We start from the raw sequence: 109,943 nt of genomic DNA, 5'->3' as shown, positions 1-109,943 counted from the left end.
AACGTTCTCTTTTTAATTAATGTTTGCACACTGCAGGTAATTCATTTAATGCCAGTTATAATAGTTTCTGAATGAGACTTATAAATCATCAAAAACATATTTATTCTGGAAGAGTGTGAAAACAAAGGTTATATGATAAGGATGTTAGAATATCAATTGCTAGAACCTTTATTATTCTCATACTTTATAAGTTTGATAATTACAAGGGATAAAAATGAGAAAATGTCCAGAAATTCAAATGCAACCTTTCTCGTGTGCAAGCTAAATTGCAGACTGTAAGTTTGACTAAATTTATCTTACACTTGAATTATGAAGGCTAAAACCCCTAATTGTGGTTGCGGCAGTTCATTCAACAATGCATGCAATTTACTGAATGTGCAGGAGGAATGAAAAAGTGAACAATTCAAGATGATTATATCTAATCAAATGAAATAAATATATAGTACCGCCAGCATTATATCCTGATGAATGTTGAGGATCCAGGGGTTCTGGTGTGGGACTATGCTCAGAAGGAGAAAGAGGTCCAGGAGTTGGTACACCATGAGATGATCCAGTTGAAATAATTAATACAGAAATAGAGGGTTATGTTTCGACATTCATTTAATGCAGAAATCCATTTAATGTGGTGATAGAAATTTTTGAATGAGACCTATCAATCATATAAACAGATTTCTTCTAGGAAAAGTGTAAGAACAAGGGTTATAAGATGAGGATGACAGAATATCAACTGCTAAAATCTTATGCTCTGCTCATACTCGGGCTTTCAATGACAAAACAAGGCCGGGGACACCAAAATCACTAAAGAATGTTGTTAACTTTAGGAAATTAGGTGTCATTATACTCTCATGGCAATTTCAATCCTTTACCCATTGTGCTATTAACACTCAATCTTGGATTAAATCCTGGGTTAAAGCTTAATACTGCATACTCAACATCAAGAATATCTGAGAAATCAAGCCATCACAGAAATTATGACAATATGTCTGCAAAACACCATCAATGTCCATCAGGCGCCGTCCAACAACAGTCAGGGCTTTTACCACCACAGGTGCTTGGTATATGTTATTATTTGTGTCTTCAGAATGGCCAAGATGTTTGTAGATGTACCCCTGTCCATTTCAGGGACATCCATCAGTGAAAACATTGTGCTCACTCTGTGTCGATTTTTCATGGCGGTCATGTTTTCTGGTTCGGTCAGTTTGAGTTGTTGACACACGCCATTGACGGCATGCCAGCCAGATACATGGTCATTAGAGGCCCCTGTACTTGGAAACATGAAATAGTTTGTGGTGGATTTTCCAACCTCCTGTCTAATCTCTTCATCAGCAAGGATACGCATTGCTTCATGTGTATCTTCAGGGAACAGGACCGATACCAGATGCTTGACACCCTTTCCACTTTGGTAAGCGATCTTCAGTTTGTTGGCCAGTGCCTTAAATTGTCTATTTCATCTAACCCGTCTACCTGGCACTTGTCTAGCCAAGCACCTTTGTCAGCATCTTCCCACTCTTTCAGCAACAACCGGCTGGGCTCTCCGCCCCTTCTAGCGTTGAATAAAGTGAGTCTGCAGGTTACGTTGTTACGTAGGCTTGTATAACGATGTAAATCTGGGAAGGCATATCTTTCACTGACAAGCTGTTTATTTGAGCAGCAGTGTAGTCCCGCACTCTACAAACATCGTCTTCATTAGGAGCTGACTCTGGTCTCCTTAGTTTACATTTGTATCTTGTCTGCCTTGTTGGAGGGCATACATCGCGTCACCAAAGATCATGTTGTAATTAAGCTCTGATACGGAAACTAACTTACTGATCTCTTCTGCCTTCCCATCACCCTTGTCATCATCTTCGATCAGATACAAGCTGTAACAAGACTCGATTTTCAGGTACAACGAACACGCGCACTTGCGTGCACTTTATTGGCTCCACTGTTATCACAGGTCATGGGTCAGGTCACGATACATCTGCATGTCATTTACATATCATAACATCCCCTTTCTTTTAGAACGAATCATTTAACTTTTCTCAAACTAGGTGACACAAATCTTATTTTTTGTTCTTGTTCTTGTAAATAGCTGTTCCTACAACTTAAACAATATAAATCGGTATATACTCGTGGCATTTGTTATCCCAAAGACCATACATAGGCTTACATAAAAACAATTTGTCTTTTTAGTGAATACTGTACGTGTACTATCAAAATACGCTGATAGGAAAATATCTTTAAAATCTCCCGAATACGAAATGTAGGATCTGGTTTAAACACATCAATTACTTTGGCAATCCATCTTTCATTTGCATAAACATGAATTGTACTGTATCAAAAAATAGAATTTCAACACTAATGAGAATTTAGTTCACACAGTTGAAAAAAAAAACGTGGACAAATATCAAATTGTATCTGCCAAAATACCCATACTTTCGTGTTTTCTTTTCCTCTTTCTTTTCCTTTTTCTTTTCCTTTTTCTTTTTCCTTTTTCTTTTCCTTTTTCTTTTTTTTTCTTTTTGGTCTACTCTGTTAACACAAACATCTAACATGCAATAGATACGGCTAATACTAAGTACATATATAATACTCAACAAAATGAATGTTGCCCAGCAGAATATTCTCAAAGATATAAAGCATTTACGAGATGAAATATTTCCGAACAGTGGGGTAATTTTAGTATTTCAAGTTGTTACTATGCAAATAATAAACGGTTAGATACAAAAGATTGTTACTTGATCGTTGCTTGCTGGTGATTCATTAATAATTATGTTAACCAAGAAAATCATAAAACATTGAACATAATTCAACACATCATGAATGAATGGGTTATAGACAACAAACAAAAGACATGTGCAATGAATACACTGTGATGTAACAGAGTTACCGTGCAACATAGTTCTTCAGATAATCTGGTCGCTTAACGGTGCGACCTGATCGAGTCTTCATTGTGTTCATGTCATTGTCAGTGTCCTGGCCACGAGCTTCTTTCGTGGCTGGCTTCTCCTCGTTCACATCGAGTGGTTTTTGGCTTGGCTTTTCTGCGCTTTGTGTGCTTGCCGGTACATTCTCCTGTGCATCGCGTCACGGTGTCAGCTCACCTGGCGGATTTTCGCGTGTTTTTCGCAGATGTAAGCGATTGCGGCGATATATTCCGGAGGGAGTTTCAACCACTTACGATCGCTCGTATAGTCGACGGGACACGATTGCCTTTTCCCAACCTTTCTTCCCCTGGACGAGGGGTTGCATCCTCACTGTATCTCCCTCCTCTAAGGGGGGTAGATCTTTGGCTGACTTGTTGTAATAATCAGCCTGTTTTTGGACTCCTCGTTTCATGCGCTCTCGCTCTCCAACTACTCTAGGCTCGAGTAGTTCGGCCGTTGTTGGAAGAAGTGTGCGGGTGCGGCGATTCATGAGGCGTTGGGCTGGGCTTGTGCTTAGCCCTTGGGATGGTGTGTTGCGATGGTCCAGTAAGTACAGATCAGAACGCGATCTGTCGCTCTTTGTCATGATTCGCTTTGCTGTTTTGACAGCTGATTCGGCCTTTCCGTTAGCCTTGCTGTTACCTGGGCTACTGCACAAATGCTCGAAATCCCATTCTGTGGCGAACTGACGGAAAAGGGCCGATGTGAACTGGGGGCCATTGCCGGTAATGACTTGGCATGGGCTGCCATACCACGCCAAGTGGCCTTTCAATTTGCGGATAACCGTTGCACTGCTTGTATCCTTCAAGTGGTCAACTTCAAAGAAGTTGCTGTGGTAATCTACCGTAACGAGGTATTCCTTTCCGTTCCATGTGAACAGATCTGCTGCGACTCTTTCCCACGGTCTCGTGGCTCATAAGCGATTCTTTTTGCTGGCACACATCATAATTGCGACACACATCACATGTGGCTATGAACTGCTTTATTTCGCTACTCATTCCAGGCCAAAACAAAGATTCACATGCGCGTCGGAGGCATCCCTCAATGCCCAGATGAGAAGAGTGTATCCTCTCTTTCATTTCTCTGCGAAAACTTATCGGGATGATCACCCGCTCTCCTTTAAAGATCAAACCATCTTGCACTGCGAGCTCATCCCTGTAGCTATAATAAGGCGTCAACAACTCATGTACTGCGTCTCACTCACCAGGCCATCCTTGAATAATGATGTGTTTCAGCATCTGCAGTGTGTCATCTGTTTCCGTCTCCTTGCGAATTCGTTGGAGGCGCTCATCGCAGATAGGAAGTTGCGACACCGAGTTGATCTCCTCAAAGGCATGAACGCTACTTGTCGCCTTGCTGACGACTCGCGATAATGTGTCAGCGAGATACATCAGCTTCCCTTGCTGGTTGCTGATATCGAAATCGTAGCTCTGCAGACGTAGAAGCATTCCCTGTAAACGCTTTGGCGCTTTCACTAGAGGCTTTTTCACTATCATTTCTAGTGGCTTGTGGTCACTAACAACATTGGTGAACCGACCAAATGTGTACTGGTGGAACCGCTCCATCGAAAACATTACAGCCAGCATTTCCTTTTCAATTGAAGCATAACGCGTTTCCGTGTCGGTGAGGGCTCTACTCGCGTATGCGATCGGACGGCCATTTTGGAGCAGTGCTGCTCCTAAGCCCTTGTTGCTTGCATCATACTGAATTGTGAGCTCTTCCTTGGGATCGTAGAATGCCAGCAGTGGTGCTTCTGAGACCATCTGTTTGATCCTCTGCAAAGCGTCAGCTTGCTCAGATGACCACTTCCAAGCTATTTCTGGCTTCATCAACTGTCTGATGGGCTCAAGGATGTCTGATAGGCTGGGTAGAAATTTGCTCAGGTAGTTGACGAATCCTACCAGTCTCTGTACCCCTTGGACGTCTGAAGGTGCTGGCGTATTGATGACATCGGCAACCTTTTTGGGGTCAGGCTGCAACCCCTTGCTCGTGATGACATGACCTAGGAATGGTATGTCGGTTGCCCTGAAGACTGACTTGTCTTTATTGAGTTTTATGTTGTGCTCAACACACCGCTGTAGCAACTGCTCAAGCTTTGCATCATGGTCAGCAACAGCGTCTTCGTTGGTCTCTCCTCCCCCGTACACCAGAATGTCGTCTGCTACACAGATAACGCCAGGCAGTCCTTCAAGTGCCTGGTGCAGTCTCCGCTGGAAAATCTCCAAAGATAAACTTGTGCTGAAAGGCAGTCGGCACCAGCGATAGCGACCAAAGGCGTGTTGAACGTGGTCAGGTTGCTCGAAGACTGGTCAAGCTTGATCTGCCAGAAGGCTGAACTCATGTCCAGCTTACTGAAAATTTTGGCTTGATTCAGGTCTGGCAGGATGTCCTCTATTAAAGGGAGTGGATAGTGCTCCCGTTTCAATGCTCTGTTGAGTGGACGGGGTTGTATGCAGATAAGGAGGTCTCCATTCTTTTTCTCTGCGACTACCAGTTGGCTGACCCAGCTGGTAGGATGGTGGACAACTGCGATGATTCCTTGCTCCACCATACGGTCAAGTTCGGCTCTAACCTTCTGTTTGGTTGCATGAGGTAAGCGTCGGGGTGGTAGAATAGCTGGTTGCACGTCTTTGTCTACCTCTAGGTGTGCTTCCCCTGGCAGCTCGCCAAGCTTCCCATTGAACACTGCGTTGAAACGTTCCTCAGGCTTGGCACTCCTCGTGGTTGTTGCCGCATTTACACGATGGAAGCTCTCATCGTTGACTGTGATCAAGTTCATTCGCTGACTGGCCTTGCTACCAAGTAGTTGAGTGAAATCAGCATCTACCACAATGAACTCTACCGAATACTTGCAATTTGTCTTTGGTTTAGCACCCTCAGACGGCAGGTTCCCTCTGCATTAGTGGCAGATTCATTCCACATCTTCAATTTTTTTTTCATGTTGGCTGGAGAGTGCAGTCTGTACCCTGCAAGTGCTTCTTGGGCAGGACGTTCACACTTGCTCCGCTATCCACCTGGAAGACCACAGGTGAATCGTTGATCAGCATCTGTGCATATACTTCATCTTTGGGCTGCACTGAATTGATCACTGTGGTGACGTTGTCAATGAATTCAGTGCTAGTGTCACTGTCTGCTTGCTCGTCTAGCTTGTGGACTCTTTTCTTGTTGCATACTTTTGCAAAATGGTTGCTGCCCCCGCAGGATTTGCATGTTGGTCCATAGGCAGGGCACTGCTGCTTATCTCTGGGGTGCTCCTTTCCACAATACTTGTAACGTACGAACTATAACATTTTGAAACCAAAGATGCCGAAATTAATTTGTGCATGAGAGTGGGCTTTATTGATCAACAAAAGCAATGATCATTTCATTGGACACATCTTTGCTTTCTTTTCATTTTATCCCAGTAGCATGTTTATTATTAACAGTTAAATTAATGAGGATGGACATATTCTTATAATCACCGAACGTGACCTGACCCTGTGTGAGATTTTCCTATGGTGTCAATTTTCTGGTGAAGATGAAGATGCATGACATTTGGTGTGCCCATGAGAATGCTACTCTCCTGGAAACATCATTGTCTTCAGTGTACTTGTCTTGAGCGATACATCGATACTTGGTATGATGCCACAAATCTTCAGAAAATACTTGAGACATTGGGGACATGCTCCATAGTCATCCGCCAGATTGTCGCTCCCATGAGGTGGTCTGCGTACAGGGATTATTTCCCTTACTCCAGTCTGCCGAACTTTCTCGTTATGGTAGAAGTTTCCTTTGTACCTGAGCAATTTCAAGAGTTTGTCTCTTCTCATGTGATTGTTGAGTGCTAGAATTTGTGCAACAGCTAGCCTATCAGAATGTAGACTAAAGTAATGGCATGCAACTACACATTGTACTACTTCCAGAAGCTTTCCACAATACAAACAACAATTCAATTTGGTGTAATCTCTGACCCCTTTTTGTTTCTGCTTATAGTACTTGATATGGATTTCTGCATCTTGATGTGGATCACTTGAGGACTTACTGGACACTGGATCACAGATTTTACCATCAGCTTGTCTGCATGGTTTCTGCACTTTCTGTGTGCAGTGGTTGCTTCCTTGGTCAGAATCACAAGACTGGCTATATGAAGTTTCATGCGCTTCTTGATGTGGATCATTTGATGAGGACTCTCTGGACACTGGATCACCGAATCCGTCATCAGTTTTTCTGCACGGCTTCTGCACTTCCTGTTGGCAGTGTATGCTTTCTTGGTCAGAATCACAAGACTGACTGGATGAAGTTTCATCTGCTTCTTAGACTACCCATTCACTATCAGAGCTATATGTATCTTTTGAATTGCATTCATGGTCAGTCTCACTCACAGTTCTTTCCCATTCATGACATATTGCAACTTCCATAGAGCATCGCTTTTGGATTGCCTGAGTGTGCCTAAACTAACTGGTAACTTTATGGGTGATGCAATTCTATCTTCACCATCCTCAGTCTCTGCAATGTAAGCATCCTCTGTTGGTTCTTTTGTATCTTTTCCAGATGAACCATAACATGAATTATAAAATGGGTTCAAGAATGTAGCCAATTGGAAGCACTGAAATGAGTCACGTGTGCGTGCATCAATTTCTCACTAACATGCTCGGCCTGACGTCACAATATTTACACTAGCAGTGCGCACTCAATCAGTTGTTACAAGTACGTCGCGCTACTATACGCGCTGTCAATCCTGTAAACAACTTCTAGTTCGGGCTTGCTGCCGGCCGGCCTTTCTTGTGTGCATAACATGTGTGGCGTACGTATACTCTTATACGTACAGATGTGCGGGATTTCCGAGTGCGACGTGCGTAAAATGTTTGGGACGAACATCGACGAGTGCTACATGTAGCTGACTGGTATTGACCCACAAAGGTACGTGAAAAATGCTGTTATTTTTCGACCCATTTTATAAAACAAATGATGCACAGGATTATTTCGTGGCGTTAGTGGAGATGCAGCTCACTCTCGGGTATTTACAATGTAGTGCAACATGCACTCGGCTTCGCCTCGTGCATGTTTCACAATTGTAAATACCCTCGAGTGCGCTACGTCTCCACTAACGCACTCTATCCTGTGCATCATTTGTATACTATCAAGTGGCGTCTCATCGTCATTGATATGTTCCACGTACATTAATGTGTCCAGCAATGATTTGATAGAAAATCTTAGAAGTGGAATCAACATTTTCTGCATCTTTCATAGAGTTTGATTTGTTCAGTTGCTCTGGAATGCTGAATGTCATGTCATGTCTTCTGTGTGATCCATTATCTTTTTCCCTGTATATGACATTTTGGCCTCCACCTGTTCCATCGTGCAAACCTTTGTCTGCATCACCCTTGTCTATGTCACCTGGGCCTCTTATAGTTATTCCCTGTATAAAACTTGTGTCTGTTGTATCCCTGTCTATGTCACCTGGGCCTAGCTTCATCTGTTCCCTCATGCAAACCAATGTCTGCTATTCCCCCCTCTCTGTTACCTGGGTGTCCACTTGCTCCCTCCGGCAAACATTCGTCTCCTGTACTGTTGCACACGTCATTTGGGCTCTTATCTGCATTTCTCCAGGGAGCATATAGATTTTCACCGTAGTGGTATGTGATTTCTTCTCCTTCCATAATGTCTCTCTTCGCATGATACACACAAGAAAGGCTGGTCTTTGTGAATCCATTTACGTATTTGACAGTTCATTTTTTTTTTTTTTTTGTGGTCATCATTAATCAGTTTTGCCAATCTTTTGTCATCACAGGTTGCATCTATATGATACTGTAAAGGAATATGACAATGCACAGTGTAAATTTTGATATCGAGTTGGCGTGTCCACAGTAATGGGACCCTTTTACATTACGTTTGCTGTTTTGGACATATCCATAGTGCTTTACCTTCTAAATGAAATACCATGGCGTAAATGATTCCTGGATAATATTTTTTCTTAATATTAGCCCCATACGTGTTTTTCTAATTTGTTTTTATTTATGCAAACTGAAGAGGAAAATGTCATGTGAACACATGTAACAGGTGGACAGACATTTGTGTACTAATGCATGGGACCACTGGTCAAAAACTGAGGAAGGGGTTTAATCCGCAAGATTTGAAATGGACCGCCCGCCTGACCGTACACCAATTCCTGTATACTGTAAAAGTGGAAATTTTTGCGGTGTTGAAATTTTCACGCATTTCGCGCAGCCAGAAACTAGTGCGAAAATAAAAGCACACAAATATTTTTGCTTGCCATATATTCCAGTAGTTGATGTCTTGATTCTGCGGAATTAAAAACATGCGAAACTCTTCTTACTCTTCGGCCGAGCGCGAAAAATTAGTCGCACGAAAATTATCCACTTTTACAGTACCCCCTTCAAACTATGTTTGGTGGTGGTATGATAAAAAAAAAAAAAAATGCCACTTCTTTAATTTGCCTCTTTTTTAGATTCTGTTTGTTTTATTCCAATATGGGGAGAGGGGTTGCAACTGGGGCAGCCAAACTTTTGAACAGAAATGTGAAATCACTTATAATTATTGAAATTTATGGAAATTTATTTAAAATCAACAAAAATGATATTTTTTCTTTATTTTCCAACCAAATTTCATTCTAATAGTTTGATATGATAGGGCTTGGCAGGGATTTCGAATGTGTATACAAAAATTGTGAAAGTCATTAATTATGCAGATTTATGCAAAATTATTCAAAATTAATAAAAATGCCTCTTCTTTGATTCTCAGAACATTTAGCATATGTACGTATGCAAGAAGTGTATTAATTAATGTCTACTTACCATATAAGCGTTTCCCTTTGTGTATGAAATCGTATGTGTATGTTGTATCATAGGTGTCATCCACCTCAGCAGCATCAGGCAACTTTCCCGCATACACCAGGAGAAATTCTCCTTTCTGAAACTGCTTCGTTGTCACAATATCTCTGCCTGGAAAGAAATCACATGTTTTTAGTTTAGTTTGTTTCTTTGTTTGTCATGTTTTTGTTTTATAAACTGATCAATTAAAACTTAGTACATGTAGTACACATTTGCAAGTGGCTACCAATCTGCACCAAAGATCTTTTTCATAAGTCTCAGAAGAACACTTGCAAAGCTTTAGATCTCAGTGCATTCCCCTTTTTTTCTTTTATTATAATTTCTTTTTTTTTTTAAGGCATCCTCTTGACGCTGTAGGAGAAAACCTGTTCACTTTTGTGAGCTACCTTTAATGCCATTTTGGAATTTGTAGTCAAAGTTCACACAACTGACATGTCTCTGGAGGGAACTTAGTATGAATTGAATATGACACACAAATTTGTTACATGGTCAGTTTTCACATGTTTGTCTCCACAAGGTGTACTTGGAAATATGAATGTTACACTTACACCAGTGTAGTAGTCATATGGAGACTCATAGTTAATCCACATTAAGAAGGCAGCCCAGATAAACACCAGAAAACGACCAGAAAATGAAGGATTCAAAGTTCACATGACTGACATTCTTGATAAACTATGATGAGGTGAGTTGTCTGTCTGAGACTGAGAGCTTTGGATAGTGACAGTTTCCTCAGTCTCATGATCCATATCTGTAATGCTCACATTGTAAAGATCGGTGTGAGATGTAGCTATGTAATGATGCATATCAAGTATTAATTACAAATAGAGAAGAGATTGTAAGAAATGAGCTAATGATATAACAAAATATCTGTTTACTGTGATGAGTAATATCAGACTTTTACAACTCCATTTTTTCTGTGACGTTTCTCTACAAAAACATGGAGTAGTAAAAGTCTGATATAACAACATATATATATATATATATATATATATATACTCGGAACTTTTGAGTTTGAGTTGAGTTTTTGTTGAGATTATATTGTACATCATTTTCTACCATACCCCTATTCTCCACAAGTGTTGCTTAAGCTATATAAGACGTATCAATGCTCTCTGTGACAACGCTCCAGGGCAACACTCTGTGCGCATGACGCGCAGAGCATTGTTATGATGTTATGTTGTTACGATTCATGTTCGCAAAGACTTATCATTGTACTAGTATACACTACACTGACGAAGGCCCGAGGCGGGTTGAAAATTTTGTGAATAAAAACCTTCTTGTTGGATCTACAGATAGTGTATTTGAGACTCATTCTTCTTATAATTATAACATTTGAAGTCCAACACATGGAAAATTCCAAGATGAATATTATATATATATATATATATATATATATATATATATATATATATATATATATATATATATATACATATACTTTTATGTACTTGTCTGCCCCAAGTGCCAAAGTTGCCTGTCAGTGCAGGTTCACCAAAATCCTTCCCTTGTTAATATAACAATGTTCGTTCCATACCACATTTACTGTAGTAAAATGATTGTGTACTTCATTGCAAAAATGATCAACATCAATTAATGATGAATCTTACTCAAATCAATGCTTGTGCCAATGAGGTTTTCATGGGCTCACATTTGCAAGTGCAGCCTTGATGCTACTCTCATATTAAAGACAAACCTCGATACAAAGACGAGAAATGTGAACGGCCCAGTGGAGAGTTGATCGATAAGATTCGGTTTTATTCTGTCACTTTTGTCACCACCGTCATCCATGCCAACCGAAATATCGGAAGGAAAGAACGACCTGGAGGTACCACAAATTTGAGATGGCTCACTCTTTCACAACACAAAAAAACAAACAAATACAACAAAATGCAATTTACGTAGACATACTATACAGCACACATTGTGTACATCATTGTACAAGGATAAATTGGAATGTTGGTCACAAGGCCTTCAACAGTACTTTGATCTTGTTCAAGGGTGTCAGCTAAGATGCACTCTAAGTCAGTAAATTTACACTATGCTATACAATGATGGATGTGGAGTAGTGCAATTGCATGGTGTATATTTGTGCAGAGACTGGCTTGTATATGATCCACCGATATCACACTGTACATTGCATTTTTCCCATTCATTGACATTCACATTACGGCTTAATTCCATGGAGAAAATACACTGTCTTCCATAAAGCAAATAATGAGAGAGTTCCATCAAAATATTTGGTAGTTCGATACTTCATCTAACAGCTAGGACTTTGCTCATCTATGTCAAGTGCTCAGTGAGATATTATGCGGGATAGTTTACACATTACAAAGTGATCCTACACACAACATTCATCTGCAATTTCATACAGCATAATTATACTGACATGTACATGTACAACCAAACAAAGTCCATTTGCTTCAATGAAACGTTCTCTCCATTTTGTTCGACTGAAAACTCTAGATGTAAATCTTGTAAGTTGGAAATAGAAGTATCTGGCATCTGTACAGAGTGTCCCAATGTTGTTTGAGCACCTACTCTGTCAGGTGTATATGTTTAAGTGTGCGTGCGTGCATGTGTGTGTGTGTGTGTGTGTGTGTGTGTGTGTATGTGTGCATTTGTGTGTGTGTGTGTATGTACAGTTTTCATTCCACCCATGCACTGAGGTAGTGACTGGTGATCCTGTGACCACATGTTGCTGTTCAGTCATTTTGAAGCATGGGATAAGATGAGATAGGATAACATTTCTGCATTCTGACATCAATCCATTTTGGCTGCAGAAACGATCATCTTCTCATTATTAAATTGGCACCTTCGTATTTCACTGCATATCTTATGTTGGAGAAAGATTAGACAGAACTACAGTACATGCCATATACAGTATTTAGTGAGTCTACTTTTTCACAAATTGGGACTTCCCGACAATTTCGCAAATGGTTAAAGTCGTGATTGTGTAGTACCCGTACTGAACAGAGAAGCGTATTTGTGTATGTCACATTCATGTCGGGATGAGAGTTAATATTTTCATGTGTTTTTAAATTTACGAATAGCATGTGACTTGTGAAATTTGCGAAAATAAAACCCTCACAAGAAATTCAGCACATACAGTAGCTAAATCAATTAAATCTGGGCAAAATTTAAAAAAAAAAAGATTTTTTTAAAAACAATAATCTGTAAATTTGACAGTGAGAATTTTAATCTTCTAAAACATTTTACCAATCTAAATAATCAATTACAAATTCAGCAATTTAGAGGCTTTTGAAAATTCTGCAGCCGAACCAATTATAAATCATCAGGCAAAACAAAGGGCTAAGAAATTATGGCACCGAAGATTAAAAGTATGGTTCCACGAATACGTATACCACTAACGACATAGAGGCGCTGTGTACAGTAATCAAGAATCGTCTTACACAGTGTCACAGATTTCCTTTCCAAGATTAGACCCAGTCATACTGTTAAAAAACGAACAATGTCATCTACTACGATGCGGAATACTTTGTGGCATAGCACAAAAATATGTTTAGCAAATCATTCATTTCAATATGAAAAATATTTCATGGTCTCTAGTTGGAAATCCATAATTCAAGGTCCTCTTTTGCTAATTCTGTAATACTGATCCCTTTGATGCATACAAAATCATATCATATTGTTGAGATGAGGTCCATAGTTGCTATTTAAAACGTAAAGGAAATTTCTGTGAAATTGGACATTTTGGAGTGAATTCCCATGTTCTCATTTTTGCACAAGTTCAGAGGGGCAAAAAATTAACATACACACATAAAAAAAAAAAATGACCTCACTGCAAAATATTGTTTACTTTACATAATTAATACTAGGTCATTTGTTTGCTACAGTGTTCCGATCACATTCATTGCATATTTGTTGAAACACAACAGACATTATTTCCTTCCTATTCAATCATGTTTCCTGCCTGCTACAAGACAGAATATAAACAAAATGGGTAATATAAACTGTGGGTGAACTTTCAAGATATAGTATACATTTTTTTTTTCTTGTATACGCTACATGTATAATAACATCTTGACCAATAATGCCTCGGACACCATGCACAAGCAGAAGCATGAAAAATAACAGATTGCAATCGGAGAAGACTGCCAGTAGGGTGTGCGTGTCTTTGAAATAGAATATCACTATGTACATTCAGAGCTAAGCTGCACGGTGCCACAGAATAATTTCTTGGTTTTGTCTATAAATATACGTATGTACCTAAATAGGAATTTGGTTTCTCTGTACACTATATACACACGTGCACACGGTGGTGCAGTTTTCTACATATATCAGACATAAGATATCCAACACAATGGCACAATATAAAGTTCTATAGGAATCATACATTTTTAAAATCATACCACCCCCCCCCCCCCGAAAAAAAAGAAAGAAAAGTGTGAGGACAGACATCACCTCTGCATTCAAAGAACATGTATGTCTTTGCATTCTCTCTTGTGGAAATACACAATGACACAATTGCATCACTAATCTCTATGAATGGGACTACATACAACATGAATCTTGAATGATAGAGACTACACCCTCTCTTCTGCTGTCATATTTCTATTTACAAGTCAAACGTGTGTCGTGTCCCTCGAACAGCAAATACATTTACCTCGCATGAGATCCTCTACTAGTTCAAAGATCAAATGCAGCACACGTATGTGTTGTTTTGTTTGTTTTGTTTTTTGCCAGTAAACACTCTAATCTTGGCAAGAAACATAAAATCAGACACCATAATATCACACTTTTGTATTGTAGCAACAATACAAGATGGGATATCAAAAGTGTCAATAGTCGCATAAACTGGCAAATAAGAATAAACCTCAAATGAATACATTTTATCACTTGAAACTTGCCTGAAACACATGCATTACACCACTGTGTTCTAACAGAAGGATACCCTAGTATGATACTACAGGAAGTTGACTACAAAACAATGTCTTTGGTACCGTCAATTTGATCAGTTAAGATTATAATACCTTGATCATACAGGATAACAGAGAAAACTTTAGATATAGGCTCCCCTGACAGACAGCATACAGCTTTTCACAATAAGATGCCTTTCAACAGATAGCACTGAGTACATAAAAAAAAAGACGTTATCACAAAAACTGTACCAAAAAAAATGCAATTACAAAATCAATATAATGCAAACATCAATCCAGATGCCCATACATGTCCTGTCAGTAATTATAGGAAAGAGGAATGGATCGAACTCAATATATTTTGAAGTGTTACCACAAAAATTCATAAACTTCTCAATCATAATTTGTCAAATTGTACAAACATTCTTTTTTATTTTTGAGTGACTATCAGAGAATACAAAAATGCAGGGCGGGTTCATATTCTTGCACCTTAATAATGTGTATCTTTGATACACTGAGAAACATAAAAAACATATATAATTTGCCACCCATAATGATCAGAAATAAAATTGTCTTTTGTTCATAGTGCTGTCATTATAGATAGTATAAAATTGCAACTTCCTAAAATGTTTTCCCTTTTTCCTTTAAAGAGAAAGTGATGTCAAAGTTTTGTCCAAAGACACTAGTTTTAAATAATCTGAACATTGTTTGATCCTTGCATTACGCTATCCTAGAGATAAAAGTTTCGAAGCCATATAACATGTAAAGTTACATGTTGGCAGTAATATGAAGAAAGAGAAGTAAAATCCTAGTCTGGTATAAATGAATGGCCAAGACAAAATCTTGAAGAACTAAAAATTTGATCACTCATTTCTTGGCACAAGTACTGGCAGAATAGCTACTTCCTCTCATATCAAGGTGATTTTACAGTCACTGGACTTCTTGCATCGTTCTTATCTCTGTGTAAAAAATGTCAAAATATGTCAAAGCTTAATAAAAATTGCATTTTAAGCCTGATTCATTAACATGACCAATACACATATTCTCTACCATAAATCAGCTGTTTACATCTATTTATCTAAATAGCTATGATTAATAAAAGAATCTCTTTCTATTCACAATTTCTGTACACTTGATAGAAGTCGACCATGAGATGCATTCTTCTACCATACTTCAAAGAGTTGATACTTTTTTTTGGCAGAAAATTATATGGCACGTGAATGTCCAGAAAATACTTGATGAATAGATTCAGTATGCAACGTGGAATAGCTCAATTTGATTTCATCTGATTTCCTCATAATTTTCAAACATCATAAACATATAAACACTTTTATACATGATTTAAAATTAAAAAACATACAGAGTGTAAATCTACACAACACATGTTCTTTCATAGCACACATAAATATGATTTGGAAACAGATATCACTATGTCAATTTTAATCATTAAAAAATAATCTAAATAACTTTAGGTTGACAAAGGTTAAGACTGCCATCTTGAGCCTGAACTTCCTGACAAGTTCGCGAGTGGTTGATTTCGCAACCAGAGTAGATAATCTACAGTACGCGATGGAGATGCATGCACGGCACATTCATGTCGGGATCAGAGTCAATATTTTTGCGTGTCTTTAAATTCGCAAACAGCACCTGACTCGCGAAATTTGTGAAAATAAAAACCTCACGAAATATTTGCCGTATACAGAAATAAGATAAAATGAAAGTCAAAGTTTGAGTTGAGAAGCACAAACAAGGAAGTTAAATCAGTTTTCCTCAGGAAGGATGAGGGGGAAAGCAAAAGATAAAATAATTATGTGGAACCAGCGTCTGATCAATTCTGATGACTAGATTTGCAGTCAGATATAAATCTACTTTGTATGTACATTAATCTACCCTGTGCATTCACAAGCCAGTTTTGCTGCTAACTTGAGGAAAAGTGCAGATATCTAGTAAAATGTAAAAACAAAAAGAAAGAAAAAAAAACTGTCAAACTGAGCAAAATCTACACTCCATTCAGATTAGAAAGAGAGAGAGAGAGGAAAGAGTGATCCTTCAAAATCTACTGTTTCTCCAAAAATATTTAAACATCCATCTTTTTCCTCCTTTCAGATACAAAGTCTTACAGCCACAGCACACTATACGACTTTTGATCGCACAACTGACCAACTTTGGATCTGAAATAAACAAGCATGTTTTTTTCTGAGGCTATTCATATTTATTTCAGATTGAAAGTCAGTCAGCTGTGCGACCGAAAGTCATATAGTGTGCGGTGGCCTTCAGAGAAATGAGAGAACTAGATTTAGATCAAAGTTGTAGAATCAAGGGCTGATATAGCTCAGAGACCTGCTACTGCACTGTTACTCTTTGTAACACACTTCACCAAGTCTTCTAAATCGTAATACTAATACTATTTTTATTATTTTGTCATAACATTATTGTCATTGATATTATCATTACTGTATTATATAATATATATGTTATGATTTATGGCTTTATTATTATCTTTATTATAAATATACTTGTAAATAGTAGTAGTACTAGTCGGAGTATTTTCATTATCATCATTATCATTACTATTGTTATAAGTATCACTATTATTATCATCATTGACAATAACATTACAATCATTGTCACCATACAAATTACTATTGATCTTAATTTAGATATATATATCTTTATTAATTTCATTTGATTTCTGAAACAGCAGCTTATGAAACAGAGTACTGCATCCAATATAGTGCTCCAAATAAACAAACACTAAAAAATATATATCTATATATTCCTTTTCCTTCTCTGTCTGTCTCTCTGCTTCAACCTATACACTTGAATATTATACATTATATTTTGGATCAAATGTTCATCCTCTAGTAATTGGTTGAAAGGGCTTCACAAGATTATTGGTATTTTCAGCTATGTCAGAATGTTGGCATGCTTGACACTCAGAGAAGTACTATTTGCAAAATAATGTCACTTCTAGGACATTTTGTAAATAGTATACTATTAGCAAAATGATGTCACAAAGCATTCCTGAAATTGTGCGCAGCTCTGTACCGTCACTCTGTGAAATGTAACAATTTAAAAAGAAATTATGACATCTCAAAGCAATTTTGATATCGTGCACTTCATCAAAATGTCATTCTGAGAAATGTAACAATTTCTAACAGGAAAATTGTGACGCCACAAAGCAATTTTGACATTGCGCACTGCTTGTACCATCACTATGTGAAATGTAACATTTTCGAACAAAACAGTTGTAACATCACAAAGCAGTTCTGACATCATGCGCTGCTTCCAAGTGTAAGGGTCCCTTAACAACATCGCATCCACCACATAACTTCTCGCCTCTTATTTTTTCCATTTCTCCCTTCTTTTGTTTAAATTTTTTATTCAAAATATACAATAAATATACATTGCCTAATTTCGCGTTTCTGGTTAAAACTACAGGCCGTGGTGCCTATAAAAGAGCTATTCACTTCGCGGCTGCGCCCCTCAAGTGAATATTTTTTTTTTTGTCACCTCTGCCCATAATTTTAACCAGAAAACTCTCAAGGCAAGGTATATTTGTATACTAGTAGCAAATCATATATTTCCTCATTCTTTTGGCACAAAGAAAAAAAAAGCAGTGATACATAAAACTGCATCTAAATTGCACAATCATTTTACATAAGACCCAGGTATATTAGTTCAATCCATATGTCCAAAAATTGGGCATGTTTTCCAAGATATGTGTGTTTCAAAATGCATACGACCCTGCTGAACATACATACCTGTACATTTTCTCCACTCATAAGAGACATTTAGTGGCTGAAATCAAGCACAGAAATGTCAAACAATAAGAGCACAAAACAATATGGACCAGAATGTCAATAACTACATGTATACTGCAGTGTGATTTGTACCTTGAAGACCCTGCAAAGGCCAGACTTCTTCTTAGAAGCCTCTACCTGCTGCATTCAGTATCAGAACACAGAGAGTGCCTTGCTTCCGTCATAATATTGGTGCAACAGTGATAATACATCGTGCAATGACCTTTGGCACATGCAAGGTTAAACTCAAGTCAATCGTGACCGAATGTAATTTTAACACTCTGCTGTACTCAGGTTAATATTGGGATGTAGTTGTATGAGTTAATTTTGAGCACCTATACTAGTCACCACATCTCCCTGAATTCCTCTCCCGCATCATGGAGGGTCGTTGTCATGGTAACACTGCTTATCAGCATTTGAATCATATATGTATTGGTAAGTTGCATCTCATTTAGGTTCATGACTCAAAAGTTTTCCGCAAAACTGTGCTTATTTTGGAAAATATAATTTCCTAGATGACATGACTTTACCGCTGGACAAATACAAACATGTGAATACCGGCTCTTTTGCACAAAATGCACGCATCATCAGTAACGAATGTATGAAAACACATTGGCAGCTTAATTACATAGTGGTCTCTATTTTCTGCATGCATGATGACTGAATATTTACGTCAAAAGCAATACATCACTCATCGCTTCTTGTGCATTTTGCCACCATCATTCCATCCAGCGACGTGCAATTGTTTCATCGCAAGATTTTGCTGGAAAGTCTTGACGGCGATGGGGGAACCAGAGCCCTCTGTTTGTTACTCCTTCTCCTCGTCCATCTTCTCCTCCTCTTTCTCCTTCATCTTCTTCTCTCGTTCCTTCTCCTCTTCTTCTTTCCAGAATGTGTAGTTGATGTGGAGATGCTCCATCAGCTCGGGACTGTCAGTGAAAGCTGGAAGGGGGTGGGGGGACGAAAACAAATACAAATAGACACCTTCACCATCACAGTACAAGTCACAGAATGAATGAATGTAAGAATGAATATGCAGCTAAATCAAGGTCATAACTTTTCCATTTACATCAATTCTGATGCACCTTTGGTGCAAATAAAAAAAAAAATGATAATAAATAAATAAACAAATAAAATTGAGTAAATTAACGAAGCTGCTGAAAAAATACTACGACTGTCACCAAAAGGAAATCAACATTGATTTGAGATCTATGCATGTAAAACAGCTTAAGTGTGATTGATATGTCAGGCAGGACACTGTACTCACAGTCCCACGCTTCAAACATGTCCATGATGAAGTAGTCGATGAAGGAGATCTGTGATTTGGGGATGCTGCAGCTCGTCCTGTCAAACACCGGCATGACAACGGGAAGACCTCGTCTCTTCTCCTCGTCAGTCTAACGACAGAGCGGGGGAAGAAAAGTGGTTGTTTTGACCATTTCATCACATGCAAAAGACACAACACAGACTTTTTCCATCTATTTATTAAAGAGTAGCAACCAAATTGTTGAACCGAAATCGGCATCTTTTCACATGGCCTCCATGCGGCATAGAGTTATATATCCCATTAATTGATTAATCAATTAATTTATGTATTCATTCATCCATTCATTCCTCCAAAGACTGTCAGCTAGTCAGTCCATCAGTGAGTTTATCAATCAATTCAATATGTCATTCAGTCTAAAGCTAGACAGATGGATGATCAGTTTGTCGGTCAGTTGGTCAGTCAGCTGGATTGTAGGTCAGCTGGTCATTTGTTCAGTCAGTCAGTCAGTCCTTCATGGAGTCATGGATGTATATTTTTATAACCGAGTAGTTTCATCCGCCAAGACTGGTCTGTGGGCTGACTAAAATTAATACCACATTGAATAAACGGTGGGACAATGGTTACATTCCGAGAGCCATTACTAAAGATGGCTCAATAATGTCGGTACTAGTCTGAAGAGAAACATCAACAACCCTCATTGCCAAACCGACTGACCTGATTGAAGTACTCCTGGGAGATGCGGCGGGCCCACTCGCGGCACAGCTCCAGGGGTCGGGTGGGGTTGGCCACGTCTGCACATTTTATCAGCATCCGCCGGATCAGGGCGCGGTTCTCCGGCGTCGAGAGGGCCACCGTGTCGGGGGTGCTCCGCCCGCCGCTCTGCTGTGAGAGGGTGGGATGGGAAATATACCCTATCAACTCAACTCTAGGGGCTGTGTGTTATCTCAACTTGTTGTCTTTTTTACCAGTGCCGGGTGCATGTAAGATATGAAATATCCAAGCGACTGGAATGCTAATGGACAACAAAAATCTTCAAACCTATTGATGTTTTACTGGGTCACACCAGACAGTTTACTCATGCATATCACACGACTGCTTGTGGACTCACCATCAAGTGAGCTATGGATGATGCTGAGTATTGTGCAGCAGGTGTGTGATTTGTTAAGTTTGCAGACATTTGTAGGATTACACTATGAGTACTTAGAAATTTTAGAAATTCATATTTCAATATATATTAGCCTGACTTCCTCATTCAAGGAGAAATATCTAGTGGGTATGTGTATACCACGCACTTGCGTGCATATATGAAGCATTGTTGCAAGACTTGCTGAAAGCAAAGATTTAGCTGCATACAAATCTGGAACAGATTCGACACCAACAGCAAACAACATGAAATGCGACCTTTTTGTCTAGCTCATAATATTATTTTCTAGTCAGGATAGCAAATGCAGCATGCTCAATGACACAAGGACAATATATGTGACCCGCTACAACAAAAGAATCCGATAGTCGGGCGAGGACAATTTTCTGAAAATAGCATGACATTATTCCCTTACTCTTCTTCTTTAATTTCATATATAGCACAACTCGTAAAAGTACTCGGTTGCGGAAATATCGATGATTTAATTAGCGCATGTCAAGTGGTTGAGAAAATCAGAGTCTCGAGAAAAACGTCTTCAAAGTTTTCCTTCTGACGCTATTATGATCAAGAGGAGGCGAGACAGTTTTCACCGCTTGACAATAGAAGGTACGCTCCTAGCGACCTCCACGATGCTCATTCAAGCTTAGCGCCAGCGGTCTATGCACGACCAATCAGTAATCAGGATGCCACGCACTGACCAATAAGATCACTCCCTCGTTGCTAGGGGCGGAGTCTATCTGTGGCGCTAAATCCAAATCTTCGGACACGTTTCTGTTACGTTGAAAGTCGGAAAATCATGGCCCAGAAAAACGCTAATTTCTTACCTTTCCTTTAATCATTTAGCTTCGAATTTTCGGCAGATGATAGACAAAACATTAGACTACAAAATTATGTCAAAAACAGAAATCTGATTGTTTTGACCAATTTTGATGACGTGACTTCAAACTCGATTTTCTCGGCTCAGCCGTCAGCGACTTTAGGATCCTTTTGTTGTAGCGGGTCACATATTTCTCCCTCCCCTCCTCAATATCTCGATGCCTATCTATCATCTATCTCTCTCTCTGTCGCCGCAAACACATACCAAGGAGGAGGAGTCGTCTCCTTCACGAGCGCCAGGCTTGTTGATGCAGTTGACAAATTTGGAGAGGTGCTCAAAGTGCTTCGTCATCTCCGTGGCGAGGATCATGTCAATGATGGAGTGACGCAAAGCTCGGAAGTCATCCCTGCAGAGACAGACAGACAGACAGACAGACAGAGTCAGCCAGCGAACCACACGGGCACACAGATTGATAGATATTTGTTACAGAGAAAGAGTATGACAGAGAGAAAGGAAGAAGAGAAAACAAGGGGTGGTCAGCAAACCAAACATGAATGTACACAGATGGAAAATAGATAAATGAATTGATAGATAGATGGATACATAGCTGGATAGATAAATAGATAGATAGATAGATTGATCGATAGATTGAAAGATTGATGAATAGAAAGATAAACTGAAAGATACATAGATTGATTGATTGATTGATAAATACATAGATAGACAGACAGACAGACAGACAGAGCCAAGAGAAGAGTAAGACAGGCAGACAGAGAAAAAGAAACAAGAAAAAAGATTTTTAAAAAAGAGAGCCAGCCAGCAAACCAGACAGGCATGTAAATAGATAGAAAGTTTGATAGGTTGATAGATAAATTGATAGATACATAGATTGACAGACAGACACATAGATAAATGAACAGACAGATAGATAAGTAGATAGATAGATAGACATAAAGATTATAGATACATAGCTACATAGATAGATAGACAGATAGATAAGTAGATAGATATACATAAAGATTATAGATACATAGATAGACAGACAGACAGACAGATAGATAGATGAAAGAAAGAGTGAGACAAACAAACAGAAAGAAGGACAGAAAGTAACACACCAGCAAACCAGACAAACAGACAGATGTATACGAGAAAGGGTGAGAAAGGGACACATAGGTAGAGACAGGAGAAGTATAAAGAGATGCTGCTACAGCCTCACACCCTCAGATATGAGTAATCTCTATGGGGTAGGGACTGGTGAATACACACATGTCATACCCACCAGCTTCATTCTCGGGCATAATTGCAGTACTTTTCAATATAACTCTAACTTCTTTCACATCTACATTAGACAACTACAGGACCTCCATCAAGTGTAGAATTCTGTCCGTCATCTTCCAAACTGAAACCTTCACACTTGGGTCACATAGTTTCTTGGGGAGGACTGCATGTGAACTATAGGACCAAAGACATTCAAAGTGTCTTTTTTTTTTTCTTCCTTTTTCTGGTTCAAATCATTCACAGTATTTTAAAATGACATGCTTGGGTATTTTCTTCAAGATTATAATCCAGTTTAGGACTCTAATCTTAATTTATGGACAGGAAATAAAAGTAAATTGTTAATTGACCTTTATCAGATAGACATCTATGCAAATGCTCATAAAATATATCAATAAAGAATGGATTGTGTGACTACAATCCAAAAGAATCATCTTTCATCAGATTACAAAAAAGATGGTCATCCAAAAAAGCTTTTTTTTTTTTCAAGACTAGTCTTTTTCAAGACCTGCATGAGGAAAAAGAGACTAACTACTCACCTGTCTAATTCTTTGAAGATGTTGCACCGTTCCTCCTTGGTGGTAAGTTGGAAAGCCAGAGCTGAATGGTGACTCTCTAACACAGCTCTGGAAAATTGAAAATGGTACATGAGTGGTAAGTCTTGATATCAATTTGACAAAGAATCACCACCAATAACAGTAAAATGATCACATGAATTATGCATTTCTCTCTTTTTCATGATCCATTCTACTTCTGTATGTAAAGAAAATGTTTTATAAATGTAGAATTTAAACAAAATATGCAGATGAATAACAGACTTTGCTACTTTCATAAAGTCCGAACCACTAAAAGTGTACAAAGTTGTTCTTCTCTTCAAAGTCAATTGTCAACTAAAAGCTTTCATCTCTTTTCCTGTTGCCCCATCCAAACAACCCTAAAGTTCACCTCCCCCTACACCCACAAAAGAAGAAACAAACTGAATGCTAATAATCTACAGAAAACAAACAGCAGACATTGTAAAACTCACGTGTCATTGTAGAGGATAGCCAGTTCACTGCCGGCATTACAGAGAAAGGAGTTTGTCTTCCCTGGGTGATCCACGTCATGCACGGCTGCAGCGATGAGTGCGGCCACCTGGTCTGCTGTCTCGAAGCACGACTGGAGAGGAAGGATGCCCACCAAAAAATTAGAGATGAACGTTTCATTGAAACTTCTTAGACCATGTATCGCTCTAGCAGAAACTAGAGCACACAGTTTAGTGCACGTATGAAAACCTCAAAAATGCACAGCTTGAACTCCCAAGTTCATTGACCATACCTGCCAAAATATCAAAAATCCTTCATAAAATCCATAAACATTTTCAGATCACAACCAAAATTTAATCATCTTTTCCTTGTGTAATTCTCAACCTTCCCTGCAAGTTTCATCTCAATCCCTGCACAACGTTTTGAGTTATTTTGCACACGGACAAACAAACAACGGTAATGAAAACACTAGAAAAGCACTCTGAGAGCGCAGACCTCGGTCAAGCAGCTCCTTTCCACCACTGATCTTGGTCTTCCATAGAGATAAGTGATTTCCTCCCATATGTGCACATGCTGAAAAATTGCCCGATTTCCCAATGTACATGTAAAAGCTTTGGTTAGCACAAGTTCATCGACCCTACTTACCAAAATATCGAAAATCCTTCATAAAATCTATAAAAATTTCCGGATCACTTCCAAAATTTAATCATCTGTTCCCTGTGTCATTCTCAACCTTTCCTGCAAGTTTCAGCCAAATCCGTTGACAACTTTACGAGTTATTTTGCACACGGACAAACAAACCCAACGGTCATGAAAACATAACCTCCTCCTTGGCAGAGGTAATTACATACAGCAAACTACAAAACTATGAAAGAAAAGGACAAAACATGGATTTCAAATGGTCATGGGAATTGTCAACTCATGCCAGCTATTATAACAAAAGAGAACGTATCACCATTTGAAAGTTCATGAAGATCTGGCTTGTGGCATTCCTCACCTTCAACTTGTCCTTCCCCAGGAAGTAGGCAGTGGCTTGCAGCACATCGGCAGCATGTGTGGAGTTGTGGTAGGGGTTGCTGGAGTGGTAGTTGCTCTCGATGACTTGCAGCCAGTTCCGCAAGACATTCTCCGAGATGCCCAAGAAGTTGCAGACGCCGTATCGAGAGAACACTTTCAGACCAGTGAATAAGAGTGGCCTGGAAAAAATCGAAGAAAATTAAGAGCCCACGCATGTGGCTGTTAGATTTTGCACACACCCCAAAAAGACATGCACATTCAATGACAACTCTGCGATCCGGTATATTGATGCTTTTGGCAATTTATATTTATATATTACCACCACTACCTCAGAACATACATCTGTATAAACTGTGAAAAGACAGAATAAGAGCTTTTGCACATAAATGAAAACATTTCACTGCTAGTTGTCTTGTCCGTATGCTGGCCATACTCTACATGCAAATGAGGTGAGATTATGCAACCATGCGTAACGTGCAGAGGTCAAGGGGGATCACACTTTCAGTGTCGACTTGCCAACTTCCAGGAATGCAGTTATTGCGCATCAGACATGGGGAGAGCATATACTCGGTAACTGCATCTATTTTTTCCACTTTTACCATGACTAAAACATTGTCACTTCACAATAAAAATGCATTTTCAGAACTTATAACTTCATATTTCTTTTCCCACAAATGACTCCTGAGAAAATCCACAAAACTATGGTAGTTTGAAGATGGAAATAATGCTCCACGCTTTTTATGTATGATCAAATAGAGCTTCAGTGCACAGCTACAAACATGAAACGGCGCTGCTGCCGTTTGAGTTTTGACAGTAATATGCAATAGGGAGAAATGTATACCTGTGCTGGGTAATCCTCTCCACCTCAAGGATCTGAAACGACCACAATGCGTCATCTTCCAGGAGGCGCACCACTTCGGGCGGAGCTTGACTCAGGTGGGTCAGGGGCGAGGACTGGCTGTTGTTGGAGGCCACACCTGTCCCGGCAGGGCGGTAAAGAAGCAAGAATGCGACCATAAAGACATCCATTTCACTATGGGCTTGTTCCAGATAGTGATTCAGCATTGTCCTATGACTTGACACACACTACAATGTATCTGCAAATTCACTACTGCCTGGTCATACCAGAGAGCATCTTTCTGTTTGTTTGTTTGTTTGTTTACTCTCTTGTGGCAACAGAAGATATTAGTTATCTGGTCCTGTTCTCTTTTGATTCTCAGCCATGTTTATAACCCCTCTCTGATGCACCTCAACATCTTTCCTTACTGCTTCTACTTCTGCTATTCATGTTTTAAGCTTTGTTCTTTGGACAGGAAAACCTCTACAAATGTCCTCAAGTGATACACTCCAAACAGATATACTAAATGAGTCCCATTCATGAATGGCAAGGGTATAGATCATGTGTTGTGCTCCACACCATGTCTGGCATCCCATAATTTAATTTGTGGACTACTGTAAACTCAAAAATTTCCATGCTAATAAAACTTCGCAAGGAGCCGAGACTTGCAAAAATAAAATGCACGCTGAAGTGTTTGTCTACACAATGCACTGAATGCTTGCCAGTGGTGATTCACAAAACTTTCATACCACCAAAAAGACTGTTGACTCGAATTTGCAGAAGTTTCATGCTGTTAATGTTTTTCGTTCTACAGTATCTCATGTACAACAGGTAATAAAGTAATATGATTTTTTTTTCTAAATCTCTGCTCTTGGGTACATTGCTAATCGCCATTAAAGATTTTTTTTTAAAATAATGTTATGATACCTATTTTGTTATATCCTCCCTTGCCATCATGCTATATATATCTCTCTTTCAGGTTTATACATTCCATGTTTACTTTAAATTTTTTGAAGAAAAAAAAATGTGACTTGAGGATCACAGTTTCAAAAGTAATTTTAGCCAGTGTTATGTAAAATCCTTGGGGTGGGGGGGGGGGGATTACATCCCTTTCATTACCAGCTAGATCTAGATGCCTGAGTGTCTGCTCTCCCTTCCATTTCCATTTGATTTTGCTCATTTTTTTTTTTTTTAAATCGTCATGAGGTGCTGAAACATATCATATAAAAAAGACAGATGATGGAACAAATGTCTGATGAAGAACGACAGCAATCATGTTTGGAATCTGAAACTCACTCTTACAGAGGGCCACATCAGAACCAGACATCTTTCTCTTCCCTGAGAATGCTCCATGCTGCGGGAGAGACATTACGAGACAAGAAAAAACAAATCAAAAAGACATGAAAAAAAAAAACAAGAAAAAAAGAAGATGAGATGAGGCATGAAGTGAAAACCATTATGGAAAGACATCTGTCATATCTTTTTCACGGCAGTTTGCCCTTCATTTGATTTTCTTTCTGCTAATTGCATTACATCTACTACATCAGGCAGACATTGGCACGACAGCAGTTACAAGTAACAGATTTTATTTGTGAACAAGATGTCACTCTTCACTGCGCCCCCCCCCCCCCCTGTATACCTACTAATCATTCATTGCTGCATCTGTCTGTCTGTATGTCTGCCTGTCTGTCTATCTGTCTCTATTGATGTTGTCGCTATTTCCACATCTTTGTATCTATGTTCTTATTGTGAATCTCATCATGTCACTAGATACGTCTCAAGATATATGTCTTTGCCAGGGCTTTGCAATCATTCAATCCATATTTGATCCATGTCAAACTATTCCTACTTCCTATCACACACCCTTGCTCAAAATACATAGCCACACACACAGTTATGAAAGAAAATGAAAAGAAAGAAAGAAACTTAATCGATTTTTGCACTGTTAATGAAACTTCTGCAGCTGCAAAATTTTTAAAAGTAAATGAAATTGTTTTCTTCCAAAATGTGCTAAAAACATTTTAATATAATATCATGCTCTACACGCCCTTCAATTTTGATTGTCACTATTGAAATAGTGTTTACATTACTGTAAAAGTGGAAAATTTCATAGTGTGAAAATTTTCGAGCAGTTCACGCATCCAGAAGCTGGCGCGAAAATAAAAGCGCATGAATGTTCTTTCATGCCATATGTTCCAGTAGTTAACATCCTGATTTTGCGGAATTAGAAACATGTGAAATTCATCTTGCCAAGCTGAGTGCAAAAAAAAAAATTACTCACATGAAAATATTCTCTTTTACAGTAATGTGATCAGCATTATTTTTTTTTCCTTCAGTTATAGCATTACATACAGTACATGTACACAATGAAGTCTGAATGCTTTTCAACCAACAACGCAGACAAAACAAAGATATCAAGTAAAATGGTCATACCCAAATTAAACTGCTCCCAGCATTCATCATGGTGGAAGCATTATTCAATCAAATCCATAAATTGTACCAGCATGCAATTACAGAAGTCAAGTAGTTCATAACGAATCACGGCAAACCCAAGGGGAGGGGGGGGGGGGGAAGACTTTTTAGTATACAGGGGAAAACTGGTTAAGATGGCAAAAGCTAAAATGAAAAATGGAATAAAGGAAGGTTAAACAGCAGCGTTGATTGTAATTAGTAACAGTAATTAGGGCTCACAGCAATCCAGGCAGTAACATTTATCAAATTCACAGATTGATACTTGTATTAAAGTAGATTAGTATTACAATAATAAGAGTGGCATCACACTGTCTCAAAATTGACACAAGACGGCCATATGAATATGGAATTCTCAATTTTGTGCGAAGATGTCCCTGAATTTGGTCAAAAGCAGATCAACAGCTAAATCGATAGCTAATCTAATTAAAGGCTACACTAAGACGTGAATCTTTACTAAGAAGTCTACCCGAAGGACACACAAAGGAAACACAATGGGTACATGAAGATCTTGCCACTGCTCACGAAGTTACTGCTGGAGCCTGAGAAACTCCACCTGTGGTCATACGATGGCTTAAGATGCCCTCATGAATGACATGATGTTCATATGATAAGAGCCTAATTTGAATATTTCCTTTATCATGTATCCATCTTTGCATAATTTCGGGACAGTGTGACAACTGCGTAAATATCCTCTGCTGGGGATATCAACATTCAGAAAAAGGTTCACTGACTTCTAAGATGACATCTGATCTTTGAATTCCATTCCATGAACACATTTCATGACCATGAATTTCAAAACTTGTATGCAATGTTCTACATTGAACCATATAAAAAAAAAAAAAAAAAAAACTGCACCGACAGTTAATCACTCTCTCAAATACTATTGTATCCATGCATTCTAAAGCAGTTTGTATACCATAATGTCCTAAAACAAATTACAATGGGACCCTCCGCAATGATAACTTTAAAGATAGTGAATCAATCCAAATACATTTTCAGGGTATGAAACTATAACTCACTGCCCACATCTTACAGGAAACCCCATCCGATTTGCTTCAGTGGTCAAAGGGAAATGAGGAGTTTTGTAGAGCATGTCAGGAACCCCTCCCTCCAAGTTTTGCCCATTGTGTTCACACATTAATATGCAGTTCCACAAACATCCAAGTGCTAAACTTGGAAGAATCAGACTCATGACATGCTTTACAATAATCCACATTTCTCTGTGACCACTTGACCAAATTAAATGGGGTTTCTACAAGATAGAGCTAAGATGGTGTATTTTAAAACATTGAAGTAGCATTTAGACAGTTAAATCATATTGGGAGTTATCAGTGCAAAAAATCTGATTGTATTTTTTTTTTGGAGGACATACTTTATAATGTTCAATTTGTACTAATGCTATCATCATGTACTCATTAGAATTCCATCAAACAAAAAATCACAACAGCTTTAATAGTAGCCGACTTCTTGAAGGCACACTTCACTCATTCTTTTACGGTAACTGCACTGTTGTCTCTTGATTCATCTGCCAATTCAAGTGTCGTGTCTCGGATGGCAGTATAAACTGAACAGTGCATTCAACAATATCTCTTCATGCCATTCCAGTCTTGCTCAGGATTTCCTCTCATCAATGCATCCATCCATCCATCCATCCATCAATCATTCATTCAATCAATCAATCATTCAATCATTCAATCATTCAATCATTCAATCATTCAATCATTCAATCAATCAATCAATCATTCAATCAACCAACCAATCAATCAACCAACCAGTCAAATGATCAATCATTAGTACACTCACTCACTCATTCACTCATTCAATTACTCAGTCATCTATCCATCCATTAATCCCTCTGTCCATTCATATAATTCTATCATTCCAATAATTTTGCCTGCAGGCCTGAACCATGATCCCTTACCTGTTTTCACATTTTCTCATTTCTCAGCATAGAGACTAAGACTAAGACTATTCATGACATCATCCTATTCTCTCACATATACAGTATGTCACAGAAAATCTACGCCTCCTATGGTATGAATACATCTCTTGCTTGCACACACACACACACAAAAACACACCCACAAACAAACAAAAATATTTTCATAAAATGCTTTCTTTCTCTATATAATTTTTTTTTCTTTCATTCCTCAAATTGGATGTATTCCTCTTTGCTAGCACTCCTATCAATGTACTTCACTCAGACATTTATTCATTGCACACTGGAGTACACCAAAATAGGAAAGACTGCAAATAAAGTATGTATGTATGCAAGCATGATACATCAGGCAGAATGAGGCAAGAATAATTCAAATTCAAAGGAGGATGTTGAAACGAGCTGAAGGCAGCATGCTCATCATGTGGCTAAGTATGCAGAGACTGGGGAAGCATGCACTGAAGTATGTAATTGGATGTTATAAAGCCAGTTAAGAAAAAGACCGGGGCGAAGGAGAGATTCACACACCAATACACTTCATTGACAACTGCAAATCTGATGGTGGCAAACAACAGAGGCACGCCCCACGAATGCAGGCTGACGTACAGACACTACGAAAACAGTGTTCTCCGCACCAAGTGCACATCACTAAATGGTAAAAGTTATCCCGCATATCATCCTGCATAAATTCAGATGTACGCACTTTATGCTCTCTGCGTGCAAGTACTGTATCCGCCACATATCTCGCGAGTCTAATTTTTCGTGAATCAGGACTTCCTAACAATTCCGCAAGTGGTTAAATTCACGATTGTGGAGCACAATACTGAACGGAGTCATGTTTGCGTGCACGTCACGTTCATGTCAGAGTCAGAGTTCATATTTTCGTGTTTTTGAATTCGCGAATAGCACCCGATTCGCGAAATTCGCAAAAGTAAAAACCTCACAAAGTATTCAGCATATACAGTATATCTGCCACCACAAACATTATTGTGGGGGAGGGAAAAATCTTTGCAATTGTCAATGAAGTCTCCATGAGGGTGAAATGATGTTAAATCACACACACACCAATATGAAGTAGCATCCAAGTAAGCAGTTAGTATACCTCTTTCAGCGAGGTCAAGCTCGCATTACGACCCTGTTTGATGATGGTGGCCATGGTGACGGTCCGGCCATGATGCAAAAGAGGGTGTGCATTCAGGGATGAGGCACAAGGTGATGGGTGAGGGGACATTAGATTTGAATATTGCATGATAAAAGAAACAAAAAAAAATGACTTGACCAACACCAAAAAATAAAAAATAAACACGCAAAAAGTAACAAACACATTTTTCTGTCTATTCATAATACATTTGTACACAAATGTAATGCAAACAAATGGCAGAAATGTGATTTGATATTGGTGATGTGCAGTGTGTGTGCAGACATACTGCACATCACCAGACGGTTGCCATGGTGATGAGTGTTACATACTGTGAGTAAGACCCCACCGTACATAGAGAAAGAGTGAATTTTTGCATATAGAGTGGTTGGCATGTTGTACCCATGCCTCAACTTCTCACAGGCGGCGGAAATGGTAAAGCGCAATGTCCATTGATGATGACGTCATGGCAACAGCCATACTTCCAGCATCCCACGTGCCTTGTCAGCTCTGGGATGAAGTCCATTTCTGTTTCATTCCCTCTCCCTCTTCTCTACCTCTCTCTCTTCCTCTCTCTCTATCTCTGTCTGTGTCTCTCTTTACCCATTGCTTGCTTTATCTATCTAACTATCTATCTATCTACCTACCTACCTTTATCTATCTACCTACCTACCTACCTACCTACCTACCTACCTTTGTCTATCTATCTATCTATCTATCTATCCATCTATCTCTCTATCTTACTTTTGAGTATGTGCATTGCAACTTTACCTATCTCAGCACGGCCCAAAAATACAAGAACTCTTATTGCCTCAACTACTGAAGAACAAGGATACTTTGCATGCATTTTAATTTTGTGAATTTCGCGAGAGCCAATATTTGAGAAATTAAAATGCATATATGGAAGTTCTTGTCTACACTACATGTATATGCATTGAATGCCAGTGGCAATTTGCAAAAATTTCACGCTACGAAAAAGGTCGTTAGCTTGTCATTCTTTGGGGGTTTGAAAAATGATAAATATCCTTAGAATTCCTTGTGATCCCGGAATGCTTTGCGATATATTTAAGATAAACGTTTGTAATGACTGGACCAAAAACATAACATCCTTAAGTACTTGCCCTCCTCTAAACAGTTTTCAAATCTTAACCAGTTCCTTACAGGAACCTGGCATACCAGTACCCTGGAGCGTCAACTCATACATGGCAGCCTGGTATACCACGTTTGAAGACAAAAATGATTGGTGAACATAAGTATGACATGAAGTTAAATATTTTACATATTGCTCACTTTCATAACTTTCTCCATCGATTCATATTTTGTTCATTAGTACTGGTCCCTTGAAGGTACAGAATAATTGTAGGGTAAGGTGAGGTAAAAAAGAGTGAATAATATGCCATTGATATCTTTTACGGGAATTATCTTTACTTATTTAGCACACCAACACTCTTATTGCAGATGACACCCAAACGGGTGCAAAGCTTGAGTTAAAGAACCACCTCCAACTTCATTCACAGGCGCGATTACGCTCGAAAGACAGATTCTTTCAGTGAGGTTTTGTCACAAACAAAGTCCCGGAAGGTGGAAGCATAGTTACTTTGATGTTTCAAAAATAGCTTACCATACATGGCGAGAATATATGACTTCAGTAGGGTAGGAGGTTTATCAACCTCAATAATGACAACAACAAAATCATGCATAGATATGCATGCATTATACGCAACAATTTAGAATCTCATTATTAGACTACCATTAGGTCAATGCATAAGGTGTTCCCTAGCAAACACTGCATAGATGTAGTGCTTCAAACATTACTGGGATTGCATACATCAATCTAAAATGCAATACTGTGCACTGTTCAAGTTGCCTCTGAAAAACAAGAGAGTAAAATCAGACACAAAGAATTGCAAACACCTCCTCAAAATCAGATTTTATCACAAACTAGGGGGCTGAAGGAAGATGTACAAAATATGCTAATTTCTATTTCAGCTGCAGTGTGGAAAAATCGCTTGTTACCTGCTCTTCAACACAGCTTCTGCTGAATAAAACCATAGTTTCAAATAAAAACATCCTAGCTATAAATGGGCTTGTTGTAGAATTTTGAAAAGTTTTTCCTTTTGCCCAACCTTTTTGGGTGAAGTGTGCATGGGAAAACTCCTGTACCATTGTTAAACTCTCTTTTGTTGTTGTTGTTGTTTAAAAAAGCAAATTGTAGGCCTATCAAATTACAGCTACTGAATGCAGCCCCTTTCTGACAAAATTACAATCAACATAAAGCATGTCACATTTTCAGCAAAGCAGCCATTTTTCACATTAACTCTTGATCACTAATTCTAAATACTATCATTATAACGGGACTGGAGAGGAAAAAAAAAAAAAAGGAAGACCAGGGCAGAGAACACTTGTTTGGTTCTTGTTGTTGTTGTTTCCAATGCCGCCTACATGTACATAAAGTTCACACTATGTAATCATCACTTTCACACAAATCCATGCTCCACCCAACAACCAAACGTAAAACTACACATGCTACATCTTATGCCATCTCTCAACATTTCCTTGAAAAGTGGTACAACAATGAATCATATATCTATGGTTTTATGGACAGATTTATTACCTCTTTCCCCATAGTCTAATAATGCATATATATTCATAAAATTACTTTAACATGTAGCCGTATATTTTACAATGATCTGGCCTGATGGAAATCACACACATACGTCAGGATGTAGGGTTACTGCGGAGGCCATTATGCGCTAAGTGACTTGATTTGATAGGCGTCTGGGCTTTCAAGTGCCGAGAACACAGAGCCGTTCCACTGGGGGAAAGGATGTTATTCAAACAGACTCAAACCAGCAAGCATGATCAGGGTCCTTGGGTAACACTCATATTGGAGCATTAATGGGTTTTAGGTACAAACGGAGGGCATTCACACAGATCACTCGCTGTAGATGCTTATGTGTCGCAAGGGGAATAGGTACAAAAAGATTCTTTCTTTAACCATACACAGTTGCACTATTTTGAAGCTGCATAAGATGAGGGGCTAGTTTGCCTTACCCCAGATCTTGGCCATTCATAGACCAACCACGACTTCAGTTAGTGTGTTCATGTCCCATCGTATACATTGTATTTTACGAGGACACATAGTTAAATTTGTTATTTCTATTCTTATTCTTATTCTTCTGTCTAATTATGCAGATTTTATGTTTTTTTCAAAGAAGGCTATTTTTTTTTTAGTTTCTACCATTTACGAAGGAAATGCAATCAAATTTCTCTTGTTTGCAGCTTGTCATGTAATCTAAAAGACAACTTAATCAAATTGCATCTAAATTTTAGATTTTTGATTGTAAAATAATTTTGCAAATATGCTGGTTTTTCTTGCAATTCTGAATTTTTGAATTTTGATTATCAGGGCAGAAATCTTATGTGTTTCTTTGTTTTTGACTGCTTTTTTTGTTTTGTTATGTAGGATAGTTAGGATCATCACAACTGATGTCATCTGAGAAAAAACAAACACACATTCATTTTTGTTGAAAAATGATCATAAAAAGTGTTCATGGGGCTATTTTAGCCCCCCCCCCCCCCCTTTGGGCTAAGAGGGTAAAGCTGCCATTTCATGTGTTTATTTTCTGATTTCATGGGGAGGGATAGGAGATGTGGGAATGGGTCACAGGGAGGGCACATACACATGGGTGGGTAAGCAGCTTGGGCACGTGAGTGTGACCACAATTAATGTAATTGAATATGAGGATGCCGAAATATCACATAAAATAATGGACACTACAGGAAAACGGGAGAACATTGAACAAATTACTTTTTTTTTTCATAATAAAAGAAAACCATGAAAGCTATGGTGTAGTGTCAATGGCAGCGATTGTTTGACAGTTCCTTGGAAAAATTAAGGGATTTTTTTTTTTTTTTTTTTTTTTTTGGGGGGGGGGGGTTAAATCTATTGAAATGATTAATTCTTTTTAGTCATCCATACATTGACCACACAGTTAAAGACAAACTAAAGAGTGATATCACTATGAATCTACAGGACCCATATGTTTTGCCTGTTCATTGAGCACTGGACTACTGAACAACTTCTTTTGTCTTGCCTACATTATCTTTGTCAAAATTGTGCACTCTGCACAAATGTGACATGTGTGCATGTGCTACATAGCAGTGTGAGGTGATGTGTGCATACCATGAAGGGTCATGAATGACAATACATAGGTCTTGCATGGTGAGACACATACAGGCAACATTTCTGTAAGGGTGAATGGGTGATCACATTTGTGAGGAGTGTTGGCAAAGATGAACGCACACACACACACACACACACACACACAAAAAGTCTGAATATCAGCAAAGTACTACAATAAATACACTGTAGTGAAATGGTCAAGTACGTATTTCAAAGGGATGAGTCACATCGCTTACCGCCATGAGTCCACCAACAAGGTCAGTAGTTATCTGGTCATCCTCCTTGACCTGCACCGGGTTATAGAGTTCCGATGACCGCAGGATGTCCAGGACTCGGTCCAAGGCTTGGACCACAGTGCTCGGGCTATTTTCTTGGGCAGTGTTTATTATGTTGATGACCTGAGAGACGCACAGAAACCAAGCAGTAAGTACACGTCAACTACCTACAGTCTACTGCTGCGTAGGAGATATGCTAAGAATATGATTGCTACAAACTTTTACCGCCAATGCAAAATTAGCCAGATTTACAAAGCTTACAAGAACAGTTGTAACAACAGCCCCCTCTGTACATCCCCATGAATTACGTTCCTATCATAACTGGAAAAATGTCAGAAACAGTGCTTCAAATGCAACTATCTCGATTTGTACAGAACAGTTCGTTCTAACTTAATATCTCTGACACAGAATACTGGATCAAGCCCTACTCGTACGGTAAAAAGCAGCACTGTAATATTAGATAATACTACATCAGCATTTGGTTTCAAACTGTGTACTCTTGGTAAAAAGGCAAACATACCATAATGGTTGCAAATATCACATCACTTTTAAACAAAATGGAAACTCTACGGTCCTATAACTTTCCACACAAACTGTGTGATTGCAGAAATAGCAGTGGAACGCATCAGTGAAAGTTTGAGGAAAATTGGATATTCCATCTAAAAGTTTTAAATTCTTAAAGTTTTGATAATGATGCACCAACAGCCATTCCTGGATAAGAAGACTACAACAACTTGTCATGTTACAGTAGTACACTGATACATAACAAAATTATAAAGAGAATTCATCATATTTTCATTTTTCTAGCATAATGAAAGAGTACTCGGCATATCAGTTTCAAAAGGCATGGGGAATTACATTACCCTCAGCATAGATGGCAGTAATAGTTGGAGGGAATGTGCACTTTTCATTACAAAAATTATATTTTGTCAATTTTTTTGATATCCCAAAGCTTTTTACTGACAGGAGGCTACACACAAATAGCTTACTTAGTTTTGGTAGTAGCAAAACTTGAAAAATTGATAACTTTTCAACTGATCATCAGATTTTCCTCAAAATTTCACTGACATATTCCATGAATATTTCTGCATTTACTCAGCCCACATACGTATTTCGGGTTCGTCACATTTCACAGGCAGAAGACACAGACCACATAAATTAATATCAAATGTAGAAATATCAAATGACAACCTGTGCTGCCATGAAAAAGAAAGATAAACAGATAATTTTCTGGGGGGGGGGGGGGGGTTTCCCCACATCCTGCATATTCTGATAGTTGGCTACAAAAAAATAGCTTCCAGCACTTCCGCTCAGCCTAAATTGTTTGCTTATCAACCCTCTTTTCCTTCTTTTTTCTTTCTCTGTCTCTCCCTCCCTCCTCCTCCCTCTCTCATCTTTATTCTCTCTGCACTGATAATCTAAAGGAAGTGACGGCCAATAATGCGTCCCAGAACACAATCTACATCACACGCCGCACTAATTACTCCTTTGAAGAGGCCATTGAGGTATCTGATTGCAGCCCCTGCTGGACCCATCAACGAACCCACCTTCGTTATTGGAGCTTCTATTGTCATTGAGTGTATCCTAGCAACAGATTGCCTCCGATGCAAAGCTTGATGACCTGCGGAGATGGATATGTGTGACGCACACACACACAAAAAAAAAGAGAACAGGAAAGAAATTTACATACCACATTATAAGAAGAAAGAGCTCTGTAAATGTAGAATTTCATGACGTATTATTGGTGAATGAAAAGCTTTGAGTGGAGAGAAAACTATTTGGGAAGATAAGAACTAGATAAATGAGATTCTTCTCAGGGCAAGTGATTAGAAAAGATGAGAGAGGAAAGAAGCAGATGTCTTGGATAACCAGTCTACATGCAAGAACAACTAGAAACACACTCGCAGAGCAAAGACCTCCACCAAGCAGCTCATTTCCACATAATTAGTATGCTAAAATGGTCCTAAATCCCAGAGATTAAAGTAAGGCAGTCGTCACAAATTTGGGGGAAAAAAAATGTTGTTGTTGGTATCTCTAAAGAACTACTTTCACCAAAAACAAACTTTTGGATCACCAAACAAGTGCATATACATCATTGTATATTTCAATTGAAAAAGTGCGAATCTGCAATCGTGAATATGGTAATGAGGGAGTGTCAGCAGCAGATCAGACGTCACTGACGCCCAACCTTAAGAACATCATGTTCTGCTCATTAAGCGTACGCTCACTAGTGAGGATTTGGTTTCTTTTTTCGTCCATCTCAGATTTAAAAAAAAAAAAAAAAAAAAAAAAAAAAAGATTGTGAAAGGTGCCCTGTATGGCTGAGAAACCTTGGGACAACAAAGCTGAACATAAAAACTTACAAACATTCTCCAAATTATGTTGTATGCAGTATGCTCAAGTTCTGTGATACGCATATCCTAAACTTGAATGTCTTTGTCATTGGCTGAACGACTTTTTTTGCATTCTCTCGACATTGGAATAATGCTACAACATGAGCAGCTACACCACTGTCCTATCGAGATAGGAGAGTAATTATACACAATACAACCATTTTCTTTGATGAATTCGAGTCTCATCTGCCTAACAAACTACACAGCTGACTACATACAGGGTATCAGTGATAATATGAATGCGCATGTGTGTTGTTTGTATGCAAAATAGTACACTTCACGGATGTCAGCTCGAAAAGGACCATGCCATGATCACTGACGTTTCTGGATACTGCACCTAGATGAAGAGCTGATATACAAATGCATTATCTAAAACCTCTGAATTGTCTTAGGAACAAAAGTGTAATGCCACAGAGCTGTCTAGAATATGTTTTTGTATGATCAGCATAAAGTGCATTTAACATATCACAAAATAGCATAGAATCTGGGGTACGAAAAATGGTAGAAGCACCACAAAAGGTCTGAAAACAAATGAAACTGTTGTACTCTGCGCACTACTAGACCTGAATATGGGCATGTGAGATTATACAATGTGAGTGGGAATACTGTCTGTATAAAGAATAACCAATTGTGGAATCCCTACTGACGTATATGACAGAACTTTAATATGTCATGTTCACATTTATACAGACGTCTTCATAGAAACTAATCTGCAACAAGATAAATGTTCACAATTTTCTGATGTTTTAAAGAATTACAAGCAGCAAAAGTCTTTTAATAAAATAATTTTTCATCATATCCACAGCATCTTTCATATCCAGTGATTATCGTCAAAACAAAATGATATGTACACAGCAACCCATTTATCCTCCTTTCCAGAATGCAGTCACAATGTGTTTATGTAGAATTGTTGAGATTTGTGAGCCAAATGTCTTGAAAGTAAAAAGTACTTTTTACATATGCAACTTTATAATTTCATCAGAATATTGCCCCAAGGGTGGTCATATGTTTGGTCATGCATCATGATTTCTTTTGGACTTACGCAAGTGCACAATCTAATTTATGATCTATCAACTTCACGCAAACTCACATAAATAGAAATCTACTTGAAGTTACATCACAATGATTTATAATAATATTCTGTTTGATACATATATCATTTAAGGACTGAAGAATTACATGACAGGAAAAAGTAACAATTCATATCACACATACTCAAAAAAACAAAACAAAACAAAACAAAGAGAACATATTGGTTCAGTTATATACACTAATGTCTGAATGGAAGCATAATAGTCATGAGATTACTTTTGACTATTTGTGCATTTGCTAGCTTATTTCTCATGCGACAACATTGTATAAGAAAATACTTTCAGGCCAGCACATATCATTCTCAGTTGCCTCTTGACTTCTTGGAAAAAAACAACAAACAAAGAAACAACAAAACAATCCGATTACCTCTCCCGAATTTGCATTCTCGTCTCAAGCAAAATCTGCTTGGATGGGCTCAAATATGCTGCATTGCAGTCAAGCGGCAAGTTTATTTTCAGTTGTCATGGCAATGGCGAGCATACCACGAGGGGCCAGCGCCGGGGGCTTACCGTTTGAGAATTCCTGTGCCATTTTGTCCACGGTGTGCTGTAACTCCTGGTTGAAGACGCTGGGGCCGTTTGTGGTCTGCTGGGGGCTCCGTTTGTTGAAGACGTGATGGCGCACTTTCCTGGTGATTAAATATGTGCGGACGGATCGGTGAAACACAAGACTTTTTGCAGTACAAAATCACAGCACAGACACAAAGTACAGTCTTTATGAAATCTAAACTTATCATGGTTACTGTGATTGGTATGCAATCATTCACAACTGCATGAATGTGACTCTAATAGCATTGGACAAAGCCCCAAATCCTCAATACTCTTGCTTGAAACTCAACTTTGCAATTCAAAATTCAACGAACACTGATGGCGCCAACCACATAAGGCGTTACTCATAATGGAATCTTGCATCCCACGAGGCGTAATGCCTAATTCAAGTACATGCAGGGTCTTACTGGAGTACTGTCATTCTTTATTGATGACTTTTTATGTAAAGCCAGAAGAGTTGTCTACAAATATTGCTCATGAAGAGAGTCATTTATTCAGGGGTTTTCTGTCCCGTAAATGCTAATGCTATTTGAAGGGGGGGGGGGGGGAATATCAATGACAAAATGCTATCAGACTGAATTCATAAGGGGTGAAATTATATCATGTCAGTAAAGTTTGCATGGAAATTGGCTGGGAGGATGATGAAGCAGAAAACTGGCTTTTTTTTAAAAGGCAGGTGAATTGGATACTCATTTCTCGATATCTCCTGTCACACAGTCAGGCATTTACATGTGGCGGAGAGAAATGGTCCCTCCGTGATCCATGAACTTTTAACATCTGCTGAAAATGTATCCTTATAAGCCAGTTCGTAGTTCCACTTTGCGCATGAGCAGAAAAAGGTCATTTGTACCAAGAGGCAAGTTGGTTTTTAAATTCACTGAGATAAGCATCTGTCATACAATGATTATTCATGCAATCCTTGTAAATGTTGCTTGTCAGTATATCCACCTGACAGCAAACCTGGTATTTGGCAATAAGAATAAAACAGTTTTTTAATGCATTCAATGCAAAACAATGAAATTGATGCTTCCCCGTCGGTTGATTGACGGACCATTCTGGTCACCTGGTCTACGCAAGTTAATTCATTGTTTAAACACGAATTCCATGCTTACCGGTACCCATAATGTCTCTTTGAAAACGACTGAAGTGCCTATCCAACTGAGAAAAAAGAAAGGTCATTTGTACCAACGTGCCCATGAGCTAATTACGAACTGGCTTATTCAACTGTATATGAAGGAACCTTAAATCCCATACTACGTCCCGAGGGGACTTTTATCATTTCACTGTGGGCTCTTCAAAGACACAGTGAAGTTTCTGAAAAAATTTCTCTTGTTTGCAACAAGATCTTGTGTGCAGCAAGAATTTTCTCAACCTATAGTACAGTGCACTCCCGTTATAACGAACACGGTTATAACGAAATTCCGGTTACAACGAAATAAAATTTAGGGCCGCAACATTATCAACTCTATGTATTTTTATTGTTTATTCATTCGGTTATAACGAAATTTCGTTATAACGAAAGAAAACTGCCGGTCCCGAGGACTTCGTTATAACGGGAGTCCACTGTAATGGTTTGATGAAAGTTTTATCGCCAAAATGAATGCTCTTAAAAAAGCAACTGAACCTTTGATTATCCAGGCATCCATAACAGCTAGCTCTAAGAAGAGGTGGTCTGACCGTGACACTCAGAAATTTGCCATCATAACAATTAACATGGACTGTAAACCCTTTACTTGTTCTTTTAGACTAAAAACTTTATCTGGTGGCAAATAATGGGTTCAACTTGTTTAAGTACTTCCATTGTATGATATCAATTTAGAGTATATCTCACTACAATATGTTCATATACGGCACATCAAGTCGACAGGTGTCTCAGTCATACCCTCATGATGACGTTTTGATTCATGACAGTGAGAAATGAACAGAATTCCCTTCCATGGCAACCAAGAGATGCCTCGCTGCACTGAAGTCGTGACACTTGATATTCACGCAATGTTCCCAAAATGTCACAATATGCTAATTTCATGAGTATTTCACCTCATTCTGTTTCAATGAGCCAGGATACATGGGCATCTAGGCAATCCTCTCCACCCAGCCCCCCCCCCCCCCACCCCTTAATACATTTACAACCTCCTCATCATGGAGATCTCCTTCTTTACATTTATATTGTAAGATAGCAAAAAAGATAACATAATCATCACCTTGGTTGAATGTACCCCGATTGTTCCTGATAAACAGGTACGACTACAAATCTTCATATAATTCATTACCTTCCTTACTTCTACCTGAACCTAAATGTGTGAGACAGAGTGACATGAGCTGGAAATATCATAATGATATCACTCATTCATATATAGTGTAATATGTCTCATCAATTTTGATTAAAAATAAAACACTTGGCATATAGTTCCTTTGATCAATATTTGTATTTAAAAAAATGATATTAATGACAGAAAATCAAACAGCTTCAAATTATAACACAAGTGGTTCAATTGACAGAGCAAAGGATACAAAAAAAAAATCAAAAGTGTGTGCTGATTCAATGCTACAAGAAGACTGCACAAAAAAAAAAAAAATGTATATACTGTATTATGTACACCTTATGCAAGAGACTTACCCTCCATAGCCTATGACAGGTGTGATGTGTACCATTTGTGGAATGCTCTCACCATTTCTCTTCTTAGAGTACAGCATACCCTCCCAGGACTGCAGGGAAGGAAAAAACAAACAAACAAACAAGCTTGATTTTACAGGATATTTTTTTTTCTTGAAACTTTCTGGCCAAGATTGGCTGAAATACAAAGAAAAAAGAAATTGAAAGATGATTCAGACAACCTCACTGTACAAATTCTCAGTTAATGAGGATTGCCAAAAACAAACAAACAAACAAAGGAAACCCTACCCTGGTGATATTTAAGAATAAGGTATAACAATGGACAGTCAGTATACAATGAAAGTACAGTTTCGTGTTTCTCATTTTTTTCACTTTTTGCTTTTCATTAGAACCTCCTTTCTCTGACCTCCCCCCCCCCCCCATCTTTTGCTCTCACTCTTACACAAAGAAAACTCTATCGTGAACATTTGCTTTTATGTTCAAGATATATCTCTGTGGTGGGAGTTCTCCCTTCTCTCTCTCTCATTATCATCCTTCCTTCTTTCCTTCCAGAGGATATTTACATCTCTGTCAGTCTGTCCACAGCCTTTTCAATCTCACTTTTCTCCAGACAAACTGTTCCTCTTTGTACCCGATGGTTCATTGAAGAGCAGTAGACTGTAGATAAATCTGGCAGTATACCAAGCACATGACAGAGTTTTTGTGTCTTTCACAAATGGCAACTGAACGAGAGACAGACTTATCCATCACCATAACTGAGCTTTACATTTTCTTTGGTCTTTTGTGACAAACTACATATAATGCATCTGAAATTGGGTAGTATTCTTACTTTTTTATTTTGTCTGCACACAGTCACAGTTACGGTAAAACGCAAATTGCACTCCTTTCATATCTGCATTAGATGACATTTATGGTACAGCCCTTTTTATCCCCGTTTCCAAATCACAGAGTTACATAAAATAGAGTCTCTTGTTAATAATGCTTAAAATCATGATTTCTGTAAAATAGAATTTCTTTTTAATAATGCTTAAAATCATGATTTCTATAAAATAGAATTTCTTGTTAATAATGCTTAAAATTATGATTTCTATAAACTAGTTTCCTATTAGTAATGCTTGAAATTATGATTTCTTTAATTTGACTTATTGGAATCTACATATGCTTTCAAGAAACTCCTGAGACCTAGAAAAAATTGCACTATGTACAAAGTCAAAGGCGTAAAAGTCTTCAAACAGAACAAATGATATGAATACTACATCGTACTTCCTTGCTTTGTGCTTTCTTGTTCATGCAATGCGACTTTACACTGTTAAGTTTGCATTTTTTTAACCTTTTGTGTGTATGTAAAACACTCTAGAAGATCATGCATGATGAAGAATCAATCTTAAAAAGATGAGATGCTTCCTCAAAATGTTGATGAATAATACATTAACATCCTCTTCAGAGAATGATTAATTGTGAATATCATACAAAAGTTGTTCTTTTCAGCCTATTTTGCATTTACACTTCCACTGTTTGATTAATAGCTTCATAAGTTAGTAATAGCCTTAAACACACCTAGAAAAAAAAAAAAAAGATCAATGTGAAGTCATAGAAACAGAGAGATTAACACCACCATCAGTGACCTAGCTATTTTATTATCAGAGCTGAGCCTACATGTCATTCCTAAATCTTATTCCTAAAGAGCAGTGTAACGAAAATATCCTAATCTTGTTTACAAAGAACATACTCATCACACTCATATTGTCATTTGTTAAAAGGACAAAGGCTCAAATGCTCCAAAACAAAAGCGTACTACTTGGCCAACATACGCGCCGCGTCTGTTTGAATCAATTCAAGGAGAGAGAGAGAAAAAGGGAGAGAAATTGACACAACTGACCAAAAAAATAAAAAGACAAAGACAATTAACTCTTTGCGTGCCATGATGTAAACCCACTGTGTGCCACATTATTCTGAGACAGCAACGTAGTCATGCTTTGGGAAAACATTCTGCTTTTCAAATCTACGTAAGTTAAATAGATTTTTGTTATCCTCGATATGTTACGAGCAAAGTTGTAGAGAAAACGCCAAGCTTTGCTTCAATGTAAATTGCATGGCAAATCCATGATCGTTTTTTTTTTTTTTTTCAAATGACCAGTAGCTACATTATTGTAAAAGGCATGACTTTTGCACACAACAGTGCCAGAAACTTAGAATTTACTCGCAAATTCCAATAGTGAACACCGCTTGATAGCCAATCACCACATAAAATGCAAGCTATACGTATTTGACAGGAACGGAATTGCAAGAAATGCTTTCATCACACTGTGGCATTTGTGATTTATCGGCGGCTTTGTGCGTTTGAGCAGAATATGCGAAGTTGGCATGCCGTCGACTGAGTCGGGCGTGCGAATGTGGCACATAAAGAGTTTTAAAAAGAGGGAGAAAAAACAGAGAAAACGAGGGGGAGAGAAAGGGACATAAGCTGACAAAAAAAGAACATATACACAGAGACAATAAAGTATTGTCTCACATATCTTGCAAGGCACATGATGAGAGAAAACAGACTTTGAGTTTTCAGGGAGATTGGATATGAAGCGTACATAGAGCATAAAATGCGCATTTCTTGAATGGCTATCCGATGTGATGGTGTACAGGACTAAAGGCTTTCATCCATGTTAGTATCTGTTTATGAATATTGAATAGAAGTGAGACAATCAGGAATCTGCATTATTCCATACAATCATCTTCACAAATTTGTTGATTTGTTATATTTCCAATTCAGCAAAGCATTGTGAATGCTGGCAAATATGAATGTCAGCAATATGAAAAGACTCCAAAAGGTCCAAAATCGAGCAGCTCACCTGCTGCTTGGTATACAGAGTAGATAACCTAGTGCTCCTGTACTGAAGCAGTTACACTGGCTCCCCATCAAAGAGCATATTGATTACAAACTAGACTTTCTTGTTCATGAGTGCATGATGAATACTGCTCCACAATACCTATCCCACCTAATAACCACGGGACCCCTATCAGATCTCCAGATATCAACTTCGGTCACAAAATGACAAAACAATCCTGCAAATCCCACAAGCAAAAACCAAAGCATTTGAACGCACATTCTCATATGCTGGATCTGTCGTCTGGAATCCGCCTATGTGTTTCAGAAGATATGTTTAAAAGGAAACTTAAGACTAAACTGTTTGAATTTGAATTCCACGAATTTCGTGAGGGCCAAGATTCGTGAAATTAAAATGCACGCGAAAGTTCTTGTCTACACTATATATGCATAGAACGCCAGTGGCAATTCGCAAAAATTTCATGCCATGAAAAAGGCCGTCAGCTCCAATTCCCGAAGATTTCACGCCGCGAATTTATCATGTTTTACAGTATGTTGTCTTTATATTTTATGAATGTTGTATGTAAATTTTTCAGCACTTTGATCGGGTCCCTGTATAAGTGCTCAATAAGAAATAGTCATTATTATTATTATTATTATCATCATCATCATCATCATTATCACTGCTCTTTTATGTGGGATAACCACTGCGACACAATTTCACATCGAGTCAGGAAGAAGTATCTTGACTCAAAAAGTATAGAATCTAGGGTTATCATACATGGTAGTTTCATGCATTATCATTTTGTGCACCTGCACATGGACACTCCACAGTGGTAGAACAAAACACTGTAGATCTCCCTTAGACACATACATTTGTAGTGCTCAACTATATTCCTGAAATACTGTTTAATCACGCCAGAATCAAGGGCACTGCCATAGATTAAATGGTCCTAACTCAACATTACTGTGCACAGTAGTGAATTATAAAACATGATCGACTACGGTAATTGCAGCCATCTGCTCCACAGCCACAATAGCATGCCGACTGCTTTTATCTCGTAAATAAATTGGAAATCATATACAGTCACCATCACGGGAGCTGACACACAAATTACCGAGGTAAATGCTCGTCACTGGCATTTACCACCAAAATTCCTGCGATTATAAATTCGTGATAAATTATTCATCGCTGCCGACTCAAGTACGCACTTCCCACGAAATACGCCGACATGTCACGCTCGGAGAGCAACCGTTTTCCGACTGCCACCCACGCCTGTGCTACTCCTGCCTGTTACGTCCGGGCAGATAACAAAAAGCAGCTGACGTCAGTAGCGTTAAGCTGCGGCTGTGGATTTCTGACTTTACTCGAGGCCCTCCATCTCCCCCACCCCACAGAGAAACATACTATTAGTATGGGAACCCTTAGCCAGTTAAGCTGTCAGCCCCTCATAATTCCGATCATCATGTATAACCTTGCCTCACTATAAAGTATTACATGAACACTCTGAATCATCCACTGACACACTTTCTCTCGCCTCTCAATGCTGGAAAAAACTAGCACCATTGTAATTTGTGCCAATGAGAGAAACTAGGAGAGGTAAATTGGCATGTTGTGATCACAAGAAAATAGGGGGCAACCTGCTCTGCTCATTTACTCTCTTCTGAAGGGGTAAAAGGCAACTGATTAGTGCAAGGAATGGCATAATCACCCTTAATCCCTGTGGATACATACAGAGTACCATCCCTGGCATCGGGAACAGCTTAAAATTAAGAACAAAGAAACAGATAAGATCACCTGTGGATGTTCATTACATCCAATTGTGTTGTGTTTGTGTCCTTGCACATGTGTGTGTGTTTGTGTGTGTGTGTGTGTGTGTGTGTGCGCGTAACTCTGAATATGTGTATACATGTAAGTACATTTTATGTGGGTGTACATGCATTTTTCTGTGTTATCTTATTTTTCTTTGGTGAGTGAGGCAGAATGGTAAATGTTTTATCAATCGCCAAGTCCTCCCACACTTGTTGACAATACAACCTGCAATCACGGACATATTCTCCTTAAGCATTATATCGCGTACAACTAGAGCTAGCTGCATCATTTTTCTCAGGCATTTGCAATTAGCAAATTGCTGTGGCTGTAGCCTGGGGCAAAACGCACTAACAATGAGACCCAATCAGCTCTGATGTCATGTAAAAGTCACTCTGAAATGACCTGGAAAAACAAAATAGCGGAAAAATACACCACGCCTCTTTGACACACAGTAAATCGCTGTGTGATGGTGTGTCACCTTCTTGCGCTTCAAATATACACAGGTAGTTTGCAATTCCAACACCATGTTTCATGGCAGTACACACCTTCTATCATTTTTTAATCAGTAAAGTATGAAAATTTCACATCCTCTTCTTAACATATTCTGTCTTTCCTAGAAAAGAAGCTGCAAGCAAGTTGATATTTCTTGCAAATTTTCTGTGTCAAACAATATTTGTGAAATTAACAACATGGTAGAAATACTGCCTCCCATAGTACAATTGCCTTTTATATAATCTCCTTTCAATTCAACTCAGTTAAATTCAAATTCAATTTTATCTTGTGACAAAAACACATCTCAAGGATGGAAAATCACTAACTTTTCTCTTGACAAGAAATATTACCTCTTTGTCACTCAGTCAATGTGGTTCTTTTTATAGCAAATTCAACCTTTCAAAAAACTGTCTAGAACCCAAATTCATTAAATATTACACTTGCGAAAAAAACATACATGGCGTATCCAATGAACATAGCTTCCCACTTTCTGGAGCAGCTTTTGATGCATTTTGATATATTGTAAGCATATTTCAAACAGTAGAAGATGAATTTTGAGCCTTTCTGGGAACTATTTTTTTAAACTTTAAATGGGGGGGGGGTGGTGGCACAAACCTTTGCCTTCTTCAGTTGTGAGTAGATGCCGTCCACGAGCTCCGGTTTGTTTTTGTCGCACCTGGGCATGTCCTCCATTTCCTGGCCAAGCACTTCCTCACTGGTGAAACCCGAAAGCCGCTCGTAGGCGGGATTCATGTACTGGATGGTGCGGTTCTCGCTCGTGATTTGGATGGCTTCCGAACTGCTCTCCAGCGCAGCAAATAACGAGTTGGTGGCTCTGTGAAAAGCAAGCACAAAATCATTCACATCGGTTTGGGAAGGATCTATAATACAGAAATTGATAAATAAACAGCCAAGCTTATCATTTGAAAATATATGACAGCGGTAGCGATGGTCACCTGACTGTCGCGCTGGTCACCTGACTGTAGCGCTGGTCACATGACTGTAGCGCTGGTCACAGGACTATAGTGCCGCTTCTACCCTGGTTGCTCGCAGGGTAAGATTTTGCCAGAGGCTACCCCATGGCTACCCTGCATTTTTGTGGCCTGTTAGAATGGTGCTAAAGAGCACAATATTACGGATATCATAAAGATACTACACCACATGTCACTGAAGCATTGGAAAGACTAAATCCTATTTCCACCTTCAAGTCCCCATTGACTTCAAACTTTCTTCCATGCAACTGCCATATGAATAAAATAGATATAAAATGAAGTGAAAGAGGTATATGTCTGACCGATAGATGCTGTCTTCCATGCCATATGTTTTGTCCCCTGTATGTAAACTTAAGGCTATAAATGATAGTTAATACATTCTTCTTTCTTTTTTCTTTTTTTTTGGTAAAAGGAGAAGCAAAAATCAATGCAAAAACATGTACAACCGAAAAACAACACAGAAGAAAAAACAAAATCATACGGACAACACAGTTACTGTATCAACAGAATATGAAAGAACTTTTGTCTTTACATGCACAACCCTCGAGGGCCTCAGTCAAAAACCTGAAAGTCCATTAAACGAGCCACTCTCATTATCACCCCCACTGGATGCAAAGCAGAGCTCATTATGGCCATTGGAACAGGTGTGTATCATCATCTCGACATTGATACTAGCTGTCAACCGATCAAAGCATAGACGTGCATGTTGGTATGCATTGTAAGTTGACAGTTCATTAGCTTCTTTGTCATTTGGTCGACATTTGAACAAGATGAATGAGCACACCACCTACTTATTCTTCTACCACGACATTCATTTGTTTCCCCCACCCCATCCCAACCAACCCCCCCCCCCAAAAAAAAAAAGAAGGAATATGAAACAGAAGAGAAAAGCATCAGTTTGTAAAGTGTCGGGAAAATACACCTGTCTTTCCTTGGAGAATGTTTAGTATCATCCATATAGGACATTTTAGCGGCACATTAAAAACGTGTAATGTTGTCCGCTCAATTCTTACTGTGCAATACGAGAGGGTATTGAACGAAATGCATAGGCCAAGGTATTAATTCCCCATAGGCTACCACTGTTACTGGCTTTGCAATGATACACCGTATTTTGTCTCGTCAGTTACATGAGCGCTTGCTGAGTGCGCGAACGCTTGGTATGTACTAAGTGCCGAAACTCTAATTGTTACATTGCACAAGCGCACAAACATCTTGCTACATACGCCAAGTACAGTATGAGTCGCTCATTTTTTTCAGTGCAGTGTCTATTTCACAGTCTAGTAGAAGTGCGGTACTTTTTTACCATTTATGCCTTCTATCTCTAGATGATGATTGTAGATGATAATAATTATATTGGATGGCTTTAATGCATCATTGATGGAATACCAGGAAACACTGCACTCGTTAGGGCAAATATTCCCTGGTATCCCATTCATTGTCATCCAATATAATATACAGTGTGGATATTAGTCTATTCTACAAGTATACATCACAAACTAATCACCATGACAAACCATGGCTTCATCTTTTCAGATGATGCTGCCACCAGAACCTGTGTGGAAATTGGAAATGTTTTATTTTTTCTACACATGAGTTATCTGAGAACTAGAAATACACTGTATTTTTAGTATACATTATTTGCCTGGAAATTGGACATTGTTTTGTTTTTTACGGATATTATGGATAAAGGAGATGAATTTTTCTACATACTAGACAAGTCCAAAATGTACAATTTTCTGAAGGGACTCATCATGCTGGTATTTCTCTGTTCACAATTTATCCATTCAAATCTTTAGGTTTGTTTGTTTTTTTCAGAATGGAGGCAAAGATTGTCTTTATACCCAAAACAGTATCTCAAGAAGTAATATCATTCAGTCTCTTGCTTTTATTTGCTCTGTTACAACTTTAATATGTACAGGAAAATGTGAGATGTAATACATAGATCTCAAGGGTCACTCTGAATGTTTTTTCTGCTCCTATCAGTGGGACCACATCCCTGGAGGCTGCAAAGCAGAGTATCCCAGCAACCGTCTCACCTGAGTTTGAACTGTGATCGGAACTCTCCAAACTCTATCTGCAGCAGCTCGTTGAGGCAGGCTCCCGTGTTGGCATTCTCAGCGTAGCGGCGGTTGAAGCCGGCATTGATGAGGGGCATGATCGAAGGTTCGTCCTTGTCTAGTGGACTGCAGACAGAGACAACATGAGATGGGTGAGTGAGAAAATACTTCACATATTGAGGTATGCATATTAATCGTACCATCAAATTATACAATGCCTCTAATTATAAATGGGCTAACAGTACCAAGGATAATTTGCAGTCATTATTTTTTGACGGCCATTCTGAATTCATGCAGATCGAATGCCTTTTGTCTTCCATCCTAAAAAAATAAAATAAAAAATAAAAAAATGAAAATCATAAAATACATTATCACATTATACAATATGAGTCTTTCCACGTTTTTCTTTTAACCAGTACTTTAAAGGTAGCACTGTATTCACTTTCCTCTTCAACAAATGTTCCTGCCTAACCTCAACTGTTTTTCTCATTCAGTTTTTTGCGCTTCAAAAACCAAAACACTGTAAGGTACATAATGTATATCAAAAGACTTCTTAAAAAGCAAATTATATCAAATGCGTAAAGAATAAGAGATAATTCATTAGTCGGCTAAATGAATGGATCATAACACTTTCTTCTTCTGTGCAAAAATCAAACTGTATTGGATTCTGCATCACAGATTGCAGATTTATCCACTGGTCCTAGACATGCACACACACACACACACACCATACCTACTGACAATTACAGTCAAAAAGCATGGGTGTGGAATAGCAGCTCATATACCAGGAAAAGAGAAGTATACACTTCATTTGTGTGTGTGAGTGACTGTACGTGTGTGTGTGTGTGTTATTGTTATCAAAGCGAATAGTACATAAACTCGGCTAGAATCTCATCTTACCTTTTATTATGGAAAAGAAAAAAAAAAAGACTTAAAACAAAAACAATGAGAAGACACGCTTCCATGAAAGAAATAATGTGCCGGAGTGAGGATTTGGGTTGCACACACTGAAACTCGAGATATTACATTCAAGCACATGAAAGAATGCAGCACCAAGCCATTACATTTAATACTACCCTCACATGTCTACTCCATGAGGCCCACGCCTATCAATACTACCCCATGCACTTCTAATGTGGAGAGACAGACAGAGGACAGACAGACAGTTATAGCATAGATATGCAAGTGGTACATCATGTCAGCTGAGAGCATTTACCCTTTTTGTTTCTTCTATTTATGGTGTTTACAGACTGTACGAACTTAATTCTCTCTATCGCATATAGCTCTCCGAATCTGAACGTGTGTGGCGCTCTAATTTTTTTACCTTTAATTCTTCAGATATAAACTTCCGGTTATGAATGCACAATGTGTAAATGTACGCTTTTATGCACATTGAATGCTGAAGTACTAGCCGGTTTTCATAGATCGTATCAAATTCTGTCTTACAAAATACTAGCGAATAATAGAGTTATTTTCTAATCATGGGATTCTTCTGTGAAGCGGTCCAATGCTGGGTCAATGACGCTAAATGACAAAATCATGGAAAATATCCATAGATGGACGTGACGTGAGTAAGTTCCCAACAGACAAAGTTCAGCAGAGAGCATGGAAAAATCTGCTTCCCAGGAAAGACTACTTCGACCTGACGTCAAACTTGTTCAAGACATTTCCAGAAAGAAATGTACGATCAAAGATCCTACACTTACGCAGGATCTTTGGTATGATTTTCCAGAACCGCAAAACTGGAAGTCTACGTCCCAAAAGCGATCAATCAGATATCGGTATGAAGAGGTGATATCGCTTGATATCGGCTATATGCGATAGGCAGGATTGCCAGTGTACAGTCACCTGATACCTCCATCTCCTTACATACAAGTAGTTGCTTCCACCAGTGCAGTCACATTAGTTGGACCCTTTATTGACAGCAAGAAATAGCTGCACAATCTTGACCTTTTGTCATTGACGGTTGGATTCTGACCTCTTTTGCGCAAAGGAAATATTCACCCATTTATTGTTAACCTGTTGAGAACGGGCCGATTTTGCTACAACATGCATTTCCACTAGATGCTTGCCCGAGTATACTCAGGACTCGTTTTCAATAGGTTAATGTGTAAATCAATACCACATCACTTTCCAAAATTACTTTCTTAGCTGAAGCAGCAAAACAATTATATGATATCTTTAATAGCCAAAATTTAGCAAACTGTGAGTTTGAGGCTTCAATGATTTTTCCCCTGTCATTTCATGTAATTCCTTTCCTTCCCACAAAGTCATATTACTATTGGACAATTCTGGCCCGGGTTTTAGCTAGAAAATCACACACTCTGAGCTAAACTTCACTAGGGTTTGGATTTTTTTTTAATTTAAATTTGAAGGCATTTTGCCCCAGATGTAGTTTACACATCTACACTTCAATTGGTATAACTTCTGGGTCAAGTATCAATTATACCTATAACAATAATCATAATATTATGATGATAACAATAAATGTACCAAATATCAATTAAAGTTGAATTCCTCTGAGGACTGTATGCTCTTTAACATTTCCTGAAGTGGTTTCTAAGTATCTTGGGAAAAGTGTTACGCTAAATCCTCACCTCAACCAATACTATGCCATCCCTTGAACTCAGACTTGTTGTTTTGCGTGCTGAACACTTTGGAAGACTGGTGTACGCTGAAATTTAACCAGGTGCTACATAAGCACTTGCCTGCTTGCCAAAGGCAAGTGAAAAATCAAAGGGGCAAGTGTTTGGAATAATGAGAAAAAAATGCTTGCCCAAGGCAAGCAAAAAAAAAAAGAAACAAACAAATTGAAGCCGCCTTTTTTTTCACTTATTCTGCCTGGTAAATCCATGAAGTCAACATTATAATAGGAGTATAATATATATATATATATATATATATATATATATATATATATATATATATATATATATATATATATATATATATATATATATATATATATATATATATATATATATATATATATATATAGATAGATATAGATATATACAGTGTATATCAAATGCATAAAGGGTAAGATAATTTATTTGTGGGCTAAATGAACAGATCATAGGGATTTCACAATGTTCTTTTTCCACTCTATATGGAAACCTAACAATGAATAAAAAGAGAAAGAAAGAGAGAGATGATACTAAAAAGCTACAGCAAAAGCCGCAAAGTGGAGTTTCTGTGGCTCTACAGGTTAAAGACTCAGAGTGATGTGCCTATTGACCTCCTACCTTGCTACGAGAGTCATTCATAATCATTCTAACCTCAGTTCACATTCTTTGCTGCAGTCCTGTCAGCAGCACTTATTTTCAAAAGCACTGTGGATATTTCACTGTGGATATTATTTTTGTGCACTTAGAAATGCCAGTATGAAGAGCCATAGAATGTAATTATTATTATCATTATCATTATATTTCCTGGAAAAAAAAAAAATCCAACATTATGTGCAGCCTGGATTATACAGACGAATCTCATGCACAGGCATCACTCTATTCTATTCCAATGTCTTCACAGAAATATTCTGGGATGGAGAAGATGTTTTTCTTTATGACGAGCCAGAGGGAGCCCCCTGCATGTTCAGTACAATCTCCTGGTCAAACCAGTCAGGTACTCCAATCCCTACCTAATCTAATTATTAAAAGAATGCTTAGTGCAGTGCTCACCCATTAATCGGGAACCGCTTTAGTGTGAACCCCTGCTTTAGTGCAACAAAACTTGATGTAAAAAATTTTTCATGTGCTATTTCCACTGCTTAATCGGAACTGTGAACCTCTTTATCGGGACAAGTCTGGCTGAAACACTTAACTTGTCCGTCATTAATGTCTACTAGAAAATAATAAGCCAATCCTTAGAAATAATTGCACAGATGTCATTTCCACACCACAAGGGTTAATTTCTAATTAGTTCCCAATAGATTATGGCGTCAGTGTCGGGCAGTTAGATGTAGCACAGAGGTGATCATCTATCAAGCGTCATCAGCTTCCACTCATGCACTGAATACACTCACGTACCACCCCTTCAGTGTGATACAGAGAGCCCCCTTTCCCGCATGCCGCCCATGCTCTTCACGTTTGTGCATAGTATGAATGCAGTGTGTGTATGTTTGTGTGTGGCAGCAGAACAAGGAGGCATGAATATGACAAAAATGTGTTCGTCCAATCGACATAATCAGTGTCACCATAACATGCATGTTGTTAACACGTTAGACAGCGTGTTGGAAGTTGGCATAGCTGCCTCTTTCTCTGCATTGATAGGGTCATAGGCAGCGTGACTTGATTATGTACTAGTACTTTGAACTCTAATGAGCTTTAATTTATTTTGTGGATCAAATGTATGGAGGTTTGTTCAGATGATGCATTTTCCAAAATTATGAGACTGCTGTGTCTTTCCTTAATGCCACTTTTTGTTTGCGTGTCGTAGCGTGTGCGTACTTGTTACTGTGGTTATTGGTGGGTTTAATAACTGCACATGGTTTAGTATAATGCCTACATACTAGGCTTTGTGTTGTGTAGTCGCATGGCCAATACCAGCCACCACTTAAGCGGGAGCACCGCTTAAACGGGGAAAAAACTTGTCTCCCAACCCCTCCTGATTATGTGGTGAGCACTGTACCACTCATTGGCCTGTTAAGAACTTTAAGTCAGAGCATTTCACAATTTCCTCCTTTTTTCTGTTTGGGGGGGGGGGACACGAAATGGATAATTTCCTTGTTCTTACAACAACAACAACAACAACAACACAAGGTAAGACAGTTAGATCTACACACCAACTCCTGCCATTGTGTGCTTCCTTGAATCTTGGGCATGAAATTTTGTGCAGGAGACAAGAAATACAACTTTTGATGAGTGCTCACACTGACATCACCAAATAGAGGTACACCTAATAATATGCAGCGTGATGATTGATGCTGCAATTTTCCCTGCACCCATTAGGAGCAGTGTCAGTAATTAAAGCCAAAGATCATATTCTATAACAGAAAAAAAAAAGAAGAAGGAAGAAATGAAGAAATTAATGTCATGAGAATGACAGTTTAATTACGACGCAATCTTTGGGATCTGTGACAACATCTCAGGGATGTCAGGCATTAACATCCTCTGCCCCAGGTCAATGTGGTGCGCTCCGCCCGAGCACACAAGCACATTTACGGGAAAAAGCATTCACACATACTGCTCTCTGATATTCATGAGCGACAAGCTGGTCTGTCTTCTAGTCGTATGTCATCAGATATGTATCAAAATCAAAAAAGAGAAATACAGATCTCTATCTCACAGAAAGATATTAAAAAGTAAAGAGCAAAACATTGATGTATATAACACTTTAACATCCTTATGCTGCAGCTTCATAAATGAAAGTCCTTGGTGTTTCAACAGGCAGAGTATCTTTCACTATTTGACGAGGAAATTAATGTTATCTTTTTACAAACCATATTTTAAGATGATATCAGGGAATGACAGATGTAGTATGAATGGATAGTCTGCATAAAAATGATCCCTCTCACCCCCCCCCCCCCGAAAAAAGAAAATACAACAAACAAAACAAAACAAAAACAGAGAAAAATTGAGTTAAGAAATGCCCACTGATATGTCTTGCACACTTGGAAACACGCTAACATGATACACGTACACTAAACCAACAAGATCCTCGTTGTGCATGTACAGTATTATGCCGGGTACTCTCAGCACCGCTTCTCTGGCCAACAGCAAACAAACCTGCGTTGCCATGGAAGCGCATCTATCAGGACAGATGAGATGCCTGCTTAAAAGCGGCACTCATGCAAGCCACGCACTATTACCTCTCATGACATCTACAAACAAATTTTCCGTCCAGTTGTTTGGATCCAGTTGTTTGGATCAACATGGTCCATCCAACCTACCTTCCTCCACCAAGTCTCATTCAATATTGCTGGTAACATTCTTTTTTCCCCAATAATTTTTTTTTTTCTTCAGTATCAACTTTGGAAAGTGAAACGCTGGTTGCTGTTTGACATTCATTCCCATTCTGGTTGCTGGAGAGAGAGAGAGAGAGAGACAGGACAATATTTTCCTATCCTCCCTCCTACTGTTCACTGGGTTGATTCGAGGATGAAATGATCGACACGTTTTAAGGCACAAAAAGTTCTTTACTGACGGCAGCCAGACAAAGGCTCCCAGTTTCTGATGATTCCTATAGCTCTTCTAAATGCACACACAGACTTATTTCTCTGTGTAATGCCAACTAAATTGTACCTGCATCAGTTCATGTCGGTAGCAGTGACCTCGTTTAAAAAAAAAAAAAAAATGAATAAATAAAGTCTGCCCTATCCATGGATTTGTAGCAGTTTTAATATTCTTCCCCCCCCCCAAAAAAAAAAAAAAAAAGAATAATCACTGAAATTTTGTAATTACACAATTATGTTGCACATTTAAGCAGAAACTGCAATATCAATATCCAAAATATGACCACAAAAAAAAAATCTTGAGTGATCTAGCACACTATCTTTTATCATTCCTAGTCTGTGCTTCATCACAAAATCTGCTATGCCTGTGACATAAACATTACATATTGCACTGTCAAATAATGTGTTTGGTCAACTACGGCTTTGATTGAAATTTGATTACATCATATCTCTTCTCACAAAATGAGTTTTAACTGTATTTTCCGACCACAAAAAAGGCTGAACACGTAAACATCACACGCTGATAGTGATCAGTACGTACTGCATGTCAAAGACGTGCCATTAACATCAAGCATTGAAGACAACCCATTACAACCCAGTAGTATGGAGTTTCCAGCATGATCTGATAAAACTTTCATTCAAATTCATTAAACATGCATTCATGTCGGAGTGATTCTTCTTGCTTGCCTTTTCGCTTGGTTCAAATTCACGACCAAGAACTTTCAGTTTTGTATAAATGATGATTATTTTCGATATCATTTCATTGAAATTAGTGACAGATTCATTCTATTTCACAGCTTAAAATCTGCACTCCATATTTTCAACATCATATCATTCAAATTTTATAGGGACAGATTCATTCCATTTTGCAGCATAACATCTGCACTCTATTTCATACCAGTTGAGTTCAGGTCATGATATGGACATAAAACAAGTTTCAATTTTGTTTTGAGAATTCAAGCTCATATCTCCTGCAATCAATTTCATGCAACATTGTAAAGATACAGCACTCTGTTTTATTTTTTTAACTTCTTGATTTTGTTTCTGTTCTAATTCTGCTGGGTTATTCTTGTTTTTGTTCTGTTTTTTATATTGACCAGCATTCCTAATCACTGCTCATTTTTTAGTTCTTATTTATGCACAAATACAACTAATTTTAACTATCCTATACTAATTTGATGATCAAGTCTCAATTTTGTTATTAAAGCCAGGAAATGTATACTTCATGACTGCATGATTCAATTGTATACTTTGGAATCATGTGTTGGGGTGGGAATGAACAAAAATGTTTGCATCTCATTAACCATCTTTTTTCTGTATTTTCCATACAATTTCTTTGTCTGACAATTTCTTGGTGTGCTAGGCATTTGGGCAGGCACAGAGTATGTCCTGGAGCGGTTGAACCACTAGCTGCACTAGACTGGTGTAAACAAAATTTAAGACGTAAATACCAAATATACATGTTTTCCTCTTTTAACTTACTAGCACTTAAATGCAAGAACACTTGCAACCGGAAGCTATTGTGAATTTGAATGATGTTAAAGCTCCTACTTACTTTTGGGAGCAGTGATTTAAAAAATGTTCTAGATATCACTTTTGATGCATATGTGTAGGCCAGTTGTATCACAAAACATCCTACCAAATAAATTTTTTGCAATAAAGCCTAAAATATAAGGAGATATCACTATTTTTCTCATTAAACCATAACTGTAGATGATTTAATCTGGAAACATTTTTATTTTAAGTATTGTTCACATTTTGTATATATCTACACTTAACATTGATTATACTGGTTCAAATATTTACATTGGTTGTTTCTATTCCTAACTCACATTCTAGAACTATTCTGAAGCACGAATGCTGGGTTTTTGTTTCATCTGCAAATGATAAATTGTGCCATTAACAAGCAGTTGTAATTTGAATCCCTCCATTTGAACTTTTCATTGACCGAAATCATGAAATCGCAAGAACCTAGGTTGAGATTGAATACCTTTTTTTTTGGTGTCTGAACTTCGATGTCGCTGGACATTCTAATTTGTCCCAAACTGCATGAAACGTTTAGTGATTTGGTTGAAATAAGAATGAAGATGGACAGGAAGATCTAATGTACCACAACTGACAAACTGTACATTATATTGCTCATTAATACATGGTGTACATGTTAGATCAACCCCTAATTACATTGGCTATTATGACACACACCCTGGCCTGATTGAAGTCGCTTGTGAGCTAATTCAATATCACCGCCAAGACAGTGCGTGCATGTGTGTGATGTCATATTGGGCGTATTTATGAATCACTCTTTCTACCCTGACAATACGGCTGCTGATTTGGCAGTCAGCATGGCATGAAACTGCCCCTCAACATTGACTGATTTGCACCTTATGGATCTTAAATGATTGAGTGTAATAAATTTTGGTGGTATACAATGAGACAGAGAGAGAGAGAGCAAGAGTGCCAGTGAGCGAAGGGAGAGAGAGTAACAGTCAATAGCCGTTTTCACATCAGCCCGATGTTTCGAAATAGCGTGCTATTTTCTGACTCTTGGGAAATTAACCAGATCACGAAACAGCACGCTACTTGATAATGTGAATACAAATTAGCACGCTAATTGATCAAGAAAATTTCTCGCATCCAACTCTGGAAATTTCCGAAATAGCAGGATAATTAATGCGAACTGGCACGCTATTTGATAATGTTCAGGCTGATGTGAATAGGAAAAAAAATAGTGCGCTAATTTGCGATCGCGAAAAATATCTCGGGCTTGAATTTTTATCGGGCTGATGTGAAAACGCCTAATGATACCTATCAAATGTAGAGTTTTCCTTTTGTTATGGCTTGCAAACATGATTAGTTGGTGTAACATGTTGAAGTTGCTACCAGGGCCCCGTTTCATACAACTTGTTGTAAGTGACAAGTTGTTATAGTTGTGACAAGCTACTGAAATCCTTGCATCTGATTGGCTGAGAGCAAATTTGTCATAGAAATGTGGCAGTTGTCACTGATAACAAGTTTTATGAAACGGGCCCCAGGTGTGACATGATCACAGACATAATGGAGACTTCATTGCATCATGGCACAGATTATTCACACACGTCATGACATTGTATTGTAGCACCCATGAGAGAGTTTGCAACCAGATGTACAGTACGCACAAAACACAACCCCTTTTTAACTGTGTTTTTTAATCTCACTGAGTTCCTAATTCTTCTGAACATATCTCTTCATTTCTAATCACTTTTATGTGTCTTTATAAACCATGAAATCTTATCTTGTCAATGTGGCAAACAGAATGTTGATGTCTTTCCACACTGCAGTGAATCATTCTTTTCACAATGTATTTTCTATTCACTGAATTATATATGTCTCTGAAACCTTCTCTTTGTATTTGTATACTCAATCAATTTAGGTCATGTAATTAGATGTATTATGCCTTTTCTAGCTCTCTCTGATACTTACACAGAGAGGAACAACTCTTCTTCTTTTGCTACAACTCTGTCCCTATAGCCATCTTCCTAAATATATTAGTGCTTTCCATTTCTTGGTCTCTCCCTCTCTCTCATTCTATTTCCAACTCTCCCTTTCTCCTTTATATTTCTACACAATCATTCCCAATGCTCTGTGACAACTGTGTATTACATACTTAATATCTTCTTTCTTTTTTTTTTACCTCATCCCCTTCCCGAGAGCTCATTTGTGTCTATTCCCATACTTTACTCTACATTCTGCTTTTCTTCATTTCTCCTCCTGTCACTGACAATAACTGCATCCCCATTAATCTGTCTAATAGCTGACAAACTGTCATGTTGCCACGGCAACAATCATCACACCAGAGATGCAGCCATGCCAGGCTGGATACAAAGGCCATCTTCATATTAATATGGGCTGGAGAACTTACTTCCGTTTGGTCACCGCCACGATGGTTGTGTGCTTGCTCGACTTTGTGGCTCGCAATGACCTGTGATATGTTGAGGAGAAACCGAACACATAACACACATGAGATGCAAACACAACCTGCATATATCATCAGAAGTCATTAAGTTATTAAGACAATGTCATATACTTAATAATAGCTTGAGATAAAAGAACCCTGGAAGAGAATTATGATGATGATGATATCACACCCTAGAATTGCTTTCATGAAAATAGGGTACAGATTTCAATTTCAATTTATTTTCACATTTCTCACAAATAGCACAAAAAAGTATAATTACACAATACGAAAATCATACAAAACATAAATTAGATGAAACTTCACTGGAATGTACAAAAGTTTGTCTTGGTTTAAACACAAGGTCTGCATACATGAGAGCTGAGCTATGGTCATAATGTGAGAAATATGATGGGGCCTGCATAAAAGCAAGCTTGTGCAGCCGCAGGTCCTGTAATAAATCAGATTAGGGGAACTAAAAAATACAGATATTTTTTAGACCATACTATAACTGGGGGAACCGATTACAACAAAAACAACAAGAAATATGTTCAAATAAATGTTACTAGATAAAATACAGAAAGACCACATGTTGCAACAATATCATTACCTACTACAAGTAAGGACATTGGGAGAGCAACGACTGAGATAGTTAAGAGTCCAATGGGTGTGAAGGTATAGATAATGGCGTAACAGTATGGCATAAATACATAATTTAAAGGTATCAGTGAAAAAGACAATGAGAGATGGTGGTGGCAATAATGATTGTAATACTGATAATCATGATATTACATACATGTACCCCGTCTGTAAACCCACTTGGAGGCATTGAGGCCATCTCTGAAGTACAGTACTCGCCGCATAATCGGGATAGGCTGGGAATAGCAAAAACGGTCCCTTTAACGCAGGGTGCCCGATTTTGCGACGAGCACGCACCATACACTCACGGCATCAAAGATTCATACTGCACAAGTATATTGTATGCACCACTCCACTGTACACATACCCCTCCCCCTATGATCTCGCACCGACAGTAGAGAAATCTTGCTTTGTAGGTAGGCTACTGTATGTGTATTGATAAACAGCAATGGATACAAAATCTTTGTAAAGTTCTTTTGATTTTTGATATCTTTTTTTGTGTAAAATGCATGAAAGAAAAATAAATATTGCTTGAAAAAATAGTGTCTCGCTTATCAGAGGTCATTGCCCGATTGTCCAGTGAAAATAGCATCCACTGGAAATGTTCCTGGGAGGCGTACATCATTTAACCAACGCTCCTGATTATCATGTGCCCAGTTATGCTGTGATTACTGTATCAATAATCGCATCCAGTAGAAAAATGGAGATAGTATGTAAATTTGCAACACATATTAAAGGCATGATTTACTGTTTGCAGATGAAACAAAAACCCAGCATTAATGCTTTAAAATAGTTCTAAAAAGTGAGTTAAGGATAGAAACAACCAATGTAAAAATTTGAACCACTATGATCGATGTTGAATTTTGTTAAATATACAAAATATGAACAACAGTTATAATAAAAATGTTTCCAGACTGAACAGTCTGCAGCTATGATTTAATGAGAAGAATACTGATATCACCTAATATATTTTAGGCTTTATTGCAAAAAATTGTATATGGTAGGATGTTTTGTGATACAACTGACCTACACATATATGCATCAATAGTGATATCTTGAACATCTTTTAAATCACTGCTCCCACACTCTTCCAGAAGCATGAATTCACAAATTCCAATCGGTATTGACAGATTCTAGAAAATCAACAAGTGCAGAATAAATGAAGAAGTACTGCACTGGTGATAGCACAAGTAATTACGCACTGGACAACAAGTACTTCAGTCGCCTCCCCTGGCTTACGAAATTTTATAATTTGTTACGTACATGTTATGAAACAGGCATTTGATGGGCATCTTCATATCCAATTTAAGATAGTGAAAACAGGAGACCTTTTACGGAAGTTGGGAGACATAATAGAGAAGTACCCATTATCTCAACTCCAGGCCAAGTGAGGGAACAATCGAATATGATAGAATTGCACACTTCAGTCAAAGGAGGAATTCAATAAGTGTATTTTCTTGGGAATAAGGGTGTCAGGTTGCGAAGGAAATCAAATCTTTTATTAAAATTTTCTGTACACTTTCACAGGAGATCTTCTTTTTTCTTTCTTTTTTGCTTGAAAGTTTCACTTTTTCTTAATGTTTCAAAATTCTACACCAAATGAAAATGTTTCTTATAACATCCATAAGCTGGTGCAAGGCTGTTTGTGACCAGGCTTGGAGCTAATTTGTGCAAGGCAATATCAGCTACAGAAACTGAATTTAAAGAAGCATTTTGTTCATCACATAGCTCATACTGCATGTTTACATACAAACTGGAGATAATTGTTGATATGAAGGTATCATAAAGAGCCGATTATCGGGAAGTAACTAAATAGTCTTTCACATCTGACATAGGCTGCGTTTATCTAACTTGAGAGAGAGAATCATGTTTCAAAATGCGTTTGGAATCATGTTCGCGAATGTGGTTTGAAACGCGATTCTCGGGGTGCAGTGTTTATCTATCCATCATACGATTGCGATTCGAGTGTTGTCACTGCGCAGCTGCTGTGCGCTGTTCGACCCAAGAAGTAAAGGTCAACTGCATACCACCAAATATGCCTCATCATTCACACACAACTAATAGGCCCGTGCACACACAACGAAAATCGAAATTACAATCGCGATCCAAATTTCAGTTTTTTTTTTTGACCGTTCATACACAAGGAAAAATCGCACTTCGCAGCAGGGAAAGAACGATCAGTGGCCAAATTGCGCATGCGCGTAACTTGCATGACCGAAGACTGACCCCACGGTCCCAATAATGTTGACGTTCACGCGCTACGAACGATGGGATCAAAAATACCGATTTCCGAATCTCGATCGCGCTCACACACACGACGCTTGGCAAAATAATTGCGATTATTCTGAAAAATCGCACTAATAGTGCGAGTTGGATCGTGATTAGGATCGCGAAAATTAGTGAAATTTTCTGTCCACACTGGAAAAAATTTCGAAATTTTGATCGCAATAAGAAAATCGATTTTTAAATCGCACTTTTTCCCTTGTGTGTGAACGGGCCTATTGGGTAGAAAACACAACCAAAAACAGCCGCGAGTTGATCTTGAGATATAAACGCATTTCAGAATGGCATTGCGTTTATCTACTCACAGAAAGACTATCATGGTCTCAAACGCATTTCAAAACGCCCTTTGAATGGCATTTCAAAACAGTGTGCCTAGACGCGTTTGAAAACATGGTTGCATTTACCTAACCCCCGCAAATATGTCAAATGCGTTTAGGATCGTGATTATGCCTCAGAAACTTTTTAGATAAATGCACCCTTCCTTTTGTTCTCTTTTTTGAGAGACCACATCACAGTATTCATCATACTGGGTTGCTTTTTCCTACAGTGAGTGCTCTCATTGCAAATAATAATAGAAAATCCATATAAAGGCCAAGACATAGCACTCAAGCCTGCAAACTTTCTGAAAATGTTACAGGCTTTTGGCACAAATACCTAGTCAATCCAACGAGACATTGTGATATGTTTGTTAGTGTCAAAAGTTTTCTCTAGCAATGTGAATGAGTCTTCATGCAAAAATATACTGCTAAAGGTCCAAGGGCTACATGTTCAAGGTATGCAAACGTTTCTATGAAATGCATATTTCTATTAATGGCAAAGATGGTAAATAAATTGGAAAAATATAACAAGAAACCCGGGGGCCTCATGCTCACCTGAGTTTCGTAAGTTCATCTTTCATGCATTCTTGTAGACTATTATACCAAAGAACATAGCAAACTTTGGGGCAGTTTTCAGGGCCTCCCAGGGGGCATGGACTCCTATTCAATGACAGTGACACTGGCAAAAATACCTGCCAAGTTTGTCAAAAGTGTGGTCATGTATTTTCAAAAAGAAAATCAATGTGTAAAAATTGGCTCCTAATTCAGTCCTGGCCCTTACGGAGTAACCCCTGGATCTACAATAAATAACCTCGAAAGAATATCTATTAACATTAATATATTTATTCAAAATATTTCTGGTTTTATACAATAATTTGTTGTTGGTGTTTTTGTTTTTGTTTTTTTCCTTTTTTAAGATTCTCCAGTTTAGGGGTTCTGGGGTCCCCTGGTGTGTTCATAGGGGGAAGGGGACATAAGTATTATATTCTCTCATCCTAGTGATAATGCCTGCCACCTTGAGGACAACAGCTCACTTGAGCCTTTTGGCTCAGGTGAGCTAAAAATGTAATCATTCGTTCAAATGGTGAGATTTTAGCAAATTGTGAATCTCGCAGGTATCAAGGAAAAGGAGCTCTAGATAGACAGAACCCTGTCCCTTATCACTATCCTCACAAGGTTCTTATCAGATTGCCATTAGAGGCATCACAAATGCGCATTTATATCCAAATTGCTCCATCGCGCTGTTCAGCATGTTCCTAAACAGCCACACTCACTGTCTTTTCAGGCAGAAATGTGTGCAGTTGTGCAGCATGGATAAGGCTGACTGTTCCCATCCTGGAGTCATCCACACTTCGTAGAAATTCACAATTCACTGCCAGGCACAACTATTGATTCATGGACCTGGCTTAAATGCACAGACACACATCAGCTGGTGTGATTTTTGCCAAGGTTCATTATGGAGAGCTAACAGTCAAATTTCTTTCACCATAAAGCACCAGTGAGCCCACTCTAATGGAAGATCAACAAAAAGCACTCACATGCTTCCTGCAGTTCATCAGACACTTCAATTTCAAAAGTTTGCACCTTATTTCAGTTAAGAATAAAAATGGTACTGATATTTCTACTCTACACAGTCATGCTGTAAACTCGCTTCAAGCTCACACGCAGCTCTCCTTATACAACCAAAGCAATATTGATAAGAAAGAAAAATTGCAATATGTTGAACAATGACAAACTTACACACAAACTGCAGCATAATTATTACCAAGGCATTTGCAAGTTTTGTTACTACTTGCAGTGAATAGGTTACTCAAACATATCCTCATATGGGAGTTGTAGTTGTGTATTATGATGCATCAGTCTTTAGAAACATGTAATGCCAGCTATAAGATGTCACATATTTGGGGGATGGGGGGGGGGGGGGGGCTTTTACTGGTTTGAGCATTTACCAGGAATCATTTACTGTATAATCTGTTATTTTTGCATACAGATTTATCTTAACAAATGAGGAGGTCACTGACATTTTTCTGAGATGCTGTTTTTGCGAATTGACACCAAGGCTATCGTAAGTGCAATATCATCCTAGCGCATGGCAGTATTTTCATGTGTTATTAAATTCGTGGTCCAAAAATAATTGGTAAAATTCGTGAAAATTACACCATCGCAAAAATGACAGCTTATACAGTTTATGTACTTGCTTTTTCACAATTACTTTCTAGTCCTTTTCAACATAGAGAATATCATCCAAGACTGTTTTATGTCATATTATGATATCATGTCACACATTACCACTTTGCATGATAAAAAGCTTATCTAATAGTTCATGAGAAAGAATTTGCTGAAAAGAGGCAATTACAAAGTATACCTTGTTTGTTGGCTGCTTTTAATAGTTCATGACTGTTATGACTATATATATATATATATATATATATATATATACATGCCAAATGAATCAAGAGAATTTGTGACTACAGTATATGTCTTAAACTATTTATGCCTTTTCAAAGTGAGTACCAAAATTCATAAAGTTGCAGGTCCACCTTTATTTTTTCCCAAATTTCTTCAGCATTTGTTTGTATGTTTTGTTTTGTTTGTTTGTTTATTTGTATGGTTTGCTGCCTATGTCATGTGTATGTGCCTTTGTCATAAACATTCTGACTTCATCAAAAACATACAAAATGTGCAAAAATGTGATAATGCAAAACATGCAGACAACCAAATGAAAATTACCTGTACATAGGCTTTAGCATCTGGATTTAAAGGGGATGGCTAGTAACCGATCAGTGGGAATCAGTGGGAATGCTGCGAGGGATGATTGTTCCAATCCTCGTGGGATTCATTTAAGAGTACATTATATATCTACTGTTGTGTGAAAATTACTTGCTTCAGAATGGTCTCATATTCAAGTAATGTGCAGATTAATGCCCCGTCACTGACCAGGCACGCTAACCTGGAAACATTAAACTGCACATTACTTGAATATGAGACCATTCTGAAGCAAATAATTTTCACACAACAATAGATACATAATGTACTCTTAAATGAATCCCACAAGGATTGGAACAATCATCCTCCAGCATTTCCACTGATTCCCACTGATCAGTTACTAGCCATCCCCTTTAAGCCTCCACATTAACACAAACACACACACACAACATCTAAAGACAGAGATGCCAAATGTTACCTTGTTTCCAAGTTTTTGTACTGTTTTTAGTCAGAGATACTGTAGATTTTATAGAAAATACTATTTGTCCCTAATGTCATTACAACACATGTCTGTTGCAGAAAAGGTAAAATACCATTTTCTACCAAAAGTACACCTTTTAAGCCCTCAGAATACTGCAACGCTGTATACAAGGTTGGCATCCCTGTAAAGAGCATTGTGTTAAGTGTGTATGTAGATTTTCAGCAAAAACAAAATAAAAAGAAACAAAAACAGTATTGATAATCTATTGATTGGACATTATCAATCCTGGGGGGTGTTTCATAAAGCTGTTCTTAAAGTTACAAACGACTTAAGCATGACTGGTGATCACTTCTTGTGCTGAATTATTGAAATTCTGATAAGTAGAGCACATCAGAACTGATCACCAGTCGTTCTCAAGTCGTTTGTAACTTTAAAGGGACTGTACAGTACTGGTTGAGGTGGGGATTCATGTTTTGAACATTCCTAAGTGAGTTAAAGAGAAAGCTCTTATGAAATATGAAAGAGCATGTAATTTTTAACTCAGAAGGATTCACCATTAATTTAATGAAAATTGGTTTTCAAATGGCTGAGATATCCAATAAAGTGATAATAATAAAAGGCGACAGGCCACACCTTTTATTAGGATCTCTTTGTTTCACCTTGTTTTTGGATATCTCAGCCATTTCAAAACCGATTTTCATCAAGTAGACTTTTGATACCCCTTAGAATTGCATGCTCTTTGACATCTCATAGAGTGGTTTCTGAATATCTCGCAAAACGTTTAAAGCTAAATCCTCACCTCAACCAGAACTGTACATACCCTTTAAGAACAGCTTTATGAAACATACCCCTCATGTAACCTAAAAAGCCTAACGTAATGCTGTCATAACATTTTGAAGCAGGTTCTGCAGAAAGATCTCTGTCTTGTAAATAGTGAGGGTAGGCAGGACCAAGACAGTACTACAATGTCATTTTATAAGCTGTATGGGGATGTTACCGGCTACAGGTTATTATATCTAGCTATAACCTGGCTGGCAGCAATCTGTAATCCTGCCTAGACAGGGACGGGTTCCACGAAACTAGTGTCATCACACATCCACCTTTATGTAAAGGCAGGTATGTAAACATACAAATGCATTGGAAGGTAACAAACAAACAAGTTAACACACCGCTGTTTTCCACAAGAGACAGCAAAGCAACTGTACTACAGCTGTTTGTGAAAGTAAACTCAAACCAAACCAGCCAGATTGCAACATTTCTCCTTGTTTTCACCTGTTCCAGCACTGTTGTACAACTTGGCTAACAGTCTTGAAGTTTACCAATTTCATCAATTGAAAAGTCTTGAAGTTGGGAAGACAATCTTATCAATGCAGTAATCCATGGGCAGGAATCAATTTTCTCCATTTGATCAAAACAATGCAAAATCATCCTTCATATTAAATGTCCACACCATTTGAAACCAGTAATATGAATAATTGCAAGTAACAGATTCACAGCTCCTAAGTCATTAAAGTTGATAATGTGCATGACGCAAACTATATTTCGTGTTAGAAACAGAATTTGATATGGTCAACAAAATGAGACATTCGTAAAATACCAAAAAAAAAAAAAAAAAAAAAGCAGAGGGGATACTTAAGTTTTGGGACACAGCTCACACATCTTGTCTGTTTACAAATAAAAAAGCTACTGGAGCAACTCACATCTCGGTATTTTGATGCTGAGGATCATTATATTGTTTTTGTTTTAATATATTATCAGTTCATGTGTGCAACAAGGAAACGTCAGCTACTATTAAAAGTATGCTAATGGTGCAGACCCCATTACTGTCTGAATTGCAAACACGTAACCACAGAAAGGCATTATGTATCTGCTTTGAATAGGAGCATGTGCAGTATTTGAAAATGTCCCAAAATTGTCACGTTCTAGCTGGTGATGGCACTCCAAGAGCCCTGCGAAGAAAAAATATATCATTGGAGGCCTTTCCGTCCGGTCACGTGAAACACCATCAATGCTAAAAATGTCCATTTTATGAGGCAGTGTCTGCTTTCACACCGAATCTAGCCGCATTCACACGCATTCAAAGAATCTGTTTTTCACAACTGATTTTAGCAACACGATGGGTTTATTCTTGTGCGTGGACACATGATACAAAAAAAAAAGAAAGATAACTCCCAAGATGTGTATCACAATAAAAGATCAATCCACCTAATTTTTGTTAACTCTTGTGATGACAAGCCCTGCACAACATGTAAAGAAACCACCAATTTTTTTTTTTTTTTTTTTTTAATCCCACAATGCAACTAGCTTCACTACAATGTAGGTCTGCACACTTGGGTTTGAGTGCCCAGGGTTTGCAATGCCTAGGCATAAGCACTCAACTATTAGATTCAAAGCCTTTCATTCAAGTCATTTTCTTATTTTTATTACCTTTTTTTGGGGGGGTGGCGTGTGTGAACTGTGGCAAATAAAACTGCTTTTTGCAAAATGATGCAAAAAGTGATAACTCCTGTGTGAGAAAGCAGGTAGTGCCTCCTTTCCAATCAAGTTCCTGAAAGACATTTCACTCATATATGCTTGAATAGTTTATGGAGTGGGAATACACACAAATGATCAAGTCTCCCAAGCAACTGCATACTGCAAGTGTCATGCTCTCCAACAGCTGTGCCGCAAACTCAATGGCCTGTTCATCAAATATGCAGATCTTAGTACACATGCATGTAAGAGCACATACATTCTACATCATTGTGTACATGAAATATCACTCACACACACACACACACACACACACACACACACACACACACACACACACATAATATATATAACGTAATACATACTTGTATACCTATGTCAAAATTGACATTTACTATTTTCTCAGGTGGTCATTTTGGGCCACTAAAATAATCTAATTTGTAATGATGGTGGCCCCAAATTAAGTGTTGTGGCGCTAAATAAAAGGAAAAATAGCAATCTATAAACAGAATCTCAGTTGCCTGATTGGGCCATCAAAAGATTAGTGCTTTTTGAAAAATTGGTGGCCAAGTATTAATTCACCTGCCAATGTCGAGGCCTGGACTATAAAACTGGAAGTTTTCACACACATGAAATTTTCGCTAATTTTGTGAGGAGCCAAGATTCACGCAAATTGAAATGGAACGAAAGTTCTTGTCTACACTATGCATCATCAATGCCAGTGGCAATTTGTGAAAATTTCATGACCTGAATATTTCTGGTCTTAATACACATCCACAGAGCACTGTTCACTATTTGTCAGTGGAAGTGAATGAAGGTTAAGCTATGTTCTGCCTCATTAAACAGGTTTTGGGGACCTAGCCATTTTTGTTCAGATTACAGGCACCTACCCACCATCTAGTAAAACTGAACTTGAAAATACCTCCAGAGTGCAACTGGTTATTCATGGTAAATTCATGGCAAATTCATGATAAATTGGTATATCATTACCACTAGTTTTAAGTTATTGCTTGAATGCTTCATCAAGTTAGTTCCCGATTTCTAGAAACTACACTGAAGCATTGTACTGAATTAAAATCAAACCTATCTCACTACAGATTATGTAACAGAACAGAGAATCAAATTCATTGTTCCTTTGTGCTCTGCACAATAGGCACTAATGCACACACTTGCCCAGTATCTCATAGATGTCATATTAGACCTGTAACTTGAACAAGCATGACAATAATTAAGGTCACCACTTCATGATGTTTTCCTACAGTAAAAAGTGCCTGTTTTCAAGAGTGAACATTCTCACACAGCCATTACAGAACTGCCTGTAGAAGTGGGCTATTAAAGGTACTGTTTAACATTGGGATAAGTGATTTTAAAATGTTTAAGATATCACATTTGAAGCATTATGTGTAGGTCAGTTGTAACACACAACATTCTATCATGTAAACATTTTGCAATAAGACCTCAGGGGATCAGTATTTTTCTCATTAAACCATAACTGTAGACGGTTTAGTCCAGAAGCATTTTTATTATAACTATTGTTCACATTCTGTATAATTAACAATTAGTTATACCGATTCAAATTTTTACATTGGTTGTTTCTCTCCCTAACTTACATTTTAGAAGTATTTTGAAGCACTAAAGCTGGGTTTTTATTTCATCTGCAAATGGTAAATAATAACTTTAAAACAATGTGTCAGTAGCAAAGGCCCAAGTCCTAGCTAGCAAAAAAAAAAAAAAAAAAAAAAAAAAGACCTGGTGATCCCAGAGAAAAACAATTAGCCACAAAAAGCATCAACTTTTGAAGTGGTAACTGGAGATACATAGAATCCATTGCTCGTGACTGCATGGCTGCATATCGGACGCCAATGAGATAAAAGTGCCGTGTGAGTGATCTGGCAGGAGAATGAATTATTCATCTCACAAAAGATGAATGAGGTGTTGAGTACCACTTGACACACGAAGCAAAATACAAACGCAGGTGCAGATGCTACCACGATCATGCCACAAAGGGTATTGTTTAATGGTGTATCTTGTTTTATATTGTTTTTCGGGGGAGGGGGGGGGGGTATTATTTTCTATGGTGACACGACACTTGCTCCTGCAACATTATTTTGCTCTGGTTTTATTTTCTCCAAGGACTTAGGGTTATGGTTAGGGCTGTGAGAAAGTTTCAGTTTTAGTTTCATGTGAGGATTAGGATTCGGGTTAGGGTTATGTTTGTGGGTAGAATTTATGTTTGACTGAGCATGCAGATATTTCATGGGAGCAATCATCGCAGGAGCATACGTCAAGGAACCCTTTTCGACATGAAGGTCTCATCTGGGGTTAGATATAACATGTTCTGAGTCAAAAGAAAGGGTTCTCAATGAAAGGAGAAAACGAAATGTAGGACAGACAGATCGACAATCTGAATACTGTAAAACATGATATTTTTGGCGGCATGAAATTTTCACGAATTCGAGCTGACGGCCTTTTTCACTGCATGAAATTTTCGCAAGTTGCCTCTAACATTCAATTTAATTTCACAAATCTTGGCTCTTGCAAAATTTACAAAATTAAAATGCATGCATACATTCCTCATTTTACAGTAGCATTATTCCTCCAGCATCATTCAGGGCACAGGCCATAAAAAGGGATTTTTTTTTTTTTTTTTAAACGAAACACAATCACAACACATGTCAGCTGTATTGACACAAACTTAAATGTAAAAATATTGCAACCAGCCCCTTGATCTAAATGTTCTTTACAGAAGCAATACAAGCTACATGTAGATTGCACAAATGAGCTTGTACGGTGTGTGTCAAAATAAGCAATGTAAATCTCCATGAATTACTCAGTAATTCATTTCTCCACAGGCGGTATACAGAAGGGAATGTAATCTTAGAGTTTACCAGTAAAAAAAAAAAAAGAAACAAACAACAACTAAGAAGAAAACATTTGTTTTATGATCTCAGAGATGCCTAGTATGATCACTCAAAATGTTCAAAGTTTGCCACTGAATATCACTTGCACGGACAGTCATAATAAAATATATTTGTTTTAATTCTTTAAAAAAAAAAGGAAAAAAGTTTTCCTACATCATGCCAGGATCCAGCTGACAGAGAAGAGAATTCGTCTGCGGATCTGGAATAACTGGAAACAAAGGTCAAAGATGGTGCGCGCCAATTACTACCTGATGGAGATGAATCGACCACCTGCAAATACAATTACGGGATGCATCTTCTCTCCCGTCAACCTACACAACACCCTCGATAATCACATCTCTGGCTGTGTCTAGACTCTATGGCTCTCTTCCATAATAGTTCTTTTCTAGCAGTGTACATTATCACAAAAATTCAAGCAGTGCGGAAAGACCACAGGGTGTGAATTATCCTAAATTGCTCACTGATTTCATATTTTCTTTTTTTTTTGGGGGGGGGGGGTAAATTTTGTTGGCAAGGCCAGATGAGAATCTTATTTTGGCTGAAATACGCATTCCGACTTGTCTTCAATTCGTGCACTGCGTAGGAATTGCGTGACAGATATATGTGATGTATTGCAGCATACGTTTCAGAAAACAGGTTCAGTGTCTCAGTATGTGAGAATTTCTACACTATCTGGTATCGTACGGATGAGTGAAATATTCAGCAAATTTCAAGTCAATGCAATATGATGTTGCTCTACAAATTAATGCTAAACGTGTACGTGTATCTGTGGACTAAACCAATGTTGCTGACTTCACTTTCTTTATATACTAGTAATTAAAAAAATCATTATATCCTTAAATAACGAGAGAAAAAAAAAAGTGTCCACATAGTAGACCTGTGTATCTTACAGTTACAGTAATGCAAACAACTTTAATTCTGCTTTAAAAAGCATAAAATTTTATTGTAGATAATACATCTGTACTATAAATACACATGTATGCACATAGCATACAAATTTTGATTAAGATCAAAGGTACATTGTTATGTATACCCAGTATACTATGATAATGATGATCATAATAGCATACACAGAATATGTAATATAGATTATTATGAAATTCTTTATATAATTATGCAATCTACAGAACAAATTATAACATAATATCATGCTTATGGCACATTGTGGTGCATATTATGTAAATAATTGAGAGACCACTACCTATGGGTATAGCATCAATCTGACATAGCTGAATGAAGAATCTTACATACAAACTTCCCTCGTATCAATAATGAGCTAGCCAGGGATGGTTGAGGTTACTATAGTAACACACCTCGGGAAGGTCTTTAAGCAACACATTGTGCACACATTGTTACTCCATGTTGCGAGTACTACAATATTTGTATCTATGTTACCTTGTGTTTCATCTCTACCAGAATGTCCAGGTAAAGTCTTTTAGAACAGGGTATTAGTTGCATTTATAAAATGGGTTCAAGAATGTAGCCAATCAGAAGCTTTTGCATGCACAGGTGTGCAAAAAGTGTGTATTAGCAAAAAAGGATAACTGCACGGCATGTTCTCCTTAGGTAAGTTACAGATTGCTCTGTGTATGTGCACTACAAATTGTAATTGTACTCCAGGCACGAACCCGAATTACTGTGATTCGCACAGTTGTCTGCACAGTGGAGAGGGACCCCATTGTGTTGAAGCATCAAGTTTTACCAGCTGATATCATACGTCATAGACCCATTTCATAAAACAAATAATGCACAAGTTTACATTCGTGATGCTGCAGCTCAACTGCATCTACACTAATGCATTCTCAGCTGTGCATTATTTGTACAACAGCACACTGCAGAGTTAATTACGCACGTACATGTTACATGTGTATTACAGTGACAAAACCTTGTGATGTACCTAACTTTCATGATTATCTTTGCGTTATGTATAGAAAGGACAAACATCAAGATTTCTGATGTTGTAATATAGTGCAATAAGAAGTGGCCTCTGAGTCAGTTCAGGGTTTATAATATTGTGGTTAGCCTCTCTGTCTCCCAAACAGCCTTGTCAGATGCCTCCCAAGCTTTTTCTTTCCCCCCTGCCATCCCAAGTCCAATCAATGGGGATAACATGCAGTGTAAAATCTCTATCATGCATAAAAACATCAGAAAATATAATGAAGCAAATCCAAAACATTTTTTTTTTTGTCTTCTTAGCTCTGTTTCTAGTTTTTACTAGCTCTGTACTTGTTTAACAACAACAAAAAAAAACACCTAATAATTCCACGTTCAATGAGTTATCAACAAAGGAGTTCATGTTACAATATTTTTGTCTGTAAATCAACTACCATAAAATGAATATATGACAGTTTCTCATGAAATTCACTTTCCTCCGTTAAATCACCCTCACTGCCTCTGAGAAAGTCACTTCTCCATTTCCGTGCTGCCTTCGTGCGCAATTTATCATCAGTAATGAGCAGATTACGTATCCGCTACATTTTTTTTTTCCTTTTCCCCAAAACAGAGCTTCTCATTAAACACTCAGCAAGACCTACATCTCAACTTGCAGAGCATGCCATCTGCCTACAGATCAGATAATGCAGTCACTTGATATCGGCCAGATGTAGACTTGCACGCTGATGTTAACAAAAATAAAAAGATAAAATTTTCAGTCTAAATGAGAGAATATGATAAAAATGCCATAAAAGACAATTTGCCATTAATCAAAATCAATCACGGCTAGCAACAAGAAGAATATTTTCATTCAAAGATTTACTGCCAGCAGTTTCCAAGGCACACTCTAGAAATTTGCATACCGTACATGTACACTATAATCATTCCCCCCCCCCCCCCCTTTAGTGGAACTTGATAAACTTGATAATCGAGAATTCAGCAGCCATCAATAGTCATTCAATCCACATTAACATTTTTTTTAGTCCATGTTGCTTCGTCCATCACACGATAGTCTTGGGTATAGACAAAGAGTTAATCCTACTACGACAAAAATCTCCTATTTGTGGATGTCAAATTGTGCTTAATATGTGAGTTGAGGGAATGCAGCAATATCAACAGAACACATAAGCGAATAATAAAAAAAATTGGACGATCAGTTCAAAAGTTAATTTTGAGGCAGCCATCACTAGATGAGAAGACTGCAACACATTGTGATGTTATGTATGGACAATGACATAAAGAGAATAAAAAGAAAAATCAACATAGTTCACTTTTCCAGCATTATGAACACATGACTTACATGTATAGCTCAGTCAGCAGGGGGAAGAATAATATTTTGAACTATTTCAGCAACAAGTTGAGGGAATGTGTACTTACAATTTTAAAAAAAATGAAATTGTGAGGAATATTCTTTCTCTACATCATTGTACATTATACATGAGCTGAATGAGTTAATGAGAGCCTCTTTTCATTCACCAATGGCTGCATCTTCAAAACTTTACAAATTTGCAGCTTTTGGATGGATTGTCCAACTTTCCTCAAACTTTACTGATGTGTTTTACTAACATTATTTTCCTGTTTTTCAGTTCATTTCAAATCAAATTTTATTTCCAATATCACATTTTTAGTTACGATACAATTTCAAGTAAAACAAATGACAAATGTATTGCAACAATAAGCATACATGTATATAACTATTCATTTGAAGCAATTATATTACTGGAAAGGTAATTTTTTCAATATCATCGTATTATTTTAAAACAATGCCCATATAAATTCTATTTACGTGTGCATACACACTTGCACAGAAATCCTTAGGTGCATCCATTCAATACCAGTATTTGTACATTGTGAATTTTGAAGCTACATACTAGATGTATGTATTTGAACTGCAATGGACACAAAGCTATAAATATTTTCCTTGATGCACTACAATATCGTATGTCCTCTGATTGCAGTAATAAGTGATCTAGATATAAAAAAGACTTTATTTCAGACTAGTCAGCCTCAATCCTTTCATGACAGTGAAACAGGATTGAGCGAAAAAGGGAAAATTGATGAGAGTAAAGTTTCATTAAAAAATCAACAATGTCAGGGCAAATGATGAAAAAAGTGCTACATGTAATAAATGTATAAACTTGCATAAAATTGCATCCATCCAATATACCTACAGGAAATTGTAAGATGTTGAGTATCTACAATTATACTATGAAGCGAGTAGTGCTAAAACTGTCTATGATACAGGGCAGTGCTATGTTACTTTTTCTGGGATGGCACACTCATTTTACAATATTACTTATTAAAGTTGCAATTTCATTAGCCACAGCAATATCATACAGGTAGCATCCTGGATGCTAAAGAATGAGGTAAATGTTTTATAAGCAACAGGAACAATTGTGCATTAAATTACACTCTGTGCAGTTCCATAGTGCAAGGGAGTGAAGGTTATACTATACACAAATACGAGTGCATTCTGTTTAGTGGAGATGCAGTGCACTCTCAGGTCTGACAGCGGAACATGCAAGAGTTGCAGCAGAGTGCATGTTGCACAACACTGTGAACACCCCTGATGCAGTTATGCCTTTTTTCTTTTTTTTTTTCTTTTTTTTTTTTTTTTTTTGCTGCACCCTTTTAGCACTCCTGTGCAGTAGCAAAAAAGTGAAAACACATGATTCATTTCAGTGCTTCTGATTGGCTACATTCTTAACTCATTTTATAAAACACGTAACCCAAAACTTGGTGCTTCACCAAGTGCTGGCATTCCAAGAGAATAGCACATTGACCCATTCAATTCTTGGGAAATCTTGCTGTAGATTGTACTATCATCTTGTATCACTCAGTTGGCTCATCTGAATTTCACTGCTCCAGAGACGCCAACCAAAATGCGTGCATGTTGCATTCACGTTGGAATTAGATTAAATGTGACCCGCTACAACAAAAGGATCCTAAAGTCGCTGACGGCTGAGCTGAGAAGATCAAGTTTGAAGTCAGATTATCAAAATCGGTCAAGAAGATAGGATTTCTGTTTTTGGCATAATTTTGTAGTCTAATGTATCGTCTATCATCTGCCAAAATTTCGAAGCTAAACGATCAAAGGAAAGGCAAGAAAATAGCATTTTTCTGGGCCATGATTTTCTGACTTTCAACGGAACAGAAACATGTCCAAAGAGTTGGATTTAGCGCTGCAGCTAGACTCTGCTCCTAGCAACAAGGGAGTGATCTTATAAGTCAGTGCGTGGCATCCTGGTTACTGATTGGTCATGCGTAGACCACTGTTGCTAAGCTTGAATGAACGTCGCGGAGGTTGCTAGGAGCATACCTTCTACTGTCAAGCGGTGAAAACTGTCTCGCCTCGACTTGATCATGATAGCATCAGAAGGGAAACTTTGAAGACGTTTTTTTCGAAACACTGATTTCCTAACACACTCGACATGTGCTAATAAAATTATTGACATCTCCGCAACTGAGTACTTTTATGAGTCATGTTATATATGACATTAAAGTGGATGAGTAAGGGAATAGCGTCATGTCATTTTCAGATTTGTCCTCCCCTGACTCTCGGATCCTTTTGTTCTGATGGGTCACAAATATCTTCTTGTGCTGTTAAATTTTGTGAACAGCACCCAAGTAGTGCTTCATGAAAATAAATACCTTGTGAAATATATGGTGTATATAGTAATTAACATTAAAAATTATATTAAAGAGACACAGCACTGAAAGAAAAGAAATGTGGTTTTTGGGACTTTGTGAGTCAGGGGTGGGACCAAGCAATTCAAATGGGACGGACGCACCTGCACAGTTCGATGGCATCAAATCCCTTGGAGCTTCGGTGGTCGATGATGATGACATCATGCTGCTTCTCCAGGAAGCACTGCAACGCGTCGGGCTGGTTCCGTACGATGTTGCACTTGTAGCCCCCCTTGTCTGCCGCCCACCAGAAGCCATCACTCTGGGCGTCCTCTTTGGCAAATACCAGCATGATCTGGAAGACAACAGGAGAGTGGCAACCTCTAGCATCGTCGAGGAACAGTTGCGAGGCAAGTTTGAGCAATCCTCTGGTAAAAGGGCACTAACAGGCAGGAATTTTGGTTTCGGTATATGATGAGGAATTCGCCAATCTACCAGTAAACCAACTCTTTAATTTTTCATCTCAAAAATTCCTACTACCTCCACAAAATGACAACATCTGTGCTATCATTCATTGAGTTGACACTAAGATATGTCGCTTGATGCAATTCAATAGATGCAACATTCCAGAGCGATATTTCATTGGTCCCTAAATGCACCCAGTCAAAATCACTGCACAAGTTTGCATGATATATTAATAGCCAGGCTATATCTTCTCATGCATGCAGTTGAGAGCCATTGGAGATGGGACATAGAGCTTGCACAAACAAACAAATCATATTGTTGTTAGGCTAACATGACCCTATATCTCAAATTTTGGTGAAAATCACCTTTTAACTATCAGTTGTCAGATAATCAGTCAAGTGACGTCCTATCCAAATCATAGCTGTCTTACCCTTAAAATGAAGCCACCATGGCATGTCAAAGGAAAGGCTATCCCTTCTGTTATAACAGTGCTTAGGCTGCCATGTTTTATCACTTCCTGAACATTTGACATTTTTGAGATACGGGGTTTTGTCACCCAAACAGTGATACGTTGCCCTGAACAATGGTGTAGGATAAGGAGAGTTTGTTACAATCAAGGAGGCATTTATTAGATGAGACACAATTCAACAAAATACAGCTTAAAGGGATGGTATAGCACTGGTGGAGATGAGGATTAGGCTTTTTTTATCCTAACTCTCTGTGAGATACCAAGAAACCACTTATGAAATAGTATAAAGCATGCCATTCTAAAAGAAATTCAAATTTGATTTTATGAAAATTGGTTTTGGAATGGCCGAGACATCCAAAAACAATGTAAAACAAATAAAAGGTGGGTCCCACCTTTTATTAGGATTGCTCTGTTTTGGGTATCTCAGCCATTTCAAAAGCAATTTTCATAAAATAAACATTTAATTCCTCTTGGAATTACATGCTTGTTCATATTTCATAAGAGGTCTCTCATTATCGTATCCAAAATGTTAGAAAGCTGAAGTTATGTCTCCACCAAAGCTATACGAACCCTTTAAAATGAAGCAATTATAATTTCTAAAGGTTCCACTTCTTCCATGTTGATTCCTGGAGCAACTTCTATGGACCTCCTCTTTCTACCCCTGTAAACACCAACTGCTGTAACAAGCATAAGTTTATGAACATCCTTACCCTTCCTACAAAAGCAGAATAAAACAAAACAAAACATGCTCGCTGAAACAAACCATAAATCATTCATTTAGTCGCTCGTGTTATCAGTATAACATGCTCCAATTTGTTTGGTTTCTCTTGAGCAGCCATGACGCATGGCGTAACCTTCCCAATTCTCCACCAAGTATGGTATGAATGGGAGTATTAAGGTGCAGTGAATACTGCCTTGATGAGAGCAGATGTATACTCTGTACCTGAACCTACTTCCTTTTACCAGTAAATATGACACATGATTTCCTTGACTTATCACAAAAACTGCAATCAAGTGGATTGCTATTAAACTCTTGATGAAAAAAAAAAGTTGTAAAAAGGTCATGTTTAATGTACATATGCATGGTAGCTTTGCTAACTTTCAAGTGCATCTACATGGGGCTAAAACTACCAGTTAATCATCAAAGTTTAAAACTTCTAGTTAATTATGAAACATTGTGTGAATCTAGCGACTGACTGCTTACCTGCATGGTTGGATGTGACAGCCTCATGGGGCCAAGGGATACCTGATTGGCTGACCCCTGCAAAATGGCAAGAAAAGAACAAAAAGATATTTTTTAAAAGGGTCGATCAAGTGATAACCTTGAAACCATACTGATGCTAACAAAGGCAAAGGGCTGCACTAGAACTGTTTACATCATATACTTCGCATGCATGATATTGTTGTGAATCAGGACTTCAACAGACTGCTTTTTTGAATAGTTGAATTTGCAATTGCACACCACAATGGCAGAATGAGAAGCAACTATTATCCCTTTATGAGAGAATCTTCCCAATTATAGCAATTTCCTACCTTTTCATTCCACTATATTGCATCTCTCTCACATGAATTGATATTTCTTGTGAGTTATTGATTTTGTATAAACCAGGTCACTTCAAGAAAAAAGAAAACATCACTGAATAAATGGTTTGTGCAGTATTATACAAATCACTGTAATATTTTCAAATTTTGCAAACAATTAAGACATTCACATGAATTCCACATGTCCATAGCAGAATTGTCTACCCACAGCACTGCATTCTATAAACCATTCTAGGGTACATTCAGAAAATACAAAGAGTATCAATCATTTTATCAAGATCCTTCTGTGCAACCTTCATCCTACATTTCATACAAACATAGTCATAGAAAACAAGGAAATGCACAGAAGTTTGTACATTTACACATATCTGTACAGCAATTAAAAACAAAGATTTATTTCTTCTTCTGAATTTTTTCATATAAACACCAGACACAAGTTTGCAAAATGAGGGTCAGTCTAACCCAGCATAGCACATGTTCTTGGAATATGAGCTACCGAAAAACCAGAAATATTTTTGAATTTCCTGAGGAGCCAAGGTTCATAACATTGAAATGCGTGCAAAAGTTCTTGTCTATACTTAAGTATTGCATGCCACAAGCAATTCTCTGAATATTACATGCTGGGAAAAAAGGCCATCAGCTCCATTTCGTGAAAATTTCATGACTCGAATATTTCTGGTTTTACATTTAGTATCACAGTGTAGTTATTGACACAAGGACGTTGACAAACTAAACATTTGAGATTCTGTATTTGCCTTTCGCTGAAGGTAAGTGCTGAACATTGACATGCACTTGTTCACTTGTGTGCAGCATGTTGCTATAGACGTAAATGGTAATATCACACGTGATGCAAGTCTGACTCAAACAGGAGTTTCACTGTGTGTTTCTCACGGATGTTTGTCTAAGGTGACTTCTGCAGAAATTCCCTGAACATCTTTCTCATTTGGAAAAATAATGACTTATCCATTCTAAGATTACACCAGCTGAGACGGACCTTACAGTAGGTGGCAAGAATGGGCTTGGCAGTTCCATTGTGACTGCATTTGTGCTTCCAACAATACATACATATGTACTGCTTCGGCATCAATGCTGCCAAATGACTTAACGAGCATCATTCAGTGGCCATGTTTGCATTATCAGTCTGTAAATGGCTTGACCATCATCTCTTGTTTCCTTCCCACTTGGCAAGCTTCACTCCATCAGACATGCTTGACCGCATTACATTCAATATTTATGGTGGGGGGGGGGGGAGAGGTGGCCACTGATATGAGATTTCTCCCTGCCTTGTCCAGATTTTGTTTCAGTTTCTCTGCAGAGGTGGCTTTCAGTGGTCTTTCATACAGATCCAGATTTTATCTACAAAATTTGGACTTGCTTCATGCATTACCAAACAAGCAAAAGAAAGCATGCATTATATCAAAGTGTAAAGCATAAAGGGTTAGGCTCTCCTGATTATGGCGACTTGAAAAATTGACTGCAGATTATTTGCGATGAATGAGAGCCATCTCTGGACTAGCCTCGGTTCAGGGCACATCCATTTGTTATCTCCATGTGACAGACTACTGGGGGATCATCAAGCAATCATTCTGTGATGAAGTCACTGTCTGTTGCAAAGCTGTATTGTGAATTCATGGCTTCAATTTATAAGAAAGTGGATATGACTTTGGTATGATGACTGAATATGTTGCTACATGACGACTGAATGCCAGACTACTTCCTGGCTTTCAGTCAGTGGAGGAGAGGGGTTGGCCTGGGTCAAACCCACTGAAATTTCATCCCATCCATGGAGCAGATCTCCAATAGGAGAGAAGAAAGGGATCATGAAGGTCATGGGGAAAGACGTCATCAACTAGAAACCGTGAAAAAACAACAACATACCGTATATCAACACATAAGCAACAGGCGTCATAACTCAACAACTAATATGTTTTGAGCATGAGGAGGGTGAAATTGGTCCTGCTGTAGATAAACAAATGGCTCCATCCAACCTGATGGCAGATTTTACATCAGGATGAACATACTCATCGGACAGTAACACAATATCACACCGGCGTCATAGGGATTGTGTATATAGAGAAATATTCCTCGATGCGGCTGCCTCTAAAAAAAAGTATGATTCAGTGAAGACTGAGGTTGGATGGTGGCTGTGCATCACCCAAGAAAATCAGCTATTTAATATTACAACTTCAGACACCTACAGGTCTTTCATCACATTCTCTTTTCTAGGTGTACAGTTTCAACACTGTATGGAGACTGTCACTCACAATGAGCTCTCAATGGTCCCAACAATAACAAAATCTGTCAGCACAATGCGATCCACCATTTGCGCATTAGTTTCATGGCAATGCAGACATTTGTACCTGGTAAGCTGCACAGTGCTACTGTAGCTAAAACTAGGTGTCTAAAAGTTCTTGATGATTATACTCATTCAAATCTTTGTATTTCATATGATTAGGGTTGTAATCATAATCTGTTTTAGTTTGGTGGCAAAATGGAAGGAAAAAAAAGGGCTGTCTGCGAGAAAGAAAAAATATCTTAGCTACATAAGAGGTGTCAGCAGTACAGGTATGATGTGTGATGTATTCCGATTAATGAAAGAATGTATCCCAGCTACCAAATGGGTTTACAAACAATGGCAAGCACTTATCAGATAACAGCTGATAGTTATACTAACTTCTCCTTTAACTGCATGGCCAATGTGCAAAAATTGTTTCTGTCAGTGTTGCTTTGTTTTGTTTTTCCCAGGTGTGTTTGTGTGTGTGTGTGTGTGTGTGTGTGTGTGTGTGTGTGTGTGTGTGTTTATGTGAAATTGACAAACACATATTGCATGTGAACTGGTCGCTACAGGGCAGCGCCCTCTTATGTGTGTGTTTGTGTGAGTTGATGCATTTGTTTTTTGTTGTTGTTTTTTGTTGTTTTCTGTTTTCTGGTTTTTTTTTTAGCAGTTTACATTTGAATTAAGGGGTGCTGGACACACCGAATAATTTTCTGTGGTCTATCTATTAAAGTCACATTAATTATCTTTGAGAAGATATTGAGATGTACACTGACAACAACCTTTATTCTGCATTTGCTCCATAAATTTGCCAGTTCCAGTTTATTTTAACACAATTTATCAATCTGAACTGTACAATACAATGTACATCTTAATTGAAACAGGCACCACATTTATGTTCAATAAGAAAGTTATTCGTAATCTCTATTTGTACAACACATGAATCTAGTTACCAGAGGTGTACACGTAGCTTGCAATGCATTTCACTAACATCTCACACTCATTTTTTCCTGTGCATTCAGTAAAATACATGTGCATTCTTCGACTGCTCTGGAGAAATAGGCATAATTCACACTAGCATAATAGCAAGTTCTTTTTTGTCTAAAACCACATGTATACCTAACATGTGTCCTATCTTGGTAAATGATCTCCTATTCTACCACCATATACATACCTCTACATTATCATAAACCAATTTTGTGTATCATGCTTCCAATGTAGACTACTACTGATATACGGACTGGGCACTTGAAGGCATGGGACACTGCAGTGTTGCATTGGAAGAAATGAAGAACCCCAGGCCAAGTCAATTACTGGTATGACGAATACAATAAGAGGGTCCCCACTCCTGCAGTTGATATAAAGTCCACAATGTCAAGATCCCTGCAGAGCTGTGACCTTTTCAATAACCTCTCCCTGGGTTGAGAAAACCATGATGAAAACCATGACCGACCGACTGCTGCATAATAAAGACTCAAACTGCCCAGTGTAAGTCTATACTATACAAATGTGGGCTATTATGGACCCTTTGCCAGAAAAAAGACTGAATGCTCATGTGTATCATTCACATTGTATACTTGTGTACATGTACATGTACATTGCATCTTCTTTATCTCTTCATAAGGACCCAGTATGATCCAATCCCCTACGTTACCAGTATCAACAAAAAAGATGCACTGGACACTACATACTTTTTATGTAATACAATGCACTTAATTCAAGCACCTCCCCCCCCCCCCCCCACCACCACTCTTTCAATCATGGTTGTTGTTTTCATGTACCTTTTTTTTTTAATGAAAAATTGTCACTTTTTGTTTTTGCTTTGTTTTCCTTTTTGACAATGGCTGCTCATCAAATTTGTTAATTTTGTGATTTTATGTGACTGTGAAACAATAAAACATTTAATCAAAATGAATAAGCACACCCCCAATACACACACATATTTCCTCCTATAGTTAATTTTTTTATCTTTTCAAATGATTTTTTTTCTATATTATTTGGGAGTATCTATCTATCTTATCCACTTTGCAAACCCCAATCATTTTTTTTCTCACTCCATCTACAATATCTCCACTATCTATTTCTCTTTCTCTCCTATTCTCTCTTGAACAGATTACAACTGAGGAGCAGCACCTCATTTCCTCACTGCCAAGTTTGCCGAAGGCAACGGCTGACGTACTGTAGTCATAAAAGCGCTTTGGCTTGGTAGTTTCCTCCGTAATGAGACGCTCCATTAGCTGGCCATATACATTGCATTGTGAGGCATGCGACCGTAACACCTATTGAGGATGGGGGAAGCGGCTGCCATTGACTTTAAATATAACACATATTTCTTTGTATCTTGTCTGTTAGTGAGAAAACATGTTCATTCAAATACTGTCGTTTGAAGAGATTTCAGTGATTACGAGATATAATGATGTCCATCCACTCCCCAGTGTTCTCTACAGCTGACATATCCTGTTACAGACATCTACACTGCACAGCTACAAACAAGTTTTCCGAGCTGCATCTCAGAGAACTTACTGTATACACCATATATTTAGGGAATCTAATTTGTTGGTAAATCGGGACTTTCCGACAATTCTGCAAGTGGTTAAATACACGATCGTAGGGTACAGAAGTGAACAGGAAAATGTACACATGAACATTGCATTCATGTCGGGATCAGAGTTGATCTTTTATATGTTTTTAAAATCACACAGAACACCCAGCTCACCAAATTGGCAAAGATAAAAAATAAATAAATAAATAAATAAATGGTGTATCCAGAAATACCTAGAAAAAGATGACAATGGTGTCTGCACAAACTATTAAAGTCTGACAAATGAATTTAGAAAGTTGATACTGATCATTTCAACTGAATACAGACTGCATCCTGTCAGCACAACATAATTGTCAGTTTAACCTTGCTTGACTGACAAAACATCACACACATTAAAGGGATAGTACAGTATTGGTGGAGATGAGAATTGGGCTTTTAACTTTTTGCGAGATACCTAGAAAACACTTATGATATAGTACAGAGCATACCATTTAATAGGAATTCTTGATGAAAATCGGGTTTGGAATGACTGAAACATCCAAAAACAAAGTAAAACAAAGCGATCGTAATAAAGTGTGGGTCCCACACTTCATTAGAATCGCTCTTTTTGGATATCTCAGCCATTTCAAAACCAATTTTCTTCAAATAAATGTTGAATTCGTCATAGTATACATGCTCTTTCATATTTCATAAGAGGTTTCTCATTATCTCACCAAAAAATATTAGAAACCTGAAATTAGGTCTCAACCAAAACTGTACTATCCCTTTAACTTCTAAACCATACAAACTGACATTTAAACCCCCCCCCCCAAAAAAAAAAAAAAAAAAAAAAACAGCAAAGCTTCAAATTATCCTTTATCCACCTACTTAGAAACTGATTTCCATGCAACTTAGGAGAAACCACATTGCAAGATTACATGAACAGAACTGTGAGTATCCTGTCCATGTGATAGTCGCAATGGTACAATGACAATTGCAAATTCCAGGTAAGAGGACTGAAAGTTGAATAAAATATTATCAAAAAGAAAACAAAGAGAGAAGGAAATGTATCATTTCAACCAAGGGTCTCACAACAATCTTGAATGTGTCAGCTTTTACTATGACCACACCTTGAAGGCATTATTTACCATTTGCAGATGAAACAAAAATCCAGCTTTAGTGCTTCAAAATAGTTCTAAAATGTGAGTTATGCATAGAAACAACCATTATGAAAAAGATAATTAATCGGGATAACCAATGTTAAGTATTGTTAATGTGAACAATAGTTATAATAAAATTGTTTCTAGACTAAACCGTCTACAGTTATGGTTTAGTGAGAAACACAGTGATATCTCCCTACATTCTAGGTTTTATTGCAAAATTTTTATATGATAGGATGTTTTGTGATACAACTGACCTTAGACACCATATATGCATCAAAAGTGGTAACTCTAACACTTTTAAAATCACTGCTCCCAAAGGTAAACTGTACCTTTAAATTCTTCCTCTGAGCCACTAACAAAACTTTCACCCAGTCTCATCAATCAATATCTATATTATATGCAATTATGTAAACTATGCTGTACATAGCATGCTTCAATCTCCTTACTCTTTTGGAAAGAATATGTCAGGTACTGGTACAGCAATCCATCATGTGCAACTATGCTGATATGCTAAAGTAACAAACAATTTCAGTTTACTGCACATCAAAACCCCTGACAATGATAAAACATGAGCACAAGAAGGTCCTCACACAAAACCAGTGTAGTACTGACTTGGCACTTGACGAATTAATTGAAATTACATAAGAGTACAGAGCAGCGTTAAGAAAACTGCAAAATTAGACATTTTGGAGTGTGGAAGTGTTAAAAGCTCGCATGAAGATACAAGCATGTGAATATATTTGCTTGTTATATGCACCACTAGGTAATGTATTGATTCTGTTGAATTAAAAATACGCGAAATCTGTCTTACTCGGCAGGGCGCAAAAATTTAATCACAAAAAATATCCCCTTCTACAGCATCTGAGAATCCATGATTCTTAAAGGTACGGTTTATCTAAAAAATGTTTGAGTTATGACATTTGATGCATGTGTAGGTCAGTTGTATCGCAAACTATCCTACCAAATAAAAATTTTGCAATAGAGCCCAACTGGAGATATTACTATTTTTCTAAATAAACTGTAACTGTAGGTAGTTTATTGTAGAAACATTTTTATTATAACTATTGTTTGTATATTTAAAAATACATACTTAACATTGATTATACTGATTATTAAACATTTTTATGTCAATTGGTTGTTTCTATCCCTAACTCACATTTTAAAACTATTTTGAGGCACTAAAGCTGAGTTTTTGTTTTATCTGCAAATTATCATGGTATACATGCTGTATAATGCCTTTAAAGATATGAGTTGTTAGGTAGAGACATTCTATATTATGCTAGTGGTGTGTGCTGAAAGTTATTTTGATACGTATGATCTGCAGTCTATGGCTTCAATCCTGGTCTCAAGCGATTGATGGCATTTGCTTCAGCACTTCATTCAAGAAAGGTTAGCCCATTCTGTACATATTACAAATTTGAATTGATGTACACGTTGTATGGTCCAGGGCATTACTCATGTTGGATGTATTGCACACTATGGACTCACATAGTATACTGCATACAGTTCTTTATATACACTGTTTAAGCCTTACATTTTGTGGTGTTTTTATTTTCACAAATTTTATGAGTCAACTGATGTTCATGAAAATTAACAACTCACAAAAATATTGCCTAACATGCACTAAACACCAATATGTTGCAAATGTGGTTGCCAAGGTGGGAAATCATTAGCTTTTCTCTCAAGAAAGATTTGATTCTTTCTCACTCTATCCATGTGGTTCTCAATCACAAATCCAACCACTCACAAAATTCTCTCATAATATCCAATTCTTAAGAAAATGTTACGCTCATGGAACACTATGCCCTTATATACTGTACGGTGTAATAAAGTAAAATGTACCATGAAATGACAACAAGAAATTTACGTCCCTTTCATCCACCTGTCATTATTACTTATTACTCCATTGTCCACATGAATTCATTATGTCAATCCCATTGTGCAGCTGATCTCTCTCCCTGGCACCTCACAATCAATGTCCAATTAGACATGGTGTTTGAAGAATTAGTGCGGTGTTTGCCCTCGGTATCCCGATCAATACACTGAGTTAACAATAATTGTCGGAGACATATGTCATTCAGAAAGAAACACATGTCTCACGAGACTGACTGCGATAATGCAATTGATGGATGTTGCCACGGCAACAGAAATTCTAGCAATCTCACACCAACCTCAGTGGCACACTAATGAAATGCCCAGCACCCTGCTAATTGGAAAGAGAAACAGCCTCAGCACAGAAAAAACTCAAAGCATGACAATAGCAACATTTCTAGCCAATACTGGAAGTAGGGCACACAAACTGAATTGAAGCTCCTATTCATTACAAGGGACTGAAGAAAAACACACAAATCTCAGTCTGTTAGGACCTCTGTGCATTGTCCGGCATTATTAGCATTGATTCTCATATCAGGGTCACTCACTTGTTCCAGTCGTGATGTGGGCAAAGTACAATATTAGCAGTGCTTATCACAGTGTATAGTTATCACTTTGAAACATCCAATTGCAGGTACACTGAATTCAGAATTTTAATCCTCCAGGTGCAGGATTTTCACTACAGATCAGCTGAGAAAGTGAACATTTCATGACCCTCAGAATGACTGTTTTTCTCCTCTTGAACTGCATATTAAAAAAAGAGCAATATTATTAAAAATTCAAATCCAGACAATATACCCAAGCTTCTACTTTGCATGGACTGCCATTTCAGTTTACACACGGATAGTTGATAATGCGTATGATATGAACATTTAAAGCAGCAACATATCGAGCCAGTAGTCAGTTCGACGTACATTCAGGGGCCCGTTTCATAAAACTTGTTATCAGTGACAACTGCCACATTTCTAAGACAAATTTGCTCTCAGCCACTCAGATGCAAGGATTTCAGTAGCTTGTCACATTCTATGACAACTTGTCACTGATGACAAGTTTTATGAAATGGGCCCCAGATGTTGCCCAACCAGAGATCTTCATAAAACATGTAGAAGAATAACAAGTATCAAGTCTTTAAGTACCCAGGTAGCTTTAATTTTTAAAAATAACTTTGACCTGTTTCTCTCGCTGGGGTTTGATACTAAACCTTTTGCATGAAGTTTTGCTACTACAGTAGGTCTGCTCTGAGACCTTGTTTTAAACAAGGTTTACAAGAAGACAGCAAATTATGTTAGATGCTTATGATACGCAGAGCTCATCAGCTCCAAGCCATTGATATTAAACTTAATTGCGCATCAAATGAATGTATCAGCATTATGTCATTAAAGGTAATGAGTCATAATTTATTTCTTTTTCGGTGGGGGGGGGGGGGGGGGGTTGAAGGAGGGAGGAAAAAAGAAAAAAACCCAGGCCTACAGTAAAGATACTTTCGCAGTATGAAATTTTTGCAAATTGGAGCCAACAGCCTTTTTCGCAGCATGAAATTTTTACAAATTGCCACTGGCATTCAATGCATATAGTGTACAAAATTGCATACAAGAACTTTTGAGTGCATTTCAATTTTGTGAATCTTGGTTCTTGTGAAACTCGCAAAATGAAAATGCAAATGAACATTTCTGATTTCACAGTATCATATCATAACTCAATTGCCTTCAGTCATAATACAAGAAGATCAACAGTGTGTCTCAGAAAGTTTAATACAACTTAAGCTTGATATAATTTTCAAGAAGTTGTCAATTCTTTACATAATGTCTAAAAGCTAGCACTTTATACAAGAATCCTATCAATAATGTCATCTTGAAATAAAATTCAGTGGACACAAGGAGGGCAGAGTAAAATCGATTGGATTCTCCCTATGCCCTAATTACAGATCAAATTTTGTCCTGGTATTGAAAGATATTGATATCACTGTCGAAGATACATTATAACAACTCTTTTTTTGTGAGAGACAAAAAAAAAAATGATGATAAAGCTCAAACTATTAAACAATAAACCATGGAAAATTCAAATACACAGAATATTGACTATAGGTGAATACCCACACAAGTATGTGGAGTTGGGTTCCAAAATTCTTTCCAAACTTGTGTTTCCATTCACTTGAAAACATGCTACCATACTGCATCTTCTTGCTCTTTGTTTCAGTGAATGATAGCTGCTGTTACATCTATTTTAGTCCAATGCACAGTTCACACACTATTTAATATCAAAAGTTAATTTTACAGGAAGCGCTATTTTTGGTGGACTTTGGCTGACAAAATCAGGCAAAGAAACAGATTAAAAAAAGAGTGAATTTAGAGTGAAATTGGAGTGAATTTTGAGTGAAAATGTTCATTTTCACTCATCTTGGAGTGACCTCAGGGATCACTCGAAGATTTTGGAGTGATCCCTGAGGTTACTCTAAAACGAGTGAAAATGAACATTTTCACTCAAAATTCACTCAAAATTCACTCTTTTTTTTAATTCACTCCTTTTAGAGTGAATATTTTCACTTGGTTTTTTTTTTTTTTAGAGAGTATATCACTTTCTGTTCCTACACATTTGATATCAAACACTTGGTAGCAACGGCAAGTCAGTGTGGATAGTGGTTTGTTCCGCTCCAAACATGGAAGGGTTACCAAACTGTCATACAAAACAACAGACCTCTCCTTGTGCAGTGAGTAGGGTCCTTGACTATTATGTAATGCCTTGACAACCAGAGGACATGCATTTTTTGTTCTTGGGTCCATGGGGGAGGGTAAGCAAAGATGCACAAGGGATCAGCATTAGGCTATTGTTGCTCCCAGGTTGCTTGTAAGGTCTGTTTCTAAAAGGAGAGTTTTAATAGGTTACATCTCTAATGGATCAAGGACAGACTTGGTATTAAAAGCACAGGAGTTCTAATTGCCTACAGAGAGTCTGATCACATGGCTGTATTAGAAATGTTACCTTTTTACCTTCAATACCAGAAATTTTACCTTTCCAAATGAGCAGTGCTGCTTCTCCATTAGAAATGTGGCAATGATAGGACAAACCCAGACATCTGACTGCCTATGATTTTGCCTTCGATTAACAAACAGTTTTTTTTTTTTTAAGTTTTGCTTTGCTTTATTTTCTTTTTCTTTTTCTTTTTTTTTTCAGACAGGCACACAAGGTATGCTTTATTTCAGCCATCAGAAATAAACAAACTTGAAGGATCTTTCATGCAGCCATGGTACACTACTCTCTTGGGCAAAATTTAAACTCTCTGAAGCAGTCCTGGTCAGCACTATGATAGCTAGGTTCACAAAATGTGTCTTATCATAAAGATTTTCTTATACACTATAAGATTAAGTTTTAAATTTTGATGATTAGCTTGTAGTTCTAAACTACAATGAACATCCACATGTCTATCTTTACGAAATATACTTTCAAGCAAAAGTCCCCCTCGATGATTAAACCACAGAGTACAGTGAAACCCCGTTATAACGAGGTCCGTGGGACCGGCGATATTACCTTGTTATAACCGGTACCTCCTTATAACCGCACGCATCAAAAACAAAGAAAAACATTAGCACGACATCGGAATATACCCATCCTTTGCGTTGTTATTACACAATTATGGATCATTATTATTGAGATAATAAAGGGAAATTATTTGTGAATTAGACGAAAAAGTAGATGTTGAAATGAGATAATTCTTTATTGTAATTCTTGTTTATTAATTTTTCCTAACACCAGCGCAAATAGAGTAAAATACAGGCGTTGTTTACCATAACTTGCGAGGTATTTTTACGCTGTTGGTGCCCAGCGGGAATGCGATGATTTCATGAATCATTTCGGCTGTAATCTTGTACAATATAATCTTATGATCGTTGCGCTTGAAGGGATTAAAAATGAGTTCTTTATTTTCTTCCGAAAATTTCTTCGCGTTTTGTACATCCGTTCTTGAAAAATATGCGACAGGATTGAATGTGGAAGGTTACGTTGTGATCCTTTTTACGCAAATCTGTACCTCATAGACCATTCTGAAAGAAAGAAAAATCTTCATTGTGAAATGCAGTGTTAAAATTGTGATAATGAACAGATCTATTTAAAGATAATAAAAAGTTTTGGTACCTCAAAAGCTTCCCTGAATTTCCTTGTCTTGGTTTGTGTTTCAGGTTAAAGTACGTTGTCTGTGAGAATTACTCGCCCCAAAGTGCTCTCATGTCTTAGTAATCATGCAATAATGGTTTCGTACCAGAGCCAACGCTGTACAGCGTCGATAAATATTGTACGAAACCACTGACTGCGACCAGCAGCGTGCAGCCCATTGTACGCATAGCTAACTGCGACCAGCAGCCCTATACGCATAGCGTAATGGGGCTTCGCATTGTAGCATTCAGGATCGAATGACAGAATTAGTATCGCTGGTAAATGTCAACTTAAAATCCAAAAATTTCTTCGATTTGAAGACTTACCAATTAAGTTGAAGTATTGAAAACAGGCTTCGAACAACGTTTGGTTCTGTCAATAGTCCCTTTCTGTTCGAATTGATGACTGAATGTGACTCAGTCGAGACTACCTTGGGAGAGCTACATACACTGGATACCATGGCCAGCGCATGCGCACACAAACATCTTATCCGTTCATGGATTTGAAATTTGTGTGCGGGCTGCATGTGATGTGTTCGCATGCACTGGCTGTAGTATTCAGTGTACTGTATGTAGCTCTCCTAAGGTCCTGTCGACCGAGTCACATTCAGTCGTCAATTCGAACAGAAAGGGACTATAGGCAGAACCAAACGTTGCCCGAAGCCTGTTTTCAATACTTCAACTTAATTGGTAAGTCTTCAAATTGAAGAATTTATGGGATTTTAAGTTGACATTTACCCTGCGATATTAAATCTGTCATGATCCTGAATGCTACAATGCGAAGCCCGATTACGCTATGCGTATGGGACTGCTGGTCGCTATGCGTATGGGGCTGCTGGTCGCAGTTAATTGCATGATTACTAAGACATGAGAGCACTTTGGGGCGAGTAAGTCTCACAGTGTTAGTTATATGAAAGGTACTTTAACCTGAAACACAATCTAAGACAAAGAAATTCAAGGACACTTTTGAGGTACCAAAACTTTTTATTATCTTTAAACTAATAAATACGTTTGTTTCCAGGTTAACATGCTTATTCAACTATTTTTTATGCTACTGTCACCTGGCGAGATCGCAATAATTTCAGAGTAACATGCATGCGTTATTTACCGTTAACTTGAGAGGTATTTTACGCTGTTGGAACCCAGCGGGAATTCGATAATTTCATGAATCATTTCGGCTGTAATTTCAAACAATGTATGATCATTGCGTCCGACGGGATTAAAAATGCGTTCTTTACTTTCTTTCGAAAATCTCTTCGCGTTTTGTACATCCTTGACCTGTTAAATGCGTTTGTTTCTTTTTCCGAACACTGATTAAGTAGGTTAATATGCGTTATTCAACTATTTTTACGCTACTGTCACCCGGCGAAATCGCGATGATTTCATTAATTATTTCGGCTTTAATCATACACACTCATATTTAAATTATCATTTGTTAAATGATAATGAAAAAATCCAAATCTATTCAAATTAATAAATGCGTTTGTTTCTTTTTCTGAACACCGATTAAGTAGGTTAACATGCGTTATTCAACTATTTTTACGCTACTGTCACCCGACGAGATCGCGATGATTTCATCAATTATTTCGGCTTTAATCATACACACACATATTTAAATTATCATTTGTTAATGATAATGAACAAATCCAGATCTATTCAAATTAATAAATGCGTTCGTTTCTTTTTCTGAACACCGATTAAGGAGGTTAACATGCGTTATTCAACTATTTTTACGCTATACTGTCACCCGACGGGATCGCGATGATTTCATTAATTATTTCAGCTTTAATCATCCACACTCATATTTGCTAAGCAGCAAAAGAACTGGAAGTCGGAACTAAAAATGAAAAGGATATAATAATGAGTTGCACACGCATTCCAATTGTCCATTTTTGGCCACAAGTGTCGCTACATGAAAAGTTTTTGAATGCGCTATCTTTTTTATTTCTCGTTGCGGCCGGTGTGGTCTGCCCTAATATCACGCACGCGTATCTCGCGGAAAAGAAAATCGAATGATTATGTTTAATGATTTAGTAGGAACATCGGAAGACATTCCTGTGTCTTATCGCGTGATTTAGAAGAAAACACGGAAGGAACGGTTCTCTGCAAAACGGAAAAAGATGTGGATAGCGTGATTTCGGTTTTCAGGGTTTTGTTTGTCGCGTGTTTGAAAGCGGCAATTTAGTCAAGAAATGGAACCTCGTTATATCCGATCAAATTGCTTATGTTTTTCTTTATCATGTTGCACCGAAATTGTCCTCGTTATAACCGGAATCTCGTTATAACCGAACTCGTTATAACCGATTCGTTCTGCCATAGGTTTACACGCAAAGGAAAACGGGACCGACGCGATCACCTCGTTATAAGCGGTTCCTCGTTATAACTGAACTCGTTATAACGGGGTTTCACTGTACTTGCAATAATCATGATATTTGCGACAACACAGTAGTGCACAACTCGCACTGGGTTCACACAGAAGTCATGCTTACTGTTGAGCTCGCTGATCATTGTGTAGAACTCTACTAGACACTACACTATCGGTATGAATGGGGACCTTGTGGCTCATGAAAGAGTGTTAACCACAATATGTCTTGTGGTTCTAGTCATCGACTAATCTAGCAGATTTCTAAACCTTCAAGTACATCTACAAGGTGCTAAACTACAAGCTTACATCAACGTTTAAAACTTCCAAGTTAATCTTTGGGATTAGAAAGGTCGTGTGAACCTAACTAATGTAATTGAAAGGTCTTAGGGTGAAAACACCATCCCACAAGTTGTTCCATGAGGCTGGAGAATGTCATCTATAGAAAGAAAAGAAAAGAAAGAAAACAGCAAATCTTCCAGCAAGAGACCATAGAACTGCAGTCATAGACCCACAACCTCTTACTGGGTCTTAATAAGTCGAGCTTTTCACCATAGGACCATGACATCTACGCCTATAAAAGATGTAATGAACAATTTCAGTTGATATCCTTTACCATTGTCAATGTGCAGTCTCCCTCTCTCTCAACCTGATTGACACCTAACTTTCTTCACTATTTTACTTTACTTCACAACATTGTCTGTTTCCTTGTGAGCCAACTACGTGCTTCACTACCTACACACCAAAACGTGCCTGAACAACAGACTTGAGGGATTATCTGTGCCCACCCTCCCTTTATTCTCTTTCCCTCAGTTACTTTGAGGTCTAATCTCAGGGATTAAAGAAATTCTAGAGAACAGTTGAGTGAATAGGGCCCTAAAATGGGTCATTACCACATACCACCAGGTACTCTCTTTTCAAATTGGAAGATTAGAAAGCATGGATTGTGTTCCATCTGGCTTCATCCCATTATGTACCATACACTGTACCTCAATGGTTTTCCCCCCATTAAACTGGTCCAACCATGGAACAGTGTTGTGAGAATAATGTTGTCTTATTGACATAAATAAGGTCTATAACACTTGACACAGTTTTTTTTTTCAAAATCTGCTTACAAGTGTTAACATCTTTACTTTTTCATAAGGCTATATAAAAACAACTTTGGATCCAAGTTAAACCATGAAATAAGAGGCATTTTTTACAGATCATCTAAGTAACAGAATTTTTTTCTTGATTTCAATTCTCCCCCCCCCCCTTCTTATGTCTACTACATGCAGCAAAATCCTGAAAGAAAAATAGGACATGGTTGCTTCTGAGGCACACTGCAATCTCATAAATAATACTGATTTGGTTGATTACAAAGTTATTAGCTCATGATGCATCTTGCAAACCACGAGAAAATGACTCAAGAACAAAAATCATCTCCTGTGCTATGGAACTATCCAAAAGGTAAACCAGATTTGCTGTGGACATTGATCAACAGTTGTCTGGAAAAAAAAAATCACACTAAGTTCATTGTGTACACACTAGAAATCAATGATGCCTACATGTATTTCAGAAATGTATTTCAGATCTACGAACAGAGACCAAAGATATGATATCTCGGCTAGTTCAGTGCTTCCTTTAGCAGCAATGAGAAGGCCAGAAAGGACAGGATAGTTTTTAAATACAGGTATAGGCTCTCAAGGTTTATAACTTGCATCATCCAGGATTTGGTCATACTGTACAGTGATGCCCTGATATTCTACTGGGCACAATGAGGGTTGAATGCCAACTATGACAGTCTGATCATAATCTTCGATCAGTGGTCAATACTCTATTGTGCACGGACAAGTAGGTCTTACTCAATGGTCACTTGGTTTGAATAGTGAGTGCATTGTCAATTTTATTGGATTGCAGATTGCGATTGATTGATTGTATTAATAGTAGCAAACCCCTCCCACAATAAGCTTCGCTAGGAATGAATTCACACATAATGCTGGAGGATGTACAGAAGCACTGCCTACTAATACTATTCAGTTTAGTAAACTGTGATATCTGTAGCATGATTTGTTGATCTATAATTCATCATCCAGACTAAAGGTATCTTTGCCATTCCAAACCAGTCTAATATACTTTAATTTCACACTAATTTTTGCTTGCATGGAGAATAGTTGGATTTATATTATGCATTTAAGCCACTGGAGTGCCATGTGACTTCTAAAAACTTATGCTTACAAATACATAAATTGTTCATGCCTATCATCAACACACTAATACCGATTAGCAAGTTAGATACTTTATACCAGCTGCCTCATACATAAAACCAGAGCATACAAGGATATCAACAGACAAGTCACTTGAATTTTTGTTTGTCTTTAATATGATCTCAACAAAGACACACCAGGTCATCTACATGTATACAATGTATGTGTTCACTCAAGGTTTAAAACTAAAGACAGAAACTGCCAAAGTACAAAAATATCACATATCAACTTTTGGTCATGGCATTTTATGAATGCAAGTTATGAAGTACTCACATATTTCCAAGTATCCATGTACAAATGCTGGTACGTACCTTCTGTGTTCTCCAGCAGTGTTTTGTTTTCGAAATCAACCATACTGGTATGGTCAACTACATATGACTAAATGAAATTTAGCCAGTTTTTCAAGTACCAGTATCAAAATGTGTACCTTTAAATCAAAACTGTACCAAACTGTAAGGGGATATTACACTTCTCAAGTATAACCTTGACAAGTAACGATTCTTGTTCTGACATATTTCGTCATCACACATGAAAAAGTACATTTATGTTTGTGCCAAGTGTCCATATAGTACGGGTAGCAACATTGTATGCTGGTACCTTCAATGGAGTACACACACCATGTTCTTATGGGATATTTTGCTTTTTAACTTGACCATACTGCACAAAAATCCGGCCGGTTTCCGTGGTATCAAAATGTCTGTAAATCAAAACTACACACTACATTGTATCATGAGGTAAAACCAGGCATATTATACAACCTTGACAGATCAATGATCCCTGTTCCACTACAGCACCAGTTCAAACTAGATCTGTCGTTCTTAGGACATGAATTGATACATATACGGTATGGTGTAAGTTTGAAATTTATAGTCAGAGGACTTTTTAAGTTAACCTCTGCACGAGATCTGAGGAAAAAGAAATAAAGAATGAATTCAAGAAAGAAATAGTAGAGATATATATACAACTATGGTGATCCCAGAGGATACTCGGATCACCTAATGATGACACAAATGGGTGCATCCATATCATCAGCAGCAGGGTCTGCTTGCTTTGAATTGGAGACAAAGGGGACGCAGCAACACCTAGTAGTAGGAGGCATTTCATCAAGAATTTTGTCAGATCTACTGTAAAACACAATATTTTTCGCGGCATGAAATTTTCGCAAATTGGAGCTGACGCCCTTTTTCACGGCATGAAATATTCATGAGTTGCCTCTAACATTCAATGCATACAATTTGTATAGTGTAGACAAGAACTTTCGCATTCATTTTAATTTTGAGAATCTTGGCTCTTGCGAAATTTGCAAAATTAAAATGCGCGGTAACATTCCTCGATTTACAGTATATTTTTTCAGACAATCGATCAGAATACATGGATTTCAGTAGCTTAAATAAAACAGTTTATCAGAAAAAAAAAATCTGACTTAGTGACAAAATGCTTGATGAAATGCTCCCAAGGGCAGGAAAATAAAAATAAAAATATTTGTTATTATTTATTCCCAAAGTGAATTTGAGTAGACAAGTACAACTAGAAATCTAACGAAAAAACAAAAACAAAAAACTTTGGGAAATCTCAGGGGTAACACTAACAGTTTAGGATTATTCTCATCAGACATAACAAGACTGCACAATGTCACTACGTGTAGTCCTCGATATGGGCAGTGTAGACTCTTGTACACATTTTTTTACTTCATTCATGCACATTTCCATCATTTGCAGATTGCATAATCTCCACTCCCATTCTGGGCCACCTAAAGATTCTTTTGGCCACCTAAACTCAAGCTCAAGTGGCCCAGTTGGCCACCTGAAAAAGAGAGGGAGAGAGAGAAAGTTATGGGCAAGCCCTGCTGTTAGACACTTCCTGCAGCATTCATAACTTTCACACATGAAACAAAATACAGTTTCATACAATCAAAGTCTTGACAGAATAAAAAGGAAAACTCATCACAGCTCAGGAGGCAGGGCTTAACATTTTCGTTAGGGATCTGCGATTTGGAAATCTGCTTGCAAGTTCTATCTAACACAAATAGACAATATTTAATGCCAGGAATTTCACACTGGATCTCTATTTTATTACGTTAGAGTTTCTAGACAATCCCTGCATCATGTTATGTGTATGTCTACTTATTTTGATTGCACGGACTAACTGAAAAACAGCCGTGGCTGATTTAGTGCGTGATTAAATAAAATGAATGAATGAATGAATGAATGAAAGAGGAAGAATCAGTTCCAGATCTGGAATCACCACAATTTTTATATCATGTACATTGTAATACAACTGATTTTCTGTTTGTATTCTCCTATGTCCGCTTGTATTGTATGTTGAATTGCCAAGTAAATAATAATATTACTAATCATCATCATCAACATCATCATCACCATCACCATCATCATCACCATCATCATCATCTAACGTTACTTCTGCTCTAGATTCTAGGCCTACTTCTGGAGTTCTGAAACTCAGCTAATGTTAGTTCTGTGAGCGGCATAAAATACCAAAGGCAAAGTTGCTCGTGCTCTCGACACGATTCTGTATTAATTACAATTCATGGACAAACCTTCATTGTGACAGTTGACCGACTTGTCTGCGTCTCCGCTTCAATGCTAATAGTTCCTCGACGGTCCATGCGGCCATGAATCATGCTAACAGTTCCTCCCCCCGATGAACTCGTACCCTCCAAGGTGGCCTCGGTACCGCCGCCGCCGGCGGACCGGACCTGAAGATGCTGGTGTTGGCCAAAAGAAGACGGCCGCGGTGAATTCGAGTCGTCAGAATCTCGACAGTATACAACTCCACTCTGAGAAACAGTAATGCTGGGCGCACAGCCCATGGCAGATCACGAAACGCAGTTTTCTGTGATTTGTGGTGACCACAACGCCAGGAATCTCGGCAATGAAGAAGATCCGAAGATTACTCGATGAAGTCTGCACATATATTACTGTCCGGTCTTAACCATGGCGATGATAATAGATCTAACCGTGGATCATATTATAATCATCTCCTCCGCAGGTGTATTGGCATGTTGTAGCCTATAATTCCACCCCAGTACATGATCAGCTAACAAACAACAGCTGTTGGCAATTTCCACTTGTTCTTCTTCAAGAAACTGGCCAACTGAATCTACTCCTACGTAAATAATCTCCTAAAAAAAGTAGGCTCCCTACCGTTGTTTTCTAAATCGGCGGCGCGGCGTATGGCATTGCATTGTATACCGTATATTGCCTTCTTTTCACGCAAACGGGACATCTACTGACTACACAAGTAAAATCCGATATGCAGCGACATGGGGCGCACTCTGCGACGCGACCGACGCCGTGCGATCGTGTGTTGAATGAAGGTACTGTAGCTGCGGATATGCTGCGCTAAGTAAAACCATTACATGGCCTGCCGTCCGTTCAGTTCCCGTCCGACAGCCGAGATCATCGACGGTCATTCTCACTGGCGCCGCGGAGAGCGAACCGAGGCGCAAGCGCACGCATGCACGCGCACGGCGTGAAGAGAATTTCGTGAATGATGAAAATGAGCCTTCTTTTTTTTTTTCATTGTTATGTTGTCTTTTTCTTCTTTTCTTTTTTTTTTTTTTTTTGGGGGGGGGGGGGTGTTGAAATTATTCATGGGCAAACAGTGTTGCTTCTAATTCAGTCTTTTTCTCCATCATTTTCCTAACTATATGTACTTTTTCCTCGAGTATCTTCTTGATTTTTCTCCTCCTTTTATGTTCTTCTTCTCCGTCTTTCTTTTCTCTTTTCTTCCTGCTTTCGTACCCTCCTTCTTCTGCTATTCATCCAAAGGCCAGTATCAAACAAACAAACAAACAAAATCACAATGTTGGCCCAGTTTTCAAGGCCTCGAATGAAAATGAAAATACTCCCATCTTTTTAATTTCAGTTGGCAATTGTGTGTCAACAATTTTGCAACAAGAAGTTATAATGTAACCTTGAAATTTGTCAGTAAATTTGTCCCAAGGGGCCTTAGTCTCTGTTCTTTCTATTCGTTTTGATACAACAAAGTTTTAATTATTCATTGATTTGCTTGATTTTTTTTTTTGTGCACACTTAAGAAGTGCGAAAAGTCTATTGATACTTTCCCTGATAACTTTTATTTGCGGAAATAAATGTAAATAACTAATGTGTTTATCGCAAGATGTTCATTTGTGAAAAACAAACAAACAAAGAAACAGCCACACACTATTAGCAAACGACCGACAAACAAACGAGCGAGAAAAAAACAACAACATATTTTTCCAATTATTTTTGAATAATGGTATACACTATACAGGCAATATAGGCCTATATTCATTATACAGCGAAAAAAAAAATCATATCGCCAACAATGTTATGTAGGCCCTCATTAATTATTATACTATCGGTCTGAATTTTGTGTTTTTGTTTTGAATTTCTTATTTTATTTTATCTTTTGTCTGTTAGAGTCGCCGAGTCATTGTCATGGATAATGAGGGATTTGCTGCCAGTAGGCAATATCCAGACATCGTTCATACTTGACATGATCCGGCGTTCAAGAATATTGAGCAACGACCGTGAGTTACATGCAGGATGGAATGAACGCATTTTCATATCAGAAGTCTTTCCTGGTTGCGTGCCACGGGTTGCATGTACGGCTGTATATACTATGCAATTAGGCAGTCCCCGAGGTAATGTAAAAAACAAAAAACAAACAAACAACAACAACAACTAACTTTTGTTATCATAAGAACTGATGACAAACCCAATGCTCGGATACCAGCTGGGGCCGACGACGAGTGATGTTACTTTTTTCTTTTTATCAACTATCGCATGACGGCTGCGGCAGCTGCTGTCGAGAGGACGATTTGTTTGTTTGTGTGTGTGTGTGTGTGTGTGTGTGTGTGCGTGTGTGTGTGTGTGTGTGTGTGTGTGCGTGTGTGTGTGTGTATGTGCGTGTGTGTGTGTGCGTGTGTGTGTGTGTGTGTGTGTGTGTGTGTGTGTGTGTGTGTGTGTGTGTGTTTTGCGCGCCAATGTATGGTTTGCGTTTCTTGAAAGAAAACCAAGAAGTGTGAGTTTGATGACGTCATTTGTTCTGTCTGGCTGTCTCAGAGTTTCAAAATGCCAGACATTCTTTTCTTTGTTTTGTCGTAATAATAATATTGCTCATTAACATCCAATGGTGGTCATGTTCACAATGATTCCTATCTATGGTTGTTTCAAATTACTGACTGTCAACTGATTCTGAAGGAATCAATATTTGTGTCCCAATAAAAAGATTTTCTGCAAAATATAGTAGTTTATGAAATAATTTTTAGTGCATAGCATGGTAACATTTTGTTATCGGATCGATAATATTAACGAATCTGCATATCCGATATGCGTTGGTCGCATATCAACTTTGATAATTTTTTTTTAGTCATATTAAAAGATAAAATCAAAAGGATGGAGATCAAAATTCTGAAGGCATATCATCAAAATTTGGTTTCATGCAGTTAAAACGGACATCCAGTCTATGTTCAACCTGGCTTCATGAAATAACATGGAATGAAATAAAACAGAATGGTTGTATACAGAGTAATCACACTTGCTCACTATAAGAAAGATATGGAACCTGAATGTTTTGCATCATTTCAAATGTTTTAGCGAAACAATGATCCTTATGCAGTGGAACAGCGTTTGCCAGTGACAGATGATCGTGATACCTCACAACACTCCTTTCGACTCATTTTAGGTAAATCTTTTTTTCCCAATAAATCACAAAAAGTGTAAATTATTAAGAGAGGCACGATCTTAATTGCCCTTCCTTTTTCTGGGGGTGCCGGGAGGGAGGCCAGGTGGTAACAACCAGTGAGAGATATTAGTAATGTGAAGTTATTACATCATTGCCTCTTCGAACAGTGTTGTCGAATTTGCAACAAACCATTTATGATTAAAATTAACACACCGGCATAATTATTATGTCTTTATAAATGCAAAACTGTCTTATTTCATTTTGTATCAAGCATTGTCACAAATGCCTAAAATGTGAATTGTCAAAGTAATGCTAGTACATCAAGAGACACAAGGATGGACACATCACATGCATCATTATACTTCCTCATTCTATTTTGCATCCTATAGATTGATGTGCGTTAATATTATTTTTGTCTACACGTAAATCTTGTATGCAAGCATTGATACTGAAGAAACACGGTCTATAGTGCTAGCATCATTCGCATTGAAATGTACTGCCTTCTTTTAAGACCATTATTTTTAACTTGACGATTTGTCGTTCTCTTCAAACCTCGACAGAACTCTAGAAGGCATTTAATTATGTCTGTACGAGCTGAAATTTTCGCGGTGGTTTTATTTTCGCGAATTTCGCGAAACGCCTTTGAACCGCGAAAATAACAACACGAGAAAATAGCAACGCGCGTACAACTAAGTTCAGTTGGACCCTCGCAACCGCGAAATTAACAACACGCGAAAATGTCCCCCCCCCCCCGTAGCAATTCGCGAAAATATCTGTACGCGAAAATTTCAGCTCGTACAGTACTCGGTTGGAGTGCAGACGTAGATGGCGCTATAGCACATCGCCATCAAACAATCTTATTCACCCGTACTCTGTTTGATTGCCATAGTGATCATTTACTAGTAACTGGCCACCAAGAATCTCTGTCGTAATCATGCACGTCATTGCTTTTCTCGCGGCGATGGAACAAGGGAATAGAGGTGATTTTATTATTTTTTCTTTCGGTTTTATTTCATACAAAGCTTTATTATAATAATTCCTCTTCAGGCTTTTCATTTTCACTTCACACATATTTTCGATCTAATGAATACTATGCTTTGAATGATTATGAAAACTTTAGCAAATGTTCCATTTTTAGTTGAACTATTATATGTATTAAAAATAAGCAAATGACTTTAGGGTATCAAAGTGAACTGAAAAAAAAAAATCAGCATGAAAAATCTATTCTACAAAAATGTCCACTTTAAAACAAGAGGTAATGGGAGGAATGAAATGATGAATTCATCAAAAAATAAGGGCTGGAGAGTGGTAGCCCAGGGCTAATAAAGAATGGTGTCAGACCACCAAATTTATCTTTTGACTGCTCAGTTGGGCAAGTAATATTCTAGATGGGCTGTTATGCATTCTTCTTTTTCATGCAGAACAATACATCTCTCTTGCAGGCCACCAAAATTGGGGTATTTTTTTTTTAGTTACCTTTTAATGGGCCACCAGAAAAAAAAAAAATGAGTTAATGTTGGGACCAATGTATATATATATGCAGTGTGTGTGTGTGTGTGTGTGTGTGTGTGTGTGTGTGTGTGTGTGTGTGTGTATTTATGTATATAGTGTGTGCTCTGCCAAAAAAAAAAGAAAGAAAAAAAAAAAGAAATTAAGTGAAAAAGTGATTGAGTAGCACACATTTCTTAGTCGGTGTGTGAGTGATAAGGCACATTCGGATTGGCTTGATTAGGCTGATCAAAATAGCTTTTTCTGAGAATTATGCAGATTTTTATGTCATTTCTCTTATAAAAACAGGGTATGATTTCGTAAAAGAGTCAAATATATCGTACTGGATGTTTGAAAAATGATTTAGCAGCACAAGAAAGAAGAATACAGCTGCTTTTTTTTTTTTGTTGGTGGACGTATTAATTTTATTGTTAATATGGATTTCACATTGAATGAAACTCAAATAAAAGAATATTATAAAAAAAAGTGTGTGCGTGTGTGTGTGAAAGAAATTTTAATGCAAAAACACAAGAAGAGATATATATCCATTTGTGACAATTTGAGATAATTTAGATTATGAAACTGCTGAAAAACAAGAAAATTTTATTAAAATATAAGTTGCAATTTTAGTAATGTCTTCCAAAGCATCCCTTGCCATGCAAGGAGTGCAGTATCATTGAACAGATTGTAGTTTTCTCTATTTGATGACCTTGCTTTGAAAATGGTGTTTATCTGCTTTTGCATTCAAACTCTTGGATGTGGGAGAGGCATGAGGAAAGGGCAGATATCAATATCAGCACAAGCTACAGGCACATTAGAACATCACATCATTATTATACTTCCCATACTCGGTGACACAACATTTGCTCCTGTGACAATTGCTTGGGCCTCATTTTCTTCAAGGACTTAGGCTTAGGATTAAGGTTGTGATAGGATTTTAGGTTTAGTTTGATGTGAGGTTTAGGATTACAGTTAGGGTTATATTTGTGGATTGGTTTTATATTTGGCTTAGTGTGCAGTATTTCAAGGGAGCAATTGTCATGAAACCGCCAAATTCTCCTCCTGTACTATCACTTTCATGTCCTCACCATCGCAATTATCATCATCATCACCATTAGAATCATCATCATCATCACAATTATAATAATCACCATCATCATCCTCACTGTCACAGAGATGCCAAGTTCAAAAAACTTTTATGAGTGAGATTTTTATGACTCGGCGTCTCGGCGCTCGAGCGCATGCGCATGCGAACGAGGAGGGTGTCCTCCTTCCATGGTAGGGAGCTTTTTTAAATTATTAGCTCTTAATGATGCGATCTGGTGCATACTTAAGTGACTATGTTTTACTAATTTTGAAAGGCAAAAGGGAAATATACCTTCAATTGCAACTATCACTCTAATCCTTTGAGCTATGCTCCTTATTTTTGGCCCAAATTGCAGACTTCACCAGATGCGTGAGAAAAATGGGTGCCATGCGTGAGATCGTGAGACAGACCCTAAATGCTTGAGTCTCACGCAGAATGCGAGAGACTTGGTAGCTCTGCTGTCATCATCATCACAGCCATCATCACAATCATCATCATTACAATCACCATTATCATCATCATCATCATCACAGTCATCATCACAATCATCATCATTACAATCACCATTATCATCATCATCATCATCACAGTCATCATCATTATTTTAAAATGACATAACCATCCTTAAAAAATTATTTTCATAAAGACTTTTAGGTGTATATCATACTGAAAGCTATAGCTGCTTTATCACATTGTCATTTTGAAGAAAAAAAAACCCAGAGGGGATGTGCTTTGTACAGTGATTATTGCCCTCTGGGGCTCTATAGACTGATGGTATTTTTGTAAAGTAAATCCTAGCCATCACAGTGGAAGAAACCAGTTGAAAGTACCATCCAATATTGTTTAGTTTGTCATTATAGCGAAACAACTGTAGTAATCACCATCTTCAACAGTGTAAATTTTCATCATCATTACCACATCGGTACCAGTACAATAACAGTCCTCTCCACACAGCTATGGACAACACCCTTAACTCTTTCTGTGCCATGGTAGAAACCCCCGAGTGCCATATTATTCTGAGACACATAAGTAGTCATACTTTGAAAAAAAAATTGCTTTTCAAATCTATGTAACTTTTAAAAACTTATGTTGAGCTGGTGGTCATATAGTGCGCATGAGTTGTAGAGAACATGCCAAGCTTTGCTTTAATGTAAATTGAATGCAAATCTATGATTTATTTTCTTTCAAATGACCAGTAGCTACATTACAGTAAAGGTCTGCTTTTTGCACACAAAACAGCTGCAGAAACTTAGAATTTACTCGCAAATCTAGCAGGGAACACCGATTGATAGCCAATTACCACATAAAATGCAAGCTGAATATGAGAGGAACGGAATCACGAGAAACGCTGTCATTGTTCTGTGGCATTTGCCAATTTATCCATCGGTTTTGGCGGGTTTGTGCATTTGAGCAGAATATGCGAAGTTGGCACGCCGTCAACTGAGTCGGGCGTGCGAATGTGGCACGTAAAGAGTTAAAACAAGGACAACTGCAACTGTGCCTCACTTCACACAGAGCAATTACTACAGTGAGGTATTATCATATTACCTTCTGTTTCTGAACAAGCCACAGGCAGACAAACATAGAATGGACATCCATAAGCACTGCTTTGCATTGTAATTTATTCATATTCTGATTATATATATATATATTTCAAGTTTGCTATACTTTCTTTTGTATACCATTTCCATCAATTGAATTGACAAGATGTGTATTTCAAAATGCTAAACATATCAGCATATTCTTCACAAGCTTTATCACGTGCAATTGTATATCAGACAAAGACTACACTTGTAGAAGCCAAGAAGAATTGTTACCAGGGGTTAGATGACATTATTGAAAAATAAAATAGTAATATGTTACATCAAAAAGAAAGTGAGATTGAAAAAAAACGTAAGGCATCATATCAGCAAACGGGTGAACCTTTGCCTCTCCACAAAACATTTCTTGTGTACAGCCTTGTATTATGAAACTACTTTGTTAGAAAAGTAACATCAAACAATAATATACAGCAATTAACTGCAGAGAAAACTATTTAAGTACTTGTCTTTTTTTTTTGTACAATCATGTGTCATTCAACACACATATCACATGGGGAAAAGGGGAACTTACAAGCAACTAAGGGTATGGTACCTAACATTTCAGGAAATTTGCTAATATGTACTACACATTCAGAATGTATTAAAAGGATTTTTTAATCAGCCTAGTAAAAAGTCCAACATCTGCACAAAAAAAAACAAAAAACAAAAAACAAGATACATTGCGTACATGCAATGTCCACTTCAATTTTGTAATGTGAAATTACAATGGAAGAGAAAGAGTGACATAGTAATAGAAACATCCCATCTAGCCTGAGTACAAATATTTACCCCCAAACCTGAGTAGAGCTCACAGCTAACACAAATCGCTACAATTCACCGAGGGTACAAATTGCAGAAATGTTTTCATCATTGAGCGAAAGAATCTGAAAATGAAGTGAAAGTCAGCGTCTGAGCCGTCACAGTTCAAATATGCAGCTTGCTGAAGAAAAAAAAAAGTTTTGAGAGGAAGACTAGCTGTCAAAGAATCTATTCTGAGGTCAAGAAAAACACCTGGCTTTCTTTATCCAAGTCCACTTAAAATTCCTGTCCTTAAAAGAGAAAGTCATGGATTTCAGAGTAGGCAAAACAAAGGCAAACCTAACGCTTGATATCTTTGACTGGAACATTTGATAGTACTGTACTATGCTCATGACTGTCCTCCTCAAGACCACAATGAAACTACTCTTTGACTCCAGCTAGGCTGCTGAATGAGTGGTGGAAGCCATTATCCAAATTGACATAGGCATTCATTTATCATCACAGTATGTCAGTGTATATATGGGTTCAATGACAATGGGTGCATGTTGCCACGGTAACAAGGTAAACAAAAGGGCAACCAAAAGTTAATGACCTGCACTTCACAAAGAGCTTTCTGATATTTTATTTTAATGCAAACAGCTATCTCAACCTGTGCACAATCATAGTCAATCACCCCAATTTGTGTGAGTGAGATATTATGTTTTTATCAAATCTACCATAGAAAGACAGCAAGCACTGTAAGTGCCTTCTGTTATGCAGATCATTTCTTTCTTTCTCTTTTCATTGGGTGCACTCATACAGCAAAGCATTGGTACATGGACAGGATCCATGTATCATAATGTACAATGTACATATGGTTCATGTGACATAATGAGTCACTTGGTCCAAATCTCTGTGGAAATTGAAAAGAGTAGACTGTGCCAGTACTGCTATTGCACAACTTTCATGTGGCTAACAAAAAAAAAAAAAAAAAAAAGGTAAAAATTTCTTAGTATATGATCAGTATTTGACCCAAGATAGCTTTCAAGATGTGCAAATTAATCAATATCATTACATAATCTTTGATCGGCTAAGGAAGAGGCTAATATATACCAACTGCTAATTAAAGGGATATATCAACTGCTTCCAAATATCTTTGAATAAACTGTGATCATGTACTATACAGACCACATTTCAAATACAACAGGCTGCAATTCAGTGACCGCAAGGCTGGCTAGAGCTCTTTATACATTTATATACATGATGAAAAAGAAAGAGAAAAAAAACACAGGAAAATCATACATCACATTGCATGATACCCATGCCTAAGAGACTATATGTACAGCTTTGGCAAAATTCAGGAATGTCCACAATGCTGAATTCAAGACCATCTTTATGCCAGCATTTGTTGGTCTATATTCAACTGCTGTGGTGGTGTCTTCGTCACTCTTGTCAGTGTTCCATTCAGCTGATTTTTCATCCAGATCTCATGGCCACGATTGTCCAGCTCTGTAAACTTGAAGCCATTGCTTTGCAGGTTGACTGCAGGGCACGGAGTAAAATCCTTGGGGATGTAGTCCGTCTTGTAGTTTGTGCGGTCATCGAAGGGTTCAGAGCTCAGGTTAGCTGTGTTTCCTGGAGCCATGCTCTTGGCAGGGTGCGCGTGCTTCGCCACATAGTTGGTCTTGTAGTGGGAATAGCCCTCGAAAGGTACTGAAGGACGCTCATACGGCCTCTGGGAGGGGTCTCCTCGACGGAACGGCATGCTCTCCCACTTGCGGAAATCCTGCTTGTAGTTGGTTCTGTCGTCAAAGGGGACATCCCTCCCTGGCTTGCCGGAGGGAGGTCTGACAGGGCTGGGTGGCTTGATCTTGTGGGCAGGATACGCAAGGGTGTGGGTGGTCATCAAGTCCATGTTCCCTCCCGGCTTCACCCAAGCTTCAGGCACATGCTGATATGGCCGCTCCATGTCCCACTTCTGGTAGGACTGCCTGAAGGTGGTGTTATCCTCGAAGGGATGGTCGGACCTGAGGGGCATGTTGCTGGGCTTGCAGCTCTCTGGCACATATCCCTGCTTGGCAGTGAAGTCACGCTGGAACGTGGATAGGCCATCAAACTTGTGTGGGTTCTTCTTGTACTGCGGCTTTGCGGGGACAAACTTGGGCTGCGTATCATGGGGGATGTAGGTCATGCGGT

The 109,943-nt window shown here is 38.0% G+C and overlaps 2 protein-coding genes across 2 annotated transcripts in view; both read right to left on the bottom strand.

Annotated features, from left to right (window-relative positions):
* Window positions 1-18,943: 18,943 nt before the first annotated feature.
* Window positions 18,944-100,049, bottom strand: LOC140230469 (high affinity cAMP-specific and IBMX-insensitive 3',5'-cyclic phosphodiesterase 8B-like). Its single transcript, XM_072310624.1, has 20 exons — window positions 99,718-100,049; window positions 80,239-80,295; window positions 78,265-78,455; window positions 60,690-60,749; window positions 50,602-50,748; window positions 48,189-48,408; window positions 42,454-42,542; window positions 39,798-39,916; window positions 37,351-37,424; window positions 35,765-35,926; window positions 31,307-31,339; window positions 27,093-27,150; window positions 25,800-25,935; window positions 24,939-25,137; window positions 23,944-24,074; window positions 23,456-23,542; window positions 21,906-22,047; window positions 20,398-20,565; window positions 19,684-19,813; window positions 18,944-19,358 (listed from the first exon to the last, which is right to left on the bottom strand). The coding sequence occupies exons 1-20, from the start codon at window positions 99,988-99,990 to the stop codon at window positions 19,225-19,227; spliced, it is 2,610 nt and encodes an 869-aa protein (XP_072166725.1). The 5' UTR covers window positions 99,991-100,049; the 3' UTR covers window positions 18,944-19,224.
* An 8,432-nt stretch (window positions 100,050-108,481) lies between these two features.
* LOC140230822 (stabilizer of axonemal microtubules 2-like) overlaps window positions 108,482-109,943 on the bottom strand; it is a 7,597-nt gene continuing 6,135 nt past the window's right edge. Inside the window, exon 4 of the mRNA XM_072310963.1 lies at window positions 108,482-109,943. This exon is cut by the window's right edge and continues 198 nt beyond it. Coding sequence (XP_072167064.1) covers window positions 109,141-109,943 — 803 coding nt within the window. The 3' untranslated portion in view covers window positions 108,482-109,140.

This window comes from Diadema setosum, chromosome 7, assembly GCF_964275005.1.
Source record: "Diadema setosum chromosome 7, eeDiaSeto1, whole genome shotgun sequence".
Classification (NCBI taxonomy): Eukaryota; Metazoa; Echinodermata; class Echinoidea; order Diadematoida; family Diadematidae; genus Diadema; species Diadema setosum.
The sequence above is the reverse complement of the archived record's forward strand: the minus strand, read 5'-3'. Positions and strand labels throughout refer to the sequence as shown.

What these genes read in the sequence shown, in the direction of transcription:
- LOC140230469 (XM_072310624.1), bottom strand. Translation starts at nt 99,990, where the DNA reads ATGGGCTGTGCGCCCAGCATTACTGTTTCTCAGAGTGGAGTTGTATAC. An exon ending in GATGCCATCGAACTGTGCAG is followed by an intron (nt 60,750 to 78,264) that starts GTGCGTCCGTCC and finishes AACATATCACAG; the next exon opens with GTCATTGCGAGCCACAAAGT. An exon ending in TGATGTGGCCCTCTGTAAGA is followed by an intron (nt 25,936 to 27,092) that starts GTGAGTTTCAGA and finishes CTGCCGGGACAG; the next exon opens with GTGTGGCCTCCAACAACAGC.